This window comes from Gastrolobium bilobum, unplaced genomic scaffold (assembly GCF_033153095.1).
Source record: "Gastrolobium bilobum isolate Gb01-03AN ecotype WA unplaced genomic scaffold, APGP_CSIRO_Gbil_v1 utg3603, whole genome shotgun sequence".
Lineage (NCBI taxonomy): Eukaryota > Viridiplantae > Streptophyta > Magnoliopsida > Fabales > Fabaceae > Gastrolobium > Gastrolobium bilobum.
Genome location: NW_026898167.1, coordinates 136,722 through 263,118, shown reverse-complemented (window position 1 = coordinate 263,118; position 126,397 = coordinate 136,722). Strand labels below are relative to the sequence as shown.

The window sequence follows — 126,397 nt, the reverse complement described above, 5'->3', positions numbered from 1 at the left end:
AAGAATAATTTCCAAGGAGTATATAGAGTATAATCACTCCATTGAGAAAATTATGTATATCTAATTCATTGATATATGTATTTGGTTCTAATTTGTTGAATTATATTATTAATTTATAATAAATTATAACCGTTAAATATATCTAAATTAATAATTGAAAGAGAAGTAAAGATTTTTGTATTGTTTACATCGAAATTAAAAGATTTTCTGGTATATATATATATATATATATATATATATATATATATATCAACGGTATACTTACAACCTAATTTCGTTTACAATTATATCTTAACCGTTAATTCCTACTAATCAATTATTATTATTTTCACAAATCAAACTTATTAATTAATTATTAATTCATAATAAATGATAATTGTTGATTGACGAAAATCAACGGTTAAGATATGGTTGTAAGAAGTTGTAAACGAAAATAGATTGTAAGTATAACTTTCCTTATATATATGGGAAAAATATTTCTATAGTCACTTTAGATAAGGTTATCTACAGCTACCCTTTTTGAACTAAGTATGACCGGTCATACATAAAAATTGTATTTTCTCTCTCCGTCACGTCAACCGACAGTGTCTGAGGAGAGAGAAAAAAAGAACAGCTTTATTGTTATAACTATGTATGATCGGTCATATTTAGTTAAAAAAGGGTAGCTGTAGATAACCTTGTCTAAAGTGGCTGTAGAAATACTTTTCCCTATATATATATATATATGTGTATGTATATATATTTCTCATTTTATATGAGATAATTTTATCTCCTAGTACATATTGGTCATGTAGGGCCATGTGAAGAGGAAAAAAATGAGTCTCATACACTTTTGTAACACCTCGTATATATCCAGTAATGTTATCATACTATCGTATTAAGCTGCGCTTAATTAAAAATACGGAATATCTTTTTCTTTTCAATTATGACGTTATTATCATTACCAACTTGGTTATTAACCAATTAATAAAACATCGCCTGTATGCAATTGCATTAAAACAGCTAACTGAAATACCTCATTAATTAAAACAACATAAAGTATGTCTCTAGTCACGGAACTACAACACGTAGACCGGACCAACTATCAGTTTATACAACTCAACTCAAAAGTACTAACAACATAGTGGCATGGACAACTCCCATGCTCACCCAAATAAGGCAACAAAGCCCAACATAAGTCTCAACATCAACAACATAATAATAATAATGCGAAAACATAAACAGCATCCAGCCCAGTCATGCTAGCAATTAAGCAGTAAAATCATCAACTAAGCTCTGGTCTCCTGCCGCTAGAGGCATCAGTCACCATACTACCTGAACCTGAAATAAGCGTTCCCCAAACGTGGGGTGAGATCTCTAAATAAGAAATCTCAGTAAGACATGGGGTCCTCAAGGATCTTCCACCCCAAGCTCACTTACATGTGCAATATAAGTTCAAAAGCAGTTTATCATCATCAGTTCTAAATCAGTGCAATGCAGCAGATAATCATGTCATCTGTGTCAATACTAATCTACTGGCTAGAGAAATGCAGGATGTACGTCTACAACCCCACAGTAAGTACAAGACGCCGCTTGTATCCACCCCGGATCACCGTATTGTATGACGCCACATACTCAGGCTTACCGTCAAGATGGAAAAACTCATGCATATTAAAAGCCATTAACACATAAAGCTCAACAACAATTCATATATCTCAAAGCATGTAACATAGCATGCATATACCATACCCCCATGGGACATGGTGGAACCAAAACATGGCTAAATCGAGGACACGGAAGCTTACCTTGCAAGCTAACACCCAAAGCCAAGAGTCCACAACTCAAAGTCCAAACACAGCAGATTCACAATCTGTTATGGACCAACAATATATCAATAACATGCACCGCAAGCATACAATATTAAGACAACGCCTTTCCATTACATTTTACGTCTTAAGGCTTCTCACCAAGCCATAAGCCCTTAATCATATGATTCTGATTTACATTAATTAATTACAGAAGTTCAACTTCCTCAAACTAGGGTCCACAAACCCATAGATCAGTTCTGGATAAACAGTACATTACTGTTCCTCGCAAACCCAGAATATCCGGATATTCCTCGGGGACATATCCAGATATGCAATATCCGGATATCTCACAGGCAATATCCGGATATCCAATATCCGGATATCACTCTGGCAATATCCGGATATTCCACGGCAAATATCCGAATATTTTGCGACAGAATGCAGTTTCTGCATTTCTCGAAGATATCCTTCCAAGGTTCCATTTTTAACACTTTCAAACGTTAAAGCATGCATCTTTAAACTGTTTTAGGGTCATATCACTGTTGGTTACTTGTTTAACCCATTAAACATACTAAGACACCTCTTTTACTCATCAAAACACATGATCAAGGTTGGTACAACTTACCAAAGTTCAAAACAGAGGCAATGGGTTGCTCTTGGAGCTCACAACCAGCTCCTAAACTCTGACTTGTACAGAAAACGAAAATGCCTTCACAAAGGTCGGTTCTTTCTCACCAAAGGCCACAACTTGGACCTCAAAATGCCATGACCATGGCTCCTCAACACCCAAACCTCACAAAGTCAGCACCTTCACCAACACTCAGTGGCTGGAACTCAGAAAGTACACTCACACTCCCTCTCCAAGCAAGCTCTCACAAGCCCAAGGTATTTAGGAGAAGAACCAAGAAGAAGGAAAGCTCCTTGGCTCTCAACAAAGGAGGAGAAGGTGGAAAAGGGTGGCTGGAGGTGCTTCAGCTGTTGGAGGACCAGAAACTCACGCTCAAGGCTGAAAGAATTGCCCTAGGATCATGTGCCAATCATTTAAATATCCACTTACGCTTAAAACACACAGTATTAACTTTAATTGCTACGCTTAGAATTTTAATCCCAAACTTTGGATTCTTAACCTACTCAATTTTACAAGAATTATCATATTTTTCTAATAATTTTCGGAGCACCTTTTCGGTACGCGCTTTTCAGAGCCAGTACCAGTTTCCGGCACCAGTTCTCATTGTTTGGACTTGAAACTCGTTCTACAAGTCCTATACCTTATTCTAGTAATTATCATATACTTATTACAATTTTCTAGGATAATTTTTTGGTACGCATTTATACCGACTAGCAGAACCGGTATCTGCACTTTTCTTTCGAAAAGCGACTTTCAACATTCTTACTCACTTACTATAATTATTAGAGCCTCATAATAATTATTAGGGTCAATTATGGAATCATTTCCTATTTTCTCATAATTTATTAATTAAATTCCTTAATTAACAGTGCAGGTTCTTACAACTTTCATGTGTGTAGAAGATAAAATTATTTTTTATAAAATAAGAAACACTATATATATATATATATGGGTTCATCAAGTGTCCTGTCACAGGATATAAAACTTTATCCTCTCACCCTTTATAAGTATTTGGGAATTATATAGTTATAATATTTAAGTTTATTTTCTCTCTCTCCTTATCAGCCGACAAGTTTTTCAAAAGTTTAAGAGAAAAAAAATAATTTTAATATTATAACTACGTACTACTCAGAATACATAGTTATAAGAGGGTGACAGGACAAACAATAAACCATATATATATATATATATATATATATATATATATATATATATATATATGGGGTTTACATTTCTGCAGCTGCTGTACGCACAACAGTCAAATACTTGCCATATATATATATGTGAAAACAATAAATATAGAAAATAATAACCATACAAAAGATGAAAATATTAAATGTAGGGACTCATAACCATACACCTGTCATTGTTGTATGTAAAGCGGATGTAGAAATAATTTTACCACACACACATATATATATAGGTAAAATTATTTTTGCAGCCACTTTACGTACAACAACGACAGATGTATGGTTATGATTCCTCACATTTAATGCTTTCATCCTTTGTATGGTTATGATTCCCCGCATTTAATGCTTTCAAATATATATATAACAAGTATTTGATTGTTGCACGTACAGCAGCTGAAGAAATGTAAACATTATATATATATATATATGGATTCGATTTTTCTGTGGCCGCTTTACGTACAACAATGGCAAATTTTCCTTATATATAGGTTAATGTATTTAATATGGGGAATCATAACCATACAAAAGGTGAAAACATTAAATGTGAGGAATTATAATTATATATCTGTCATTGGCGATACGGAAAGCAACTTTAGATATGATTTTACTTATATATATATATATATAGAGGTAGGATCCTTTGACACCGGTGTCAATTTTAAAGTTTGACACCTCATCTGAGAGCCGTTAGATCCTAAAAGATCATTAGTGTCATATGCTTACAAATCAGAGTCATTGATCTTTTTGGATCTAACGGCTCTCAGATGAGGTGTCAAACTTCAAATTTGACACCGGTGTCAAATGATCCTGCCTCATATATATATATATATATATATGGATTTTATATTTGTTATGTTACATGATATAACATAACTTTTTTACACACACAATTTTATGTGGGTTCCATCTCTTGATTTTTCTCTCTGCTCTCTCTTCTCAATTGTGTGTGCAGAAAAGTCATGTTACATGATGTAACATGACTTTTGATTTACCCTATATATATATATATATATATATATATATTTTCAATTATCAATTTCGTTTTATGCTTATGAACTTTTGCATTGAAGGATTATTTCCTAATCCTCTCTCCTGCCCTTTATGCATATACCAAAAAAAAAGAAGCCCTTTTTGCATAAGTAAAGAACCAGAGAGGATGTTTACCAAAAAAAAAAAAAAAAAAAAAGAACAAGAGAGGATTAGGAAATAATCCTTCAATGCAAAAAGCATTTATGAAAATGTTGCAAAGCAATAATTAAGAACACCTCAAAGCAATAATTAAGAACACCTTTTTTTAACACTTACACCGAAATTATGTTGCCTTTTTTAACCTTATTCTTTTCTTAAAGGGAAATTGATTTCTGCAACTAATAAAGAGAGAGATGGGGCTTAGCCCCTCTTTATTTACAAAAAAAAAAAAAAAAAAAAAAGAGAGAGAAAGGATCAATGTGATAAAACTCACTCCTATTATATTATGGAAAAATTGTTTATCCTTTTAAATGATACAACTTATATCTTTTCACTCTCACAAAGAAGTGGGACCCACACTTTTTTTTTTGTCAACCTTCTCTTCCTTTATATATCTCTTTTTTTCTTTTCTTAAAATGACACAACTTTACATCCTTTAAAATGACACACATTTTTCCCTTATATCATCAGTGGTAGAGAAAATGTGATGAAATCATTTCCCCTTTCAGAAAAAAGTTTAATTTTAATGTATTTTTTGAGTAAAAAAATATGGGAAATCATTTTGTAACAACCAATTAGTGTTACTACCAATCAATTTCACCGTTAGATTGATTATATTGACCTAACGGTTATATTTATTTCTATTTTTGTATAGTTATGATTCCCCATATTTAGTACTTTATATTTATTTATACATTTGTATAGTTATGATTTTCTATATTTAATGCTTTCACATTAAACATGAGGAGTCATAATTATACAAAGATGAAAATAAACATAACCGTTGGATCAATATAATCGATCTAACGGTGAAATTGATTGATAGTAACATTGGTAGTGACACTAATTGTTGTTACAATATCCTATCCCAAAAAATATATACCTACATTCAATATTCAATACTCAATATTCAATATTGTTATAAAATAATTTAATAAGTTTAACATTTTATGTAATTGTTAACAGTCAAATTAATTAAGTATATATTTCTACCAAAAATTAATATTATAACTATGTATTTTTCAGAATACATAGTTATAAAAGGGTGGGAGGACAAACAATAAGTCATATATATATATATATATATATATATATATATATATATATATATATATGACTTATTGTTTGTCCTATCACCCTCTTATAATTATATATATATATATATATATATATATATATATATATATATATATATATATTGTGTGTGGGTGTGTGGAAAAAGTGTGTATCATTTTAAATGACACAAATTTTGATCATTTTAAAAGAAAAATAGACATAAAGAGATGAGATTCACACCTATTTATGTCCATCTCTTTTAAAAGGACCTAATTTTATATCTTTTAAAATTACATACATTTTTTTTCTATGTATACATATTGCAATTATCATTTACGTTTTATGCTTATGAACTGTACTTTGTTTTGTTAATCATTAAATTATGTTACTGACGGTGATAACATGGATTAAATACTTTAGATCTAAAATACCCTTTATACATAAGTAAAGAACTTAAGAGGATTAGGAAATAATCCTTCAATGCTAAAAGCATTTATGAAAATGTTGGAAAGCAATAACTAAGAACACCTTCTTCAATCTCCAAAGATAGCTCACTTGGCAATTGAGTTTTCAAAGATTTATTTGGGTCAAGTAAATTTTTAAAAAATCTTTGAGGACCAGAGGACGTGCCTCTCTTCTCGAAGGGGTTATACAAAAAAATAAAAATAAAAGAACATCTTCTTCTTCTTTTTTTCTTTTTTGTAAATAAGAACACCTTTTTTAACACCGAAAATATGTTGTCTTTTAACCTTATTCTTTTCTTAAAGGGGAAATGATTTTTTAACACTTACACCTAAAATATGTTGCCTTTTAACCTTATTCTTTTCTTAAAGGGGAAATGATTTTTTAACACTTACACCTAAAATATGTTGCCTTTTAACCTTATTCTTTTCTTAAATGATTTTTGCAACTAATAAAGAGAGAGAAAGGATAAATATGATGAACCTCACTGTTGTTATATTACAAGTGGCAGAGAAAATGATTTCTGTAGAGAAAATGTGATGAAATCATTTCCCCTTTCTTAAAAGAGTTTAATTTTAATGTATTTTCTGAGTAAAAATATATATATCTACGTTCAATATTCAATACTCAATATTCAATATTGTTATAAAATAATTTAATAAGTTTAACATCTTATGTAATTGTTAACAGTCAAATTAATTAAGTATATAATTCCACCAAAAAATGAAGTATATATTATCACCAGATTGGATAATAATATAAAGAGAAATATTCACATCATATTTTTTTAACTTTTTTTAATATATTAGTAAGCTATATTGAATTAAAATATTTCATTTCAAACCCTAGCTCAGTTGACAACTAAGTGTCCAATGATTTGTTTTGTTCAGGGATTCAAGCTTTGGCTAGTCTCACTTTTCTTTCAATGACAATAATTCAATGCACTTTCTTTTTCAGTGAAATTATTTCATCTCTTCTCCCAGTTAAATAATAATAATCAAAACAGCAAAAGAGTGGAGTGACTAAAAGGCTTCTGAGCCTCTCAACCGTTCATAAGATTTAAAAAAAGTCTTCATTGTTAGCTTTCTCTTGTTGATTTGGTAACATTTACTTGCAGAACAAATATGAAAAGTGTGAATAAAAAGTGGAAAAAATATTTGTCATTTTGAAAAATATAATTTGTGTCATTTTAGATAAAACCACGTTATTTTGATGTATTTAATGATTTTTACATTCTCTTTCTTTTTAAAAAATATCTCAAAATGCTCATTTTCCACTTATAAGAAACGGTATTGGGTAAGGACTAAGGATCAAATTCGTACAATATAACTAAAATGTATAAACTTATCGCCTTGCCTAAAATGTATTTGTTTTAATTGCTAAAAATCAAAACTGTCTTAATTCGCATTAACTAAAATGTTCCAAATAAATATTTTAAATTCTTTTTGCATAATTCATTTAAAGTAAATAAATTTAAAAATTATAAAAAAAACTCAATAGATTAAGCCACTTGCAAAAGTACGTGTTTTCATTCAGTATATGAAAAATAGATTTGAAAGTAATTAATCTGAGAAATGTTAAAAAAAAAATGTGTTTTTTTTTCAACACTGAAGCCACATGTTTTAAGAATACGAAAAGTGAAATAGGAGATTATCTCACCTTCAAGAGCGAGGATTCTATTTTTTTATATAAGGGATATGTAAGACAGCTTTCTCTCTTTAAAAACTTTTAATTAAGAAAGGGGGTTAAGTGACATTGACATAATTAAATTTTTGTATGCGTTGTATTAACATACTAACATTCGTATCACAGAGCAAGTTTTATTCAGGAATCTTCATTTTGAAGAATAAAATTAACACGAAATATCTGTTTCAATATTTGAAACTTAAAGTATCAGTAACATGATAAACTAGCCAAGGAATGGAAAATGCATCTATTTTGGAGCCTGATGACACTCTTTTTTGTGAAGTTAACTTAGTTTGGAATTAAAATGAACTTTCTTTGTAATTTATACATAAGTGTTATCACTTAATTTAAAACATAATCAGGTTCTACAAACTGACCATTAGAAATGAACCTCTAAACTTCCTAAAGACATGAAGTACGAAAAAATCGAAGACTTTAAGAAAAGATTTAGTACTAGAAGATTTTGAGTAACGAATGAGTTAAGAAAGGTCACTCTCCAATTAGTGCTGCCAGTAGTTGTCTGACATAAGCCAATGAGCCCACTTGACACTTGCATTGGTCCATTTCATTCAACCTCCAGGTTGCGTGTTCATTCATTAGATTACATCTCCATGCTTTGTTCCATCACATTCTCGCAATGATAACTAAACTAATTTAATGGAACCAATTACTTGTATTTTTCTAAAGTGGGATTTTAGATAAAATGTTTTCTAACAAACCAGTTATGAAATAAAGTTTTGAAAGCCTGCATCTTCTATATGCCTTGCTAATTATTATCTTCTTCTTTTTTCTTCCTTTGTACTCGAAATATTCCCATTTAACTGAATAGAATAAATACTTTTACTTTCACTTAAAAGTATGAAATTAAGAAATACATTCAGAACATGGACAAAAAGAGATTTGATCTAAAATCATTATTTTGAGGTGAGCAATTACATTTAGATTGTTTCCTAAATCACTAGTATTATCTTTTATGCGACTTTTATCAATCACCTACTATGATTATCTTACCTTTTGGCAACATAGAAAATGAACATTGCATATACAGTACAGAGTTACAGGCTTACAATTGCAATGTTAGTGTATGTTTGGATTAACAACATATTCTGTGTATAGAACAGCTTATAATTAAAAAGACACGGTTACAAGTTCACAAACATCCGATCCTTGCAATCTTGTGTTCATCCAAGTTACAGTAGTAAACCTGAAAGTTCAGAGACTAATCCACAATGCCCAAAACATAGATAGCACACAATAACCAGCCTACAAACATCAAATCATTGCAATATTAAGCGCTTCATGAAATTCATTCACACAATTATTGCGATAAACCTGAACGTTGAACCAAATCCACCATGAGAAAAGATACACATTATATAGCAACTCAACATTGTTAATTAAATATGTGGATAAATTACAATTTGCGATTGGAAACCAAAACAGGTTGGAAGAAAAACTATGTAAAATGCATTTCCATTTAGCAACCTATAAAAACTTACAAGGTGTGTGAATGTGAATGGGTTTTCTTAAGAACTATCAAGATGATCACTTTCAACAGAGAAATTCAAAAAGCCCCTAGTGGCATCAACTCCTTCAAGTTGGTCTATTTCATCATCCGTCATATATTGACTCAGTTTCTCCCTATAAATCCCCAATTGATCTTCCAACAAGCTTTTCTGAGATTCATGTTGCATAACAGTCCACCTCAGTGATTCAATCACTTCCTGATCATAATCTTGCTTCTGCTCAACCATCCTCCGAAACTGATTGGCCTGAATTTCCACCGAACTCTTCTCGCTCTGCAGCCGCAAAATCATCGCCATGGCCTCCTCCGCCGCTGAAGAAGCCGCTCCCCTTTCCTTCTCGATCTCAGCGCACGCAGCGTTGAATCTTTGCCTCTCCATCTTCACCATTTTTCTCAGCGCCATTACGTCGAACGTCTCGTCTTCCAAATCCTCATCATCTTTCTCCTCCACCCCATCTTCCGCATGAGAACCCTTCTTGTTCCCTAAACTGGAAGAAGAAGATTTCAAAGGGTCACGCTCCAAAGTTGCAACCTTTGCACCAGGGACTTCAGAACGGAATCTGGGGGTGCCTCCAAATTCAGAGAGGAATTGCAATAAGTCCTTAGAAGTCCAACCAGAACGCATAATCCTCATCAAGAATCCAAAGATCAAGATGATACCGACGACATTGAAAAGGCGAGAGAAGTAACCGAGAAGAACGAAGCCACAACCAACCTCACTGGCCTGGGTGAGGAACTTGAAGGTTGAAGGGAAATCCATGAGGAGAAAGCCCAACGAAAGGCGAAGAAACCTATGGTACAAGCCAAGAACAGAGTGACCAGCAACCAACAAACAAAAACGACCCAGAGTCTGCATCTGCATCTGGGGCTATCAGATTTTGATACAACACCCAATCTTAGCGTCAAAGGGTTAAAAACAAACCCAATAACCTACTCTGTGACGAAAAAATGGTGGATTTTGATAACTATGGGAGAGAAAGAAAAAAAAAAAAAAAAAAACAAGGGGCTTGTTTGGTTTTTCTTGCTATAGAACAAATACAGTACAGTGTAGAAGTAGAACAATCACAAGCCTTGAGAGGAAAGAGAGAGAATGTTAATGTTGATTGTGGAAGAAGAAGATGAAGAACAAAGAGAATGGGGTGAGGGATCTATTATAGAGGCGAAGAAATAGAGTAGTGACTTGTGAGCATCCGTTCTGGACACATTACTCAGACCATTTCAGAGGTAACAGTTACAATACCGTTGCTATGTATTAATCCCTAATCATTATTATTATGCTCTTAGAAACTGCATTTAATACCCCAATTCATGATAAATTTAGTACCTCTTTTTTTATTTTTTTTTATTAAATTTTAATCGTTGATTTTCGTCAATCTAACGATTACAATTTATTGAAAATTAATAATTAATTAATAAGTATGATCCAATAAATTACAATTGTTAGATTGACAAAAATCAACGGTTAAGATTTGATAGTAAGAGATAGTAAGAAAAAGAGGTAGTATATATAACCTCCTTATTCCTGATATATATAATATTCATATCAATGTTATATTTCCTAATTTATTTTGCAATAATTTTACTGATTGAAATCCTACAAAATTTATGTATATGGTAAATAGTAAATAAGTTTATAGATTTGGATATCCTTTTTTAGCTGTGTTATAAAAAAAAAAGTACATAACTACATTTAAGTGAAAATTCGTATGACAAAAATTACAAGTAATAATTGATTGGATTTAGTGTTTGTTCTTTTAAGGACATAAAATTATGAGAGAAAGGCATAACTAATGAAGATTATGAGAGAGAAAATGAATAATTTTTTTTAAAATTTAAAATTTAAATTATATCTTTTTTCACTTAAAATGATATAATTATTGGGAAATGTTATAGTTACTACCTTTTTTTCTTACTATCTCTGACTACTAAATCTTAATCATTGATCTCCGTCAATCTAACTGTTGTAATTTATTGGGTCATATTTATTAATTAATTATTAATTTTCAATAAATTATAATCGTTAAATTGACGAAAATAAACAGTTAGATTTGATAGTAAGAGATAGTAAAAAAAAAAGCAGTAATTATAACTTCTTCCATAATTATATGTCATTTAAAAAACACAAAGATTTTTCACCAAAAAAAAAAAAAAACACAAAGATTTTTTCCTAATTGATTACTGGTAAAGTTGAAAAAAAAAGTTTGAGTTTTAATTAAATTTATATATATTTTTATTAGACGCTGTTAAGGTCCAAGTTCCACCATTACCCCGTTAATGCTTAGGAGACAAGTTATGTGAAATTAAAAAAAAAAAATCATCTGATTTGGATATCCAAGTCACAAGTTATGGTCTTCCAAAATTTTACAGTAACTGAAATGCTTACGTGGCAGTGACATGGCACGAGTCCCGTCAGCATATGTGACATGTTTGACTGCATTATTTTAGAAATACTTATCTAATCAATTTTAACTTAGCAATTCTTTTGCCCAAAAATTTTAAAATGGTACTTTAGCCCAAATACAGTAAAGAAGAGGTAGAGGGAGAATAAAAAATAAATATTATGTCTGAGTATTCAAATCTAACAATAAAATTACAGGCAAACGTCTCAATTACAGAACAACTAAATTTATGTTTATTATTACACGTAGCTTTAAATCTCTTTTTAAAACAAATACTTCAAACCATTTTCAGAGTAAGAGTTTCAATTCCGTTGGCCATGTATTAATTCTTAATCATTATTATTATTTATGCTTTTTAAAATTCTAATTAGTACCACAATCCATAGTTTATTTTGAAATAACTTTACTTGATGAAGTCCTAAAAAAAATTATCTAAATGGTAAATACTAAATACGTTTATACATTTGGATATCCTTCTAGATGTGCTTATAAAAAAAGTAAATATAAATGATGATAAGGAAAAAAAATAATTGCATTTCAAAAAAATTATTGAATTAATGCAATTGTTAAATATTTTATCTCTCTAATGCGGTCAATTGCACACACACATCGTGTGCAACTAGTCTTGCTCCATGTATGTGCGCAACTAAGGGTGTCCACGACATATTTCCCGGAATCAATTCTTTTTTAATTTCTGCTTCTGAGAACAGAAATAGATAGAAAACTCGTTTGGTAAAATCGGTTTATTTTTTTGTTCCCGGGATGAACCGGTTTAATTTTTGTGTTGGGGACCGAAAAAAAGAATCAGAAAATTTCTGCTTTTTTGTTCCCGGGCACAAAATGAAAAACACTTATCTCTCTCAATCACTCTCCACCTCTACACTCATCACCACCACCATTATCCCGACACAACTGCTGCCACCATCGTCGTCGCCGTCATCGTACCACTAGTGCCGTCGTCACCACCCCTCACCACCACGATGTCACTGCCACCATTACCACCACCTCCACCCATCACTACCACCATGCCACCGTCACCACCACCATAACTACCACCGCTGCCATCACTACCACCACTATCTCCGTCACCACCACCATCACCACTACCGCCATCAACCACCACTGTAAGAACCCGCACCGTTAATTAATTAAGGTATTTAATTAATTAATTATGCAAAATTAGGAAATGATTCCATAATTGACCCTAATAATTATTTATGAGGCTTAATAAGCATAATAAGTGATTAAGAATGCTGAAAGTCGCTTTTCGGAAGAAAAGTGCAGATACCGGTTCTGCTAGTCGGTATAAATGCGTACCGAAAAAGTATCCCGGAAAATAAAAGTAAGTGCATGATAATTACTAGAATAATATGTAGGACTTGTAAAACGAGTTTCAAGTCCAAAAATGAGAACTGGTGCTAGAAACCGGTACTGGCTTTGAAAAGCGCGCACCGGAAAGGTGCTAAGAAAAATATGATAAATCTTAGAAAATTATGTAGTTTCATAATCCAAAGTTTGGGATTAAAATTCTAAGCGTAGCAATTAAAGTTAATATTGTGCGTTTATGTGTTAAATCACTATAAATAGGCACACTTGGCCCTAAACCCTAGGCACTCAGAATTGTCTACGTGACTTGGTGGCTGACTTGCACCTTACACATTGTTCCATTGCCTTTCCTTCCATTTCTTGAGCAAGCTTTCACCTTTGAGACTTGTTCTTCCATTTAAACACTTGGTGAGGGTGAAGGTTGGCCTTGGGACTGCATTGTGGTGGTGTTTCTGAGTTGTGAAGTCTGTATGAGGGAGGTTTGGTTGCTGACTTGTTGGTTTTGGGTTAAGAGAAGCTTGGTTTTGGTTTTGGAGGTCCAAGTGGTGACCTTTGTGTTAAAGAACCAACCTTTGTGAAACCATTTTCGTGCATCTTCCTTGAGTCAGACTTGAGGGACTGTGTTGAGCTCCAAGAGCATCTCCATTCTGAGTTTTGAGACTTGGTATGTTGTACCAACCTTTAACTTGAGTTTTAAGGCTTAAAAATGGAAGCTTGATGCATGTTAAGGTTAAAAGATTATAACTTGTTGTTGGGTAAGGCTTAACACACCTAGAAATGCATGATTAGGTGTATAAAATCGGTAAAAAGGGAACCTTTAAGGGATATCTTCACGAAAATGCAGAAACTGCATTCTGTCGTGAAATATCGGGATATTTGTCGAACAGATATCCGGATATTTGGTTTTGGGATATCCGGATATTAGATATCCGGATATGTGAATCTGTATATCCGGATATTGCATATCCGGATATGGTCCCGAGGAATATCCGAATATTCTAGGATTTCGCAGGAGAGTAGCTTTGCTGTGTGTACAATAGGCTATTGGGGGGTTTGTGGACCCTAGTTTGATGAAGTTGAACTTCTGTATGTATTGGTCTAAGCCAGAATCATGAGATTAAGGGCTTGTGGCTTTGTTAGAAGCTTTAAGACTTGAAAAACGTAATGAAAAGGCGTTGTCTTTAATTTGTATGCATGTGGTACATGTTTATTGATTTATATTTGGTCCATATCAGATTGTGATCTGCTGTGATTGGACTTTGAGCTTGTGGCATTGGATAGCTAGCTTAGAGGTAAGCTTTCGTGTCCTCGGTTTAGCCATGTTGTGGTTCCACCATGTCCCATGGGGGTATGGTTATATGCATGCTGTGTTACATGCTTTTGATGTTTTGGAAATGTTGTTGAGCTATTGTATGTTAGTGCCTTGTTGATATACATGGAGGTGTTCCACCTATACGGTAAGCCTGAGTATGTGGAACATACAAGATGGTGAGGCTGTGGGTGAGGTGCAAGCGGTGTTCCTTGTACTACATGTAGGGAATAGACGTATTCCTACATTTCTCTGGCCAGTAGATAGTGATTACACACATGCCATAGATATCTGTTGCACTACATAGTTTTGGAACTGATAATGATATATATGCTTTTTGAACTTATATTGCACATGTAAGTGAGCTTGGGGTGGAAGATCCTTGAGGACCCCTTGTCTTACTGAGATTTCTAGTTTAGAGATCTCACCCCACGTTTGGGGAATGCTTATTTCAGGGTCAGGTAATGTTGAGACCTTAGGCGGCAGGAGGCCAGAGCTGAGTTAGAGTGCTGTTATATTATGCTGCCATGATTGGATGCTGGATTTGCATGCTGTTTATATGCTTATAGCTTCAGATATGATTATGGAGTTTTATGTTGAGACTTGTTGTTTACTATGTTTATTTGGTGAGCATGGGGATTGTCCATGACACATAGTACGGTTATGTCATGTTTATGTCTTGAGTCTTTTGGAGTTGTAATAATGTATCAGGATATTGTCCGGATTACTTGATGTAATATCGTGATTTAGATACACACTTTATCTATATATTGAGGTATTTCAGTAGATGTCTTATTGCAATTTACATACAGGCGATATTTTATGAAATTGATTAAGTAATCAAGTTGGTAATTGATAATGACGTCATAATTGAAAAGAAAAAGAATATTCCGCATTTTTAATTAAGCACCGCTTAATACGATGTAATGTTAATATTCCGACTATACACGAGGTGTTACAACCACCACCATCATCGCAACCATTGTCGTCATCGCCACCAATGGCCATCACACGCCACTACCACCACTACCATCACCACCACTGTCACCAACCACCACTACCATTGCTGCAGCCACTACTGTCACCACCGTCGTCGTCGCCGCTGCCGCCACCAACCACCACCACCATCGTCACAGCCATTACTGTCACCACCACCATCATCGCCACCATTACACCACCCCCGCCACTACCATCACCACGACATCGCCACCATTACCACCACTATCACCTACCACCACTGCCACCACCACCACCACCACAATGTCACTGCTACCATTGTTTCCGCCACCAACCACCATACCCACTACCATTGTCGCAGCCACTGCTGTCACCTCCACCACCACCATCCCCACCACTACCACCACCACCGCCACCATTACCACCGCCATCATCGCAGCCACTACCGTCACAACCACCACCATTATCTTCACCACGTCACTGCCACCACCACTACCGTGTCGCCGCTGCCGCCACCACCATGCCACCCGCCGCCACCACCACCACAACCACTCCATATGGAAAAGAAAGTGATGATCCGAATTTTTTTTATATTTAATAGGAATTATTTTTTATTATATTATTTGTTGTGTTATCAAACACAATTCTCATTCTCGGAATAGAAATAGAACATGTTATCAAACACATTTTTTTCTCATAAACTATTCCAAGACATAGAAATAGAAAAGAATTGTTTCTTTTCAGAAACAATGCTAGGAAATAGAATGGTTGTCATACGCACCCTAAGTGAATTTTTTTACGTGATGTCATTATGGTCCTTCGTGTAGTTTTCTATTACAATGGTCATAATTAGGGGGTGCAAAATAACCAAAAACATGAACCGAACCATGAACCGAACCGAACCGCCCTTAAAATAATTGGTTTTTAAAAACCAGTTCATGAACCAAACCGATTTTTAAAACCAGTTTAAGAATCAAACCATTTTGAACCGAACCGAACCGTTTTCAAACCGAACCAAATTAATTTTTATAACTTTATTTTTTAAATTTTTAATTGTTTTTCTTTTCAAAAGAGGGTCGACCCGAACCGGTTCCGAACTGATTCTGGACCGAACCGAACCACTTTCGAACCGAACCAGTTTTGAACCGAACCGAACCATTTTCGAACCGAGCCATTTAAACCAATTCAGTTTGGTTTTTCAAAAAATCCGGTTCGGTTCGACCCAGACACATCCCTACTCATAATTTTCCAATCCTCTCTCCATCTTTCTATCTTTCAATTCTCTAAAGGGTAATGAATTTTTTTGTTACTATAAAAAAGAATTCAAATTCATCATGTGATTATATACTTTGTTTTTGTAATTCATATTAATATATGTATATGTGGACTGTATTATTGCACTATTTTAAAGAGGCATTCCATATTATATGTACTAGTTGAAAGATGAAACAAACGATTATGATGGTGTCATGTGGCAAATTTTAATTAGTTATACATACATATGATGCGCAATTGATTGTGTGCATGTGATACGTGTGCAACTGACAAGAGTTTGTCACGTGACAGTTGCACACTAAGTTCTCACTTTATCTTCTTCTCTAGATCTTTTAATATAGGGTTTTATATTTCTCATGTGATAGGAATCAAAAACTTTTTTTATGCACACTCAACCAAAGAGGGACCCATTATGAGAGAGAAAAAAAACAAACCAAAAAAGTAGAAGCACGTGAATCGATGGATGAATAGGAATTTATCCTCCTCTTATGCAACATGAAAACTTCATTACCCTTTAATATAATACTTAAAAAAACATCATTTCATAATATAAAAAATCTAAAACGATAGTATGAATATGTTATGTTAATATTACTAAAGAGAATTTTTTTTTTTAATAGATAAAAAATGAACAAGTCCATTCAGAGGATTGTTTAGACTATAGAGGATGCTTTTTCAAAAGAATTATTTACATGAAAATTAACCCCTGAATACCATAAAACCTTTGCAGGGATCAAATGGAAAAAAAATTATTTATTGTTATTTTAATAAATAATTATGAATACGTAGTCGTTTTGAACCAATTTACAAATGTATTGCAGTTTCACCCCACTTAGGTTAAACATATTTCGCCCAAATTAGGCTAAATTAAGAAGGGAGTTTCGCCCAAATAGGGCGACACTAGTCTCGCCCAAATAGGGCGACACTAGTCTCGCCCAAATGGGGCGAGACTCAAGCCTTTTTTTCGCAGACTGCAGACACAACTGATCCAGTTATTCCTATTTAAACCCTTGTCCTCTTCACACTCTTCACAACTCTTCTCTATTATAAACCTCTTTTCCACACTTTTCATAATCTCTTTTATTTATTCTGTTTATATATTTAAGAATGAGTTCACAATCTGATTCTATTCGTGTTGTTTTATATTATAATGGTAAGAAAGTTGAAGGCCAACGTGGAGTAGTTTTTGAAGGCGAAAAAGACCAACACGTATCAAGCACAACTCAATAATTGCTGAATTGCATCATAGAATTCGTCAAAAGTTAGCTCTTTAGGGTTGCCAAGATATCACTCTAGTCATGGTAAGATTATGACAATCTGAACAATACATTAGTTTGCAAATGATGGATGATAAAGGAATCGATATGATAATGAAAGAATTCTTCAACCAGTCAAGGAAATATTTCTTAGAGTTGTACGTGGATATTGTCGGAGCAGAGGATGTTGTTTTACCCATGAGGTCAGTTGCTTTTAATTCTCCATGTAATGCATCATCATTTACTGATCTAGTTGTTAACATGTCTAAGGAAGATGAAAATGACCCTACCTGGGTTATGAATGATGACGATGATGAAAATATCGCAATGGAAGAACATCTTCTGGCTGAGGATGCTAGTGCTTCGGACAATGATGAGGATCGTGGTCTGGGCACGACTCAAATTAAATCGAAGAGTATCATGATTGGGGGGAGTCTCAAGTTGCGGAACATCATGACATGGAATCGACTCAATATTACCACAACTTGTCGAAGATATGTTAGTAAACAACTCATATATAATAAAGAGAAAAATATTTCTCAAGCAGCTTGAGATATATTTATCTCCGTCCACCCATAAACTACGTCGTTTTGTTTATTTATTTCTTTATATTAATTGATTCATCTTGAAATGGTTATGATTCTCATTTTCTCTCTTTTCTCTCTTTTCTTTTATCACTATTGATCCATCTTTGTATGATTATGATTTAGTAGCCAGAGATAAAATTATCTCAAGCAACTTGAGAAACGATAAGCACTATAATAAAATTCTAAAATTCTCCTAAGTCACTAACCATATCACAAAAGTATATCCTGAATCACTATTTATACAATAAGTCCCTAATAATTTTCTAAGCAATTAATTTTTTTTTAAGTCACTAACATTTTCCTAAGTCACTAATAATTTCATCTATCAATAGTCTAACATACAATTGCTACAATTCAATAATATAGAAAGTAGGTATGAAGACTTGCATGAGTGACAGAGCTTCGCTACACACAAAAACCCAATGACAAATGTGGAGACAAGTCAAAGAAAAGGTAGAGAGATAATGTAAAGTGAAAAATGGGTTTATATAGAGGGCTTGAGTCTCGCCCCATTTGGGCGAAACTCCCTCCTTAATTTCGTCTAATTTGGGCAAAACATGTTTATCCTAGGTGGGGCAAAATTGAGTGCAATACATCCGTAAATTGGTTCAAAATGACTATGTATCCGTAATTATTTATAAAAATAATAATAAAGAATTTTTTTTGTCGAGATCAAATATTTTAAATGAAAAATGCCATGTCTTATCTGAAATCCTTAAACGGCATCCGCGTTGGCAAATGAAAAAGGGGAAAAGTGGGTGTCCTTTTAAAAGACACACATTTAGGTTATTTTAAGAGAGGTACATACAAAAAAGTGTGAGTACCATTGAAAAAAATAAAGACAAAAAAATAAAGGTGTGGGTCTCACACTTGTTTGTGTCTACTTCTGTCTTAACATGACCTAAGAGTGTATCCTTTAAAAGGACACACATTTTACCCATAAAAGATATGTCTTCCTCAATACAATCTCATCCCTTATGTATAAAAATATCAAAATTTCTACCTTAATTTCACTAATTTTCTTCGAAGTTTTGCTACATTTGTGTATTTGAATTAAATTTTTTGGAATATACCTTTTATTCATCCAACCATTGAATTATAACTATTTGCCTTGGAATTATATCTGATACTGATTCAAAATTGAACTTATATAGATATTTAATAAAATGTTATATGCTAGTATTGATTATTTCAGTTCTCCACGATTAGTCCCATCAACGTATATCAGAAAATATTCCTTGAATAACATCTCTCTTTGGACCGCATTCGTATGTATCAATTCCTTTGCCCAATATAAATTGAGTAAACTTTGTGAATACCTATTACAAGGATAGAATTACCATTCATGATTTTAGAGGAGAATTATATTTATAAATTTTTATAAACTCAATTATATATTATGAGTAATATATGGATTCAAGAGAGTATTATTCATAATACATAGTTCAGTTTATAAATAAAAAATTTATAAATATTACATTTTTCATGATTTTATGTTACTTTTTCCATAGGTTACTGGTCAAATGAGCGGTTACATGACAAAAGATTCAGCGCCATGACATATTGTCTTATATATAAAGCATAAGAAAGGGAATTCTTTTTAGGTTGGATCCTATCAACAGAATTTAAAAAAGTGCAATCCAAGGCAAACCACACAGTTCACAATCCCTGTTGGAAATGGGAATATGCATATGACTGTTTCAAGGGATTGTGATTCTTTGCATGTTTTTTCTTAGAAAAAAAAACTGCATGAACTGTAATAATTGATCAAATCCCTCACACTTGTTAAGCTGTATTTAATTTTGAAGGTTGAGATTTTATATAGCTGTCTTGAATGGGTAGAGGATTGGGATCTTACATCAAAGGAGTTGCTATATAATATAAGAATACTGTATTTGGAACAAGTTAAGGAGTAATCTATAGGGAACTAGCTGTTATATTGGTCCCTCAACTTTTTATATTTTTTATGAAGTAAATACATGGTATTACTTATATTAAAAAAGGTGCACGTATTATAACTATTATTTTACTGGCCCCATGCAGTTACTTTATAACTAAGGTAAATTTAAATGAGTAATTAAATTAGGATTGGCTTGTCTCGAAGACTAAAATTAAAGTACCACCCATACTTTGACAGGAGTAAAATGCGATGGTGCCTTTATTTCAAAGGAAAAATTTTGATTTCTTATTGTGCATTCCCTACCATCATTTTTTGTCTCTCTCTCTTAGGTTCTATTAGACTTCTCATCTAATTCATATTATCTATCATGCATGCATCGATACTGACATAGGACACGCAATACGACACGACACAACACGCTGACACGTAAATTCTAAAAAATGGCATATTCTGACACGTTAGAACACGTTTTGATATTAAATAATATTTTTAATATATATAATATAATTTATATTTAATACATATAATAGCCCATAATAAGTCATATACCAATCAAATTTTCAACTTTTATAACATAAATATAAACAAAAATAATTTTTCGTACATTGTTAATTTTTCATGTCAAATTTCATAACAGAAAAAAATTGATTTAGAAATTATTTTTTCATGTTTAGTTAATAAAATAAAATTTAGTTCTAAAAAAAATGTGTCGAATGCGTGTTGGAGCATTGATCGCGTGTCGAAAAAAGTTGATTGCGTGTCGAAACGTGTCAGAGCGTGTCTGTGTCGGACACGTGTTCGACACACATTTTTTCAAAAAAGTGTTTGTCCGTGCAACGCAGCATATCATCAGGTCGTGTTTCCACTGGATTGATATTCGACACGGATAAAAATATACTTGTTACAAATAAAAGTTATAAGTCCAAATTTTTTACATAAATACATTCTATTCATTTTTTTTAATTATTTTTTGTCAACACAAATACAACACGATTGTGAATACGATGAACTTGAATACTAAAATTTCATGTCATATTAATGGGTCATCTAGCGAATTACCATCCCTATTCATTCTTTCTTTTTCTTTTCTTTTTTTTGTAAATAAAACCCTATTCATTCTTAAACTCTACCCTGGTGGACAACTACTTTAAACAAAAAAAATAGTAATTTTTTTTTTGGTAATTAAAAAAAAATAGTAATTTTAAGCTATGAAGCACCGACACTTTAAAAATCCTGACATGTTGTGTTCGATATTTCTCGATACTCTGACACCCCGACACTCCCGGACACTCCAACGCGCATTGTAGAAACTCAAAAAAAAATTAAAAGGTTATGTTGCGTTGCGTTTTTAGTTCTAACTATTAGTTTCGTTGAATTATTATTATCATTTTATTGAATTTAATATAAATATTTGTGATATCTTATGTTTCTTTGTAAAATTAATGAGTATTATAAGTTTAACTTTATTTTTTTTGTTAAATTATTGAATATTAAATATAATATACGCAACATTAATTAAAAATATTATTTAATATCAAAAAATGTCTTAACGTGTCAAAATCTAACATTTTTTAGAATTAACGTATCGGAGTGTCGTGTGTCAGTATCGGTGCTACATAAATTTTAAGTATGGAATAAAATAAAAAGCATGGTAATTTTTTAATTGAAAGAAAGATTATTGAAAAGTTTGACATATATTCGATCATCATTAATTTTTATATATAATTATTCAAATAAGAAATACCTAAATTGAATAGGTGTGACTTCTAGCTTCAAAAAGATTTGGATTTATTTACCCTAAATTCTGTATTTATTATTTCTTAAAAAAATTCGTGATTGGAATGTGTTTAAGAGTCTGCAGTCATCATGTCTTACTCTAACGGTCTCAGCTCCCTTGAGTCCTTGACCTATGGTCGAACCTGAAGTTGGGTCACGATAAATTAAAAGATTTAGTTACTCTAAGAAACTTTAGTTTAATAAATAATACTCGATTACCCGTTCTTTTTTATTATTTGCCCATTGATTGTAAAATGTAGATAAAATTATCTCTTAGATACATATGCGTGGCACTTAATTTTTATTTTTCTCTCTTCTTCTCTTCTCTTATGATATACATTTAAACCCTAACCAATTACCGTCTACTCATTCTATTTTGGTTCTTTTGTTCATCCATAACACTGTGCTGAACCTGAAATTACTTAGAATGTGACATCTTTGCGTTTCAGTGTTTGGTCTCGTGGAAACATTTATGAGAATTATGAATTATTTTTTAAAAATCATTTCAAGATCAATTTAGACATGAACATAAATAAACATGATTCAGATTAGCAAAAAGATAACCGTCGCTTGGACGTGATGTCATTTCCAATAACCTAACAAAAATAGGGCCTGTTTGATTGTGTTTTGATTTTTTTTTTTTGTTAAAACTGTTTTGTAAAATAGTTATGGAAACAGTTGTTTTCTATATTTTTTCTTTTTGAAAGTTAAAAACCAAAATAGAAAACAAAAACAACTCATACATGTTCTTTAAATTTGAATCTAAAAACAAAAAAATAATTATAGTTTTCAAAATATTTTTTACAAAATAAGTCTTAACAAACAAGTTTTTTAATTTTTTTTTCTGAAAACTAAATTTTTTTTTAAAAAACAATAATCAAACATAGCCATAAACATAGCCATAAACTCAGCCTGTAAAACAAATCCTGAGTAATTTCGGCCCATCTCAACCCCAATTGGGGTGGCCCATCAAGCTAGACCCGTCAATCGGGCCCAATTTCCAATTCCCAGCCACTCAATATAGGGGTGTTCATCAACCGATCCAAACCGATTCAAACCGCGGTGACCGAACCGAAAAACCGATAACTGAATAAACCGAAAACCGATTAAAAACCGCAAATTTTATTGGATTGGATCGGTTTTTGGATGGGTTGATGAAAACCGATCCAATCCAAACCGATCCAATATATTAATTTTCCTTTACCTACTTGGGTATTTCCCTAATCATAGCCTAAAAATTTCTAAACCCAAAACTCATTAACCCATCAACTAAACCCAAAAAAAAATCTAGTCATATCCATCAATAAAATTTTATCTTTGTAGAGCTTCATATCTCATTGTCAAAATTAAAAAAGTTATATTATAGTTTACTAATGCTTTTGTATTTCAAAAAAAATAAAATTACAAAGCCAATATATACAAAAGATGTTATTTGCACAATAATCATGAAATAAATTTTAAGATTTTCAAAAAACCGAAAATCGATCCAATCCAAACCGAAAAAAATTGGATTGGATCGGATCGGATTTGAAAAAAAATCAAAACCGAAAGAATTGGATCAGATGATTTTTGCTTCCAAAACCGATCTAATCCAGACCGCGAACACCCCTAACTCAATACACGTGATATTTTTTCTTTCTGTAGACAAAAATAGAAATTTTTTTTACCTATTCCGAGTTCCGACTCTCAATCGCAGATAATAATTTAAAATTTAATCAATAGTTAATCAAATAGTGTTACGTTTTTATTTTTTTGGAGTTACCCAACCCTAATTATTTTTTAAATTCAGTATAATACTTTTAGAGTATATTCTATTAGAAAATAATATAAATTATTAAAATATTAATTATGTTTATTTAATTTCACAAATGAGAGATGATAAAGATTGAACTTGTGTAGTCATTGGAACTCCGATATCGAATAAAAAACTAATTCAACTTGTGATCTTATTGGGTGATTTTTTTTTTAATAATTTATATTATTCTCTAATATGTCTTCCAATCACAACTCTCACAATATAGAGTAACTCCCATTATTCAGTTAATATATAATTAATGTTTTTATTAAATTATAATGCTAACACTGTTAGAATTGTAGGGTAAATTTATAAATTGCAGAATAGGAATTCTGATGTACAAAGTTTGTTTTTATTGTTTAGCACAATTTGTTTTTTTCCCTGCTTTCTATTAGGCAAAAGGGTCTAGACCCTTCGTCATACATGTATATATATATATGACACCATCTTTGCTATTTTTTCAAAGCAATGAAGTATATTCAGTACTTATCCTCTTTTCTCTTTTAATAAACACTTAATAAATAATTTCACAAGCCTCCTTTTTCACTTGTTTATCATTTCCAATCACTTCAACACTTGTTTTACACCAAATCAACAAAACTAAGTAGTTTTTGCGGTTTAAATTAGATCGATTTTGAAGTAAAAATTATTTAATATAATTCTTTTAGTTTGATCATTTAATCATCCAATCAGTTTGATTTTTTTTTAAAAATCCAATTCAATTTTATTTTATTTAATTTAGATTGAATCGGTTTTTGATTTTTCGCCTGAAATTTCAGTCATGCAAATCACTAGTTATATCAAAATAAAGTCATTCAAAATTACAAACCACTAGAAAATTCAAGTTTTCGAACTAAAACAAATCATAAAACTCAAGAAGAGTTAAAATAAATTAATAGACAATAAAAAATTAAAACAAGATAGTATGTTACAATAACATCCAAGATTGTAAGTCTACAAAACAATAAGATTCTAAGTCACCATCTTTCGAAAATAATAAATACATAATACACTGGATCGATTTTTGTTGTGATTTCGGCAAGTATACCGATCGTTCCAATTCCAAGTAATAAAGTGATGAGAAATGATCGTTTTCACGAGGATTAATGCACCAATTATGATCCTATCTAGTCCCTTTAATTTTGACAATCCAATTTGATTTAGAGAATAAGTTTAGAAATAAAAGAAAAATAATTGAAAGTAAATTTAAAATCAATCAAGAACATTCAATAAAATCAAGAACGCAAGAAAAAGATATGAATAAAGATTGTAAAAAGAAACTGTAGCCAGGATACACTTCACTTTTGATCCTCTTTTAGAAATCTGAATTAAATTTTATAATTACTTAACTCACTAGTTCAGACAATTCATCGTTTTCAAATTAATTAGTTAAATCCTAATATCTTAGTGTATTTAATCCTTTAATCCAATTAGAATCATAGTGTCCTAGTAATCCCTCTTGAATCAAGCATTAAGTGAATGAATTAAAAAGTCTGCAATTCATACAACCCTATGTCTAGATCATGCACAAATTGTTATTTTACCCCAGTCTAAATTAAAACATCAATATATCTATTGTGAGCTCTAACCCTCAAAGCTTATAGAGTGATCAATTCTGATAAGGATATGAAAAAATTCATTCAAGATAAAATGAAACTAATTAAAACAATTATAAAAACAATTCAGAAATCATAAAGGGTTCACATTGGATCCACCACCCTAACTACAAAAGAAAATTAACCAGACATAACTGGCTTAAATAAAATAAAGAAATAAAAAGAAGAAGAAATCATAAAGAAGAAGAATCAATGTTGCTCAGTCTCCTTCAAGTCACTCTTTCTCTCTGAAATCTCCAACTCTAGTATCCGGTGTTCTCCTTCTTCCTCTCAGTCTGCTTGCTTTGTCGAATCCTTTTTTGTGTTTCCAAGAATTGCCTTTTTACAGGGATGAAACCATATTTTTTAATTTTCCATAATATCTTCAATGGAATCTTCACTAGAATTTCTAATCATATCTTTGATCCAATCCTTCAAATCTTTTCCTTTTTATTTAATGGAAAACTTTACTTAAAACTATTCAAAGAAAAATTTGATAAGATCTTCGATGATTTAGAAATCCAAAACAACTCTACTTGATCTCTCCAATTTATCTTTTTATTGAGCTGAAATTTACTGCAAATATAAGAAATCTTATGAAAATATTATTGAAAATAAAATAGCAATTTATTTATAATTCTCATAACTTTTATTTACTTTTAAAACATTTTATATTGACCCTTAATACATAGTAAATTGGAGACTCATCAGTTTTCATCAACCAAACCGAATCGATCAAATCCAATTAAAATATGTGGGGTTTTTTTTTTCGGTTTTTGGTTTTTTAATTTTCAGTTACTTTGATTATCGATATTTCGATTCGTTCACTATAGTTTGGATCGATTGATGAACACCTCAAAACAAAACGTGGCTACCATTCTGCGTCGTTTTTACGTTGACGTATACGAATGTATCCCCTTATTGCTTTACCAAATTGAAGTGTTAAAAAAGATAGGAAAGAAAAATTATTAGAGGTTGTATGATAATCTAATTTTTTTTTCAGATATGTAATTAATTATGAACTATTTATTAGTTAATACTTTTACAAAAAATATTTAAAGTCTATAAAATATATATCAATTAATTGGTAACTGATAAAAAAAAAGTTTCAGAGTAGCCAAATCATCTGGTATTGCATAATGTAGCACAATGAAATGGTTTTGCTGCAGACTACATGATGTCTTTCATCTCTAACATTAGTATGAATGACAATATTAGAGTACAGACAAGTCTACCAAAATTTCAATTAAGGTAAAGGAATATAATTTTTCGTGGCAGACACAAAAAAATTTATAATAGGGGGAGAAAATAAAATTTAAAATTTATAAATAATATTAAGACTAATAAAAAATACTAACTATTATAAATATTTTTGAGGAAACAATTAACTATTAGTACTAATAGCTTAATAGCCTATTATTATTAAAAAAAATTAAAATTTAGGGAGGGGAGACCACCCATGCTATCCCCTCCCTAGGTCCACCTCTACCAACAGCGGATCTATGTTATTGCAAATGACTGTAGTGCAGCCATAAATTTTTGAAAAAAAAAAGCTTCGATAAGATATCACGATATGTTGCTTATACATGTGCATCCCATAAAGATAGGTTTTTTTGACCATAACCTTTATTTAATAATTAATTATCAAATTGGCCTTGTTTATAAACTATTTCGAAAATTTAACTTCTCGAGAAAACATAATACCAATCTGTCTCTTATTTGACCGTTGACCATGAAGCCTATCCGGGTATCCCCTCCTTACTCGGGTAATTTTTGAAAATTTTACCCTATCCAAGTAGATAGGGGATACCCGGGTATATTTCATAAAATTGAAAAAAAACTTGAATTATTTATCCGAATAGGGAGACGGCTACCCGGGTAAATCTGCCAAATGTGGATATCATGATATGCAGTATGTCATAAAGTATGTCATCCCAAATTCGAAGAACTATCTACAGATCTCTCTGAGTTGACCAAAGAAGCTACCCAAATTTGGCACAACATGCTTAAATTTTAGCAACCATTTTAGTTATAACTCTGCAAACTAACTTGAAGAGTATGCAGTATCCATGAATTATCCATTGAAAATTTGAAATGGAATTACTACTTGTGAATGAACAGACAGATAATTCTAGTAAACAATTGATGGCCTTTAAATTTATTCCCAGTACAAGGAATTAAGGATTAAATCATAATCATAATTAAAAAAAAATGGAGACACTAATGCCTAAAACTAGTATCAGATTTCAAAGGAGAAAATGAAGAAGATAGCAAGCTATGTTCGTGGGATATAACTCACAGATTCTTGGATGAACACCGAAGAGTCACAACCCTTCCACTTAGGATCTGAATCCAGAAATATCTGCCCTATATCAGGAAGACCTAACGCCCCCAAAATCGCATCAACCACGCAGTGAAACAGAACATCCCAAAATCAGATTTACCCGGTAGCCGCCTACCTACCTGGGTAAATAATTCAAGCTTTTTCCAGTTTTATAAAATATACCCGGATATTCACCTATCTACTCGGGTATGGTAAAATTTTCAAAAAATATCCGGGTAAGAAGGGGATACCCGGGTAGGCTCCATGATCAACGGTCAAATAGAGGCAGATTGATGTTATGTTTTCTGGAGAGGTTAAATTTTTGAAATAATTTATAAACAAGATCAATTTGATAATTAATTATTAAATAAAGACTACAGTGGTCAAAAAGTCCATAAAGATATGTTCATCACATAACATCAGTCCATCATATAAAGTTATGTTCATCAGAGAAAATGGATATGCATTTTGAAATATTATGTATTTCAATAGTCAAACCAACATAAGAAAATATTGTTATAAGAGAGATTCATATTTAACTTTGTCGACATGTAGATAAAGTTATGCTATGGTTGGAATTTTTATTGTAAAGATAGATTTCTAGGACCATTCTAGCCTTTGTTATTATAATAATTAAAAAAATTAATTTCAGTTAAAAAAGTTGAAAGAAAAATATTATAAATGTGGGGTTATAAAATAAATACTCCATCCTTTTTTACGGAATAAAAGAGAAACACTATAAGATAAATTGTCTCTATAACAATTCCAAACGTGTTATTAATGGTGATAAGGAGCGCAGATTTATTATTTTATTTTTTAATGCATTTAAAATTTTCCTAAAAAAAAAAAATCGGGCGCGCTGCCCCCAAATCCCGCCGTTAAATATGCAGTCATAAATAAAATTTTCTAAATCCGCCACCGACCTCTGCTCATGTTACATGAAATAATTTTATCTTATACATACATAAAAGTGGATGAGATCCATTACGAAAAAAGAGAGAGAAAAAAAGTGAATCTTATCTACTTTTTTTGCACATACACGAGACAAAAATTATTTTATGCAATATGAAAAACTATAATGCATTAAACAAACTGCAATTAAATAGTTAAAAATGTGAAACTTATGTTTTAATTTATTCCGTGCTTAATTTACTTTTATTATTTTGATTTACACCACATTATTATTATTATTATATATAGGAAATTTTTTTATCTCCTATGTATTACATGTATATATAAAAATATATGAAACTTATGTTTTCTTTTTTTTTTCTCTTCTCCACATATGGTTATATAAGAGATAAATTTTATTTCCTATTACATAACAAACATTAACCCCTTGTATAAAAGTAGTATCTCATTTTTCTTTTTCTTACATCAATTAGCCGTGAAGTTTCTTTCTGACACCATTGACGAGCTCCATAGCTTTCCTGCAAAATAGAGAAAAAACAGAGATTTTTATTTATTAATTTTTATTTTGTTTTAAGAAAAGAACATTGTCCGTTAAAGTCGTTGTCTTCTCTTCGTGTTTGTCTCTGTATCTAGTCTTTTTTATTTATATATATTTAATGAAAATGAAAATTCGGTGTTGACAAATTCCAATTTTTTCACCTTCTCCTAATTTTTTTTTGATGTCCCATTCTTCTCATGGCACTGTGGCTTCTGGGAAAGCAGCAAAATTTGAAATTGTCAAGGTTCAGAAAAAAGAGGGGTAATGCGCGTCCACAACAAAGGCTCTTCAAGGGTCGAAATGCGAGATCTAATCCAAGTCTTTCTTCAGAGCTATATCTTCTTCGTGTGACACTGTTAGAGAAATTATTAAACATGATGAATTTTTCACTCCTTAATTTTCATTGGTTTCCTCGAACATTCCATTCCCAAGCTGATTCTTTGACCGGTTTTCTAGGCTCACTTGGACGTGGGGTATTTTGTCTTTTCAACTTATATTTAACGTTGCTTTTTCATCTCTAACGTAAGTATGAATGACAATAATAGAGAGCACACTCTTGGTATTAAAATCGATCCGTGTATTGACCTGGTCGGAATATTAGATCATTGGTCGGATTGGTGGGTGACTGGTTGAATCGGTTGATCCGGATATATATAGATATATAAAAATATATATAAATATGAACATATAAATTCAATTATATTCTCCATATCTGTAATGAATTAAACAAGGTTCAGTAAATAAGCTAAAACACATGAAGCATAAATAAATAAATAAAACACGCTATTACTATGTCAATTTAAATTGCAACTCAGAATTCCCATAAATATACTTTTCAATGACATTGAACTCATATTTTTCAAATTCAACTACATTATAATGACACGTCACATTCTCTTAATTTATTATTCCATAAATTGCTTCAATATTGGAACCTGAAATTTGATGTCATTGCAGAAGAGTATATTAGCAAATAAAATTACTAAAAGTTTTTAAAATGAGTTCTACAATTTTTTTTGACAAGATGAAATTTTTTTAGTTTTTTGGGTTTTTGATTTTTTTTTTTTTAAATCCATGACCAACCGGGTCACTGGGTCATCGGATCACCGATTTTGATCGAGTTTGGCCGGTTTTATCCGAATTTGACTGAGTCGATGCATGACCGGTCTAGTACTCGACCTGAATTGATCCCATGACCAGTTCACCGGGTTCCCGGTCGATGGGGCCGGATCTTACAAGAGTGGAGCAGACAAGTCTACAAAAATTTCAATTAAATCAAGCGAATATTATTTCTCATATGATTTTGTCTCGTGCCTACTTTAAAAAATGGGTGAAACCATCAAGAAAACAAGTTAGTTTTATCTACTTTTTTTGTATTGCATGAGAAACTATATTCGTTTAAACTATTTGCAATTAAATAGTTAAAACCGGTGTTTTAAAATTTGGACCGGTCCGGTATTAGATCACTGAATTATTGGTTCAACCAGATTCAACTGGTTTTACTGTTCATATATTAAAATATATATAAACATATTACTTATATTAAAAATTCACATAAGAAAACTATCAATGAGTTTCAAAATATAAATTGGTTCTCAATGATAGCAGGTATTATATATGTCTAGGCTTCTAGCTCTAGACATATCCTAACATTGGATTAAAATTACAATGTAAGTTAAATGCACTTTTTGTGCCTTGACATAAAATAGATAAACTAAATCATGATAACAAATGGTAGGATGAAATATACACAAAGGAGAAAGTGTCCACCGTTGAGATGAGACCATTAGTGTGTATCCCCTACTTAACTTTTTGAGATCATTATAAAATGCAACTAAATTACATAAACGAACTCCACTAATCCAAAATACCTTCTTATTTTCACCTTACTTTTTAGAGGAAGGTTATAATTACTACCTCTTACTACTAAATCTTATTCGTTGATTTCCCTCAATCTAACGGTTATAATTTATTGAAAATTAATAATTAATTAATAAATATGACCCAATAAATTACAACCGTTAGATTGATGGAAATCAACGGTTAAGATTTGGTAGTAAGAGGTAATAAGAAAAAGAGGTAGTAATTATAATTTCTCCCTACTTTATAATCATATTTACCACAAAATATGAGTATGATTTAATTCAAGAGTTCTCAGTAACTAAAAAAAAAATTACAAAAAAAAGGGGTCGCCAAGTCAATTGATCCAAATCGAGTTGATTACAAAATCAGTTCAAATGGTCACTCGAACCGAGAAACCCACCAAGTAATCGAGACCCGAGTCGACCTAGCCGGTCCGAGCCAATTTTTAAAACATTCGTTAAAACTTAAAACTGTAAAAATGTGAAGTGGGATTTTGGCTATGGGCTTGGCCCTTGAAGCCCATTCATCGGGAACGAAGTAATTTTATGCAATAATCTTTGTTAAGAAAAAAAGGAAAATACTTATGCTTCAAGAAACTATTTTCAAAATCTAAAAAGAAAAAATTATCTATGACTATATAACAAATTTGAGTCTCTTCTTCTTATTGAATCAACTCAAGTGTCTTCCTCATTTTGTGACACATGTTTTTAAATTTTTTTTATATGAAATCAAATCAATTTTTTTCCCTTTTAATCAAAGGACATTTTTATTATCTTTATTTTATTTAATTAATACTTAAACTTCTTCAATAAAAAATAATCATGATGAGATATTTACAAATCACTACTAAAACAATCTTTTATAAATTAATTTTTAATTTTTTTCAAAGCTGGAAGTTTCAAATACCTGTATTTTTTGTGCATTAATTTTTTTTGTGATAATTTTTTTAATTAAATAAATATTTCTTATATATATATATATATATAATTTTATATATTTAAAAATATTCGTGAAATACAGCAAAGTCATGGAGTATTGTAATGCAAAAGAGAATGACATTTGGGTTTGGTAGGGTGGTGTTGACCGTTCCACGCCCAAAGACTATTGTAATCGTGTTTGACGGAACAACAACGTGGAGGGAAAGCATGTTATCTACTCTTAAATTTTTGCACCTGCTACAACCATTTTGACCCGCATTTCACCTGGCTACGAATGTCACAGTTCAAGATAATAGCGACAGAAAATTAGACTTTGTTATTACGTGCAATGTGCTAGTCAGATACCTTTTCCCACCACAGAAGCAATCAATTTTCCGTTTTATTGAATGTTTAATGCAATATGCACCAAACTAAAAAGACCGAATGTGAAAATTATAACTTATAAGATTCCAAGTCAATTTATGTAAAAGGAAATTTTGATATAATTTATGTACAAATTCAAAAATAATCGGACGCATATACGTTGGTTACAACTATTTTTGTAAAGTGTCCGTACTTCATTGTCAGCTTTGTATCTTGATACTTTTTTTTGTTGGTATAATCTGGAGGTATCTCCATCTAACCTCCTCCGATCACTTTGTCCTCAGGGTACGGCCCTGTAAGCTAACCTCTCATTAGAACAACGAGTGCATTGAGCTTCGCTATCGAAAGAAGAATGAGACTAATTCCTCACACGAGGAGAGAGGCACCCAATAATTTGCTTGAGGCAGGATTTGAATCCCTGACTCAAGGAAACTCCGAGTTCAGTTGCCAACTGAGATAACCCCAAAGGAGTAACCTTTTTTGAGCAAGTTCATGGTTCAACAACAGAGTTAGAAAGAATCAGAGATTACAAAGAAAGCTACTACTTTATACATATTTTGTTTATGGAGGAAGAAAATCAATACGAACCCTACACAATCAAATATTTACTCTTTTAGAAAGATGACATATCAATGAACATAGATGTAAAATGGAGATTATATGGAACTTCAACTATCATTCAACAAACAAAAAGGGCTACAAGTTAAAAAACAAATTACATATATATCAACTTAGTATGTGTGCAGAAGTGCTGCAGATGTGCTGGATTGTGAGGAGCAAGAGCTACTAGTTAAAGGCTCGGTTTGAGTAAATCCAAAAGGATTAACATCAGACGATGGAGAGCTTGAAGATTCAGGAGCAGTAATAGAAGGAGCAATATAGGTGGGTTTGGGCATCTTTGATGGGAGATTAGGCAATGGAGCTTCAAAGTTAAGAACATGCACTGCTTGCCTAATTGCAGGCCTCAAAATATAATCAGGGTGAGCACACCATAAGCCAACTATCATTAACCTTTCCATTTCTTGCTCAGCAAAGTCTCCACATAATCTTGGATCAGCTGCTTCTAGTATATTACCCATGCCATAGAGTTCCCAAACCCATTCCACCAAAAGGATGTGTTCTTCCCTGGCTTTTAGTACAATTGGTTTTCTTCCACAGGCTATCTCCAAAGCAACAACACCAAAACTGTATACATCGGATTCTCTACTAGCTTTGCCTCTTGTAGCAGATTCAGGTGCCATATATCCTAATGTTCCAGCTAAAATTGTTGTTTGTGACCCTTTCTCATGATCTACCAGCCTGGCTAATCCAAAGTCACCAAGCTTTGTATTGAAATTTGAATCCAACATAACATTACTTGATTTGATGTCCCTATGAATCACACATTGCTCCCATTCTTCATGTAGGTACAATAATGCTGATGCTAGGCCTCCAGCAATGTTATACCTTGCTGCCCATGTTAGGAGACTTCTGCCTCCAAAAAGATGGGAATCTAGGCTTCCATTTGACATGAACTCATAGACAAGTAGAAGATCATTTTTCTTGTGGCACCATCCAAGGAGCTGCACCAAATTCCTGTGCCTCAGTTGACTAATGATCTTAACTTCAGAGGCATACTCTTTCACACCCTGTCTAGATCCCTGTGATACCCTTTTAACTGCAACATAATCATCCAACTCTCTTATAAATCCTTTGTAGACTCCCCCAAAACCTCCTTGTCCGAGCTTCTGTTCCTCTGCAAAGTTGTTAGTTGCTCTAACAAGTTCATCATAGGAAAATTTCTTAGGTCCGGTCCCTCTTTCAAAATCATCGTCCATAGTAAGTTCCACGCCATCTTCCTTGCCTCTTCTCATCCTTTTCAACATCATAAGCCAAGCTAATACCAAACCAACAACTAAAACAGCTGAACCAATGCACAGCCCAATCACCAGCCTCTTCTTGCTTTCGTCCTTATGCACTTCCAAGTCCAGATTCGAATTGAAAGACCATGAGCAAAGTGTATGTATCTCATCATATAACAATCCTGTTGCTGAAGAGAAGCCAAACTCAACCCAATCCGGTAGAACCTGTCTCAAGTCAACTACGTGATAGTAGTCTTGCTTGACTGAGATGTTACCCTTATATCCTGTGAAGATAACACTTAAATTGTGTGAAGAAGAATTATAGCTAATTTGGGCATCATATACTCTACCATCCTTAATACTAAACCACTCTGCAGTGAAAGGACTCCTCACGGTTTTAATATCGACACCTACATGGTCATATTGAGGATCAAATGAATTCCAAAAGGTGTCAAACTCCACTGCTACAAATGGATGCTGATTAGGGTAATTTGGATCTTGCATTTGTCGACCGCTAACAAGGCCAATACCAGTTCCATCTGGTGGGACAGGAAGTGGAAAGTTGGGGCTGGCAAGGAAGAATGTGATGCCATCTCCATGACTGGTGTTGTTTGCTCCTTTGATAATGAAGGAGAAATTGGAAGTGAAATCTGTGAGTTTTCTTGAATTCATGTCCCAAAGATGAAGCTTCTTGTAATATGTGACTCTGCCAATACTGTCTTTCTTAGACTCGGTGAGTTGGAGGACTCCCTTGTCAGGATTAACATCTCCTTCAAAATTCAAGGTATCCTCCTTGTAGAGAAATTGTTGATAGCTGAAGTCTAATAGACTTGCCTGTGGAATTATGAAAGACAAAATTATTATGGTTATGTTCAAATAAGGAAGTGGATGAATACGCTTAGCCGAGGATTGACATGCCGCCATAGCCGAGGATGTTGGATGCAGGGATAATCTAAATGGCATGGACCATGGAATAGTTGCCTTGCGCTTACAAATTTTCCAAAGTGGGTAATCAATTAGACTGTCGGTTTTGTTTTGTAAAGTCAAATTCTTTACAAATATCATTGGATTTTTGCACTGGTTTTGTTAAACGTAGTTTTCTTGTTTGATTTGTCTTCTTAGATTTTTATTTTTTATTGTTTTTTAAAGACGGATAGCCTACAACACATTTCTCATTTTACACAAACTAAAATTGTTTGGTGCTCACAAAAAAGATCCACGTTTTTTTTTTTTTCCCTTTTTCGTGGATCTCATTTACTTTAAAAAATTATTTCATAGAGCAAGATATATATATTTTTTTATCGTAGAAGATAAAATTATCTCTCTACACATAAAAATGTATGAAAGTGTGTAAGATCTAATTTTTTTTCTCTCTCTTCTTCTTATATGAGCCCCCACAAACTTTTATGGGAAAGTTTTAAATGACATAAAGTTATATCATTTTAAGAGAGAGAAAGACACAAAATAAAAAAAAATTATTTAAAATTTAAATTAAAAAAAACCACTCACTTTCTCTCCCATTATTTTCATTCCTTGTGTCTATCTCTCTCTTAAAATGACATAACTTATGCCATTTAAAATGACAGACATCAAACCCAACTTTAATATGTGTAAAAGTTGAAAACATTTTTTGACAGAGCTTGATATTTCTTATGTTGTAAAAGAACAAATATTAGGGGAATGATATACTTATCACCAAAAAATTTTACAACTAACTTAATCACCATTGATTTCTTTCAATCTAACGATTATAATTTATGCCGTATTTATTAATTATTTATTCCTAATAAATTAAAACTGTTAGATTGAACGAAAATCAACGATAATTAAGTTGGTTATATATTTATCACCAAAAGTTGGATCTGTTCCCTAATCTTTCATATCCTACTATTCTTTTCTTTATCGTGGGGCCTACTTATTTTAAGTGGTTGTAAGTAGTGATGTTAAACTCGGAGATAAACCGGTCTTCCCACCGGTTCAAACCACACAATAGATCGGGGGTCATCATGTATTCAACCCGGACTCGACCGGTTTTACAAAAACCGATGACCCGCTGATAAATTTACAAACCACCCAGTCTTGATACACACACAACTTTACTAGCCCATGACCTTCTTCGAAAGGTTTATAAACGATTTTCTTTTCCATATCCGGGTCGATGTGGGACCTAAAGGCTTCCCTTACTCTTACCAACATACAACAACATAAACATTTTTCAAGTGAATTTCTAAGAAAGCAAGGTTTTTGACCAAATAGGCATCCTTAAAATTTGATTTGAATTAAGATTAAAGGATGATCCATTGGTGGGAAACCTTTTTAAGCTCTTTGTCGATGGGAGCAGAAAAAGTGGATGTGCTTCCCTCGTTGGTGTTGTGTTCCACTTTCATCTCCTCTGTAAGTTCTTCATCCACTATTTGTGTGTCGATTTCATCCACTGTTTATGTCAGGTCTTGCGAAAACTTGAGTAGGATTGAAGGGATGTTCTCATAAACCAGTTTGAGAGTTGAACACAGGCATTGTTTTTTTTTTTTTTTGCTCAATTGGTTTATGGATACCAACTGTTCGATGATATTCCTCAATACTATTACTTGGTTTATTTTGTAGATAGAGATTACCCAGAGGATTCCAGTTGATGGGTTTGAAGATGTGGTATACCAAGTAGCATACTAATGTATCCTTTCGTTTGAATGATGAAAATTTATTTGGGTCCGATGGAGATAACTGAAACTTGATAATTTGGGATTTGAGGACAAACAAAGCGCAACAATCATTCAAACAACATGAGATGGAGGTAACGAAGTAACTTGATAATCTTTGCAGAGTCTCTTGTTCATCAAGCATGTAAAATGGATTTAGTATAAGTCTTGATCTGAAATGGTTAAACGATCAGCATATTGGATGCCTGCAGAAGTTATGTCAGTGGATTTTATCAACTGTGTATGTTGAACATTAGGATTGTGCAGATTCCATAATAACATCTTTGTCAAAACTTGTTATGAAATCTAACATCTTTTTTGGATAATGGTTTGTAATTATTATTTTTTTATTAAAATATTTGAAATTGGTATATATTTTATTTGAGTATATTTATAAATTTTTTTAATATAAATTATAAATTTGCATATATTACCAAGTCATGCAATTGAACCAGTGACCCTGTACTTCGACTGGGTCAATGACCAAGCCGAGTTTGATAACATTGGTTGTAAGGAAAAAATTTACTCCGTTTTTATAATGCTCAAAAGTTTAAGAGGACAATTATTTATAGGGAAATCATTATCTCTTTCTAAATGAGATAATGAAATTTTTCCTACACAAATTCGTTTTCCGTGCCAATTAATTTTTCTTTTCTTTTTTAATTTAAAATGTGGGACCCACATTTAACTTATCTCTACTTTTTTTCTCTCCTACTATCCTACAACATAAGAAAATATGCACCCTTGTTTAAAAGAAAAAAAATGTTAAGAGGAGTGTTAAAATATCATAGTTTTGCGCGTGACAAAGCCCCGTTGAAATTCACGGCCGAGATTAAAGAGCAAAAGCCCAATCCATTTGCTAAAACCACAAACTAGAACTTAAAAGCCTGCAGTGTGCGCCTAAACCTAAACCCTACCGTCGTCACACCGTGGCTCAGACACCGGCGCCAAGTCGAATTCGAAAGGTGATTCTCGGTTGAAGTTTGCGATTATCAAGGTACTGCCGCACCTTTGAGAATCCATGGCAAATGTGTAACAAACTAGTGCATAACGACAGAAAATTAGACTTTGTTATTACGGGTAATATGCAATTCAGATACCTTTTCCCATCACAGAAGCAATCAATTTTCCGTTTTATTGAATGTTTAAATGCAATCTGCACCAAACTTAAAAAGACCGAATGTGAAAATTATGATTTATAAGATTCCAAGTCAATTTATGCAAAAGAAGATTTTGATGTAATTTATGTACAAATTAAGAAATAATCCGACGCATATACGTTGGTTACAGCTATTATTTGAAAGTTTCGGTGCTTCATTATCAGCTATGTATCTTGATGCTTTTAACATTAAAGCAGTAACCTTTTTTAAGCAATGCATATCAATCCCATGCAGATGTTGTAAATAGAAATTCATTTCAACAACACAGAAAGAATCAGAGATTACAAAGAAAGCTACTACTTTATACATAATATTTTGTTTATTGAGTAACAAAATCAATACGGACCCTACACAATCAAATCTTTACTCTTTTAGAAAGATGACATATTAATGAAAATAGATGTAAAATGGAGATTATATGTAACTTCACCTTTTACATATTTTATGTTAAAGGGCTACAAGTTAAAAAACAAATTACATATATATCAACTTAATATGTGTGCAAAAGTGCTGCAGATGTGTTGGATTGTGAAAAGCAAGTGTTGGAGCTACTAGATAAAGGGTCGGTTCGAGTAAGTTCAATAGCATTAACATTAGATGATGGGGTGCTTGAAGATGCAGGAGCAGTAATAGAAGGAACAATGAAGGTGGGTTTGGGCATCTTTGATGGGAGATTAGGCAATGGAGCTTCAAAGTTAAGAACATGTACTGCTTGCCTAATTGTAGGCCTCAAAATAAAATCTGGGTGTGCACACCATAGGCCAACTATCATTAACCTTTCCATTTCTTGCTCGTCAAAGTCCCCACACAATCTTGGATCAGCTGCTTCTAGTAGATTACCCATGCCATAGAGTTCCCAAACCCATTCCACCATAAGGATTTGTTCTTCCCTGGCTTTTAGTTCAATTGGTTTTCTTCCACAGGCTATCTCCAAAGCAACAACACCAAAACTGTATACATCGGATTCTCTACTAGCTTTGCCTCTTGTAGCAGATTCAGGGGCCATATATCCTAATGTTCCAGCTAAAATTGTTGTTTGTGACCCTTTCTCATGATCTACCAGCCTGGCTAATCCAAAGTCTCCAAGCTTTGTATTGAAATTTGAATCCAACATAACATTACTTGATTTGATGTCCCTATGAATCACACATTGCTCCCATTCTTCATGTAGGTACAATAATGCTGATGCTAGGCCTGCAGCAATGTGATACCTTGCTGCCCATGTTAGGAGATTTTTGCCTCCAAAAAGATGGGAATCTAGGCTTCCATTTGACATGAACTCATAGACAAGTAGAAGATCATTTTTCTTGTGGCACCATCCAAGGAGCTGCACCAAATTCCTGTGCCTAAGTTGACTAATGATCTTAACTTCAGATGCATACTCTTTCACACCCTGTCTAGATCCCCGTGAAACCCTTTTAACTGCAACATAGTCATCTAACTCTCTTATAAATCCTTTGTAGACTCCACCAAAACCTCCTTGTCCGAGCTTCTGTTCCTCTGCAAAGTTGTTAGTTGCTCTAACAAGTTCATCATAGGAAAATTTCTTAGGTCCAGTCCCCCTTTCAAAATCATCGTCCATAGTAAGTTCCACGCCATCTTCCTTGCCTCTTCTCATTTTCAACATCATAAGCCAAGCTAATCCCAAACCAACAATTAAAACAGCTGAACCAATACACAGCCCAATCACCAGCCTCTTCTTGCTTTCATCCTTATGCACTTCCAAGTCCAAATTCGAACTAAAAGACCATGAGCAAAGTGTATGTATTTCATATAACAATCCTGTTGCTGAAGAGAAGCCAAACTCAACCCAATCCGGTAGAACCTGTCTCAAGTCAACTACGTGATAGTAGTCTTGCTTGACTGAGATATTACCCTTATATCCTGTGAAGATAACACTTAAATTGTGTGAAGAAGAATTATAGCTAATTTGGGCATCATATACTCTACCATCCTTAATACTAAACCATTCTGCAGTGAAAGGACTTCTCACGGTTTTAATATCGACACCTACATGGTCATATTGAGGATCAAATTTATTCCAAAAGGTGTCAAACTCCACTGCTACAAATGGATGCTGATTAGGGTAATTTGGATCTTGCATTTGTTGACGGCTCACAAGGCCAATACCAGTTCCATCTGGTGGGACAGGAAGTGGAAAGTTGGGGCTGGCAAGGAAGAATGTGATGCCATCTCCAAGGCTGGTTTTGTTTGGTGCATTGATAATGAAGGAGAAATTGGAAGTGAAGTCTGTGAGTTTTCTTGATTCCTTATCCCAAAGATGAAGCTGTTTGTAATATGTGACTCTGCCAACACTGTCTTTCTCATACTTGGTGAGTTGGAGGAATCCCTTGTCATGATAAACATCTCCTTCAAAATTTAAGGTATCATACTTGTTGAGAAATTGCTGATAGCTGAAGTCTAATAGAGATGCCTGTGGAATTATGAAAGACAAAATTATTATGGTTATCTCCAAATAAGGAAGTAGATGAATACGTTTAGTGTATTGACATGCCGCCATAGCCGAGGATGTGTGATGCAGGGATAATCTAAATGGCATGGACCATGGAATAGATGCCTTGCACTTACAAATTTCCGTGGGTAGTTAATTAGATTGTCAGTTTTGTTTTGTAAAGTCAAATTCTTTACAAATATCATTGAATTTCAGCACTGGTTTTGTTAAACGTAGTTTTCTAGTTTGTCTTGTCTTCTTAGATTTTTATTTTTTTATTTATTTTAAAAGACGATAGCCTACAACACATTTCTCATTTTACACGAACTAAAATTGTTTGGTGCTCACAAAAAAGATCCACGATTTTTTTTTTCTTTTTCGTGGATCTCACTTACTTTACAAAAATTATTTCATGCAGCAAGATAGTAATTTTCTTTTTCTTTTTTTATGGTAGAAGAACATATTATCTCTAACACATAAAAGTGTATGGAAGTGTAGAAACCAAAAAAAAAAAGTGTTTGGAAGTGTGTAAGATCTAATTTTTCTCTTTTTCTCTTCTTCTTATATGGGTTCCACAAATTTTATGTGTTAAAATTTAAAACTTATTTTTTACAAGATTTGATATTTCTTATGTTGTAAAAAAAAAAAATATTAAATCTTTTTTATAAGGGTTTAATATTTATGTTTTATTTTCAGAAAAAAATTTTCTACCCCACTTATATATTAGTGAGTAAGTGTTGTTAATCGTAGGTTGAATTAATCTTTTCTTTATCGTGGGTCCCTCTTATTTTATGTGAGTGTAAGGAAAAAATTTACTCTTTTTTTTTTTTTCGGTTGAAAAACTCCGTTTTTTTAATGCTCAAAAGTTTAAGAGGACAATTATTAAAAAAAAAAAAAAAAAGTTTAAGAGGAGTGTTAAAATCGTAGTTTTGCACGTGACAAAGCCCAGTTGAAATTCACGGCCGAGATTAAAGAGCAAAAGCCCAATCCATTTGCTAAAACCACAAACTAGAACTTAAAAGCTGCAGTGTGCGCCTAAACCTAAACCCTACCGTCGTCACACCGTGGTTCAGACACCGGCGCCAAGTCGAATTCGAAAGGTGATTCTCGGTTGAAGTTTGCGATTATCAAGGTACTGCCACACCTTTGAGAATCCATGGCAAATATGTAACAAACTAGTGCATAAAGAGCCCAAACATTATTATTGATTTCTGATGTTTGTTGTGGCAAACTTTTGGTTATTATTTTCATGTAGTATGCACTTCGGGTTATTCTGTCTTTTGTGTAATTTCATTTGCATTTATCTCATTTCAATTTCTGTTTGAACTTTGCTGTATCTAACCCTTACGGTTGTATATAGGTCTGTTTTTTGCGTTCATGGAATATAGAGAAAAGTTCCCAAAACCCTCATCTTCCCTGTCTGCAATTTCTGGTCCCGACATAATGCAAAATTATTTAATTGTGCTACTCATCGTTTGATTTCCACAATCGTTGTGTTACCTGTTTTGTGATTGTAATATCATTCCGGTTTGTTATTGTCTTGTTGCTATATTGGTAAATCCATGCATGCCCAGATAACTGGTATCCTCCATGAAATACTCTCATGTTATATTCCAATCTCAGGTTGCTTGATCTTCATTTAATATGAGTTTAATATCTCAAAATGCTCGCCCTAAAAATGAGGTCAAGAACACCAAAGGGGAGGAGGACATTAAAGAAAAAGAGGTTGAAGATGTGGAAGAGTATGATGTTGATACCCTAAAAGTGAAGAAGAGGAAGCGAGATCGCAAGGGAGAACAGTCGGTAATGGAAGAAGTGAGGGAAGCTAAAAAGCTAGAGAACTTTTTGTTTGGGTCTCTCTATTCCTCTGTTGAATTTGGAAAGGGGGATAATGAAGTGGAAGCCGGGAATACTGCAAAGGGTTCTGATTTGTTCTTCACTGACCGTTCTGCAGATAGTGTCCTCTCTGTTTATGAGGAAGGTGGTTACCTCTCAGAGGAAAGTCATGATGATGACAATGCTTTGCAAAGAAAACCTGTGTGGGTGGATGACGAAGAAGAAAAAACCACTGTAAACATAGCCAAAGTTAACAGATTAAGGAAGTTGAGGAAGGAAGAGGACGAGAGTTTGATCTCTGCTTCAGAGTATGTGTCAAGACTGAGGGCTCAGCATGTAAAGCTGAACCCAGGAGCTGACTGGGCGCAAGTTGATTCAAGGTCAAAAATAGATAGATCTTCTGATGATGAGTTAACAGATGAAGAAAATGAAGCTGTTTTGAGCCGTGGTTACAAGGATGTGGATGATATTCTCAGAACAAATGAAGACCTGGTTTTGAAGAACAGCTCAAAATTGTTGCCGGGACATATTGAATACTCCAGACTTGTAGATGCAAATATACAGGATCCTTCTAATGGTCCCATAAATTCAGTTCAGTTCCATCGAAATGCTCAGCTGCTTCTTGCTACAGGATTGGACCGGAAGCTTAGATTTTTTCAAATTGATGGCAAACGGAACACCAAAATTCAAAGCATCTTCCTTGAAGATTGCCCCATTCGAAAAGCATCTTTCTTGCCGGATGGGTCTCAGGTTATATTATCAGGAAGAAGAAAGTTCTTTTATAGTTTTGATTTGGTTAAGGCTAGAGCTGATAAAATAGGTCCTCTGGTTGGTAGGGAAGAGAAGAGTTTGGAAGTTTTTGAGGTGTCTCCTGATTCTCAAATGATAGCCTTTGTGGGTAATGAAGGTTATATTTTGTTGGTTTCAACAAAAACAAAGCAATTAGTTGGTACTCTAAAGATGAATGGAACAGTCCGTTCCTTAGCTTTTGCTGAGGATGGACACCAGTTGTTGAGCGCTGGTGGAGATGGCCAGGTTTACCATTGGGATCTGAGAACAAGGACTTGCATACATAAAGGTGTTGATGAAGGTTGCATAAACAGCACAGCTCTTTGCACTTCTCCAGGCGGGGCACATTTTGCAGCTGGTTCAGACAGTGGAATTGTGAATATTTACAATAGAGAGGAATTTCTAGGAGGCAAGAGAAAACCTATCAAAACCATTGAGAATTTGACTACGAAAGTGGATTTTATGAGATTTAATCATGACACTCAAATATTAGCAATCTGTTCAAGCATGAAGAGGAGCAGTTTAAAATTAATACATCTCCCATCCTATACTGTGTTCTCCAACTGGCCACCGCCAAATACTAGCCTGCACTATCCCCGTTGTATGGATTTTAGTCCCGGTGGTGGTTTCATGGCTGTGGGAAACGCTTCAGGCAAAGTGTTATTGTACAAGTTGCACCATTACCATCATGCATAAGGTAGATTTGATATTCTGGCAGGGTTTGAGAGTTTTGTTCCTGTATTTTATTTTTTTCTCGGAAGTTTTGAGACTTGACTTTGTATTTTATCATTAATTAATGAAGCTTTATATGTTTCTTCTTTGAAGTAACCTAGCTTCAGGTTTTTCTCATTTTTTTATTTTTATTTTTTGATGCAGAGGAATTAAGAAAACCTAAAAAAGGAAAATTAACTACCGAAGGAGTCCATGCACTTTTATTCTTAAGATTTTAAAATTTATTCTTGAGCTTCTCCTTAATAAATTTGGCAGCTGACACATTAATTCTTGAAAATGCAAAAACTTCACTTTATTTTTTATAGACCATAAATATCAGTTATATTAGTCCTAAAGAACTACTCACATTTGTCTTTGAGAAACATTAAACATTTGTAATTTCTCAAATAAGATTAGGTATGCTCAAATTTTTCATGAACCTATTTAAGAATTCGCTTAGTATTTTATAAAGGTCGGGTAAAACTACAAAACATTACATCATTTTCAATCTTGAAAAATCAATCACCACTCACCAATGCAATTTTATTGGACTTTAACTTCTTTTTCCTATTAAGATTTTAATATTATAGTTTAAAATTAATATTTATTTATTTTTATTCAAATCAAATATTGTCGTAATTCAAAAAAGTTGATTATTTTGGTACACTATTAGGGTGCTGGAATCTAAAAATTTTAAATCTATAGAGGCTGGAATTTATAAGTTCTAATTAATATCCCAACAACTAAAACACACATTTGAATAGTAGATAAGTTCAAATGTCACGTAATAAATAGATAATTATAAATTTTAGCTCAAGGCCTCAAGTGGTAACCATCCAATGAGATTTAACAACTTTGTGGGTTGAATTCTTGTAAATAACTAATTCATCTTATTTGTTCCATTCATTAGCAAACTGCAGGTGCAAACAATCAAAATTAGAACTTTTCGCCCAAATTAGTTGAACACTTTCTAAGAAAAATTTCTTCAATACAACATAAAGGCAATTAAGGTGTCTAAAAATTGCAGGCTACTTCTGCTTGTTAAGAGAACATAAGCATAACCAAAGAGTTTCCAGGGACAGGTCAATTGGCTTTAGTACAAGTCTTGAAGACCTCTGATGATCCAATTTGTATCGAACAAGGTGAAGTTCAACCATGTCTAACTTGGGAAGAAATCTCCTATTTCTCTAGAATTATTTTAGGGAGTTCTCAATATCTATCACAAACCGATATTTCACGTCCTTATTTATGACCCTCTCAATAGCTTCATTCGCGTACTCGATTGGAATCACTTCTATATTTGGATAAATCCCGTTTGCAGCACAGAAGTCAATCATCTCCTGTATATCTTTTGTACCACCTGTAATACTTCCGGAAACAGTCCTCATTCCTGTCGAATAGATGAATGCATATTTAGAGGTTCAATGAATGAATTACATGAAGAAAAAAAAAACTGGTCTTTCCAACAAACCTTCCATACTTCAAAAGCAACATACCTAGAATAAGGTTTGCAGGGCTGAATTTGACTTCACTTGGGAACCCAACTAGGACTAAAACACCAGATGTCTTCAACAATGACATGTAAGGATCAAACGGGTGATCACCAGATGCCGTGTCAATTATAAAGTCCAACGATTTAGCCAATGCCTGTATAGGAATCACCATCAATGTTGACAAATAAGCCATCAATATCAATATTCTCTTCATGACCAGAAGAAAATATTGTGTCGTAGATACTTTATGTTATACTTACCATCATCTGCTCTTGATCAGATGAAATCACAAATTTGTCTGCTCCAAGCAGGCTCAGTGCCTCCTCTTTCTTGGACATGCTAGAGCTGATAACTGTCACACTCAAACCGAATGCCTTTCCAAATTTCACTGCCATATGACCTAGGCCACCAAGACCAATCACCCCTAGAGATTTACCAGGTTGATTCATCTTGTGGCGCATCATTGGAGTATAAACAGTAATTCCAGCACAAAGCAAAGGAGCTGCTGAAGCCAATGGATAGCTTTTGGGTATAACGAAGCAATACCTGCAGATGCAAGACCAAATATGAAATGAATTGGTGCAATAACATGCCTTTAATAGGAAATCAAACAAGTACTTTTAAAGCTCATAATTTAGGAAGAGAGGACCTCATAAAATTCAGAATAGTTGATACATAATTGGCATCTACGTATCTATTAAGTTCACCTTTCATGGACTACTATGGAGCTCGAGTATCCTCCTTTTGTAATTGTACCATCAACATCAACACCATTAAAAGTAGGAATTACACCCTTGACACAGTGAATTTCTAGTCTTTCATTACAATACTCACAATCCCTACATGAGTTGACATAAGTCCCCACCCCAATATGATCACCCACTTTGAAACGGTGGACATCGGAACCAACCTTTGTCACAATCCCAGCAATCTCATGTCTGATGAAAAGAAAGTCACAGATAGATTAGCTTAAGTAAATATGATTCTCACCCATACAGCACAATAAGTCCACGTACCCAGGCACAACAGGATACATTGAGTCGCCATGTTTATTTCTTGTCCAAACTACATCAGCATAACAAACACCGCAATGCGTGATTTTAATATAAACATCTTCGTTTCCAAGAGTCCTGAGCAATCATCATTATCATATTGTCAAGAAATTAAAAAAAGAAAAGAAAGAAGGAAGGCAGCAACTCAATCTTTATCCCAAGAAAAGACAAATATGATTAGTAAACTTAAGAAGACTGCCATGAAAAATGTTTTTTTTTTTTTTTTGGGGTTAAATAGAAGCCGTGAAAAAAGAATATGAACATTTATATAAAACAGTTACTCCATTCTACAAAGTGGAATGGGAGCTACATACCTGCGACTGAATTTGTAAGGTGATAGAACTCCAGATGCATCTCTTGCTGCCCAACCTAGACAATCTTCATTGACACCTTTGGAACTCATAATTTTTATACTCTACCACAATGCAATTAGTTATCAGTTTAGTTTTCATGAAACTAATCTAAGGAAGTTATGCATCAATTTACAGGTCATTATCCTCATGTAATTTCTAATAATAAGAGAAAGTTGGGGACAGAGAGTGCCATATTGCCGTAGACGTAAAAAAAATGTTGCAAAGATTGGATTGAAGCGTGTAATTACAGGAAAAATATAGCCCCCAGTCATCAATATCAAAGCTGTAGATGAGAAAATTGTTTGATGTTTGCAAAATGCTAATACCAAAACTCACTCAAACCCAATTGCCTATAGAGTCATAAACTCACGCAAATACCAGATGTTAACTGTTACCTCAGGCACTAACTACAAGATTGTTTTCATTTTTGTACAGAAGAGTCACAACTCACAAGTGTATGAGCCTTTTAGATGAAACAATTCTTAATTTTGATGTAAATACAACATGATGTGCAAAAAGAGTTAAACCAAAAGCAGAGCAATCAACGGACACAAATTAAGAAAACCAGCAGCATTTAAAAAAAAAAAAAAAACCGAAAAAGGAAGACCATGAATCAAAAGCCAACAAATCATAGATCAAGCAATGAAAAAGGGACAAATAAAAAACAAAATAGAATGAATCTATTAAACCCTAATATAAATCAACAGAGAATTTAAAAATTTCTGAAATTTCACTAATATAAAATGGCAAAGCATGATATCATCTTCCTCTTCAGTTATCACAAGCAGCTAAATAAAAAATCCCCGAAATGAATAAGAATTTGATGATATAATAACACCATTGTAATGGCCCATTGTAAATCTCTAATTAGTCAAAAGAGTTCATTGGGAGCTGTTTTTAATTTCGCAAAGAGATACGAAGAAGAAAATAACAGAGTCACCTGGGTGAGTGTAACTGATCCACAAAGACGAAGAGGAAGATTAAGTGAATGGCCCTTCCTTTGTTTGTGGTTCCTTTTGTTTCTGTCTTATGTTTCAGTTTCAGCTAACCAAAGTCAAAAGAAACTTACACTACATAAACTCTTTGTACAAGTCAAAGCAATCTGATCATCCACCACGTCACTAAGACACTAACTGGCCCTCTTTTCTTATCCAACGATATTATTATCAATGTTATTAAACTCGATCGGTAATTGACCCAGTTGAAGCATCGGGTCACTGAGTTAATAATTTAATTGGTAGGTCACAGGTTGAATCGCGCGAATCGAATATATATATAAATTTATATTTTATACTTAATTATATTATAAATATTTTAAATGGTGCTATCTAAACAATAATATGATGTAGTTTAGTGATATTTGTTATGTTGTGTATCCTCGGTACAACGAGTTCGAATCCTATTACATGCAATATTTAAAATAATTCTCTTAATTTAATAATTATATAATAAATATATTAAAATGTGCATTTTATACAACCCATGATGTTGGCTCTTCTCGCTACAATGTGTTGGGTTCGAATCCCACTTTAGTAAAAAAATATCTTATAATTAATTTTGAAAAACCGATTTGAAGAGAAAATCGATACCGATTTACCGTTGAAACACGATTTATAACCGGGTCACTGGGTCAATACCGGATAGATTACTAAGCGGCAGACCGGTTGATGGGCCAATTTTCGGCCAACCGGTCGGTCCAATTTAATAACACTGATTATTATTATTTTAGTACCCGTGTTTTTTATAATTATAAAGATCAATATTAATGTGACTTTTTTAATTTTTATTATAAAATATATATTAATGAATATTTAGCAGTCAATATTCGTATTAAAAAGATAAAATTATTTAACTCCCTCTTTTTTTTTAACATCCTTAAATATAAATAATAAAAGAGAGATATTTCCAAACACACTGAAAGTCCTAAACAAGAATTTTAAATGTTTTTATGTACTTGAATTAATTTCTTAGATGCTTTTTTTAAATAATCATCAGCAAACATATATTTATTGTTTTAGTTGCCCATTACATCATTAATTGAATCTAGTCAATTAACAAAAAATTAATTGAATCTAGTCAATTCTCAAAAATAAAAATAAAAAAAATTATTTAATTTTAGAAAAATATATATTTCTCCTGCAATTTTAAAATTAAATTTGTTATTTTGGGATTTAAAAAAAGGGAAAGGATATACTTACCACAAAAAATGTTTACCACCCTTACAACAAACTTAATCACCGTTGATTTCCGTCAATCTAATGGTTATACTTTTTTGGAAATTATTGGGTTGTACTTATTAATTAATTATTAATTCTTAATAAATTATAACCGTTAGATTGACGAAAATCAAAGGTGATTAGATTGATTATAAAAATGATAAATATTTTTGGTGGTAAGTATATCCTGCCCCAAAAATATATAAAGTATTTTAAATAATATCTTATATTTCTTTTCAATCTCTTAAACGATATGATTTTGAAGTTATATGAAAAACGTTAATATCTTAGTTTTAATTATATTTCAGTTTTTTTAATTAGGTTATCATTTTGAGTTTCGCTTTTTTTTTTTGTAATCTAAGGGGGTTAACAACAACACCCCAATGAGATCAGTTCAATAAAATCGTTCTGAAATTACAAGACAAAGATAAATCAGCCCAATACAAAAGTCAAATACCAGGGGGAGGGTTTGAAAAAATACAATAATTATTCTCAACGGTATAGTCTAAAGGATATTTAGAAAGTCAATCTGCACAACTATTTCCTTCTATAAAAACATGAACCAGGTGAACTTCCCAATTCTCTTGTAACCATGCTCGAATCCGAGTCACTAAGCGAGACTCTCGAGCTGCTCTTCCACTGCTGGAGAGAAAAGTGATAACTGAGCTTGAATCACTTTCTAGGATGCAGCGTCTCCAACCTCTAGTCCAAGCAAATTCGAGACCCTTGAGAACGCCCCATAATTCTGCAACAAAAGCTGAACAATAGCCAATATAGTAAGCAAACCCTTCTTTCCAAAAACCATTTTCATCTCTTACAATTCCTCCACAAGCACCCTTGCCATCACTCCCGGTTGCACCATCCGTGTTTAATTTCACTCAACCTGTGTCTGGAGGTACCCATCAAATAGGAACAGAAATGTAATTCTTGGTCAGCTTTGTCCCCTTAGAAGTTATCCAGGCTTGAGTATACTCACAGACTAGACTCTCAATGGACTGCACCTTGTATGCTTTCCCATTATTTTCCACATCATGCACCTGATTATTTCTCCACTGCCAAGCTAACCAAACAGTAACAGCAAAAACCAACGACCAGGGGGCATCAAAGCACAAAATAGATACATTTTGAATATTTAAGGAAAGCCAAGAATCTAAATCAGTATCAAAGAAATCATTTATCAAATTTGGCCTCAAAAGATTAGACCAAACTTTTTTAATCTTAGGATAGTCACGTGCCATATGAATAATGGATTCTTCATGAAAATTACAAATAGGACAGCTAGGAGGACACAATCTAAAGTTAGCCATGAAGCTCCTAGTTGACAGACGATGATGAGCAGTCTTCCAAAGGAACAAACTTATCCGATTGGGCCCATTTAAATTTCAAATGGCTGACCAGAATTTTCTGTCAATACCATTAGAACTATTTTGATTTAGCAATGTAAAATAAATATTTTTCACATAAACTTCATCTGATCCAATTAAATTCCACCATTTTTTATCCATACCATTAGATTCATGAGGAGGAAGTATGCTTCTAATAATTTGAACACAATCATCAGGAAGAAAATTAGATATATTCTCACAATCCCAAGTTCCATTATGAGTAACATAATCAATTACTCTCTTACCAGCCTCTGTTGGGGAAATTAGAGTAATAGTTCTGTTTGCAAGTTTTCCCCCAATGTTCACCCAATGGTCCTCCCAAAATAAAACAGAAGATCCATCACCCACATCCCAAACCAGCTTGGGTTTAAGCTTATTCCAAACGTCTCACATAAATTTCCAAAGACGAGAATTACCATTCTTCCAAGTTAAATCAGTCTGATTATTGGATGAGTTTGTGTACTTAGCTTTTAGTACCTTCACCCAAAGCTGATCAGGATCATTAACAAAATTCCAAACTAGTTTTCCCAAGAAAGCTTCATTCATTACTTGTAATTTCCTCAACCCCAGCCCTCCATCTGCTTTTGGTCTTGTGATTGTGTCCCAACCAATAAGATGCATATGTTTCTTCCTTTTTGTATCACCCCATATGAAGGCTCTTTGGAGCTGTTCCAATTTATTACAGATAGCTTTAGGAATCATATTGCTTTGCATGAAGTAATACGGCATAGTAGACAACACAGATTGGGAAAGAATCACTCTGTCCGCCTGAGAGAGAGACTGGGATTACCAGCTAGATAATCTTTCTTTAACTCTCTCAACTATACCAGCAAATAAATTTTTAGTAACTCTACCATGATGTATCATTGCTCCAAGATATCTTCCTATATTTGTTACTCTTTTGAATCCACTCTATCATATGATTTTAGTAGCTAACTCATATGGAGTATTCGCTTTTAATTAGATCTCAACATTACAATCATATATGGTCGATAGTATTGGAATATTCCATTTGCTTGGCTATTATCTCTTAGCCTGGATATTTAGTCACCATAAATAATATTTATAGCATATGTCATTAATCACGAAACATGAATGATATTTTAAATAAAATATTCTGATTTTATTTTTATTTTATTATTTTTGACTTACTAGCTTTATAAATATAAAGTAGATTACATTTATAGTTTTATTTAAATTACTTTATTATTATTTGATCAAAATCAAATTAATAATTATAAAATGACATGAGGTGAGAGCTATTAATTTAATTTTAATTCAATAATAACAAAGATAAATATAAAAGATTTTAAGGAAAAATGGTCACTATAAATATAATTATAAAACTAATTCTTGAATTAAAATTAATAGTTACATGGATTGTTTTTTAAAATTTGAACTTTTGACGTTGGAATAAAAAATATGAATTTAAACTTTTAAAGCATTGATTTATACATAAATTATTACCGAAAATATAAAATTACCTTAATTGATCTCTAAATTACAATAATTATGTTAATAATTTATTTCATTTCTCTTGTTAAATTATTAAAAGATAAATGATGTAGCAAAATCTGAGTAATTGATCTCCTTGAAAGGGTTTTCACTAATGCCGAAGCCCGATGAAACAACCCTAAGCTGTTTTTGTCATATTCCTTAAAAGCCTTGCTTACAGTGGCATACAGGTGCAATGTAGCCCACGGCTACCAGTGTTATTTGTGACCCTTTATCATGATCCACAAACCTAGCCAAACCAAAGTCACCAAGCTTAGCATTGATATAATGTCCCTCTTACGAAGAATGAGAATAAATTCTCTCGTGTTAAAATTTTATATAATCATATGAAATTTTTATGTTTGTCTCTTGTGAAATTTTGTGTCTATTTTTTTTTTCCATTAATGATAATTGAAGCCACCTATCTAATATATATGAAGAGAGACATAATCACAAAAATTTTACATAATCTGATGAGATGAATATTAACATGAGAAAATCCAAATTCACGAAGAACACATTGTTCCCATTCTTCTTGCTAGTACAACACTACTGAAGCCCAAGCCCAGAGCTATATTGTACCTTACGGGCCATGTCGAGAAGCTTTTCCCACCATATAAATGGGAATCTAAGCTACCTTTTGGCATGAATTCATACCCATTACAAACTGATAGAATCCAACACTTCACAGCAAGAATAACAACCATTAATCTTAAAATAACACTTCTATTAAGAACTATACAGGAAATACAACTATGAAAATACAGAAAAGATAAACCAAAAAGACCTCACTCACTCTCCAAGACCAACATACCTAGGCCCCAAAGAGATCCCAAGAGATCCTTCTACAAATTTCACTCCAAATTCACTCAATACATGCATACATCAGACTCCTATACTCCCCTCCTTATATTTTATTATTTGAGAATATTCTAGAATAACTCCCTACTAACCACTAATTATATCAGGCCATCACAAACCATGTCTACCTTGGTAAGAAACTTCATATTTCTCTAGAATTATTTTAGGGAGTTCTCAATATCTATTACAAACCGATATTTTATGTCCTTATTTATGACCCTCTCAATTGCTTCATTCACATACTCGATTGGAATCACTTCTATATTTGGATAAATCCCGTTTGCGGCACAGAAGTCAATCATCTCTTGTGTATCTTTTGTACCACCTGTAAGACTTCCGGAAACAGACTTCATTCCTGTCAAAATAATGAATGCATATTTAGACTTTCACTGCTTCAATGAATGAGAAATGATTTATCCAACAAATCTTCCATACTACCAAAGCAACATACCTAGAATAAGGTTAGCAGGGCTGAATTTGACTTCACTTGGGAACCCAACAAGGACTAAAACACCAGAAGTCTTCAACAATGACATGTAAGGATCAAACGGGTGATCACCAGATGCTGTGTCAATTATAAAGTCCAACGATTTAGCCAATGCCTGTATAGGAATCACCATCAATGTTGTGACAAATAAGCCATCAATATCAATATTCTCTTCATGGGCAGAAGAAAATATTGTGTCGCACATGCTTTATGTTATACTTACCATCATCTGCTCTTGATCAGAAGAAACCACAAATTTGTCTGCACCAAGTAGGCTCAGTGCCTCCTCTTTCTTGGACATGCTAGAGCTGATAACTGTCACACTCAAACCGAATGCCTTTCCAAACTTCACTGCCATATGACCTAGGCCACCAAGACCAATCACTCCTAGAGATTTACCAGGTTGGTTCATCTTGTGGCGCATCATTGGAGTATAAACAGTAATTCCAGCACAAAGCAAAGGAGCTGCTGAAGCCAATGGATAGCTTTTGGGTATAACGAAGCAATACCTGCAGATGCAAGACCAAATATGAAATGAACTGGCTCAATAACCTGCCTTTAATACGAAATCAAACAAGTAATTTTAAAGATCATATTTTAGGAAGAAAGGACCTCATAAAATTCAGAATAGTTGATACATGATTGGCATCTACGTATCTATTAAGTTCACCTTTCATGGACTACTATGTAGCTCGAGTATCCTCCTTTTGTAATTGTACCATCAAAGTCCACACCATTAAAAGTAAGAACTAGACCCTTGAGACAGTGAGATTCAAGTCTGTCATTACAATACTCGCAATCCCTACATGAGTTGACATAAGTCCCCACCCCAATATGATCACCCACTTTGAAACGGTGGACATCGGAACCAACCTTTGTCACAATCCCAGCAATCTCATGTCTGATGTGAAAAGAAAGTAACAGATAGATTAGCTTAAGTAAATATGATTCTCACCCATACAGCACAATAAGTCCACGTACCCAGGCACAACAGGATACATTGAGTCGCCATGTTTATTCCTTGTCCAAACTACATCAGCATAACAAATACCGCAATGCGTAATTTTAATATAAACATCTTCTTTTCCAAGAGCCCTGAGCATTATCATATTGTCAAGAAATTAAAAAAGAAAAAGAAAAAAGAAGGAAGGCAGCAACTCAATCTCTATCCCAAGAAAAGACAAATATGAATAGTAAACTTTAGGAGACTGCCATGAAAAATGTTAATTTTTTTTTTTGGGGGTTAAATAGAAGCCATGAAAAAAGAATATGAACATTTATATAAAACAGTTACTCCATTATACAAAGTGGAATGAAAGCTATATACCTGCGACTGAATTTGTAAGGTGATAGAACTCCAGATGCATCTTTTGCTGCCCAACCTAGACAATCTTCACTGATCACACCTTTGGAACTCATAATTTTTCTACTCTATCATAACGCAATTAGTTATCAGTTTAGTTTTCATGAAACTAATCTAAGGAAGTTATGAATCAATTTACAGGTCATTATCCTCATATATGTAATTTCTAATAATAAGATAAAGTTGGGGACAGAGAGTGCCATATTGCCGTAGACGTAAAAAAATGTTGCAAAAATATTGGATTGAAGCGTGTAATTAAGAAAACTAGCAGCATTTAAAAAATTCTGAAATTTCATTAAAAAGGAAAAGTCAAAGCATGATATCATCTTCCTCTTCAGTTATCACAAGCAGCTAAATAAAAAATCCCCGAAATATATATAAGAATTTGATGATATAATAACACCATTGTAATGGCCCATTCTAAATCTCTAATTAGTCAAAAGAGTTCATTGGAAGCGGTTGTTAAGTTCTAAAAGAGATAGGAATTAAGAAGAAAATAACAGAGTCACCTGGGTGAGTGTAACTGATCCACGAAGACGAAGAGGAAGATTAAGTGAAAGGCCCTTTGTTTGTGGCTCCTTTTGTTTCTGTCTTATGTTTCAGTTTCAGCTACCAAACATATATTTATTGTTTTGGTTGCCCGTTACATCATTACTTAAACTGTTAAGATTCAATAATATAATTTTGAATAGTACAAAAGATATTATGCATATTAAATTAGGAAAAAAGTGTTTCTCATTTTAAATGACAGAAAGTTATGTCATTCTAAGAGAGATACAAACACAAAAAATCTGAATTTTAAATTAAAAAAAAAACTACCCATTTTCTCTCTCATTTCCGTTTTTGTGTGTCTATCTCTTTCCTAAAATGACATAAATCATGTCATTTAAAATGACAAACACCAAACCCTTAAATTAGTTTATGTGGTGAATTAAGAACGAGTCATTTTATTTTTCAGCAGAACTAAACAAGTCGTTGTAATGGTGACAAATGCTTTGGATTGATTTTAGAATAAAAGTTTACTCAATTCAATTCAACCAATTCTTTACTGTAAAAAAAAAAATAGTTTTGTTTAAATTTTGAAATAATTCAATCCAAATCGCTTGAAATCATTTTGTATTGGACTGTTTTTTTTTTTTTTGATAACATTGTATTGGACTGTTTTAATTGATATTGGACCAATTTTTTCCAATTTGTTTAAGTATAAAATTTTGTAAACTAGAAGCAACTTGATCCATTAAAAAGGAATAATAAAACATTTAATATGCATAAAAAACATTTGATTGACAGGCGAAACATAAAATGACGGAAGAACATGAGAAATTAAAGTTATTTTAGATAAAAGCATAAATTTAATAATAAAAACATATTATATAATAGAGAGAGGTTATAGTTACTACTTTTCTTTCTTATTACTTGTAACTACTAAATCATAACCGTTGATTTCCGTCAGTCTAACGGTTATAATTTATTGGATCATACTTATTAATTAATTATTAATTTCCAATAAATTATAATCGTTAGATTGACGAAAATTAACTGTAGTTACAAGTAGTAAGTAAGAAATGTAGTAACTATGACATTTTCGTATATAATATATTAAAATTACTTGATTTATTTTAATTGGATTGATTTTAAAAAAATAAACTTATTTGAATCTAATCAATTCACAAAAAATAATAAAAAATCAATTTTATTTAATTTAAAAATTATATATTTCTCCAGCAATTTTAAAATTAAATTACGTTATTTAGGGATTTAAAAAAATATAAGCTATTTTAAAAAATATCTTATATTTATTTTCAAACTCTAAAATAATATTATTTTGAAGTTGTATTAAAAACGTTAATATCTTAGTTTTACTTTTAATTATATTTCAGTTTTTAATTAGGTTATCAATTTGAGTTTCGCTTTTATTTAGATCTCAACATTACAATCATATATGGTCGATAGTATTGGAATATTTCATTTGCTTGGCTATTATCTCTTAGCGTGGATATTTAGCCGCCATAAATAATATTTATAGCAGATGTCATTAATCACGAAAATTTTGCGTCTAGGAACCATCACACGTCATAAAGTTATAATCATATTCATATATCTATCCATAATGTTAGAAAATCTAGTACGGCCCAAATTTCTGTAGAAAAAGCAGGTAGCGTGCAATGTTGTCAAACTCATGTTTTTGTGTAGAAACGAAAAAGGATGGTAGAAACATAAAATATAAAAACGACACGAAACGTAAAGTTTTTACTTTTTACTATTTAAAGTTAAGATACAAAATTATATATAAGCATGTAAAAGAAATATCGCAATTTAACGGTTATACTTTATTGGAAATTATTAGGTTATATTTATTAATTAATTATTAATTCATAAATAAATTATAACCGTTAGATTGTCGAAAATCAACAGTGATTAGATTGATTGTAAAAGTGATAAATATTTTTGATGATAAATATAACCTGCCCAAATAAATTATTTCATTTCTCTTCTTAAATTATTAACAGATAAATGGTGTGGCAAAATCTGAGTAATTGATCTCCTTAAAAGGGCTTTCACTGATGCCGGAGCCCAATGAAACAACCCCAAAGCTGTTTTTGTCATATTCCTTAAAACTTTGCTTACAGTGACATAAAGGTGCAATGTAGCCCCCGGCTACAAGTATTGTTTGTTCATGATCCACAAACCTAGCCAAACCAAAGTCACCAAGCTTAGCATTGAAAATTGAATCCAACATAGTTTTGCTTATATAACGTCCATATTACGAAGAACGGGGATAAATCCTCTTATATTAAAATTTTATATAATTTGATCATATAAAAAAAAATTTGTATGTCTCATATGAAATTTTGTGTCTAATTTTTTTTCATTAATGATAATTAAAACTCACCTATTTAATATATGTAATCACAAAAATTTTACATAATCTAATGAGATGAATATTAATATGAGAAAATCCAAAGTCACGAAGAACACATTATTCCCATTCTTCTTGCTAGTATAACAATACTGAAACCCAAGCCCAGAGCTATATTGTATCTTACGGGACATGTTGAGAAGTTTTTCCCACCGTATAAATGGGAATCTAAGCTACCATTTGGCATAAATTCATACCTATTACAAACTGATGGAACCCAACAATTCACACAAGAATAACAACAATTAACAGTAAATTAACACTTCTATTAAGAACTATACAGGAAATACAACTATGAAAATACAAAAAAAAAATAAACTAAAAAGACCTCACTCACTCTCCAAGACCAACACACCTAGCCCCAAAGAGATCCTTCCCCAAATTTCAATCCAAATTCACTCAATACATGCATACTTCACACTCTCACAATCCCCTCGTTATATCTTATTATTTGAGAATATTCTAGAATAATTTCCTACTAACTACTAATTATCTCAAGCCATCACAAACCATATCTACCTTGGTAAGAAACTTCCTATTTCTCTAGAATTATTTTAGGGAGTTCTCAATATCTATTACAAATCGATATTTTATGTCCTTATTTATGACCCTCTCAATTGCTTCATTCACATACTCGATTGGAATCACTTCTATATTTGGATAAATCCCGTTTGCAGCACAGAAGTCAATCATCTCCTGTATATCTTTTGTACCACCTGTAAGACTTCCAGAAACAGTCCTCATTCCTGTCAAACAGATGAATGCATATTTAGAGTTCCACTGCTTCAATGAATGAGAACTGATTTATCCAACAAACCTTCCATACTACCAAAGCAACATACCTAGAATAAGGTTAGCAGGGCTGAATTTGACTTCACTTGGGAACCCAACAAGGACTAAAACACCAGAAGTCTTCAACAATGACATGTAAGGATCAAACGGGTGATCACCAGATGCTGTGTCAATTATAAAGTCCAATGATTTAGCCAGAGCCTGCACAGGAATCACCATCAATGTTGTGACAAATAAGCCATCAATATCAGTATTCTCTGTTAAAGAGTCTTTTCATTTTCTTGGTCATAGTTAGAAAGTTGATTAGTTACTCAGTCAAGTCTTATGTAATGGATATGTGGGTGCACTAAAGTTGTTTAATAAGTCACTTATTGGTAGTATTATAAGTCATTTAAATAGTGTTTGTATGTGTGTAATGTGTCTCTTCATTTGTTATATTTCAGTTTTAGTTTTTGGCTTACAATAGGATAAATCCTCCAAGTTTGTGAATTCTATTTTTTCTTCATCTTATTTTCTAACATTCTCTTCATGGTCTGAAGAAAATGTTATGTCGCACATGCTTTATGTTATACTTACCATCATCTGCTCTTGATCAGAAGAAACCACAAATTTGTCTGCACCAAGTAGGCTCAGTGCCTCCTCTTTCTTGGACATGCTAGAGCTGATAACTGTCACACTCAAACCGAATGCCTTTCCAAACTTCACTGCCATATGACCTAGGCCACCAAGACCAATCACTCCTAGCGATTTACCAGGTTGGTTCATCTTGTGGCGCATCATTGGAGTATAAACAGTAATTCCAGCACAAAGCAAAGGAGCTGCTGAAGCCAATGGATAGCTTTCGGGTATAATGTGGCAATACCTGCAGATGCAAGCCGAAATATGATATGAACTGGCGCTATAACCTGCCTTTAATACTAAATCAAACTAGTACTTTTAAAGCTCCTACTGAATTTAAGGAAGAGAAGACCTCATAAAACTCAGAATAGTTGATACATAATTGGCATCTAGGTATCTATTAAGTTCACCTTTCATGAACTACTATGTAGCTCGAGTATCCTCCTTTCGTAATCGTACCATCAAAATCAACACCATTAAAGGTAGGAATAGCACCCTTGATACAGTGAACTTCTAGTCTGTCATTACAATACTCGCAATCCCTGCATGAGTTGACATAAGTCCCCACCCCAACATGGTCACTGACATTGAAACGGTGGACATTGGAACCAACCTTTGTTACAATCCCAGCAATCTCATGTCTGATATGGTAAAAAAAAGAAAGAAAAAAAACACAGATAGATTAGTTTTAGTAAATAAGATTCTCATCCATATAGCAAAATAAGCCCACGTACCCAGGTACAACAGGATACTTTGAGTTCTTATATTTATTCCTTGTCCAAGCTACATCAGCATAACAAATACCGCAGTGTGTAATTTTAATATAAACATCTTCGTCTCCAAGAGTCCTGGGCAATCATCATTATCATATAGTCAAGAAATTTTATTAATTTTTTTTTTTAAAAGGAAGGTATAGCAACTCAATCTTTATCCCAAGAAAAGACTATATATATTGATACCAGTGTGTAGCATCAAACCAGGAAGTGCAATGACTAGCAACTCCAAGGAGATTGCCATTTACCATGAAAAATGGTAAAAAAGACTTTTTTTTTTTTCTTTTCTTATAAAAGCCTTGAAATAAGAATATGGTTATTTATATAAAACAGTTACTCCGTTCTGTTCTATAAAAATGGAACGAGAGCTGCATACCTGCGACTGAATTTGTAAGGTGATAGAACTCCAGAGGCATCTCTTGCAGCCCATCCTAGACAATCTTCGCTGACACCTTCGGAACTCATAATTTAGCTACTGCACAATTACGCAATTAGTTATCAGTTTAGTTTTCATGAAACTAACATGAGGAAGTTATGCATGAATTTACAGGTCATTATCCTCATGTCGTTTCTAATAAATCAGAGAAGTTGGGGACAGAAAATGCCATATTGCTATAGACACTCAGTGAAATAATATTGGAAATATTGGATTGAAGCGTGTAATAATCACAGGAAAAAGTAGTCCCAAGTCATCAATATCAAAACTGTAGATGAGATAATTATTTGATGTTTGCAAAATGCTAATACCCAAACTCACACAAACCCAATTGCCTATAGTAGACAGATGTTAACTGTTACCTTACCTCAGACACTTGCTACAAGATTGTTTTAATTTTATACAGAAGAGTAACAAGTACGTGAGACTTTGAGATGAAACAGTTCTTAATTTTGATGTAAATACAAAATGATGAGCAAAAAGAGTTAAACCAAAAGCAGAGCAAACAACGGACACAAAGTAAAAAAAAAAAAACGAAAAAACAAAATATAGGAAGACCATAGATCAAAAGCTAACAAATCATACATCTGGCAATGAAAAGGGGACAATTCAAAAACGAAATAGGATGAATATATTAAATCCTAATATAAATCAACAATAATTTTAAAAAAAAAAAAAAAAGTTTCTGAAATTTGATTATATTAGGAAAAGCCAAAGCATGATTACATGATATCATAAGTTGCTGAAAAAAGCACCGACATCAGTAAGAATAAATGATATAACACGTTGTAATGTCCCATTAAAAATCTCTCAATACTCTTAAAGAGTTCATTGGAAGAGGTAGTAAGTTTCGCAAAGAGATAAAAGGAAGTGAATAACAGAGTCACCTAGGTAAGTGTAACTGATCCACGAAGAGCAAGACAAAGGCCCTTTGTCGTGGTTTTCTTTCTTTCAGTTTCAGCAACGAATTCAACCTCGTTAAGCAATTTTGAGATATATAGTCCCACGATAAAAACCACAAAAGGTAAATTAAAAATGGACCTGTGCAATTATCACGTTTCTAGTGTGCTCTTGTGTGAGGAGGTGTGTTGAGATATATAATCCCACATTGATCGGATGAGCAATTAATATGGTCTTTATAAGGCCTTGGACACTCCCACACTTTAAACTAGCTTTTAAAGTGGTGTATACCAAGTTTCTCAACAAGTAGCAGTGTCAAAAGTGGATGATAAAACCAAAGTCAAAATAACCTTCTAAAATTCAAAGGAATCTGATCATCCAATAATATTACTTCTTTTTAGTACCTATATTTTTTTAATTATTAATATCAATATTTTTGTGCATTTTTTAAGTAATTATTATAAAATATTAAATAATAAATATTTGACAGTGAATATTAGTATTAAAAAAATAAAAGTACGTACTATAATAACTTCCTCCTTTGTTTTTCTTACGTCCTTAAATACAAATAATAAAAGGGAGATGTTAGCAAACAATCATACTTCAAGGCCCAAACAAGAACTTTAAAAATTTTCATGTTAAAAATGTATTTAATCAAAAGTTTCTTAGATTTGTTTTAAAAAATAATCATTACCAAACATATATTTATTGTTTTAGTTGTCCATTACAACATTACTTCTTAAACAGTAAATTAAGTTTCAATAATATGATTTTGATTAATATAAAAGATACTATGCTTATTAAATTAGTTTGTGCATAAAATAACATTTGATTGAAAGGCAATACATAAAATGACAGAAAAACATGATAAATTGAAGTTACTTAGATAAAAGCATAAGTTTGATAATAAAATATATTTTATCTTCTCACACACACACACACACACACACACACACACACACACACATATATATATATATATATATATTACTTGATTTGATTTAATTTAATTTGATAATTTTAAAATAATAAAAATTTAACCAATGTCCGAATCTAATGAATATTCAACAAATCTAAAATACAGCTTTTTAATTGGGTTATCATTTTGATTTTTCATTTTAATTAGATGTCAACACCTTAATCATATGTGGACGTCGTAATATTTGGTTTGCTTGGCTATTATCTCTGAGCGTGGAAATTTGGTCGCCATTAATAATATTTGTAGCAGATGTCATTACGTACAAAAATTTTACGTCTATGAATATGCACACGTATAAAGTTATAATAATATATAACTTTATAAGCAACTAAAGTTTATCACCCTCTGCCACGGGTATTGGATCTATCCACAATATTAGAAAATCTAGTTGGGAATTAATTTGGAAAGGTAGTTGTTGATGGGAATTGGGCGAACAAGTCATCTTTGCACTTCACATCACCGTTCAAAATTTCTGTATGAATAATGTTATTTACGCTTCGCATTATTCACACTTCAAATTTCTTATATTCTGATCAAGCCGGAAAAAAAGCAAACTAAACAGCTATCCTACCAAATCAAAATGATGTGCACCTATGGCTAATACAAAGTCACTACCATACGACGTAAAAAATATTTTTATCCCAAACTAAGTCAAAAATTAATAAAAAAATCACTATCATACATTTTAATAACTTCCATACTTATATCTATGAATGTAAATAAACCAGGTCAAATCAAATTTTAGTTTAAATGGACTAAGTTTATATAAATTTTTCAAGCGTTGCTTGACTTGTTAGTCTAATATAAATCAAATTATAAGTTTAGCCTGATTTGTTTTAAGAAATATAAAATTTGGTCTGACCTATCAAATTTACCAAGTCTTCAAAAATAATAGATTACACTCTATAAATTATAGATTACAATTACTATATATAATAGCTTAACACAACTCGAAATATTAATAATTTAACTAGGTTCCTTAAAAATTAAAAGCAATCATTTGAAACGAATTATATTGATTTTTGATTATAAAATTAATTAAAAATAAATTAAAAATTATACATATATGCAAGCATGCAAACACATAACACACACGTATGTGTGTGTCATAAAATTCAATTTAGACTAATGCAAAGAGAAAAACAACACTGAAGACGACCACTAACTTATATGAGAACTTTTCAATATAAAATAATTAAATAAATAAAGAGAAATAAAAAATAATAATAAAAGACAAACATAAACACGTGCCCAACAAAGAAAAACAAGATATGTAAATACATACAACACCCTAACAAGATAAGCATGCAAACACATAACACACACGTATGTGTGTGTCATAAAATTCAATTTAGACTAATGCAAAGAGAAAAACAACACTGAAGACGACCACTAACTTATATGAGAACTTTTCAATATAAAATAATTAAATAAATAAAGAGAAATAAAAAATAATAATAAAAGACAAACATAAACACGTGCCCAACAAAGAAAAACAAGATATGTAAATACATACAACACCCCAACTTAGAAGAGCGGTGGTGGCAAATTATTTTATTAGAAAATAACAAGATAAACAGCAAGGTATTATTTTATTGAAAAATAATAAGATATTATTTTATTTAAAAGATAATAATATAGTATTTTATTAAAAATAAAATAAAATATTATTCATTAACAAATATGAGCCAGATCCAAAGGCTTAGAGGTAGACCTGCTGCAATAGATTTATAGTTTGATTTTTAAATAAGACTTCTAATGAACTCAAATCTATACTATTTTTAAAATAGGTCAAAAACAAGTCAAGCAGTAGGCTCTGACCTGATCCATTTATATCCCAACTTGGTAATAAATCGTTTGGAAATGAAGAAAAAATATCATTCATCATAGAATGATGATAGGTTGTCACAGGCATCCACTTTGGCAGAATTGGCAATTGAGCTTCAAATTTAAGCACTTGGATCACTTGCATTACAGAAGGCCTGGATCTATAATTTGGATGAGCACACCAAAGCCCTATAACCACTAACCGTTCCATCTGCTCCTCATCAAATTGTCCACATAACTTTGGGTCTGCTACTTTAAGCAACTCTCCCAATCCGTAGTGCTCCCAAACCCACTCAACTCAACTCAACTATGGTTATTTGACCCTCCTTTGCTTTTAGGTCAATGGGTTTTCTTCCACTTTCTATCTCCAATAAGACAACCCCAAAGCTGTATATGTCAGATTCCTTATAAGCCTTGCCTGTAGTTACATATTCTGGTGCAATGTAGCCCCTGGTCCCAGCTATAAGTGTTGTTTGTGACCCTTTCTCATGATCCACCAACCTAGCCAAACCAAAATCACCAAGCTTAGCATTGAAACTTGAATCCAACTTAATGTTGCTTGATTTAATGTCCCTGTGAAGAACACATTGTTCCCATTCTTCTTGCAGGTACAACAATGCTGAAGCCAAGCCCAGAGCTATGTTATACCTCACCGGCCATGTCAAGAAGCTTTTCCCACCATATAAGTGGGTATCTAAGCTACCATTTGGCATGAATTCATATATAAGGAGGAGATCATTTTTCCTATGGCACCAACCAAGGAGTTGTACCAAATTCTTGTGCCTCAATTGACTAATGATCTTAACTTCGGTTGCATATTCCTTTATCCCCTGCCTAGAATCTCTTGATATCCTCTTGATGGCAACATATGAGTTTAAGTCTTTCAAAAAACCTTTATATACACCACCAAAACCACCTTGTCCAAGCTTCTCTGCCTCCGAAAATTTACTTGTTGCACTTTCCAGTTCATTGTAGCAAAACTTCTTGGGTCCAGCGCCCTTTTGGAATTCATCATCCATGTTTAGATCAAAATCTAAAACTTGTTCCTTTCCTTTAATCCTTCTCCACAATAAAAAACTAGCCAATCCTAAAAAAATCACAGCCAAACCTATCCCAATTCCTTGCCCCTCAACCAGTTTATTATTACCCCCAGTGTCTCTAATTTGTAAGCTTGAACTAAATGACCATGACTTTAGAGTATGCACCTCAAACAAACTTCCCGTGGCAGCAGAGAAGCCAAACATAACCCACTCCGGTAAGTGATCTCTCAAATCAAATTTGTACCAAGTGCTATTCTCTACTAGAGTACCAGTACTGTTGTTATTGTAGCCAGTGAAAGAAACACTTAAATTAAGAGTGGTGGAGTTGTACTCGATGCTACAATTGTAAATATTATTTTTCTGACATATCAGGGAACCATGGCACAGTTATGTTAGACTTCATAGAGTTTAAATTCATACCTACATGAGGACTATCTGGGTCCCATGAATTTTTGAAGGTGTCAAACTCCACTGCCATAAAAGGGTGTTGAGTTGAGTTCAATAATTGGTCACCATCCACAATGCCAAGACCTCCTCCTCCTTGTAAAAAGTCGACATCTAAAAGGGGAAGCCCTGGATCTGCCAAGAAGAATGCCAACCCATCTCCATACTCAACATCCTCTGAATAAACAACGAAGGAAAATTTGGTAGTGAAGTCTGTGAGTTTTCCAGATTTCATATCCCAGAGATGCATCTTCTGAAGACGTGTGACACGTCCAACACTGTATTCGTTGCTTTGACCAACTATGCTTAGAGTTACTTGGATTTCTGAACGTGAAACTTCTGCATCTCCTTCCAGATTCATCTCTTTATCATCTTTCCTAAATCTGGGGTAGCTAAACGCTAGTGGATTTATAGGAGGGATTACTTGGAGTAATAAAAATGTTACCATTGCATAATAGAACATAAGATTTGGTGTGCTAATACCATTACCAATCTGCCAATGAGTCATTTTGGGGTGAGAGTTTTGAGATCAATCACGCCTAGCAGACACAATGTTGAAACATCAAAGGCTTGGCATATTGAAGATGCATTTGTTATCTGTTTACTTTCGTATATAAAAATAGGGAAATCATTTTTTGACGTTGTTGGATATTTTTGGTATTGTGAGACATGAAAATCTATGCTATTCTCTTTTTATTTTTTTACCAAATAGCATAGGTTTTGATATCATCTTACCACTTGTTTTGTCTATGACATGAAAGATGATATCTTATGTGATATGAGAAAAACAATGATCATCAAAATAAGGGAAATACTTTTTTTCTTTCATATAAGAGAAGAATTATCTCCTACCGAAACAAAAATGTGGGGCCAGCAATTTAAAAAAAGGTTTTACAGCTCTCCTGTCACTCTGCAAAAAAAACTTCCGCAGTAACACTAGGATATGATTTCGGATCCTGGTGTTTTTTTTTTTTCTTTTAAAGCAAGTGGATCTCACTTTCTTGTGTCTCCTGTACCTAATAAAGTTGTGCAGTTGGTGCAGAAAATTTGCACCCTTTAAAAAAAAGGCAAAAATAAAAACTTGGTACAAAATTTTATTTATGTGCCGAAATAAATCTTCTATCATGTTAAAGGAGAAAAATATTTTCCTAAAATTAATATAATTTATTTCCTTAAGTTCATGTGACCTTTGAATTTTATAGTTGTCTGCATTCATAGAGTAATTCACTCGCTGCCTGCATTGAAATATAGAATTAGCAGGGTGACAAGTGACAACCAATGTTTGATACCATTTTAGTACTATAGTAACTTGCTGTCATTCTTTCTTGTTATAGGTTAAGGTGACAACAATATATGAATTTGGCGCATCTTGGAAGTTCCTCCGAAACTCATCGCATTGTTCTTAAACAACAAAAAATAAGAAAAAAGCATTGTGGTTCGTGAAGTCTTCAACGTTGAACCAGTCAAATACTTAGGCTCTTGACGAACAAATTAAAGGGAAAAAGACATAACTTGGCTTTTTGACGAAAGGTAGTCTTTATTTAATAATTAATTATAAACTATTTTAAAATTTTAATTTTTTTAAAAAACATAACACTAATCTGTGCCCTTGTTTGATCGTTGACCATTAAGCCTATCCGGGTATCCCCTCTTTACCCGAATATTTTTTTAAAATTTTACCCTACACAAATAGAAAGAGAATACCCGAGTATATTTCAAAAAATCTGAAAAATACTTGAATTATTTACCCAATAAAGAGTGAGCTACCCCGATAAATATGCATGGTTCACGTATCCCATAGTCATTCAGATTTCTAAAATCTTCATCCGATTCTTTCCCTAAAAAGAAAAGTGTCATTCTTTTGATGGGTGTGCTATTTCCTTCAAGCTACGAACAGATACTAGAATGTCCACCTCTATGTTAATCTGTCTAGCTGAAAATTTTACTGTGATTTGCATTTTGTTAGGATGATTATGTGACTCCACTGGTTTGATGATTGTGAGGTCAACTTTTGTTCCTTCAGTGACTATTGGGTAATCTTCCATGTCTAATCCATCCACTATTTTCCACCCTGAAATTGTTACGATTTGTGAAGCCACTGTATCACCATGGATTTGTTCTATTTTTCTTTTGATTTCAACTACTGTTTCTTGAGTGCCTACTTCAATGAAAAATTGGTTTGTTCCTGTGACAATAACAACTCTAATTGTGGAACTAATTTGAAGCTATATTCTTGTATAAGAAAAAGGGAAACAAGAAAAGAAAAGTTTTGAGTTGTATTTGCTGTCTATGTACTGTGAGCAAGTTGGCTATTCTCTCGCAACGTAGCTTGCAGTAGATACAATTGACAGAACATATTTACCGGGCAGCTTCCTCTGTGTTCAGATAAATAATTCAAGCATTTTTTCAGATTTATGAAATATACCAGAGTATCTCCTTCTCTATTCGAGTACGGTAAAATTTTCAAAAAATATCCGGTAGAAAAATGCCCAATGCCGAGGTAGGCTTGATGGTCAACAGTTAAACAAGAACATATTGATATTATGTTTTCTAGAAAAGTTAAATTTTTAAAATAATTTATAATCAAGATCAATTTGATAATTAATTATTAAATAAGAGCTATATAGATCAAAAAGCCACGTAACTTTCCTCATTTATTAAAAAAGGAAAAAAGAAAAGACGGGAGAAAGAAGTTTATGTCAGTACGTTCAACGGAAGGAAAATTGAGAGAGAAATGAGTTGAAGTAACCAAGGAGTTTGTGTTTTTTTACTGAAGTTTCCATATATTTACGGAAAAGTGTGTATAATTTTAAAGGACATAAAATTGTGTCATCTTAAATAAGAGAAAGAGATAAATTACAGAAAAGAGAATGGATGGAAAAAGTTTTAAAAGTGCAAGTCTCACTTTTTTATGAGAGTGAAAAGATATAAGGTGTGTCATTTAAAATAACACACTTTTTTCCCTATATTTCTACTAAAATAATGTAAAGTGTACGCGGACTAAGTGATGAATGAATGACGAAGAATATAATTATTAATTAATAAATTCTAATATAAAATCAATCCAAATTATTTGTTGAACTGAATTTAGTAGTTGGGATAAATAAAAGTTATTTTGTAGAAAAAATAATTTGATTATGTTAAAACAAGACAAAATAAAATTATTGAACAAAATGTCTTATCATATTTTTTTATTTTTTTATTTTTTATCTTTTAGTATTGCATGACTTCATGTAACATGATAAAATAAATATCCTTGAGTAGTTTTTTATTCTAAAATACAAGTACGCGTGCTGGTTAGTTCCGCAGCTGACTGATGCATTTGATAGCTTTAATAATAATAATAAAAAATTAGTGTTTTTATAGAACAAGAAATAAAGGGTTTGTTTGATTTATGTGTTGTAAAACAGTTTTTTAATTTTCGGAACAAAAAAATAAAAAAACTCATTTGGTAAGACGTGTTTTGTAAAAAATATTTTGAAAACTATAACTATTTTTTGTTTTTAAAATCAAATTTAGAGAACATGTCTGACTTGTTTTTGTTTTTTGTTTTGGTTTTTAACTTTCAAAAAGAAAAAAGTATAGAAAACAACTGTTTTCATAACTATTTTACAAAACAGTTTTAAAAAAAAAAAAAAAAACAGAACACAATCAAACAAACCCAAAGCCACTAGAATTGTTTTAATGGTAAGGAATTTTGGTACTTCTTATTAAATTATGTGTTCAGTTTTTTCTATTGTATAAAAAATATATATATAACAGAAAATAAAATTTATTTTTTTCATCTCCTGCGCAATAGGAGATATATTTTTTTAAATAATAAAAACATTTTGCTGTCATTCTTTCTAGGATATGAATTTGGCCCATCTTGGAAGTTCCTCCGAAACTCATCCCATTGTTCTTAAACAACAAAACAAAATAAGAAAAAATGGTCTGCACTCAGCAGCATTGTGGTTTGTGAAGTCTGTTAGGAAAATCATATTAGAATCAGTCTGATGGAATTATTATTTGTGTTAGAAAAATTACTTCAACTATATATTTACAGTTCCATATTAAAACATGTGATTACATAAAGTTAAAACTTACTGCATAAAAATATATGAATCACCAACAAAATCCAGCACAGTTGGTAGATAGCTGGGTTCTTTAAGCATGCTGACAGGGATTCGATCTATGGCCGTGCGTATTGAAAAGACTTTGTTAAGAGAGGTTTACCCACTTAATGTGATCTCCCGCATCGAAAGGATTAGTCTTCGGCTGTCGACCAGAGGATACCTTGGGAAACCAATATATATATATATATATATATATATATATATATATATATATATATATATATATGAATCTAACAAGGAAAAATCTGAGCTCAACGTGACAATGTGTCCTTAAGACAATTTTATCTTCTCTATGGTGCGTAAGAATTGTGGACAATTGTCTCCTATGATAAAATAGATGATCTCTATTCTTGTGACAGCAGTTCCACATTGAATAATTTCATCGAACTTAACCTATGTCCGACCAATCATGTTACAGAAGAATGCAAATGCAAATAATTTACAAAAACTAATAGAGAAAAACTCATAAAATTCTGATTCTTATTTATTTATAGAAATCATAAGATCACGATTCAAATAACACTTATTTAATGACGAAACAACACGTTCGTTCAACGACAAAAAGACACTTTTTTCATATCAAATTTCTTATTCATAATCATAATTAATTCAAAATTAATTCCTACAAAGTCTTCATCGTTGAATCAGCCAATACTTAGGCTCTTGACGAACAAATTGAAGGGAAAAAGACATAACTTTCCTCATTTGTATTTTCTTTCTTTTATATATATATATATATATATATATATATATATATATATATATATATATATATATATATATCACATATGTTTTCTGAGCTTACATATCAGATTAAGCTAAGACTTTTTATGAAATAATTAGTTTTTTATTAAAATATATAATGACATATTTACTAATTATTATTAAAACAATCATCAATCAATTAAACTAATTTTCTAAATTTTTCTTAAATCAAAAGCTTCAATTGTATGCAAATTTGTATTTACTTTATATTTCCTGTCAATTAATTAAACTAATTTTGTCTTAAATATTCTTTGGTTTATATTTTTTTAATCTTTCATCTATATTTACTAGTATCCATTCCGTGTAATGCACCTCCAGCCTGGAAATTAATCTTGTCAATGATGGTGCTTTTTCATGGACGTACGGGCTTAATCAATAAACATTAGGACTTAGTAGGTCCACTTTTCCGCAGTTGTGGTTACAACCTACGAGAAGCCCATTAGGTTAACTTTTTCGTGGCCTTTTTATATTTTTTGGTACATATTCGTGGCCTTTTTCATATCACCTCTTTCGGGGGCAATCCCTTTAGAATTAAAAGAGTTAAGGCGTGAGCTTACCAAAAAAATAAAAAGAGAGAGAGAGAGTTAAGACGTGAGTTTTCGTTAAATACTACATGAATATTTCTCCAATGTTTTGAACTTCTCTAACCTAACAATCACCTCCTAAGGAGATCAAACATTCATAAACTTCCTTGGTTCCAGCTTTTGATTCGAATAACTTGAACTTATCGTGGCATTTGAGAAGAGTACTTGAGCATATAATAAATGTTTGTAAGAGCGTCCTCACTGTAATGATTTTTTATATATGCTATGTATATCTGAGCAACACAAGCATAGTATGAAAAAGACTCAACAGCAGACGAGTAAAGAAAAAGTGTAGCTAACCACAAAAAGTCAAAAACAAAATCCTCCTTAGGATCTGAAAGAAAAGAGGAAACAAATCCGAACAACTTTACAGCTTGTTCCGAAAATGTACTCTGATTAATAAATCAAATATATGTACTAAAAATAAATAAATAAATCACATACTGCAGAGATTCCTCGTACTATAATATGCTATGAAACTGGAGTAATGGATTTTTTTAACCACCAACAGCTATGCTATCCTTTGACCTTTTATTTTAGTATTATCATGTGGCATCTAAAAATGTGAACTCTGACGTACTCTAGTGTGAACTTAATTTTTTAGTATTATCCATACGTATTTATACATATATTATTTTACATTTATGTAATTTTCATTATATAATTTTAATTAATCTCACCTGAATTTCTACACGTTATTGTGTGCCAAACATTTTTCTTCTACCAACTCCAAGAATTTTCAATGTGGGGGTTGAGCTCTCTTCTGTTGGTGGTTGTATGGGAACCGTTCCTGCCGGGGGCCGCTAATTTTTCATTGTGCAAATTAATAAAAATATGGTTCTTATTTTTCTCATTTTGAAATAATCACTTTAATAATAAAAAAATACAATGTTAATTTATTTGTACAAAATTAAAATGGCGAGCTCCTTTATAATAGAATTGTGTTTTATTGTCTCATAATAGGACCTCCTGTTGAGTTGGAGAAAATCACAAATCCATAATCTGTCTTAAGTAATTAGCATTTTGGCATTAATATTTAGAGTTTTATAATTCTCCTGTAACATGAGAGTTAGAATTTTTCTATATACCCTTCGATTTTTGTGCTGATATGAGTTTCACATATGATTTTTTCTAACATATAGGTCTCACGTATTTTTTATCTTTATGACATGAAATTTCAATTCTCATGTAAAATGAGAATTATAAAACTCTAATATTTATTATCCCAAGATATTGTCTGGTTTTTGATGAGCAGTGACCATGTGCGTGTGTTGGCGTGCGAGTGTGTGTTGGCGTGCGAGTGGGAAAGGAATGGGAAATTATTTTGTGGTCAAAATGAAGTCTGTATGATCCAATTAATTAATCAAAAGCACAACCTCTGCCAAGAAATAACATATTTGAAGGGCCACGTTCGTTGTTAGATAATAAGATGATATGTTAATTAATTTGGGCATGTCCTTGAGTTGTTAGACTAATTATTCCCATCATTTGTTGATGATTGACACCTGGCTAGGCCCTTAGTTGGAGACGTTATGCCCAAGATTTTCTTTATTTTCTTTCCTTAAATAAAGAGATTTAGGTACAGTTCGAACAATAACAGGTCCACCGATTGTTTAAGGAAACAAGATCATTCATTGGACGAAAAATCTCTTATCACGTGGGCTACAGCCAATCTGTAGCATAAGTTCCAAAAGCGTCCTACTAATCCAAATAATAAAAGAAAAGGGACAACTGTTGGGGTTTAATCCCTTTACTGGTAAGAACTATAAACATGGTATTGGTGAGTTTATTTATATAATTGATGTATTCTCCCATTTCGCGATATATATAGTCATAAAAGTGAACCTATTCTCTAAATTGCAAACCTTCCATTTTGGACTTTGCAAAATACATATTATATTAAGGGAAATAGAAGTATAATGTTGTAGGAAAATGTTTAGGTAATGTTATAGAGATAGAGATGATGGGACTCACACTTGTTTATTTTTTTGGTTTTTGAAAACAAGGGTGGGTCCCACCATCTCTATCTCTATAACATTACTTAAACATTTTCCTACAACATTATACTTCTTTTTTCCTTATATTAAATTATTGTTTCGCCATCGTACGGATTGTTTCCCCATCAATGAGCTCGATGAAAGGCGTGCGTAGGGGCATTATAAGCATTACATTGGAAAAAAATAATGGGTGGGTACTTTGGGGTATTATAATTTATAATTCTATATATTGAATGCTGCCATAGGCTCATAGGGGTTTCTTTGTCATTTAATGGATGATGCTTTTGGAGAGGATGTTGCCAAAGAAACAATTATGATTTCGAGTTCAACACCAAAATACGCTGCTTGCTCAACCGCGCGATTATACCTTTTAGTTAGGTGTGTCCAAATTAGTTTAATTCCAAAACTTGAAATTTACTTAATCATGACAAAATGCAAAAAAAAATTAGGGGAGGTAGATTGCCGGAGTTATTTGTTTATAACTAATGCGAACTTTAATTAGCACATTGATCTATAAAATATATATTAGTGCACACTATTTTATTGATGTTTGGCAAATTTCTATTTCATGATGAAGTTAATCGCAGTGGCCGTTGCTGTATTATATTCGTAGAATCACACAGTGAGGTTGATATCTGTAACTGTAAGTGATCTATTGAGTATAAACACAAATTTGGAAAGGACAAATAATAGTTGTCCATTAGTATAAAACGAATAAAATATTCAATATTATATATTTATATTTGCTAATCAGGTTATTTTCTGACTACTATTATTTGTTCAATAAAAAACGTGCTGTCATATTCAAAAACATTATCGTATCATAAGCGTAGAATCAAAGAAGAATCGGCATGGTATATAGAGTATAGACCATAATATTATTAACTATTCAGTCACAATCCACCTTTTAATGTACATATATTAAGTTCGGATGCAAGCTGTGGCGTGTGAAAGATAGCTTCATCCAAACCACAACGAAAATTGCAGTTCCTAGAAACTATAATTAACTTTAATTTGACTGAACCAATAATATTAAGAGCTGAGCTGTGATATACAAACTTAGATTTGCGTTCCATTGTATGTGTTGCAACATGACTATTTAATTTAAACAATCACAAGATAATATAAATTATACATGTATAAAATCATTATGAACCCTACCGCCTATAACAAAACTCTCAGATTCATTTGGGTGATAATTTTGAATCTAAGTACATCCAATTTGAATTCCAACTCTGGTAAAATTAGTAATATATATTAAGAATTTTAATTTTTATAATGTTTAAGATAAATAAATAATTAAGAAACATAACTGAAATTTAATTGAAATTAAATTATAATGTCTTAGACGACAACGGTGGCAACAAAAGTACCTTAATTCGAAGTAGTTTACCCGTGACAATATCGGAGGTTATGGCAGCTAGCGTTGGTGGCGATCTTTGTAAATTAACTTATAATGTTTTAAATTAGGGATTAATGTCTTTCATATAGTGAATAATTTTTATCTCCTACACACATAAAAGTGTGTGGATCCATTTTTTTTCTCTTCTCTTCCTATAGCCTCAGTCTCACACACTTTAAATTTTATAATATGGCCTCACATGTGCCTCTCTTCTCTTCTCTTTTTCTCCCACGATAATAATTTTATCTCCTACAATATGAGAGACATTAAATCCTTTAAATTAAGAGAAAATTATTTGTCCTTTTAAAGGATCTAAATTTATGTCATTTTAGATCCTAACAGTTGATTTCTGTAAATCAACGGTTAGAATTTATTGGGTCAAATTTTTTAATTAATTAGTAATTCATAATAAAACTCAATAAATCCTACCCGTTGATTAACGGAAATCAACAGTTAGGATCTAAAATGATATAAAGTTAGATCCTTTAAAAGGACAAATATTTTTTCCATTAAATTAATTAATTAACTTGAATTTCTTTTCTCCAAGCTATCCAACTAGATTTTCAAACAGCCTTAACACACAGTTGTTGTGAATCTCGATACGAATGATGCTAAAACAAAAAGGTAACTTTCTCTCTAAGATGAAGATAAAAGGTAACGTTACAATCAGGTGGTGGATGAATCCGATAATTTGACAGTTCGAGCATCCAATACCAACTATTGGAAGAAATAATTGATTAGAGAGTGAGAGTAGAAAGGATTTGGAGTTCTTTTGCGGAGTATGAGAGAAGATTTTTCCAATTTTAGAAATCTTACTGAATCATACTTTAATTTAGTCCAATTTGCGGTTAGTCTTATCCCATGTACGACGTTTGATTCTTTCTTTCTTGAGTTCTTGGATTTCACGCAGTTAGTTGATAGATCCTGTCTTGCAACTTGCAAAACCAACCAGTCGCTGTAGATTTTTGTCTCTCTCGATCGGCAGTAAAATACACAAATATTCAACAACAAAAAATTGAATAGATTTTTGGCTGGTTCTGGATTTTTAAGGATTCTTCAAATCAAAAGGTATAATTACCTCAAAACTACAAAATCTGTAATGAGTACTGGTTGTTGGCATTAATCATATACTTAGATAGTAGGATTCCTTCTGTAGGAATAGCTCTCTCTTTCTCTTTTTGGAAAGTAGCTCTCTTTTCCTTCACGTGGTCAAGTGATTATATTGATTTACTCAAGAGGGGTTAGAAAAGTTTGAATGATTTTTTTCCACAAGTGTTTAAATGATCATCTAGTATAAAATATTTTCGCAAATTTTGTGGGCAAAATACAAGGTGAAGAATAGGGCCTGTAAGAAAGTTTGTGTGTTTTACTAGGGCTAGCTAGTGGTGTGGGTGTGTGTAACAGAGTGTGTGTTTGTATTCGATTCCTGTAACTTTCAAAAAAAAAAAAAAAGTTTGTGTGTTTTTTTTTGGGTTTTTCATCATTTTGCCCTTCATTAATCAATTAATAACAATTTTGTCCCTTATTCAAAACTATCTACTGATCTGAAAAAAGTTTGTGTGTTTATCTCGGGGTCAAGCTATTAAATTTTTTCACAAATAAAAGTCATTCCTATATATAGGTTAAGAGAATACATGAGGATAAATACCTTACAACGTGAAATTATGAAATATCTTCCTGAAAATATATAGGAATGACTTTTATTTGTGAAAAAATTTAATAGCTTGACTTCGAGATAATTGAGTCAGGTGGTGTGAGCCCAATATTAGAACAACAATGATGTGTGTAAGAAATAATATTTTAAAGTTAACCTTTTCGTTTCCTAAACTCTTCTTTGATTATCTCAATTATATAAATGGAAATATAACACTCTTTTTAAAAAAGAGAGAGAGATATATAACACTCTTTAATTCAAATTATATTATAATGCTATAATTATATCGATGAAAGATCTAGGTAATTAAAGTTTTGGTAGCCAATATTAATGTTTAGTTTTGAATCTAAGGAAAACTTTTAAATATTATACCATGTAATCAGAATTACAATCTCACTCACGCATATAGTGATTACACCACCTATAAAGACAAGACAACCCTCAACTAGCTTGGTTCTACAATACTCACTAAATAAAGTTAATGATTTCCATTTTGGAAAAGCAGACGAAATTAAAAAAACGACGTTTATGGATGCTTCCCCATTTTTCTCCTGGGTTTCCAATTCTTTAATGTTTATTAATTTCGCCTAACCTTAACATCTTGTTACTTGCAACGGATATAATTGTCAATAATGGAAACCAACCAGAGTGAAGAGCCATCCATTATAATGCTTTTCCCCAAACCTAAAAGCAGGAAAAGTAAGCGCCCTCGGTTTTGGAATGCCTACGTGGCAATTCCTCATACGTCACAGAAATTCATTTTTATTCGCCACTTACAAGGCCCCCACGATTCCTGGACTCACATACACTCCTAGGATACACATTTAACCACTCACACACTAATCACCTTCTCCGTACTCGCTCTATGTGTCCGACACGTGTCCCTTGCAATCTTTCTCTGCCAGCTTATGCGGTTTAGCACCCTCGAAGATTTTCTCACTCTAACATAACGAGCGAGTACACTTACTTTTATGTACTCGAGCGGGAAAAAACCATACATCTCAAAACCACTAACCTTAGAAAACCGCTTTTCGATCTTTGCCAAATTGCCATAATAAAACCACTTCCAGCTTTCCCTATAAAGCATAAAATTGCATCACAAAATTGTCTTTCCTTTTTCATCTTTCCCCTTCTTCCTTCTCCTCACTAGTCATACTCCTATAATTTTCAAGTAAGTTACTTTCATTGCTCTTTAACTGCACTATTAATTATCGGGATATTTTTTTTATTTTTTTTATTCATAACTTTTTCCCCGTTTATTCATTAATCTTTTTCAACCGATTTCTTCACTATTAGTATTAATCAATAACTCTAGTTTTGCACAATTAATCTTATAGTAGAGTTTGGTGACTGATCTACCAGGTCAAAGGGGTGAAGGAACCCTAATATATCTTGACCAAAGATCGATGGGGAGAGGAAAGATTGCAATTCGAAGGATCGACAATTCCACTAGCCGGCAAGTAACATTTTCAAAGAGAAGAAATGGATTGCTGAAGAAAGCTAGAGAATTATCCATTCTCTGTGATGCAGAAGTTGGATTGATTGTGTTCTCCAGCACTAGCAAGCTTTATGACTATGCAAGCACTAGGTATGATCATTTTATTATAAATCTCTCTCTCTCTCTCTCTCTATATATTTTTTCTTTTTAATTTATAAACTGAATGTTTGAAATCCTAAATTTTGTGTGCAAAATTATTGTACCACTTTTTTCTCTTTTGCTGGGGAGATATGATCTATTCTTGGGGATGGAGTTGGTAACTGGGGAAGTGAATAATTAAATATACATAGATGATAGATAAACGTTGATCGTGTTTCTCATATACTTTGTGGTGGGTGTCATATGTGTTGTACGAAACATTTTATATATATCTCCACTTACATTTAGGTATATCGGTGACTTTATTTTCTTTTACGTTTGCCTATAATAACTTGCTGCCTAAATATTCCTTGATATTGCTTAGGTTAATTTATATATATAGTAAGAAAAAAGGCATGCATGAGCTTATGCATGGTGTTAATCTTCATGATTATATTCCTGATCTGCACCTTTTTATTTCTTAAGGAAAGAAATCTAGAAACCAGCAGAATAACTTCGTTCTAAAATGAGAATGATCTGCTCTTTTTCTTCCTCGATCCTTATTATATATGCTTCTCCTTTTTGTTCCTAGCTTGACTCCCTTTATAAGTTTTTCCTTCAAAAGTACCATGCAGTACAGTATTCATAATAAAGTAATGAGAAGAACACAAACGTAAGCTTCTTCTTTAACTCTAGTAATCTTAGAAGTCATCTACGTTTTGAATATAGGTCTATTAGTATTAGGTAGGTATATTAATTAAACTGGTAAAACCTCATTTATGATGAATATATTATAGATTAAGGCATCTACCTTTTCTTTTATATATTCTTGAAGCAGTAGTTAATTTTATTATGAAATATACCTATAAAATGCTCCCGTGAAATAATTTTTAATGTAAAAGACTGCAAGATATATATGTTGTTCTGGATAAGTGAGCTGCATTATATATATAATTGCAATCCACGCGCATGCATGCGAGGCATTGTTCCACATGCAATGTACAAAAGCTACAAATTATACACACACAACAAAAGAAGGGAGGTAACATGGGAGTTAGAATATCATAAAGTTGTAGCAATGAATGAGTAGTTCATTGCCCCACCTTTTGAGCACCTACTTCTAATTAACTTTTCTCAATTCAAACCATCGCTATGGGTAGATACGATTTTATACGATAGAGGATCTTACTCTATCCGTGCAGTTAAAATTGTCAAAGAATGCAAAATAAACACTTGTAATGGATTCATTACTCTACTATAGGGTCGAAATCAAATGAGGGATACCATTTGTTAATATAGAAAACCACACAAATTAGGACAGTATATGAAACAATTTCATCATAATTTAATAATTACCCTTCACCAATCTTGTAAATCCAATTCAATCTTAAAGCCATAACTTTGACTAGAACTGCTAAATTGTCAGTTACATGCCTACCTGTATTTTAGCCCAAGAAGTTTCCTATGATGATATGATCTATGCTCCTTTTCCGACTTACTATTGCTCAAATTTGAACCCCTAATTATTGCTAGTTTTTCAGTCATAACTTACTATGCTCGTTTCGACCCAGAACTTCCTAACCAATATCCCTAGATCTCTATAATACCCTTAAAATATCATATCTCTTCTTGTTGGGAGGATGATATTTGAGAAACCGAAAAATTAGAAAGATTTGGAAGAAGAGAACTCTTTATTTCTACTCAACTCTTATTCTTTTGGCTTGATACAAAATGATGGAGAACATACATATTTATACTAGTGGCACCTCTTTAACTAATGATTAGGATTGTGCCAACACAATTTCATCTAAGGGCTACAAATCATTCACTAGAACTCTCCACAATCTCCTAGCCTAGAAATTGAGCGAAGTTTGTGTGCTCCCGGAGCAAAAATAATTTGGTGGGACTAAAGTGAGAGAAAGAGAGAAAAGATTGAGGAGAGAGAAGAGAGAAGAAAGAAAAAAAAAAGTTGATTCAGGTGTCAATTTTTTAGTTGAAGGATCATGGTGGTCCGGACCATATTAAAAAAATTCCCTAGAAATTAATGATGGTGATTTTTAGGTACAACGATTCTCTAGATATTTTCATTGAGTAATCTAGAGTTGATTACTCTAGAATTCGGCTAAGCATCAATTGGATATTTCTAGATATTGGGTCATTTAACAACTAAACTCAATGGATCAAGTTTATTATTCAACACTTACAAAATTGCAAATTTTGTACAAATAAAGTCAGAAACTCTTTCCACCTATATACAAGGAAACTTTTAAGAAAAGTTTCAAATCATCCTCCCAAACTCTTGTTAACATGACCATGTCATAGATAAATCAACATTGATGATTTTGTCACTCCCTATCTAAATATTGAGTTTGTCACTCTCTGTCACCTCTAATAACTATTGATTTGCCTATAATAATTCGGATCCTTTTACATGACATGGTGTCGTGAGGAATGTTTCTCTCTAACGGCTTATGCACCATAATCGCAAATGCTTATTTGTAGGTGAGACTCATTTGTAAGTTCTGCATCACAAGGAAGGTGGTACTTAAGTCAATCAAATGCCTAACAGACCTTTCCTTAGGGAAGTCCTCAAACAATTCAAACTGTCATTGATATTATTCTCATTATCTTCATCTTCTCATTAATTTGCGCACTCCAAATCACATTAATTTCAATGCGGTAAAACACTCCTCCCTACTTAAAACACCAACCAAAAAACAACATTAACAAGTACCTCAATAATTGTTGATGTGGTGCCCTCAGATGAAATGGCATTGATCGATGATGTCGCTCCTTTATTGCTGGCGTCCTCCTCCTTGCAATGAGCCAATTATAGCTCTCTTCCTTCAACCAAATTCTTAAACAGAATACGTTGCCTGATCTTCCATCATTAATATTAATGAATCTGATCTCCACATCAAGGGAAGTGCTCGACACAATGGATCCTAAAACCATCAACTCTAATAGCAATTGTTAAGCTTCACCCAACTATTAATGGGTCCTCGCTCTAAAGGGGTCGACTACACGTAGAAAATGATATACTACAAGATTTAAATAAGACAATAGACAACTAAGTTTAATGTGGTTCAGCCCCTCTAGGTTCCACGAGGTGAAAGAGAAGAAATTCAATACCAAAACAAGAATTTCACTTCCTCAAGTTTTCTCTCCGTTATTCAACATATAATTAAATTTATATGTTTATATTTATATATATTTTTATATATCTATATATATCCGGGTCAACTGGTCCGACCAATGATCCAGTATCCCGATCGGGTCGATGTCCGGGTCAGGTTTAATAACACTATATTAAAATAGTGGTCGTCAAGACAATAGTTACTAGTTAATAATAGAATATATGAAAATATCTTGTAATATTTTGATTGTATCATAAAATAGTTTGGAGTATATTATGTGATTTTTTTGCAATAATTTTTTATTTTTTATATTTTATAATTTAATTTAATTCTTATTTGACTAGATTTAAAATTTAATATTGTATAAATAGATATTAATGCTTTGTAACTTTTATCATACCATAATTCATTAAATTAATATCAAAATCATATTATTCAGTTTTTATTCTCCCTTTTCTTTCTTCGTTACTTAATTCTTTATAATTTCAATATACTATCAGAGAGGTATCATTCTTTGTTACTAATTTGATTCCAAGTTTCTTAAAATTCGGAACTCTACTTTATTTCTATGATTATTTTCTTTCCTTCAAAATCAAAGGACCTGTTTGATTTCTGTTTTTAAAACAGTTTTTTAAATTTTAGAAGAAGAAAAAATTATTTGAAAATATATGGTTGTTTTGCAAGAGAATTTTTAAAACAATAATTGTTTTTTAGTTTTTAAAACTAAAAAAAGGAGAACAAGTTTGAGATGTTCTCAAAAATTATTTATTGGTTTATTTTTTTTGTGATAGCAATTTTATTATTACGAGAATTCATTAATGACATTTTTCGTAATTAAATCCAATTTTTTAATTTTAAATTATTTTACTGTGACAATTTTGTAATTATAAAAGTTTATTAATGACATTCTTGTAAACAAATACAACTTCTCTATAACTTTAAATCCAACATATTCTCTACATCATTTTTCAAAATTTATATTCAAAATAGTGTTCAAAAACAAAATCATATTCAAACACCCTATAGAGCTTGTTTGATTGTGCTGGTTTTTGTGTGGTTAAAACTGTTTTGTAAAATAGCTATGAAAATATTTGTTTTCTATTTATTATTTTTATTTTGAAAGTTAAAAACAAAAACAAAAAATAAAAATAACCCTATATATACATGTTTTCTAAATTTGATTATAAAAACAAAACAAAAAACTGTTACAGTTTTAATTTTTTTTACAAAACAAACCCTATCAAACAGATTTTTTTGTTTTATTCTAAAAATCAAAAACTGTTTTGGAAAACTAATTTCAAACAAGCAATAGTCTTTCTTAATGTGTTTTTAGCTTTGCACCGCCTCTATGGGCCAGTTTGGATGAACTTATAAAAAATAACTTTTTACGTCTTATTTATTTTAGAAGTATTTTTTATAAAATCAAAATCTATTTAGATTTTTTTTAAAAGTATTTGATTTTTGAAAAAAAAACCTTTGGACTTTTGACTTTTTTTTTTTTTTTAGAAATTAAAATTTTTAACCTCTAAATAAAGTAGTTTTTTGAATTTTTTTTGTTAGTTATGTTTTTCTTTTTAAAGCAGACGTCCAAACGGACTTTGTAATAGAAATATATTTTTAAAAAAAAATAATAATTTTTGGCTATAAAAAAATACTCATCCAAATGGCCTCCTCTATGTTATGATTTCTCACCACCGCATTGTTAGCAGTGTTTTTGTACGAGGTGATCTTTGCTGAGAGTTTTCTTTTGCGATGGCTGAGGAAGTGTGGGTGGATATCTAATAATACCATGTTTGATACAAATTTGAAAAAAATTAATCCAATAAAATAAGTTGCCTCGAATTTGTCATTTGTGTGCATTTTGTGATGAAAATTATTGTTTCAAAATACCATTTCCAACGTGGTATTTTGGGATTACCGATTCAAAAATTATAAGAATTATTTTGTAATTTCAACCCATTTTCACGTTAATATTTTACCTTCAACTAAACATAGACTCTGAAAATTTAACCCAATTTTTTTGGTAATATTTCGACTTACCAAACAACTTTTTTTTAATTTTCCTACCAAACTCATTTTTTCACCATATTCTTAATAATTGTATTTCACTTGCTAAAAAAGTTTTTCATCTACAAAAGCACGGCTGTGACTTTTTCCTCTACACTCTTATCCTTTACAAAATCCTTATATCCGTTCAGTCTATTGCCAATTCATCTTTACGGTAGCCTCCTCTCTGTTGTCCTGCGTTATCTAACCATTTTTTGACCAATGATCACACCATCATACTCTCCTCTGGGATCAGTCCATTCTTGGTGGTTTCCGGACGAAAACAACCTCATATATCACTATCCGATGGCTTTTTCAGCGACTTCTTTCTTACCACTATATTATACAATGATGAACTGGTTGTGATTCATACCAATCTCCCATATCTCACTGAGAAATCATACCAATGATGAATTCTACATGTTTGTGATGCACACCAACCTAAGTTCAATTTCAAAAAGACTCTCCTTCCTTGGTCATGCATATTTTCAACTATCTCTTCATACTTTTGATCATTCCAACCATCTTGCCAAGTTGACTTTTCATCAATGCTTATCTCCCTGGCGTCTTCAGCGTCAGTAAGTTATCTTTCTATCCATATTTTGTGGAGGCCTAGATTATATTGCTTGATTAGTTTTCACTTTTAAATTATTCATTTGTAACAAGTTTAAAACTTAATAAACTTTAACTTGAAGGAGATTGTTAGAATATATGAAAAATATCTCATAATATCTTGATGGTATCTTAAAATATATATTTTTTGGATTACTTAAAATAGTTTAGAATATATTACATGATGTCTTAGAAATAATTTCCTTATTTTCTTATATTTCATTAATAAATTCAAAAAGTTCCCTTCTTCCTTTTCTACTTAAATTTATATAATTTCAAAGGTTAATGTATCTTCTTTGTTACATATTAATGGCCTAACACTTGTTTTTTTTTCTTGATAGGAGTTTGAATGTAAAATAATAATGTATATACCCCATCTATGACTGGAGTTTCTACAATCAAGTGTATGTCTTAGAAAGAATATTTTTTCCCAATAATATATTTTTATTTCAATAAAAGCTGTTTTTGATTTAAGAACCGGATGTTTGGTGATGCTTAATTATTATTTTTCAATAATAGCTTTTTGGTGATAAAAAATATTTGGACTATATCATCACATTTTTTAGTGCAAGTGAGGGAAGCTGATTATAATTACAGAATTTAGTTTGAAAAGCTATTATTATTTTTTTGCAGTTTGCTTACAATTATATATTATGATTGTTTTGCAGTGGTTAGTATTTTTTTAAATTAAATTCACCCTAAAACATCAAATACTATATAATCTAAACAAATCATTTCATGCGCATTTTAGCAATTAGGAGTATAGAAGCGAAATTTTTATATAGTTGAAATAAAATATATTATCTTCGTTAACCTAACCATTTTTGTGTAATGAAGGTAAACATTCTACGCAAATGACTCTCCTAGCTAACTTTTGATTGGTATTGTTAATGGAGTCGGCATATGAGATGGATCCAATTGGTATGCATATAGGATGAATTTTCTGTTGGAAACTCATTTAAACGTCGAATTAAACGAATCTATCTGTTCAAGTTTTGAGGCAATATATATTATTGCTAGCTAGTCCACTCAGCCCAAATTTTATTTTTGGATTTTAATTTTGATGATGGTTCTCACTATGCATTTTATGATGTTATTTTATCTAGACACATGTATAAACTACTATATCAGGGAGTTTTTATGAGTTTTACCCTTTTATCCGTTTCTATCATTTATCTATTATTTTTTTGAAAATAAACAGGCTTACTAGCTTGCTTGTTCAAGCCTTGGTAACAGCCTGCCACAACCTTCAACTAAGACATATAGTACTTAGGGGTAGGATTCATTTACGAACTTTTTATACAAATTACACTAAGTATGATCGGTCATATACTCTTGATTGAAGTATGACCGGTCATATTTAGTGTAGTTTATAAGAGTTTGTAAACATAAAATTTGTAAATATAACTTTCTCAAATACTCACCAAAGGAAAGTTCCTTGGGGCATGAATCAACCTAAGCCTTAAAAACAAAGTGCTTCAATTCTTAGTACTTTTAATGTGCTACCCTGATGAGACTTTGTATACCCACGACTCGAACTCGAGACCATTAATTAAGCTGGAACAAACTCTTACCAAATGATCCACATGATTGATGATTGATGATTGTCATGTTCATTTCTAACCAACCCACTTATTGACCACGCCGAGTTGCTTAACAATTCTTGCTATCAGTTGAAATAAATACAAAATAACTTTAAATTCAGTACTCTCATCTCCTTAAAATGACAAGTCTGGCCAAACAGTATATTAGAGAAACTCTTAAAAAATTAGTAACTTCATTTTTTTAATGAAGAAAAATCATGTAAAGAGTTTCTCATGAGAAGTTGCTGGGAAAAGCTTCTAGCTTGTGGCTTTTTTTTTTTTTTTCTTTCATACCTCTCTTCTTGCAACACCCTGCACAGCTTTGTATTGAGGAACATCTTCCCAATTGCCTTTGACCTCCTGCTCGAACTCCACTATTGCAAATTGTTAGCCTTCTTGTTTGGCTCTCCCCAACCAAAGCAGACCTTGTCTCAGCTTGTAATTCAAGTTTGACGGCGTCGTTTCTGCCTTGTCATTGTTGTTTCAGAATCAATATTTGTCTTCCTTTGCTCAATCGGCTTGGCTTGGTTGCCAGACCAACTTTCTCCTCCGCCGCCCATGATTATTTGAGCAATGTTTCCCATTTCGACCATAATTCATTATTGCAAAGAAAACAAAGTCCTATAACGAGTGTTTTATCTTATATCAAAGATTGAGCTGACAAAGAACTAAATTGATGAAGCCAAACAAGCTCTTTAGTGTGTGCGCGCGCAAACAAGAACTAGGAAGTTTATTTTGGCAACCAAAACTTTACATGGTGAGGAATTCTTTCATTTACCAAGAAGGCAAAGAAAATAAGGAAGTAGTGTATTGAGTCATGAGGTTTGCTCTTAGCTGATTTTATTCCATTATGTTGACTTTTTTGGGCTTTAATATTTACATCAAGTTATGAAATATGTGGCTATTTTCACCTGTTGAAAGGTTGAGCAAGTTAATATCACAGCTATTTTTTTTTATTAAAAATTAAAGAGAGTCATTTACTGCATTTTGAAGGTTTAATGGGTGCTTTATGGGGCTGGTCTCTATTTATTTGTATAATTTCTTTCAAATGTCCGATTCGTGCCATGAATGTTGAGAGACTGTTGACCGTAGACCGGTGTTTGGTAGAGGAAAAAAAAATTACTCGGGAATTGTGATTCTCAAAAATTTGGTACGAAAATGAGTTTTCCGGGAATATGTCCAAAAAGTTGTTTGATAAGCCAAAATATTCCCAGGAATGTTGGGTTAATTTTCATAATACTATATTTGATTGATAGTAAAATATTGCTTGGAATATGTGATGATTTTACAAAATTAAACCTCCCAATTATCAAACTCACCATCCCCGGGAATGAAACTCATTGGGTTTGATTTCGGTCATTGATATTTGATTCTCTCTTTTTCTTCTTTGCCCTATTTCTCTCTCTCTCTCTCTCTCTCTCTCTATCATATGCATATTGTATAGCAATGTATTCAGGGTCAAGTAAGATTCAATGTTTTCGAATCAATGATGAGTTAATTCGATGAAAGTTCTGACCGTTTGATTATTGTTTTTGGTGATCAAGTTGATCTCTTAAACTTCATAGACTGGTCTAGGGTTGAATCTGCAAGCTTCAAACTGAGCGAAAGGAGAAGAGTATTTTTGTCCCAAAAATTTTGATGTATTTTTCCACAGGGTGAGATTTCAAGAATACCACACCCATTTGGTGGTATTTTGAAATGGGAATCTTCTTCATAATTTCAAATCTCAGGAATTTGATTTTCTTGAGAAAATCTTCAAAATCCCTCTTCCAAACATGGAAAAATAGCATTCTCAATCTCATTTTTTTAGGAATTCAAAATAAATCCACCTACCAAACACGCCTATAGGATTATCGACCCCTCATTGGATAGTTTTCCTCATATCCAGTGCCACTTTGAGCCCGTGATTGCAATGTTTACCAATAGATAGTCAAAAAAAATTTCATCCATTCTAGAATTTTTTAAAATTTCAAACTAAGGTTTAAAATTCTAAATTAATACCACGCTTCTTACATCATATTAAATTAGTTAATGCAGTAAAACGTTTTGTGCTCGTCCAAAGTTGCAAAAATACTAACTTATATCGACTTCCTACATTTATGGCAGTATGAAATCTGTTATTGAGCGCTATAACAAGCTAAAGGAGGAACAACATCAGCAAATGAATCCAGCTTCAGAAGTTAAGGTAACTGTTCATATATATATATACCATCCATCCAGTTAGCTTAAAGCTTTTGTGCATTAATTTACTACACATTCATTATTCCAGTAGTTCGCACATAGAAACTAGTTCAATTTCTTTGGAAGGATACCTAAACTACACCATCTTGCATTTAGTAACTAAGTGCCTATTTCGAAGGTCTTTTTTTTTAACTTCTTTTCTTCTTGTAAGTAAAAACTAGGCTAAATAAATTTTTACAAAAGCGCTTATAAATTTTCTTTTATAATTAAGAAAAAAAACCAGAAGAAAGTCAAATATTCCTACAAAGAGCTTTTTTTAAATTGTATCAGATTTTTTTAAAATATATACTTTTTTTGAAATAAATAACTTTTAAACTAAAAAATTTATATAATCATCAAAGGACTTATAACTTCATTTTTAAAACTTTTTTTTTAACTTAACTTAAAAGTTTCATTAATGTGCTCTAAAATTGGTAGCCAAACCGTAAATGTTTAATAGGGAAAACTACAAATCTCCCAGTCCACTACCCATACATGATCCGATGATGTCAGCAGTACTCATGACTACATCCAAAACTGTTTTTTTACCCCCGATTACAGATGCAAATACATGTATGTATAACTCAAATGCTGAGTGATAATTGTTGCCTGCTTTATGAGACTTTCATTCCATATTTTACAGTTTACACATGCTTGATATTCTCTTATTCCAATATATATATATATATATATATATATATATATATATATATAGAGAGAGAGAGAGAGAGAGAGAGAGTTGAGGAGCTATAATGTGCAAGAGAAATTGTGCTAGACATGCTCGTAAGACACAACTACCGCTAGAAATTAATAGTCTAATTCATTAGCTTCACTGACCAGTCAAAATAATTAAAACTTGTTGCTGTCTTCGTATGACATTCTCTGACACAGTTAATTACTTTTATAAAGTAGAAAAAAAAATCCTTCTGTTAATATGGTAATAATTGATATCTAGACTTACCAGAATTTTGTGTGTATAGAAAATAGGAGGCCTCAATCAAATTCTCAAAAAAAAAAAAAAATGAATAAAGCTAAAAACCCTAGCTCGGTGCCCTCAACAGTATTTACTCATGAAGTCTTCTGTAGTATGCCTACGAAACCGAAACCTTCTTTGGAGACATGTTGACAAAATTTAATAGATTGGAATCAGCATAATCGTGCATTGGTGTAGTGTATTTGCAAACAGAAAGACCTGGCCTTCCTATCCAACGTTTACTCATAGAATGGTTAATAACACCATTCTGCAGGACGTATACGATTGGCAAGAAATACCAACTCAAACTCACCAGTTCGTGTAGGTTCTTAAGTGATTACTATAGAAAATCACATACTTTCTCAATAAAGCTCACAGGCTCTATCAATTATTACATCAGTCATGTAGTCAAAAACTAGGTCTAAGAATCCACATAACAAATCAGATATTGGAACAAGAATCTCTTTTGTAAATGAGCTCCATAATTTATCTCGTAAAAAATAAATCCATACCTATGCAACTGTATGGTTCACTTGGGCTTCGCAGTATCCCTTAAAAGCATGCCATAAATTGCATTTATTTATTTTTATTTTGTTTTTGGTAACAAGAAGGGGAAAAGCCCCAGAGACAGAAAACTAAAACGAAAAACAGGAAACAAAACTACAAACAGAGCAAAACGCAGAAGCAAAGACTAAAACTTAGCCTCCTAGTGATAGCCAGCCTCATCTCCAGGGTCCAGAATATCAGCAGCTAAGAGGTTGATAAGATCACTGTGGGGAGATGAGATTGAGATAAGACCATGTGGATCATCCATAGCCTTTTTCGCAATCCAGTCCGCACATAAATTGCACTTTCTCTGGATCCGATTTAACTGAATAGTCCAATCCTTTTGAAGAAAAACTCGAATCTTAGCTACCATAGGTAGCTTTCGAGTGTCATTACCATCACACGTAAGTAAGCTTAAAGCTTGTGAAGAGTCCGATTCCAAAGCAATTTGCTTCCATCCATGATTCCAGGCAAAGGCTAGACCATGATACACAGCCCACAGTTCCACGTGTAATGGAGAGCAGGAACCAATGAAAGCGGAGAAACCACCAATCCAGCAAGCCATAAATTGCATTTATACCAAAATAGAATCAGAAAATGACCTAAATGCCGTGTTACCCTTAGCTACAAACTAACCTCTAAACCTTGAAAGACTAACCATATAACTGTATTTGTAGGCAACAAACTCTGTAAATTCACTAGGAAGTAATGTCTACTGTCCTTGTAATCACCCATTGTGTTATTTCATCAAGAAGAATATAGTGTGACAAAAGACAATCTATAGTGGACATGCCAATAAGTTAGATGCCATTGTGGAAAAACCAAAAAAATTAAAATTGGAATGAAAGAATGGTCACGTCTTAATCTAGCAATGGGGGAAAAAAAATATAATAGAACAAAAAAATTCAGAATATATTTATTAATGTCCCAGAGAGAAACATGCTCATGAGAAGCCCATATTAACTTACCAAAGAAGGATCAAGGAAAGAGATGGCAGCCAAGATTCCAATTAAAGCAGCTCTATTTTCCCCACTACATTTAGCTTATATAACCAACACAGACTTTGGGGGAGACAGAACCTGGAGAAAGATGAAAGACACTGATACAAACCTTGGGAGTGCCTCACCTCGAAAGCTAGTTTATAAGGTAGGAGAGCCCAAAGTCCATATAAACCCCACACCAAAGCCTTATGTTTCCGATGTGAGATTCTAAGTCTCATACCTTGCAACTAGATCTTAACATCCCACCATTCGTCGCAGCCTCATTGCCCATGTGGGCTAGCTTAGCGCTAATATTTTACTAGCCCTGAGCGAACACTGCAATACCAGCGTTATCAGTCGCACCGCTCGATTATAATTGGGAGACAGTGTGGAAAAATGTGTATGTATTTGGATCAAAAGAGTAGTCCTTGGGTTCCAACCATAGAGCTGGAAGTGCCGCTATGTAAAGTGCCATACAAGGGTACCTATCTTCCAATATTGGGGCGAAGCTTCCAACCCAAATTTCCTACTAGAATGCCTTGGCTATGTCTATAACCATATGGCTTTTGCCCTGGAGGACGTAATCATGCTTCTTGCATATGTGGATTCCTAAATTTCAAGCAATGGGATCTTGGAGGAGGGTTTTCACAAGCTGAACTGCACCTTGAGGACAAGGTGTTTAAAAGGGGGAGTATTGATACAATACCACCCTAAGAGCAATTTAGGGAAGAAACTATACTGAGTCAGCAATATAACTGATTGGGCTGGAATTTTCTAGACTAGACTCAGCAGAATTCAGTCGGAGGGAAATTGGATTTGGGAAGAGAGAAATGAAGGGAATGTACAGAAGCTTAACAACCTGATGGCTGATATAAATAGAAGTGGCAGCAACAGAAATATTATCTTGGCAATTTGGGACTAGAAACTTGGGAGAGATTTCAGAGCCTCTCGAATTGCTCCGAGTCTGTTAATTTTTCTACATTTTTCTTTGCTTTCTTTATACATTTTGTAAGCTTCGATAGCTGATTTCGTTTTGGATTAGCTTTCATCAACACAACCTTCCATATCCGACTTCTGTTTTCTTTTATCAATTGTTGGATCCTAACAGACATTAATAAGAATATCTGTAGTTTTTCTTATTTAAGGGAAAAGGAAAAAAAAAAAATCAAAGACCCCCTCCATTGGTTAAAACCATTCCACCATCAAATCAGAGGGAGGTTGAGAAAATTGAAAAGCATAATATTATTGTAGTTGCCCTAATTATTTTACCTTCTATAAAAATAAGAGCAAGTAGATTCCCACATTACTTCTTGCTAGACATGCTGGTTTCCCCATTAAGGTTTGGGTTTCGTGCAGTCCAATCAACCCCCGGCCACTGCTGGAACCACCGGACTCAGAGTCACCCTTAAAAGTGGATGGGTCATCAACTATGAGTGAGCTCTAGATCATGCCTGCCAATCTTCCCCAGCTAGACTCAAGTCTTTGTAAAGCAGCTGATGGGGGGATTGCATATGAGGTGATGGTTCCTGCAAACGGACGCAGTGTGAATGAGAAGGAAAGCGGGACAAAATTGGACTTACACCAATGACCTCATTTTTTGATCTAATGGGCCAGGTCCAAACCATTAGAGAACCAATTTGTTACGAACAAGGAAGCACGGACACTAGTAAAAACAGGGAGAGTCGTGTCCGACACGGTGTCGGACACGCAGTCAACTTTTTTCGACACGTTGACCATTCCGACACGCGAATTTGACCGTGTCCGACACGATCAAATGGCATTTTCGTAATTTTTTTTTAAAAAATTTATATTTTTTAAAATTAATATATATTAATAAAGCTTCCACCTGATCATATCAATTTTATTTTTTTGTCTTTTTTCTCTTTAAGTAGATAAGAGATCATCTCAGCATCATTGTTGTCAATTCCTATCACGCTCTTGTTGTATCTCCTTTTCTCTGATCTCTCTCTAATATGATTTGATCTCTCTATCTGCTATTATATCTCTTTCTCATCCCAGTTCTTATTTTTTTTATTAAAGCTTCCATCTTTATAATGTGTTGATGGGTATTATTAATTTAGTTTCACTTTTTTGTTAAATTATTAAATATTAAATGAAATATACACTATGTAAATTAAAAAAATTATTTAATATTAAAACGTGTCCCAACGTGTCGAAATTCATAATTTTTTAGGATTGACGTGTCGGAGTGTCGTGTCGTGTCACGTGTCGCGTATCGTATCGGTGCTACATAGGTTACGAACCTACAAACATGAACAGGGAAATTAGATAAAAGATAGGGGAAAAAATAGAATGAACCTTTTTTTATGTTTGAATATAAATCAGAAAATGAGAAAAATCTTCTTAAGGGTTTCTCCTTACAATTAAGAGGAAGATTATATTTACAAACTAAATAATTTACAAACTCTTATAACCAAATCTTAATTGTTGGTTTCCGTCAATCTAACGGTTATAACTTATTGGGAATTAATATTTAATTAATAAATATGACTAAATAAATTATAACTGTTAGATTGACAGAAACCAACAGTTAAGATTTAGTTATAAGAATTTGTAAACTATTTAGTTTGTAAATTAACCGTCCTCTACAATTAAATCACTAATTTGTTTTCTCAATGCTAATCACTCTCTATTTACTCCCTCATACCCCTTTCCATATTTAAGCTAAACACCTGTCCTTCCAACCTCTCTAACTCACTATTGATACTCTATTGTAACTAACTTGTGTCTACTTGTTGATATTTGGGAAACTCATAAAATTGGGCATGTACATTGGCAACACTTCAAGCTAAAAGAGCTCTAACGTGAGAAGGCATGTTAGATATATAAATCAATGAGCTACATTTGTCAATTTAAGCTTTTGGGACAGTTGGTTCTTAATAAGTACAGCAATTGAAAGATTCAAAATACATATGATACTTAGTATATATACTATACTCCCATTATGCCGGGATCTTAAAATATAGACCTTCAGTATCATGCATGCCGGTGTAAAAAAGAGTACAAAAAAAAAAAAAAAAAAAAGATTAGCAACCATCCTCTTGTGTCTATTTACCCAGATCTCTGTTACCCTCTTTGGTCCCATTGATGGAAAGGAGAAATTTGGGCATCAACTATTTAAGAGGAGCAAACCTTGTCTACCTTGAAACCATGACAATGCCGCTTCTTATTATCCTAATTGAACTCAATCATTAGAGGGATAATCTATTTAGGGAGACCATTAAAAACAATATTAGGACACAAAAATGAAACTACATGTAGCAAAATAATCAGGCAAATCAACATAATGCCAATAATTCTGGTCTCAAAACCATCCTCATGTTTTTTCTTACCCCTAATGTTAGTCTTAGAATTTTATACATTACAATTCTTGCATTTAAAATAATATCATTACATAATAACAACGTTAATATATTTGATATTTGTATTTCTACTTGTTAGTTTTGGCAGACAGAAGCAGCAAGCTTGAGACAACAACTCCAGTACTTACAAGAATGCCACAGGTAAAAAATAATAAATGAACACCCAGAAGTTGCATATTGTACTAGAAGCAAGTCAGAAATATGGAATCTATCAGGTTATATTATCACCTTTTGGTAAGAAAAGAAGTTATTAGAAGGATATAAAATAGGTGTTAAATATCAGGACCCGAGAGGTTGTGAGTAATCCGTGTGTCTTGACTACACAGCGGAGAGTCTATTATATAACTGAAAAGAAAGGAAGTACAAAGAGATATACATGATGTGGGACTAGTAAACTACTATTCTAAACTAATATTCACAACACTCCCCCTCAAGCTGGAGCATATAGATCATATGCACCAAGCTTGTTACATAAGTGATCTATCCTAGGCCCCCTCAAAGATTTTGTGAATACATCAGCTAATTGATCAGTTGAGTTAACAAAACTAGTGACTATTTCTCCTGAGAGGACTTTTTCTCTGACAAAATGACAGTCTACTTCAATGTGCTTGGTCCTTTCATGAAACACTGGATTGGAAGCAATATGTAAAGCAGCTTGATTATCGCAAATGAGAGATGCTGAGTCAATGTCTCCAAACTTGAGTTCCTTTAGTAGTCGATTTAACCAGATGAGTTCACATGTGGCTGTGGCCATGGAGGGATATTCTGCTTCAGCACTTGATCTGGCAACTACACTTTGTTTCTTGCTTTTCCATGAAACCAAGTTACCTCCAACGAATACACAATACCCAGATGTGGATCTTCTATCACTGGGGGAACCTGCCCAATCAACATTTGAGTATCCCTCAACTCTGGTATGACCTTTGTTTATATAGAGGAGACATTTACCTGGAGCATTCTTGATGTACTTGAGAATACGGATCACTGCATTCCAGTGATCTTCACAAGGAGAATTCAAGAACTGACTTACTACACTGACTGCAAACGAGATGTCTGGTCGAGTAACTGTGAGATAGTTCAGCTTCCCAACCAATCTTCTATACCTTTCTGGATCTGAAAATAGTTCCCCCTGATTTGGCACAAGCTTGACATTTGGATCCATAGGAGTATCGACGGGCTTAGCATTCGACAGAGTTGTCTCCTCAAGAATATCCATAATATATTTCCTTTGGGATATCACAATACCATCCTTGGATTGAGCCACTTCAATTCTCAAGAAATATCGTAATCTTCCGAGATCCTTTGTTTGAAAATGACAATTGAGGTGTTGTTTTAACTGAGTAATGCCTTGATGGTCGTCTCCTGTAATGACAATGCCATCAACATATACCACCAAATAAATGGATCCGGAGTCTGAGTGGCGATAAAATACCGAGTGATCAGCCTCACTTCGAGTCATACCAAACTGCTGGACAATGGTGCTAAACCTCTCAAACCAAGCTCGTGGAGATTGTTTGAGACCATACAATGATTTCGGGAGTCGACAAACTAAACCAGACTCCCCCTGAGCAACAAACCCAGGAGGTTGCTCCATGTAAACTTCTTCTGCAAGATCACCATTGAAGAAAGCATTTTTGACATCTAATTGATAGAGGGGCCAGTGACGGATGGCAGCCATAGTAATAAAGAGGCGAACAAATGCCATCTGCATCCAACAACAGATTTTCCAGAGGGAAGAGGAACTAGATCCCAAGTACCACTGCCATGAAGTGCACACATCTTAGGAACAGACACAGAAGACAAAGAAGAGAGGCAAGCAAAATGTGATGGAGAAAGATGATGATAACTCATATTTATTGAATACCTGAGTGGAGGACGAGTATCACGAGAAACTTTCCGGAGAGCAATGGGTAGGTCAATGTCTGAGGGCGGGACCGAAGCCGTAGGAGTGGAGGACGAGTATCACGAGTACCTTTCCGGAGAGCAATGGGAAGGTCAATGTCTGAGGGCGGGACCGAAGCCGTAGGAGTGGATGACGACGGAACTGAGTCCACAGGAACCTCATTAACAACAGAGTCAGTGTCTTGGGACATAAGTGGACGTGGCCGACGGTGATAAACCTGAAGAGGGGGATCTTGTGCCGGGACATCTGAAGATGTGAAAGAAGGCAATGGTGGTAGAGGATCTGGTGCCGGGACATATTGAACTGGAACAGAGGGAAAAGGAAACAGACTATCAACAGAATCACTAGGAACAGAGGCGGAGCTAAAAAATGGCACAGACTCAAAGAAGGTAACGTCCGCCGAGACAAAAGAGCAACGGAGACTGGGAGAGTAACATCGATAACCTTTTTGTGTTCGAGGGTAACCGAGAAACACACATTTGTGGGACTTAGCAGACAATTTGTCACGATTGGGGCCGAGTTCATGGACAAAACAAGTAGATCCAAAAATACGAAGGGGTAAGGAATATAAAGGCCGATGGGGAAACAAGATAGAGTACGGTACCTGGTTATCAAGGACGGAGGAGGGCATGCGATTAAAAAGATAACATGCAGTGAGGACAGCATCACCCCAATAAATGGTAGGAACATTGTTGTAAATAATATTGATTTAGTTATTATTTAGTTTTTATTTAGTCATTTATTGTTGTATTGGGCCAAGCCCTTTGTTGTATTGGGCCAAGCCCATTAGGTTAAAAGTAGGTCAAATATTCTCTATAAATAGAGAACCCTTTGTACAGATTATTTACAATTCTATAATATATTAGAATACCCTTTTTCAAGTTGGTATCAGAGCTCTCGATCTGAGGGCTTTGCTTCCGCACATATTATCTTCTTTTTTAACAAAACCCTAATTTCTTTGCCTCTTGCCGCCATTAGCCGCCACCGGAAAATTTTTCCGGGGACCTTTTGGACCAAGGGGACCATTGTTGACCTTATTTTTCCTCCGATCTATCATTCTACGCAGTGTTCCTCCGCCACAAACGACCGAAACACCTCCGATCGCCTCCAATCAGATCTGTCTTCACCGTTTGGACCACTTTCCGGCGACTTTTCAACCGCAACCACCCACAGACAGGTGTGCGCTCACCGGACGACCACACCAGAAAAATCTCAGCCGGCGAAGCCCATCCACGCGCTCTCACGCGCCGCCCCTTTCCCGGCGAGTGAATCCCACGCGCAGCTCCTTTCTCCGGCGCGTGGAGGCGCGTGCGGCCGTGTTTTTGGACCGGACCACCACCATTCTTCTCGTCTTCTTGTCTTCTGTCTGGATCTGTAATTATTTTTCTGATCAGAGGTCATTTGATATTCTGTTTGGTTGATTTTATCGCTGGTTGTTAACTTTTTTTGTTAAAGAATGGCTGAGCATGATAGTTCTTCGATCTTATCTGGTAAGAGCACACGTTCTATATCTCTTCTTGCTTCTTGCACTGATTTTAAAACCTCATGGATTTTGGATTCTGGTGCAACTGATCATATGGCTTGTCGTACTGAGTTATTTTGTTCTTATCATCCTACTGTTGGTAGTCATACTATATCCGTAGCTGATGGATCCCATAAATCAGTTATTGGTTCTGGTAACATTCAAATTCAACCTTCCTTGTTTCTTAAAAATGTTCTTTATGTTCCTCAGCTTTCTACTAATCTTATCTCCACTCAAAAACTTACAACTGATTTGAATTGTTCTATCACATTTTTTCCTTCTCATTGTCTTATTCAGGATCTTACCACGAAGAAGACAATTGGAGTTGCTAATGAACAGGATGGGTTGTATCATCTCCTTCCAGACCATGCTAGCAAAAATCAGTTATTAATGACACGTCATCCTTCTACTGCAGAGTCTATGATTTGGCTCCATCACAAGCGTCTCGGGCATCCACCATTTAGTCTTTTGAAGTCTATGTTCCCCTCTCTGTTTCTCAATAAGTCGGTTGAGACCTTTCATTGTGATGTTTGTGAATTTGCAAAACACCATCGAGTGTCATTTCCTTCTAGCACTATTAAAAGCAGAGAACCTTTTTCTCTTATCCATTCTGATGTTTGGGGCCCTTCTAAAGTACACAGTGTTTCAGGTGCTAGGTGGTTTGTTTCTTTTATTGACGATTGTACTCGGATAACATGGATATACTTGATGAAAGACAAGTCTGAAGTACCAGAGATATTTATTCGGTTTCATCACATGGTTGAGACTCAGTTTGGTAAGGGTATTAAAAGACTCAGATCTGATAATGGTACTGAGTACGTCAATCAACGCCTGTCACAATTCATTTCAGACAGAGGTATGATTCATGAGCTCACATGTGTTGATACCCCTCAACAAAACGGGGTTGCTGAAAGGAAAAATCGTCACCTTCTTGAAGTTGCTAGAGCACTACTTTTTCAGACATCTGTTCCTAGTTCTTATTGGGGAGAAGCAGTATTAGCTGCAACTTTTTTGATCAACCGTTTACCTTCACGGGTCCTTAACAATATCAGTCCTATTCATTCCATGACTTCCTTCTTTCCTTCTGTTCCCATATTGCAGAGCCTTCCACCAAGAGTGTTTGGATGTGTTGCCTTTGTCCATGTTCATAAACAACATCGGAGTAAGTTGGATCCTAGGGCTCTTAAGTGTGTCTTCCTTGGTTATAACCCTTATAAAAAAGGGTACAAGTGTTATCATCCACCAAGTCGGAAATTTTTTGTTTCTATGGATGTCACCTTTCAAGAATCTGAATCTTATTTCCTGGGTCCTCATCGTCAGGGGGAGAATAGTTCTTCAGAAGACTCGTCCCCTTCCTTCTTTGAGTTTGGATCAATCTTCTCTCTTCCTAGTGTGTCTGCTCCTGGTGTGTCAGAACCTTCAAATACACCTGAGATACAACCCATACTGTCTCACCAGCAACCTCAATCGTCTGAACCACTGGTAAGTCCTGAATCTCCTATTTCTTCTGAATCTCCTGTTTCTGATTCTAATATTATTTCCTCTCATGATTTGTCTATTTCTTCTGATATCTCTAATGACTTACCCATTGCTTCTACTTCTGATGACTTACCTATTGCTCTTAGAAAAGGAAAAAGATCTTGTCACAAGAAAACTTGTTCCTCCTGTCCCTCTTGTACTCAATACCCTATCTCCCACTTTGTTTCCTCTGCTAATCTTTCTGTGCAGCACAAAAGCTTTGTTTCAGCACTAGATTCTATTGCAATCCCAAAATCAGTACATGAAGCCTTGAAAGATAGGAATTGGGCTCAAGCCATGCAAGAGGAGATGAATGCTTTGGAGAAAAATAAAACATGGGAGGTTATTGATAGACCCAACGGAAAGAAAGCAGTAGGGTGCAGATGGGTTTATACCCTGAAATATAATTCTGATGGCACTCTTGAGAGATATAAGGCTCGATTAGTGGCCAAAGGTTACACTCAAACCTATGGCATTGATTATGAAGAAACCTTTGCTCCAGTTGCAAAGATGAATACAGTGAGAATCTTGTTATCCCTTGCTGCCCATTACAATTGGGATATAAATCAATTTGATGTGAAAAATGCTTTCCTCAATGGTGAGTTAGAAGAAGAAGTCTACATGGAAATCCCGCCTGGTTTTGATTCTGTGAAGGGGGAAAATAAAGTTTGTAGATTAAAAAAGGCCTTGTATGGATTGAAGCAGTCACCTCGTGCTTGGTTTGGAAGATTTACTAAGGTTATGATGACCTTAGGATACAGACAGAGCCAAGGAGATCACACTCTTTTCTTCAAGCACTCCCAAAATGGGAAGCTTACTGTGCTCCTTGTATATGTTGATGATATTATTATCACAGGTGATGATTTTGTGGAGAGACAGATTCTGCAAACACGGCTTGCCTCTGAGTTTGAAATCAAAGACCTTGGGAAACTGAGATATTTCCTAGGGAAAGAAGTAGCTCATTCAAGCAAAGGAATTTTTATCAGCCAGAGGAAATATGTTCTTGATCTTCTCAAAGAAGCAGGAAAGCTCGGGTGTAAACCCTCTAATACTTCTATTGAGCAGAATCACAAGATGGGCTATGAAGAAGAGAGTCCTCCAGTTGATAAAGGACAATATCAACGGCTAGTTGGGAAATTGATATATCTGGCCCATACTAGACCAGACCTAGCTTATGCTGTTAGTGTTGTCAGTCAGTTTATGCACGATCCAAAAGAAAAACACATGCAGGCAGTAGAGAGAATTCTTCAGTATCTTAAAGGTACTCCTGGTAAAGGATTGTTATTCCGACGTGATGGCAATCTATCTTTAGAAGTCTATACAGATGCTGATTATGCTGGATCCGTGACTGACCGTCGCTCTACCACTGGTTATTGCATGTTTCTTTGCGGTAACTAGGTGACATGGAGAAGTAAGAAACAAGATGTGGTTGCCAGATCAAGTGCAGAAGCTGAATTTCGAGCTATGGCTCAAGGCATTTGTGAGTTACTGTGGCTGAAAATTGTTCTTGATGATCTCAAAATAAAATGTGAGGGACCTATGAAGCTGCTATGTGATAATAAGTCCGCTATTTGTATAGCTCATAATCCAGTTCAACATGATCGGACTAAACATATTGAGGTTGACCGCCATTTCATCAAAGAGAAACTTGATAGCGGGTTGATTACCACTCCATACATTCCCACTGGGCGTCAATTGGCTGATCTATTAACAAAGGGGCTTCCTTCAGACAGATTTCAAGAACTTACTAGCAAGCTGGGAATGATAAATATTTATTCCTCAGCTTGAGGGGGAGTGTTGTAAATAATATTGATTTAGTTATTATTTAGTTTTTATTTAGTCATTTATTGTTGTATTGGGCCAAGCCCTTTGTTGTATTGGGCCAAGCCCATTAGGTTAAAAGTAGGTCAAATATTCTCTATAAATAGAGAACCCTTTGTACAGATTATTTACAATTCTATAATATATTAGAATACCCTTTTTCAAGTAACATTCCCATGAATTAAGAGTGTCCGAGCTGTTTCAATGAGATGACGGTTTTTCCTTTCAGCAACCCCATTTTGTTGAGGGGTGTAGGCACACGACGTGCGGTGAAGAATGCCATGAGAGGCCATGAATGATTGAAATGGTTGAGACAGATACTCACGAGCATTATCACTACGAAAAGTGCGGATAGGAATACCAAATTGAGTAAGAATTTCTTGATAGAACTTCTGAAATACTGAGAATAGCTCAGAGCGATTTTTCAGTAAAAATAACCAGGTGTTCCGAGAATAATCATCAATAAATGTGACAAAATATCTATAGCCCCGAGTTGACTCAGTACGACTAGGTCCCCAAACATCAGAGTGAACCAAACTAAAAGGAGATGAGGCATGACGAATGGCTTTATCAGGAAAAGAACTACGAGTATGTTTCCCGAATTGACATGATTCAGATTGCAAAGTGGTCAGTTTGGATAGGCGCGGCACCATCTTTTGGAGCTTTGTAAGACTAGGATGACCCAACTGAGCGTGAACAATGAGTGGAGAATCTAATACCAAATGAGCATGAGAAGAGCTGGAGAGCATGTAAAGGCCATTGGACTCAAATCCACCGCTAATTGTCCTCCCCGAACTCCGGTCCTGTAAAACAACAGAATTTTTGGTAAAACAGATGAGACAATCAAGAGAATGTATTAAACGGCTAATGGAAAGGAGATTAAAGGGTGAACCGGGGACATAAAGCACGTTATCAATAGTATGAGAAGGAAAGAGATGTATTGTTCCAATTCCACTAGACTGAATTTATGAACCATTAGCAAACAACAGGCAAATAACCAGAGGTAGAAAGAGAAGAGAACAAAGACTTATTATCAGAAATATGATCAGAGGCACCGGAATCAAGAACCCAATGACCAAAGGATGAATTTTGAGTGAAACTAGTAAAGGTATTACCTATATGTGCAACAGTAGCCGTGGAACCAGGGAAAGTGGACCGAGAAACGTATTGAGGAAATGAGCTAGAATCATCCATGGTCCAAGAATAGAATACAGTACCAGTAAAATAAAGAACCAAAGTCACAAGGAACCTCAATGTTACGCAGTAGCAAGATCGAACACTGGGATCAAAAGCACACAGGTATGGAAAAAGTGACTGTATCTAATGTTGTGAGTGTGGTGAATGATCAAATCTGAAATAGTAGCAGCAAAACCAATGTGGAGCGGTTGATCTACACTGCAAGCAAGCTCCTGGATATAGCAGCAAATGCGAACCGCTTCGCCCGAGAACAGGAACGAACGATTGTTGCTGGCTTCAAACAGCAGCACACGAACAAAGGCAACATGATCAAGGGACACGAACTATGAACTGGATCCAAATGAAGTCGGTTGAACGAGGGCTGCGCGACCAAGTCTGTCCTTGATCGACGGCGAACGGCCGCCGGAAAACACCGCACGCGCCGGAGGAAGGTGGCGCGTGTTGGCCACGCGCAGAGAAGAAACTGGTGCGTCAGAGAGCGTAGGGCCACCTATGACGGTGGGTGCTTCGGCTTTGCGTAGATCAGCTCCTTCTGAGTCGGTTGACGTATGCTTTGACAAAAACAGTCGCCGGAGAAATTTTCCGATGACAGAGGACGGTGGCTGACGGTGGCCGGAATACTGTCGGTGTGACAGCTTCTGAAAAGAAAAATTTTACTCGATGAACAGTAAGTCCACCGGACAGACGTAGATTAAAATTCCTCTCGTTAGGCTCTGATACCATGTTAAATATCAGGACCCGAGAGGTTGTGAGTAATCCGTGTGTCTTGACTACACAGCGGAGAGTCTATTATATAACTGAAAATAAAGGAAGTACAAAGAGATATACATGATGTGGGACTAGTAAACTACTATTGTAAACTAATATTCACATATCCCAAGGTTCTTTACATGGTATTAGAGCCTCGCCTCACCCCACTTTCTCTTGCGGCATTTCTTTGCACAGGTAGGCTGGGCCTGTTGCATTGTCCACTCTTCAAGCCCAATGGGCTCTTGTGTGAGGAGGCGTGTTGAGATATATAGTCTCACATTGGTTGTATGTGCAACTAATGTGGAGTTTATAAGGCCTTGGGCACTCCCACCCTTTGAGCTAGCTTTTGGGATGGTGTATCCCAAGGTTCTTTACAATAGGAAAAAGAAAAGGAGAATTTTATTATACACTTTCCCAACAAACTCTACCAAAACATACAAAAAAACACATAGTTGGTATGATTTATCTTAGGACTGCTTCTGTCATTGCTTCATTTTCCCTCCCACGCATTTTCTAGGCATGAAATTAAAATATATTAACAAGTAGCTCATGAGTTTGTTTCCCTTTACTAAATCAAACAAACATGTTAGGCACACCACAATTGCAAGATAAGGGGAAGGAGATGCCACTAGACCCAAAACACAAGACATGAGAAGAAAAATTTGACAGAATATTTCATAAATAACTAGTTAAGTATATTCTCCAAGTGTTAATTGGCTATAATACAAAAAAACTGAATAGTTCCTTTTTTAAAACCTAAGCTTGAGCAAAAAGTCAATTCAATAGCTCCTCCATCACTGCAGAGAAGACCTCTGGTAAATGACACAACCTTGATCCACTGACAATCTTTCCGTTTTTATTTGGGATACAATCATATCCCCTGATTTATAGCCTAATAATTAGAGATTTATTTTTCTGTTAATAGGATTTTAATTTGTTTTCGTTTTTTTTTTCTCTTGTATAAATATTCCCTATTAGCATAAATCAAGATGTATCAATACAGAAAACCCTGCTTTTCATTTTACAATTAAGCTTTTAGATTGACTTGATTCTGTGTATGGTATTCGAGCCTCGCTGTCACGGTTTCGATCCTTACACCTCCCATTTAATAATAAATAATTAATTATTATGGAATTTGTTAGCACAGGTAGATAGACCTATGCATTGACCACCCTTCAAACCCAGTGAGCTCTAGCTTAAGCTTTTAGGTTAAATTGGTTCTTTACAGAACCATGTGGTGCTGCCTGAAAACATTTAATGATAGTGCAAAAAAAATTGGAAATAGTACAACTTTAGCTTCTCAAACACACAACTAACATACCCAAAAAAAAATTAAGCTCAGAAACTTTGGATATTTTTCTGTTAGAAATAAACCCATCTCAGATTAGAAAGTATTACACACTTTCTGTTCGCAAAAAAGCAGGCAATTGATGGGTGAAGAACTGTCTGGTTTGGGTATTAAAGAACTGCAAAATCTGGAAAACCAACTGGAGATGAGTTTAAAGGGCATTCGCATAAAAAAGGTATTATGGCTCAATTCAAATCAGATCTCTTCCATTTAAGGTTCCATCCTTATGAGGGTACCCTGATGACTCTTTACATTATCGTCTATTTTCCCTGCAGGATCAAATCATGACAAATGAGATTAAAGAACTACACCAAAAGGTTTCAGGAATCTGATTTTGTTCTTGCCATGTTTGACTAAGGTTTTCCCATAAATTTCTGACCAATTTCCGTTACTGCCATTGTAGAGAAATATCGTAAATGAAGAAAATTTAGAACTTCGTAAAAAGGTGAACCTCATCCATAAAGAAAATGCAGAGCTACACAAGAAGGTAAATGATCAAGAAAACACAATCTATAATTTAAGAATCCCTTATTCATCTTTTTTCATAGATACATTTGCATGCCATACAAAGTAAGGCATGTAGAATGACCAAGCCTGCACATGCACAGAAGAAACATCGAGAAAGACCCATATCAAACAGATTTCACTCATTTATTAGGCCTAATGCTATTTATCTAGAAGCTAATTTTTTCAAGTTTACTTGAGCTAAACCTAAACAGAAGATTTGGATCTCAGGTTTATGAAGCAAGGGGTACCAATGAAGAAAATGCAGCATCAAGTCCCCCATACACTATCAGAAATGGATATGATATACATGCACCTATAAGTCTCCAGCTAAGCCAGCCACAGCCTCAATACAGCGAACCATCAGCCAAAGCAATGAAACTGGGGTATTCTCTCAAACTGATAATATAAAACATACAGCTAGAGTCTGTAATTTTTCTTTCAAATTCCATCATAAACTAAACATGTAAATTCTGCACCAGATTACAGCTGCATTAGAAAAAAACTGTTCGATAATCAGGGATGGTTGTCATTTCTGACAAGCTGTCAACAAGTTGTCCGTAAGAATGATCAAGCTTCAATCAGTAGGATTTGGTAGTTCCACAATCACATTTATTCCATTCAACAGTAATGCGTATATGGTATGAGATTATCTATGAGCTTACAATTGCTGCTGGGGATCAGACAAAATGACTACCTCTGTAAATTTAATGCAATAAAGATATCAACAGTTGTGCCTGGTGTTGTTTTATACAATTTCTACATCTATCGTGATCAATTAAATGAAATTCAGAACAAAACATTCGGTGTCAATACCTTTAATAAGTAATTCACAACAGAATGGAAAATATGTATGTCATACTGTCACAGTAATTATTGTATTCCTCTAAAGTAATCAGCATGACTTATGATTCTTCACAACAAATTGTAAAGCAGTATTGATAACAAAGGAGGGAACTAACATCCCTAAATAAAAACAAAACCACTCCCCATTAAACCCGACTAGCGAGTGTGGGGTGGAAGTAATCCTTGTACGCAGCTTTATCCTTGCATAATTGTAAAGAAGTTGTTTCCTAGATTCGAACCCATGACCCTTCAGTCATGAAGGAACAACTTTACCCATGATCCACTGTTTCCCCCTTTAAAATTTTGCATCAATAAATTTTACATCAATAAACCTACCATATAATACTACAATATCATTAATAAAGAAATAAAGGACTCAACTACAGAGGCCTGCTCCACACATATCTTACACACATGCAGAAGAAACAGAAAGTTATCCGCGGTATAATAGGAAGAAGTCCATCTTCACAAACACACCCAAAAATATTTTTACATAGCTAAAGCATCTGAATATTCTGACCAATTTTTCAGTCAGTTATAAACATGCATTACACAGCTGACTTTACAGACAGACAAGGAAAATCTGCCACATAGTAGGCCCTGTCTGCTGCAGTTCACAAAGTGCAAATTAATGAATAAAAATTTATTCATATCCATTCCAACAGATACACAGAGACAGCCAGTGGTTGCATAGAAACCATCATTTCTGACTTACCGAGGAAATCCTCATCAAATTTGGCAGAGAAGCTGTACGGTGACATTATTACCAGAATGGTTGTAAGAGTTAAAGGAATAGCAACTGTATTCACAAAACTCAGATACAAACTGCAAAACTCTGAAAAATCCTACGGCTGCTAGTACATAACTCCACTTTCCCCAATCTTACAATGTTACAGCATTTTACAATCATGTAAAATCTAAGGTTGTGTGTAAAGTTTTTCAGACTTGCTAAATATTAAAGACCAAACTTTTAGGGGGTGTTTGGTAGGGGGGATTTTTTGATATTCCGAAAAAGTGAGGGTGGTAATCTTATTTATTCACGTTTAGTATAAGGTTTCTAAAAAAAATTCGGTAATCTAATTTTCCCGGAATTTTGTTTTGTATACAATTTTTCTTCTGAAATGCTATCCGGTATTCTTGGAATCCTAGGTGTTGGGAAAATTTTATACTTTTTTTGGGACAAAAACCCGATAATATTTTGGGTTACCAAACAGCTTTTTAATAACATTCCCGGGAAAGTGACTTTCCAACCACATTTCTGAAAATCATGATTCCTGGGCACGGAAAATTTTATCCTCAACCAAACACCCCATTAATGTCAATTGCAGCCACACCTAGACCCTTGATTTCACCATCATCCTAGTCAAGTTCCACTAGGGCAGCAGCATAGGGCAGGAAATGAAGACATTACCTTCTGAAGGGTTATCATGAAGAATATCACATCAAAAAAATCACAGTACATAATGCAACTGAAAAGAACAGTAGCAAGACATGCTACAGCACTAATATGCTTATGAATTCTTCGCACATAAAGTTAGTATGAGATTATCAAAGTTGCTCTAACTGCAGCTGCATCAGGTGTGCAATAGAACAATCTGAAGAGATATCAAAGTCTATGTATATCATGCATCAACCCAGGAAAACTATAAAGCTCTATTCAACAGAAAAGCAAAGCTCAAGTGGGTGCAGTCAAGTGAAGGCAACATCAAAGATTTTACAAAAGGAAGATTATAAAATGTGGCAAACCCAATCGGGTTATGAAACAAATCTGTGACAACCCACAATTCTCCAGTACAAAATTTACTGTTGCTACAATTACTTGTATGAACTCACTTGACATCGCATGTACATGATACCAAAAACAAATTATTGATTTGTTAGAGCCAATTTATTGACATTTGACACAAATATTCACATGATTTCTGTTTGTCTATACAAATTCATAATTATAGGGATGTATGTGCTTTAAAGCAAATGCAAAAATTATTCCTAATTGCATTTAAGGTATTAACCTTACATGGGTGAGAAATGACATTCAATGCCTATAAGATGATTTTAAAGTTTGAATTAAAGCATAGTTAAAGGTTCAAGAGAAACAGTTAATACCATGCAACAACTTCTGATTGCATGACTCATTTGCAGGAAGGAACTAATAAGAAACTGTTTAGTATAACTAACCAACAGTATGCTGCCATGGGAAAGCAGTAAAACCTAACAATGGAACAAGCTGAACTGGGCCATCCAGATTGACTTTGTCCAATTCTATATTTTATAGTAATGAGAGATGGGCAATGCTTTGAAACCTGACCAAATTCACAGCAGCCTTTTGCTTCATGTTCAAAGCATAGTACTATCAAATTAGTTTACTGACCCTCCTCACTTCCTGCTTACCATCTCAACTCTTCAATTTGCTAAGGACAATGATGCAAGAAAATGTGACAATGGAAGGCAGATCTTGGGGAATAATGGTGGTGTTCAGATATTCACATTGGTTGTATGTGCAACTAATGTGAAGTTTATAAGGCCTTGGGCACTCTCACCCTTTGAGCTAGCTTTTGGGGTGGTGTATCCCAAGGTTCTTTACATGGTATCAGAGCAACAGGAAACAATTTTACAGATCTCTTTTTCATAAAAGAAGTTATTAATAATGTAAAGAATACAAGTAAGACAAGCAAACCTCTGAAACTTGACACAATCAATAATAATTTTCATGATAGTTTAGTTCAGAACACCCAGAAAAACATGATGCCCATTCACTGCCTCCTGCCCATATCAGCCATTTGACAACTGGTGAGTTATATTTTCAAACATCAAGATTCAAACACATTTGGCCAGTGATCAAAATTCAGACTAGGCTAGAAGAACTCCTTGTCCAAGATAATATCCATGAAACAAGCCTATTCTACATTCTGAATGGATTTAATTGAGTTTTGAGTCGATAAAACGCTAAATCCCAAGGCTGGCCCATACATAGGTGTTAGAAATAATATTATTTTATTATTATTAGAATAGTCTAGATTGTGGGTTTGGCCCATTAGGTCATCCCATTAGGTCTTTTTAGTCTCTATAAATAGAGAGCCTCCTTGTACAGACTCACACACTTGAATATACAATATATTTCAGATTCAATTTGGTATCAGAGCTCTCGATCTGAGGGCTCTGCTTCCGCATATATATATTTTTTTTTCCTTTCGTTGTACTACCGTGCATCATACCGGCAAACCTTTTTACCGCCATGCATCATACCGGCAACCTTTTTCAACCCTCCGAACATTGTTAGACCCTTTTTCGATCTCAGATCGTCATCCTCCTTCATTATTTGACCAGAAAACACTGTTCACATCGCAAGAAACACTGTTCCGTCACTGTTCATCACTGTTCCGGCCACCTTTCCGGCGAGAAACCACGCGATCAGGATCCCCTCACGCCGGCGACCATTTCTGTCCAAGACCCGTCCCAAACGGCCGCCGCACGCGCCTCCACGCGCCACCACAGTTGTCTGCGCGTGGGCCTCACGCGCCACCTCTCTCCGGCGCGTGTGCACTGTTCCGACCACCTTTTCCGACCAAACCAAGGCAGACAGGCTCGCCTCTGCCTCCTCCTTCCAGATCCAGTGACCGATCGTTGTGGGTCTCTTCCGTTCGAGGGTTTCTAGTGCAAAAGTCGCTACTTTGTTCCTTTTTCGCGTAATTTTTACAGTTTTTTGGTTGTCTGATCGCTGTTCCTGATCGAAGGAACCAGTAAACATTCTTCCGGCACCATTTCAAGTGCTATTCCATCTATCACAACTCTGAAATTGACCGGATCTGCCACTTACAAGACCTGGTCTACCTCCGTTAAGATCTGGTTTACCGGTCAAGGCCATGACAAACATCTCACCACTAAGAAGACTGATATTTCCCAAGATCAGATGACTGAATGGGAGAAAGTTGATGCTCAGCTCCTCAGTATTCTTTGGCAATCCATTGATTCATCTCTTCTCAATATTTTCATTCCTTTTGAGACCTGCTATGATGTGTGGACGGAAGCCAAAAACCTCTACACCAATGATATTCAACAACTTTATTCCATTGTCTCCCAGATGATGGATTTGCGCAAATCACCCGAAGCTCGTATGGAAGTTTATGTTGGTAAGATTCGTTCTTTGATGCAGGAATTTTTGGCTATGTTACCTCATGCTGCGGATGCTACAGTGTACAGGACGCAAGTGGAGCGTCTCTTTACGGTTGTGACTCTCTCTGGTCTCCCTGACGGATTAGAAAGTGTTCGTGAGAACATTCTAACCAGTACTGCGATTCCCAGCATATCCCAGACCTTTCAGCGCCTTCTGAATCTTCAAGATAAGGTGGCTCCCGCACACGTCACAGCTACTGACTCTACTGCTCTCTTGTCTGATTCTGCTGCTTTAGTCTCTCGTGGTAATTGGAACAATGGTGGTCGCGGTCGTGGTCGTGGCCGCAGACAAGGCGGTCGCGGGCCCATGACTTCATATGGCCCAGGCGGGCGCGGACAGACGATGTCGTATGGACAGGGTGGCCGAGGACAAAGGCCTCGGTGTAATTATTGCCAATATCTGGGCCACATTGAAGAACGTTGTTATAGAAAGTACCCTCACTTGAAGCCACCACATATGAACTTTGCTCAAACAGATGTTGTGCCGCCCTCTACCGGATCAGTGACTATTTCCGCTGCAGACTATGAGGCCCTTCTCCAGAAGAGTTCTTCTCAGCCACCTGCTCCAGATACTAGTAAGCATGTTGCTTGTTTTTTCTCAATCGTCTCTTGGACCCTGGATAATAGACTCAGGTGCTACTGATCATCTTTGTGGTAATAAGGATCTTTTTACTTCCCTTACCTTTTCTAATAATCTTCCCTCTGTTACTCTTGCTGATGGCACCAAGGCTCCTGCTCGTGGCATTGGGCAAGCCAAACCAACTCCCTTCTTGACTTTAACCTCTGTTTATTACATCCCTGGCATTCCTTTTAATTTAATTTCTGTTAGTCAATTGACCCATTCTCTTTCTTGCTCTATCACCTTTTCTAAACAATCTTTTTCTATGCAGGATCCGAGTACGGGGAAGACGATTGGAGCGGGCGGTGAGTCACGAGGTCTCTACTATCTGCATGCACCCTCTGCTCCAGTTGCATGCTCTCTCACAGAGTCTCCTGAGCTTCTCCATAGCCGTCTGGGTCATCCAAGTCTCTCGAAGCTTCAGCATATGGTTCCTTTTTTGTCATGTCTTAAGTCTTTGAATTGTCAGTCTTGTCAGCAGGGAAAGCTTACTCGTTCTTCCTTTGCTAGTAGAGTCAATAAAAGAGCTGCTGCTCCCTTTTCTATTATTCATTCTGATATTTGGGGTCCGAGTCGGACTATGTCAGTTTTGGGTTTTCAGTATTTTGTAACCTTTATTGATGATTTCTCCCGTTGCACTTGGGTTTATTTAATGAAAAATCGTTCTGAGTTATTTTCAATTTATCAAAAGTTTTGTGCAGAAATAAAAACTCAATTTGGTGCTTCTATTCAAATCTTGCGCAGTGATAATGCAAAAGAGTATGTGTCTCTTGAATTTTCTAAACTTTTGGATACACATGGGACGATACACCAGACTACTTGTCCCCACACTCCACAACAAAATGGAGTCGCTGAACGTAAAAATAGACATCTAGTTGAAACTGCACGTACTCTTCTCATTCATATGAACGTCCCACTTCGTTTTTGGGCAGATGCTATTATCACCTCATGTTTCCTTATCAACCGCATGCCCTCTTCTGTGCTAAATAATGATGTTCCCCACAGTATTTTGTTTTCTGGAGCACCTTCTTATCCTCTGCCTTTACATATTTTTGGTTGTACTTGTTTTGTTCATGATCTTACTCCAGGTAAAGACAAGTTGACATCCAAGGCCTTCAAATGTATTTTCCTTGGGTATACCCGTTTTCAAAAAGGGTATCGTTGCTATTCACCTGATCTCAAGCGTTATATCGTTTCTGCTGATGTCACTTTCCTTTATCAGCAGCCTTTTCACTCTACTCCGTCTCCAGTGTCACAAGTTGATCAGGTCCTTCCTGTTCCTTTTCTTGACTTGTCTTTACCAGTTGCAGGTGCCCCTATTCCAGAGGAGCAACCAATTACCTCCATACCTGCAGATCGTCCTCTCCTCACATACCAGCGTCGTCAGCCTGCACCTCCTCCGACTTTGCCTCTTGATGACTCATCGCCTTTTCCCGTCGGCTCTTCTCCTCCGGATCCTCCATCAGAGACTCCTCCCATTGCCCTTCGGAAAGGTATTCGATCCACTCGAAATCCTCATCCCCTTTATTCTTTCTTGAGTTATGACAGACTTTCTTCACAACATTTTACTTTTGTTTCTAGTCTCTCTTCTGTTTCCATCCCTAAAACCACAGGTGAAGCACTATCTCATCCAGGGTGGCGCCAGGCGATGCTTGATGAAATGCAGGCACTTCACTCTAATGGCACTTGGGATCTTGTTCGTGCTCCTCCCGGGAAGTCTGTTGTTGGTTGTCGATGGGTGTTCACAGTTAAAGTTGGTCCTGATGGCACTGTTGATCGCCTTAAAGCTCGCTTAGTGGCCAAGGGATACACACAGATCTTTGGTCTTGATTATGGGGATACCTTTTCTCCTGTTGCTAAGATGGCTTCTGTTCGCCTGTTTCTTGCCCTTGCCGCCATTCATCACTGGCCTCTTCTCCAACTTGATATTAAGAATGCTTTTCTACATGGTGACTTGCAGGAAGAAGTTTATATGGAGCAACCACCAGGTTTTGTTGCTCAGGGGGAGAATTCTGGAATGATATGTAAACTTCGGAAATCTTTATATGGCCTGAAGCAATCTCCTCGGGCCTGGTTTAGCCGCTTTAGTTCAGTTGTTGAATCCTTTGGCTTAATCAGAAGCAAAGCCGATCATTCTGTCTTTTACCGGCATAGCTCTTCTGGCCAGTGCGTTTATCTCCTGGTCTATGTTGATGACATTATCATTACAGGCAGTGATCAGATCGGGATTGATCAGTTGAAAGAGCATTTATTCAATCAATTTCAAACCAAAGATCTTGGCAGACTTCGATATTTCTTGGGGATCGAAGTTGCACAGTCTAGGCGGGGCATTTCCATCTGTCAGAGGAAGTATGCACTGGATATCCTAGATGAGACTGGAATGTTAGGCTGTAAACCCATTGATACACCTATGGACCCCAATGTTAAGTTATTACCAGGACAGGGGGAGCCACTGCCAGATCCTAGTCGCTACCGCCGACTAGTTGGAAAATTGAATTATCTTACTGTGACAAGGCCAGATATCTCCTTCGCAGTGAGTGTTGCAAGTCAATTTCTTGATTCTCCATGTGACTCCCATTGGGATGCAGTTATTAGAATTCTCCGATATATTAAAAAGGCGCCAGGAAGAGGTTTATTATATACAAATAAAGGGAGTTCAGAGATCTCTAGTTATTCAGATGCTGACTGGGCAGGTTCTCCTTCAGATAGACGATCCACCTCAGGGTATTGTGTTCTTTTCGGAGGAAATTTGATCTCTTGGAAAAGTAAGAAGCAAACTGTGGTCGCCAGATCCAGTGCGGAGGCAGAATATCGGGCAATGGCAAATGCAACCTGTGAGCTCATCTGGCTGAGACAATTGCTGAAGGAACTCCATCTCTGTGAACAAAGGCCTATGAAGCTCATTTGTGACAACCAAGCCGCTTTGCATATATCCTCTAACCCAGTCTTTCATGAGAGGACCAAGCATATAGAAATTGACTGTCATTTTGTTAGATAAAAGATCCAGTCAAGGGAGATCGAGACAGCATTTGTCAATTCCAATGATCAACTTGCGGATGTATTCACTAAAGCTCTTAGAGGTCCCCGAATAGATCATATTTGTAACAAGCTGGGAGCTTTTGATATATACGCACCAGCTTGAGGGGGAGTGTTAGAAATAATATTATTTTATTATTATTAGAAAAGTCTAGAATAGTCTAGATTGTGGGCTTGGCCCATTAGGTCATCCCATTAGGTCTTTTTAGTCTCTATAAATAGAGAGCCTCCTTGTACAGACTCACACACTTGAATATACAATATATTTCAGATTCAATTATAGGCATAGCCATATATTGATTTCAGTATATAGAGGCCAATTACCCAAAGCTTAGAAGCTTCGATTTACTGAGCATCAAAAACTTGTTCAAATCACTGTTCACTCTTGTTGAGATATATAAAACCATTAATATAGCCTCACCCAACAGCTTAAGCTTTTGGGTTGAATTGGTTCTTTACATGATATAAGAGCCTCGGTGTACTGGGTTCGATCCTCACCGCCCCCCACTTTCTTTCTAGTGGAATTTCTTTCTTCGCACAGGTAGGTGGGCCTGTGCATCGTCCACCCTTCAAGCCCAGTGGGCTCTCGTGTGAGGGGACGTGTTGAGATATATAAAACCATTAATACAGCCTCACCCAACAACTTAAGCTTTTAGGTTGAATTGGTTCTTTACAACCCTCAAAGCCAAATTGAATGAGATTCATCAAAGAGCCAACTTCATGTGGTCAGGTTCTAATTTTTAAATTGAAAGAAATAACTGAGCTCTAAAATATAATGGCATCTATTTGCAATCCCAGCAATGTAGATTTTGGTTTAGGAACTTAGGCGAAGTAATCTATATCTAAGCATTATAGATGTAGGAAACAATATCTATTTACAAGGTTGCCCACAAACCATGGGAAATGAAATGAGGCACCAGAATTCGTACACCTTACTAAAGGTAGGCATTAACATTAAAAAAAATTGAATATTTGACTATTTTGCATTGATTTTCCATATAATATCCAACATAATATTTATAGTAAAGTAAGACCGAAACTTACTTGAGGGAAGGTAATAAAAAAGACTTAATGGAGTGGGATATAAATTGACGAACGATGTGCCTTAAGAAGGAATGGAAAAAGGCTATTAACATGGTGGAAGGTTAGACCCGTTGTTATTCCCATATTCCAAACCCTCTCTTTTCTTTTTCCCCTTCCCCATCCTCTTTTTTTTTTTTTTACACCCCTTATATTTTTTCTTTTATATATATACATATATATATTATTTTATTTATTTTTATTTTTATCCTTTCGTATCTTCCATTTGGGATCATCTACCACTAACCCCAATTAGTTTAGAATAAAGGTGATGTTGATGTTGACAACCACTATGATGTTCATATGGACCAGGCTAGAAGGGCCGGCCAGATCAAAACTAGTAACCAAACCACCTGGCCAGTCAAGTTGAAGGATATATTTGATTTTCACATTGAAAGGTCAAACCCGGTTAAAATCCAGTCAAAACAATGTCCAATGTAGTCAAAACCACCATCTAATTCATAGGATCGCACAATCCTACAAGTTACATCGTCATTCAATGTTGGGAATGGCTACCTTCTAGTGGAACAAGGAGCACTCTATGGCTACGCATCTATTTACTTTTGACACAGTTTTTAATGGTTCATTATAAAAGTTTTACAAAAACAAGGGAGGTTAAAACATTATGGCGTGCAACTATGAAGTTCATTGGTGCATTTAGTCAAAGCGAAACAATCACATTTTTGTGGATGGCTCGTCGCCATCATAATTATTATGGATATAATTATGTTAATGGCATCTCTTTGGAGTTCTGTGCTTATGATTGTTTCAAGGAAGTTGCCATTTGTGATAGCGAGAATAGGCAATGTTGTTAAATCCTTGATTTTTTAATGATCCTAGTTGTATCTTGACAATTCTTTTTTGAGGATATCTTGTCCTTCCCCTTGCTGTACTTGCCTCCTTTTGCTCTAATACATAGATGAAAAAAGCGCTGCTTTTGTGCGCAATACCGCTTCAATAGCGGGTAGCGGCTATGAGCCACAACAAACCGCACACAATTCAACGGTTTAGTGTTGCGGCAGTAGCAGTCAGAAATTTGCACTTGCTTGCAGCGTAAGTAGCATTGCAATTTCATGCTAATGTGAAAGGAACAGAAAAGTTATAATACAAAGGGTATAATGGTCAGAAATTTTATTTTTAAGGGTAAAGAAGACTTTTTTATCTCAACCCTTAATATTTTAATACTCATGTTTGCTGCCACTAGGATACTTCTTTTATCTTCAAGAAAATAGAAGAAAATGAGAGAAAGTGATGAAGAGGAAGAAGGAAGAGAGAAAGAGAGAGAGAGAGAGAGAAATTCTGAACAAAAGTCTGAATGTTATTAATTATTCTGATACAAAAGTAAGACTCTATATATAGACTCAGAGACTAGTGACTCAGCTAATAGCTGGTCCATTACAACTACTAACAGAGCAATAACAACTTAGTAACCATCTATCAGAATGGGTAACTAATATACAATAACAGTGGTAACACAGTAAAAGTAAAACTATTATGTTTATATTATATCTCAGTCATTTTCTCCTTTCAGTCATTTTCTCCTCACTGATTTATTGCCTTTGCTCTCTCTCTCTCTCTTCTATTTTCTGCCTTCAATCTCTCTCTCTTCTATATTTCTGGCTACAAACTGATATTCCAGCAAGCCTCTTCTATTTTCTGCCTTCGATCTCTCTCTGTCTTCTACATTTCTAGCTTCGAAGTCAAACTGATATTCCAACCTTCAATCTCTCTCTGTTTTCTACATTTCTCTCTCTATTTTTAATTTTGAGTAATTTTTTATTTTTGTGGACTTCGCTACCCGCTATACCGCTATCGTACTTTTGAACTTGGCAGCTACCCACTATTAATAACTATGCTCTAACATTACTTTCATTTTCTATGAAAAAAAGAATTGAAGGGAAGCCTTGACACACTGGTTGGTGTTGTAGCCATGTGACCCAAAGGTCACATGTTCAATTCATGTAATCAGCCTCTTGCAAATGCAATATAAGGTTACCACCTACTTTAGACTCATTCAATTGGTCTGACCCTTCCTAGAGACCCTGTGCACAGGGGGAGTTTTATAGCACCCGGTTGCCCTTTTTATAAAAAAAGAAATTGTAGATGTCCCATTAAAAAAAAAAAAGTAAAACATGATCACATAATTTTCATCCAAATATATTGATATAGGATATATCTAAAACTTTGAGGATACCATTACCTATATATGTCTAGTTATTTACAAACTATGAACTTTTGCAAGAAAACACCTGTAACCACAAATAATCATGGTATTTGGGTCACTTTTGAGACCATGAAGCAACAATCTAAATACACAATCCCAAATTATATACGTAAATATTACCACAACTAAAAGAATCTATTAAATATGTTTCTTCTAAAGCAAACAACTACTTAAGAGATACATAAATGAACTCAAAAAAGCATTCCTTGTGAGAGAACCATACAATTATATCTATACAAAGCTTAGCAAGTGATCAAAGGCTTCTATCATCAGTCTAGCTCCCCGTGATCCCTGATATGTGTAATGATCAAATGACATCTTTTTGAAGTTATTATTTAAGTCCCGTGAGATAATGCATGACTAAATTGCAAGATAGTTCATCAAACTTCCGTTCTCTTTTAAGAGAGAGTTTTTGGAAAATGTCATACCTTTAATAGATGAGAAACTGCAAGACATGTGAATGTAAGATCTTCATTATTGCTACGTCTGCACAGCCAATCTGAAGACAGCACTTCAATTCATCTTGCATCTTTTCTGGGTTTGAATAACGGGGTGAAAAGTCATAATTATATATCAATGAATAGAAAATGACAAAATATTAGAGGGCGAGCTTTGGAGCAGCGGTAAGATTGCTCCTTTGTAATCGAAAGGTGACGGGTTCAAGTCTAGAAAATAGCCTCTTTGTTAAAAGCAAGGATAAGGTTGCATACAATTGACCTTCACCCATACACTCGCAAAGTCAGAGACCCCTATGCACCAAGATTTTCCCTTTGCCCTTAGAGGATAACTAAATTTTAAAATTATAGGCAGGAAAATGTACAATAGCTTGGTAGATAGAAATCTGCTTAGCAGGAATATCACAAAGTAAACATTGTTTTTATCTTTCATGTTCTCAGGTCCATGTTAGGGTGTCTATTTAGATTAGATTTTCTGCAAAATGTTTGATATCTTATCATTAATCATAGCAAGCTTCTCCATGAGTACTCATATTTGCATTAGTAATTCTAATACCATTTTAGGAACTGTGGTAGCCAATTATGTTTTCCATAGCAAAGGCCTTGAACAATTTCAAACATATATATAGTAGACAATAGCTTACCGTACATTGTTCATCCATTTCATACAATATAATACCTTTACAATAAAAAGTAAACCCAAAATATATGGGAAAAAATAACAATTAGCACCAAAAAATAAAAAATCCTCCCACTCAAAGAACAAATTCTCATCGGAAGGGGAAAAAAAAGGAAAAAGAAAACAAATGAATCTCTTTCAATAAACTAATTTTCCTGGTGCTCGAACTTCCTCTTTTATAGTAAAGTGAATTATACAAAATCGGAACCTCCTGATATCAGAATGAAAAAGTCGTACAATACATTGGAAACATGACTTCATTTGATTTTTTGTTACAGACAACAATAATAATTTTAATGATAAATTAGGATATTTTAGCAAGACATGACATAACTTTTCATCCAACACATACTCAGATTACCCTCTCTTTTATACACCAAAGTTTACTTTATAGTGTGACAAATAATAACAGTTCTCAAAGGTTTGATGGATGATGACTTGCAACTAGAAAGGCGGGAGTCCTATTTTTAAACATGGACTACATTTTGAGTGTGTTTGGTTTAGCTTATCTTAGGGCCAAAAAATCTTTATTTTGGCAACTTCATAATAGAGCTTTAGGAAGGAAAAAAACAGTTATTTTCCCCAATAAAATCTGTTACCAAAACATGCACGTTCAACTCAAATTTTGGTTGGAAAAATGTAAGGCTAATTCAAGTGTAAGTGATTCAACCCACTCCCCTTTATCTCAAAATGCGTTACATGGATACACCAAAGTCGTGTTTGCTAATTAAACTAGCACTTATGTTAATTCATGACTATGTCTGAACATTGAAAAAATAAAAATAAAAATACTGAACTCTAACATATTGCACCTGACTTGCCTTCTCCACTATATTATTCAAAATCTTCTAGACAAAATCGTAAATGAGTTGAATGTTTAAAACGAAAAAACAAAAATACGTAACCCAGTACGGCAGAAAAATTAAAACAACATAAACAATGCATGTCCACAATTCAAAAGAAAAAAGAAAAAGATCATAAAAACACTGCCCTTGGTGAAATTGTGGGACCGAAGATGATGAAAATTTGTTCATCAATTCAATACTCCACAGTCCATACACACCAGTGAACAAAATTCACGTTTTTAGGCACTCTCACAGGTAACATTCAACTTGCTTCACCATATGTATATAAATAGGAAATCAGTTATACACAACACAACAAATTAGAAACAACTAACACCGGCAAAATAATCAAGCTGCACCATGGCATCAAGGCAAGCACAATTACAAAACATCATCAAGCCAGATTACTCTCATGGAAAGAAAAAAAGAAAAAACAACTCACATTGCTCCTGGACTATCACACTAAATTCTGCCAATAGTTTCACATAAAAAGTTTTAAAAAAAAAAAAAAAAAAATCATTGAATAGAACAAGACAGATGAACACAAGCTGATAAAGAATAAACAAAAACTCCAAAACCTAGATGGATTTATGTGGTTTCTCGGTCACAAATTTCATTATAAGTAAGCGAATCAGTGCATGTTAGGGAAATAGAAGCACCGTGTATAAAGAGGGAGAAACTGCAGTGAAGGTAGAGCACGTCGGCGATCAGGAGGAAGAGACGAAGCGAATCACCGGCTTCATCAGTTAAGTGATTGTCGTTGGGATGTAAAACGAAGCTGTTGGGCTTTTTGTAGGCAGACAGGAAGTAATACAACAGAAATAGCAACACGCGTCGAATATAGAGAAGAGAAATACTTTGAAGAAGAAAGGGTTATAACCAATCAGAGCGCAGAAACGGTGACAGCTGTTCGCTGAGGATGGAAAGTGAAAACAGCATAGGGTCATTTTCTCAATTCAGTCAGACATGCTCAACAGTCATCACTTTCACTCTTTTTTCCTTTTTCTTTTTTTAATGCCATTCACGTGACACGCTCAATCTTCTAAGATATTTCACTTTCAAGAGAGTTTTCATTTAAAAAAATTTCATAACAATTGAAAAACTACCAGTAAATTAATTTTTTTCCTCCAGAGATACTAAAGATTTGATTTGTTACAAAAAAATATATTATTACAAAGAGATTTATTTAATTGTTGAAATAATATACATATAAGATAAAAAATAGTTTAGGTAAAAGAATAAATATTCATTTTGTACTACGTAAGTTAATTAAGAAACTTTTTAAAAGAAAAAACAAATTCAAACACTAACTCAACTTTAAAATTTCACATACAATCTTCGATTTATCTTCTAAAATTACATAGAATTTCACATAGATATTTTTTTGGATAAAATGGAGGAAATTAAACACTTAACATAATACGAACTACTCAGATTTCACTTAGTTAATTCGTGTTCTAAAATTCTATTTACAATGGGACCATTCAAATGTCAAGAATAACTAACGACGACATTTAAAATAGTAAAAAAAATAATAATTCTTAGAAATTTCGTTCACATTAAAATAAACAAAAAATATAACATACTCTCCAAAAAAGGATTAATATTTCAAAATAAAATAAAAACAGTGTAAAATAAGTATTTATCAGGAGATAAAAGTAATTCATCAAAAAAATTACCAGATATTCATAATTTTAAGAAATTGTATATTTAATCAAAATTACAATATTCTCGCTTATTTTACTCAATACAAAAATAAAATTAAAAATAATTAATGCTTCTATAATTTTTTTAAAAGACAATTACACTTAAATTTCTAAATTAAAAAGCATATTATTTCACAGATAATATAACACGTGAAATTGCAGAATCTATACATAGTTACATTGAAAATAAAACATTTTTAAAATAAAGTATAAAATTATACAAGTGGCCCCTGAGAGTATTTTGCAATTTATCAAGCACAATTTATTTAGAATTGGCAATTCTATCTTCAACAGTAATTTTGTTATTAATTCCTATAAATACACAAGTATTATTTCTTCTTTAAAACAATTTTAACATTAGTTTGTTTGATTCAATCATAAATTAGTCCCTTAACAATTATAAAATATTAGTTTAATTTATCAATCATATAAAATTACTTCAATTAATTACCAAAATATTATTTTAATTAAGCCCATCAATCATAGAAATTCTTAATAATGGACTGTTTGATTTTAAAATTGTTTTGTAAAATAGTTAATAAAATAGGAAAAATATTTCTGCATTTATTCCCAAAACGACGTCATTTCGGGATTGAAATCTTAAAAGATTATAAATATAAAGACAATTATAAGTCTGAAACAAATTAAAATTACAAAAACACCATGATTTCTGCCCTAAAACGATGTCGTATTGGCTTACTGCAGATAAGTTATCTGCAGTAATTGTAGAAAAAAACGAACCCTAATAAAATAAGTGTTTTCTATGTTTTTTTTTATTTTGAAAGTTAAAAATTAAAACATTAAACAAAACAACTCAAATATATTTTCTAAATTTGACTATAAAAAAAAGAATTACAATTTTAAAAAAAAAATTATAAAATAGCTCTTATCAAATGAATTTTTTTATTTTGAAAATTAAAAAACTGTCTTCCAAAACAGACTTCGGAACACCCAAGTGTGGTGACTCAGTTGGTAGCATGGGGACTGAGTGGTAGGAGAGGACCTCAGTTCGAATCCCACCAACACCATCTGGCGAAGGGTATAAGTACCGTAATCCTTGGACTCACATCCGAACTCTGGATTAGTCCCATGGACGGCTCAAAGAGTTGAACCCGTAGGCAGTGGCGGACCCAGGAAATTTTTTTATGGGTGCACACTTAAGGCGGGGGTTCTGGGGCAGCGTCCCCGAAGATTTTTTTTTAAGAAAAATTTAAATGTATTAAAAAAAATATAAACAAGAAAATAAAAGAAAACTTTAACTTAACATAAAAAAAAAAAAAAAAAAATCAAGAGTCAACTAAGCTGTTACAATAGAATGATCACAAAAGCATTCTTCGATTTTTCATTCCTTGAAAATATTTCATTATATCTTCATCATCAATCTTACCAAATATATCACGTTCAACATAAGTTAGCATGCATGCGTTAAACCAATCATCACTTCTTAGGATATTTACGGCGCTGGTAGTTTAATATAAGCTTAATATAAGTTTAATCGTAATAAAATAGTGTTTATTTATATATATGCTTCTTAGGATATTTACCCAACACACAGTACGATTTCTCCTCCACTTAAAAAAAAAAATCTCATGTTTTGTGTCTGCATGTGCAGACACAGTCACCAATGTCCGTCCGCCATTGCCCGTGGGGATACCGGAACCCGTGGAGATACAGAGAGATTCTGATTCGCCTCGAAGAGATAATTAGGATCAGTCACAAAAAAAAAAAAAAACAGACTTCGGAACAAACCATCCTAACTCTCATGGTCTATACACATAAAAACAATTTTAAGACACTTAAATAGTTTTGACGAACTTAATCAACGTAAAATTCTTTATAAAATCAAAATAAAAGGACTTGTGTTTTCGAAAGACTAACAATGGGTTAGCTATTTGTTGCACTAATACCATAGATCAATTATTAAACGTTTAGTAATTGCTAAATTTTATAGTAAATTATTATAATAAAAAATATTTGTCTATTTTAAAAAATTGTAACATAAAAACAAAATATATTACTGATTCCATTTAATAGAAGTTATGTATTAAGAGTTTAGTACAAATCTGTATAGAACTCTAAATTTAATATGATGTTAAGTGTGACTATCACAAATAGATCTGGATCCTCTCATGTGAAAAAAAAAAAAGATATGATCATGTGAGAAATCATAATCATACAAAGGTGGATCAATAATAATAAAAAAGAGAAAAAAAATATTAAAATAAGTAATTACAAAATCATAACCGTTGATTTACTTTTATATGGTTGTAATATTCACACACAACCACACGAGAGGATCCATTTCCATCACAAATCTCCAAAATTAAACTTTATTTCTTTCTCCACAAATGCAACTCGTTTAATGAAACAAATATTATCATCATTATTATTATTATTGTTTTAGCATTTCAATTGAATAGCTTCGTATTGTCTGGGTATTTCCCTCTCGTTTTGTCTCTAACGTAGCTTAGGAGAAAAAATAATGAAGAGAACCCCAAATACATTATATGAGAAATGTTTAAGTCATTCTTCAAGCTTTTCTCCTCCAGTCATTTTTCTTGCACTCCTCTGTTACATATTTAGTAGAATCGTATGTATGAGTGAAACATATATATACTGTATGTAAGTTTATAAGCATATACAATTGATCCATTATTTAATTTTCATCATTTAATAAGTTTAACAGCTCATAAATTGTCAATTTTTTAAATAATGTAAAAATGCGTCACTGGATACATAACAATGTAAAAAATAATAATAATAAGATAATATTTTAAAATTAAACCCAAACTAAAAATATAATTAACAACAAACACAACATAGAAAATAAATGTCTTCTTTGGGGAAATATTTTAGGTGATTTGTACCTGCCATAATCACAATGATTCTAGTAACCCTATACCAAACTGTATAGTTTAAAACACTTCATGATTTGAGGGCTTGCTGAATTCCTATCAAGGTGCATAACTTACGACTACGTTATATATGTTGGTTTAATTTTAAAATTGATTTCAATTACCTCATACTTATGAGTTATGAGGAAGTGTAAGCACTTGTTTTAGTAAGTGCTGATATCGTTATGCATTCCTGATTCCTCATTTCGAATATCACAAAAAGATAACCAGTTTGCTTTAAAAAAAAAAAATTACCGAAGAGGTAGTCATATCTAAGTCAAGTATCATGCACATCAATGTTAGATATAATCTATTCATTAACTTTCGTCGAATATTTTAATTAACTTTAATTTGTCTACAATTCTATAAAAGGTCTAATGTCAAATTTTATAAACAAAATCTTTATTCTTTAAAGGTTTTAAAAAAGCAACCCAAACTATTCATAGAAATTTATCATTCAAACAATATCTAAAATGAGCAACCCCAAACCCAATTGAAGAGGATCCTTAATTCACCCCTTAACCCCTCTATCAACAATAAAATTGTATCAACATTCGTGATTAAAATTGTAAATAAGGTAAGAGATACAGTAACATTAGAAAAAAATTAGATTAGATTATTTCTTGATCCATAATATCGGCATTAATTAGCATAAACCTATCAATTTAGGCTTGATACAGCTAAATAAATTTAAAATCAATTAAAGCAAGGGGGGAAATGCAACTAACACAAAAACAATCGTGTTGCACGAGATGCTACTTCCGATCAGCATAAATTGGAAAAACGAATCAGCAAATGTTTATTACCACAGAATCCATGACGATTTCTCATAAGAAGCAGTTTCAAGGACAAAACACGTATATGTACCGCCACATATGCAAAGAATGAATCACTGACATATATACACAGAAACCAACAATATAAAGAAGATAAATATGAATCTTACCTAATGAAGAGAAAAACCCAGATCCGTCCATTGTTTCACTTCCTCAATCTCCATATTAGGTCAGGCTCAGCCAACTAACTAATAACTATGAACCTGTTCACAATAAACAATACTATAAGCTCAGCGTACACTTAGTATAAACCTCAAACGGAAAATAAAAAAACAGCCATATCCTTGCCGGAAAGAAGAAAAGCACGACGGCGATTCGGCGGAGAAGAGAACGAGAAGATGAACCAACGGTTTCTTTCTTTTTGTTTTTTTGTTCATAGATTAGAAAGGAATCAGCGTAACAGAGAAGGGCATGGGGTGCTGTATTAAGGGCAACGTGGTAGAGAGAGAAAAAAATATCTAAGGTAAAGGGTATTAAATTATTAACAACTGGAAAGAGATGAAATTGTCTGCGGAAGAAGTATCGTGTACTTGGACAGGTGTTGGTCATTCATTTATTGGATGTCAGTGACGATCATTTTTATTTTTATTTTGAAACGTTACGTTTCTAAATTCAGCCACTGGTCACATCGGTAACAGCCCCAGACATTATACTATACTTACACCATTACCAAATATGTAGTCCGTTAATTAGTTAGTCCATTATTAGTTAAGTGATTAGTAATTAATTACATATATGGGTTTGGTATTTGTCATTTTAAATGACATAAATTATGTAATTTTAAGAGAGAGAGACAGAAAAATGAAAATCATGGGAGAGAGAAAGTGGATGGTTTTTTTTAATTTAAAATTTAAATTTTCTATGTCTGTATCTCTCTTAAAATGACATAATTTTCTGTCATTTAAAATGACAAACACTTTTCTCTCTATATATATATATAATTATTTAGTGATTAGTTATTTTTAAATAATGCTAAATACAAATAATTAATAGCTAAATTTTCAATTTGTGTAAATATTATTTTTTACTGAAATTGTGGTTGTTTAATGTCAAAATTATTTGTAAAGTCTATGTTTGATTGATTACTAATACTAAATCAACGATTTTTTAAGGAGATTTGTTAGTATTATTTTTATCTCTTATTAAACTTGTAACTTGTTTTAATTTTAGAATGATTTGTTTTATTTGAAAAAGTTTGGGACTTAGTGCAAAGACGAGGGAATAGACTAAAAACAAATTTTGCATGTTTAGTAGCTAAGATTTTTTTTTGGGAAAAGTGTCTATACTTTTAAATTACACAACTTACATCCTTTCACTCTCACAAAGAGGTGGGACCCACAACTTTATTTTTTTTTTGTCAACTCTCTCTCCTCCTTTATCTATCTCTTTCTCTCTCTTAAAATGACACAACTTTACATCCTTCAAAATTATACACACTTTTCCCTTCTTTTTTTTATATAAATCACATCTATTTTTTTAGAGATAATTTTATTCAAAATGAGTTCAGCATTAATACTTTAAACTTCGATGATACTATAAAAGATTGAACTGAGTAGCTAACATTCATATAATCACTATTTTTTATATAAATTATAATCACTTTTTAAATCTTAATAAAAAATGATTAATATTTCTTATGTTGTATAAGATAAATTTATCTCTCAATATATAAAAATGCGTGGAGTTAATATGAAAAGAAGAGAAAAAATGAGAAAATATAAGTCATTTACTAGAGATCAAAAATTATAGAAAAAATAATAAGATATTTCACACACACTTCTATGTATATGTAAAAAGTACAATTTATCATAACATTGTATACTAACAGTGAAGATAAAAAAAAATATAGAAAAAAGTCTACCTCTAAACTTTGAATCTCTAATTGTAAAAGTTACCGAATTAACTCTTATTGTTAATTTTAATATAATAATAAATTATACTGCTCATCAGATAAATAGCCGGAGAGTACCTATCTGCTCAAACGGTACTAATTTATCAATAGAAATGGATTGGCTGGTTTGTCAAAATTCATAAAGTCTTGACTCTTGACTAAAATTTATAATGTCAAATCAACTGCAATTTATTATTGCTCCAATGCTTGATTTTTTAAATGCTTTTAAGCAACCTACCTATTTCTAAATTTTGTGCTTGAAAAACCTGTCATCAGCATTTACCAAGTACAAAAATTAAATATAGAAAAATATATTTATCATTTTAAATGACACAATTAATATCATTTCATTCTTATAAAAATATGGGATTCATATATTTATTTATTTTGTTTACTTTCTCTTCTCCATAATTTATTTTTTCTTCTCTTAAAATATCATAATTTTATATTTTTAAAATAATATATATTTTCACGGTGTACATGTACAAAAGCATAACAATAATTTTGGAGATAGTGACAACGATGATGGTGTGTTCTCTCCCGTTGATTTATTGATTGTGAAAGAGATCTGAGCAAGTGGACAACTTGAGCATGATTCGTTGAATCTTTGATATCTCCAATGTTTTAAATGATTAATCTTTCTTAGCATGTTTAAGATGGTGAATACTTTAAATGATTAATCTTTCTTAGCATGTTTAAGATGGTGAATACTTCTTTTCATGGTTCTATCCTCCTCGTATATATTTTTGTGCTTGATAAGCACCAAGATTTATATATATGCAAATTTAATGATCAATTTGATGATGTTCTTTCTGACTTCTGAGGTTGATCAAATCGTGAGATACAATCCTTTTTTTTTTGTTTACCGGACCAAGTGGGTGTGAACTGTTTGTAAGTGACTAAAACACTTTGGAATAAATTATACTATTGAACATCATTTTTGCTAGAGACAAAGGTGAACTGAGAGAGGGGTTAGTATTGGGGAATTTTAATTTCTTTATTATTTTATGTATAAAATAATATATTTTTAATAATAATAGGCTTCAAGTATTAATAGTTAGTCTTTCCCTCAAAAATTTATAATAATTAATATCTATTAAATAATATTTAAAATTTTAAAATTTTATTTTCGCTTACAAAATTTTTTGAGTGCGTCACTAACTATTGAGAAAATATATACAAGCCATATAAAATGCATTATGAGTAAAGAGTTTAAATAATATGTTATAGGTCTGAGGTTGAAACCTATAGTTCTAACTTATGTTACGATTTTTGTAAAAATAAAAATAAAAACCCTTAAGAAACCAAATGATTATAAAGTAAGCATTTAGATTTAAAATTTTATAAATTTAATATATTGACATAAAGAAAATACTTTTTACGCAAACCTCAACTATTGCATTTGAATTTTGATTTATAGAACTA

The 126,397-nt window shown here is 33.5% G+C and overlaps 9 protein-coding genes and 1 pseudogene across 27 annotated transcripts; 2 read left to right on the top strand and 8 right to left on the bottom strand.

Moving 5' to 3' along the window:
- Positions 1 to 9,507: 9,507 nt before the first annotated feature.
- On the bottom strand, positions 9,508 to 10,447 carry LOC133313491 (myosin-binding protein 3-like). The gene has a single exon (XM_061514878.1). The coding sequence runs from the start codon at positions 10,382 to 10,384 to the stop codon at positions 9,524 to 9,526; it is 861 nt and encodes a 286-aa protein (XP_061370862.1). The 5' UTR covers positions 10,385 to 10,447; the 3' UTR covers positions 9,508 to 9,523.
- Positions 10,448 to 33,229: 22,782 nt separating this feature from the next.
- LOC133313476 (L-type lectin-domain containing receptor kinase IX.1-like) lies at positions 33,230 to 35,461 on the bottom strand. The gene has a single exon (XM_061514864.1). The coding sequence runs from the start codon at positions 35,436 to 35,438 to the stop codon at positions 33,366 to 33,368; it is 2,073 nt and encodes a 690-aa protein (XP_061370848.1). The 5' UTR covers positions 35,439 to 35,461; the 3' UTR covers positions 33,230 to 33,365.
- A 3,326-nt stretch (positions 35,462 to 38,787) lies between these two features.
- Positions 38,788 to 41,068, bottom strand: LOC133313480 (L-type lectin-domain containing receptor kinase IX.1-like). The gene has a single exon (XM_061514867.1). It carries the CDS (start codon positions 40,889 to 40,891, stop codon positions 38,822 to 38,824), a length of 2,070 nt encoding a protein of 689 aa, XP_061370851.1. The 5' UTR covers positions 40,892 to 41,068; the 3' UTR covers positions 38,788 to 38,821.
- Positions 41,069 to 41,753: 685 nt separating this feature from the next.
- LOC133313474 (U3 small nucleolar RNA-associated protein 18 homolog) lies at positions 41,754 to 44,179 on the top strand. Its single transcript, XM_061514860.1, has 2 exons — positions 41,754 to 41,915; positions 42,407 to 44,179. Exon 2 carries the CDS (start codon positions 42,428 to 42,430, stop codon positions 44,102 to 44,104), a length of 1,677 nt encoding a protein of 558 aa, XP_061370844.1. The 5' UTR covers positions 41,754 to 41,915; positions 42,407 to 42,427; the 3' UTR covers positions 44,105 to 44,179.
- Positions 44,180 to 45,016: 837 nt separating this feature from the next.
- LOC133313463 (probable cinnamyl alcohol dehydrogenase 1) lies at positions 45,017 to 48,062 on the bottom strand. Of its 2 annotated transcripts, XM_061514838.1 has the most exons (7): positions 47,958 to 48,062; positions 46,979 to 47,079; positions 46,629 to 46,742; positions 46,320 to 46,550; positions 45,873 to 46,158; positions 45,616 to 45,766; positions 45,017 to 45,509 (listed from the first exon to the last, which is right to left on the bottom strand). In XM_061514838.1, exons 2-7 carry the CDS (start codon positions 47,065 to 47,067, stop codon positions 45,313 to 45,315), a joined length of 1,068 nt encoding a protein of 355 aa, XP_061370822.1. In that variant the 5' UTR covers positions 47,068 to 47,079; positions 47,958 to 48,062; the 3' UTR covers positions 45,017 to 45,312. The 2 variants fall into 2 exon arrangements, with proteins under 2 accessions (XP_061370822.1, XP_061370823.1); XM_061514839.1 differs by lacking the exon at positions 47,958 to 48,062 and having other exon boundaries at positions 46,979 to 47,949.
- Positions 48,063 to 52,640: 4,578 nt separating this feature from the next.
- LOC133313467 (probable cinnamyl alcohol dehydrogenase 1) lies at positions 52,641 to 55,403 on the bottom strand. The gene is made up of 6 exons (XM_061514842.1): positions 54,788 to 55,403; positions 54,442 to 54,555; positions 54,131 to 54,361; positions 53,684 to 53,969; positions 53,425 to 53,575; positions 52,641 to 53,328 (listed from the first exon to the last, which is right to left on the bottom strand). Exons 1-6 carry the CDS (start codon positions 54,877 to 54,879, stop codon positions 53,132 to 53,134), a joined length of 1,071 nt encoding a protein of 356 aa, XP_061370826.1. The 5' UTR covers positions 54,880 to 55,403; the 3' UTR covers positions 52,641 to 53,131.
- Positions 55,404 to 57,867: 2,464 nt separating this feature from the next.
- Positions 57,868 to 61,296, bottom strand: LOC133313468 (probable cinnamyl alcohol dehydrogenase 1). 9 transcript variants are annotated; one of them, XM_061514851.1, is made up of 7 exons: positions 61,122 to 61,144; positions 60,303 to 60,401; positions 59,888 to 60,001; positions 59,564 to 59,794; positions 59,112 to 59,397; positions 58,586 to 58,736; positions 57,868 to 58,489 (listed from the first exon to the last, which is right to left on the bottom strand). In XM_061514851.1, exons 2-7 carry the CDS (start codon positions 60,389 to 60,391, stop codon positions 58,293 to 58,295), a joined length of 1,068 nt encoding a protein of 355 aa, XP_061370835.1. In that variant the 5' UTR covers positions 60,392 to 60,401; positions 61,122 to 61,144; the 3' UTR covers positions 57,868 to 58,292. The 9 variants fall into 9 exon arrangements, with proteins under 9 accessions (XP_061370835.1, XP_061370830.1, XP_061370832.1 ...); XM_061514846.1 differs by lacking the exon at positions 61,122 to 61,144 and adding an exon at positions 60,475 to 60,941 and having other exon boundaries at positions 60,303 to 60,398; XM_061514848.1 differs by lacking the exon at positions 61,122 to 61,144 and adding an exon at positions 60,725 to 60,941.
- A 2,647-nt stretch (positions 61,297 to 63,943) lies between these two features.
- On the bottom strand, positions 63,944 to 66,060 carry LOC133313483 (L-type lectin-domain containing receptor kinase IX.1-like; annotated as a pseudogene).
- Positions 66,061 to 77,475: 11,415 nt separating this feature from the next.
- Positions 77,476 to 103,447, top strand: LOC133313461 (MADS-box transcription factor ANR1-like). Its single transcript, XM_061514834.1, has 4 exons — positions 77,476 to 77,657; positions 87,130 to 87,208; positions 93,205 to 93,266; positions 103,260 to 103,447. Exons 1-4 carry the CDS (start codon positions 77,476 to 77,478, stop codon positions 103,396 to 103,398), a joined length of 462 nt encoding a protein of 153 aa, XP_061370818.1. The 3' UTR covers positions 103,399 to 103,447.
- LOC133313462 (uncharacterized) lies at positions 88,822 to 123,285 on the bottom strand. Of its 10 annotated transcripts, none has more exons than XM_061514835.1 (3): positions 123,192 to 123,285; positions 116,095 to 116,200; positions 88,822 to 89,239 (listed from the first exon to the last, which is right to left on the bottom strand). In XM_061514835.1, exons 2-3 carry the CDS (start codon positions 116,120 to 116,122, stop codon positions 88,923 to 88,925), a joined length of 345 nt encoding a protein of 114 aa, XP_061370819.1. In that variant the 5' UTR covers positions 116,123 to 116,200; positions 123,192 to 123,285; the 3' UTR covers positions 88,822 to 88,922. The 10 variants fall into 10 exon arrangements, 2 of the variants coding, with proteins under 2 accessions (XP_061370819.1, XP_061370820.1); XM_061514836.1 differs by lacking the exon at positions 123,192 to 123,285 and adding an exon at positions 118,305 to 118,438; XR_009751816.1 differs by lacking the exon at positions 88,822 to 89,239 and adding an exon at positions 103,101 to 103,453.
- Positions 123,286 to 126,397: the final 3,112 nt, after the last annotated feature.

What these genes read in the sequence shown, in the direction of transcription:
- LOC133313491 (XM_061514878.1), bottom strand. Translation starts at nt 10,384, where the DNA reads ATGCAGATGCAGACTCTGGGTCGTTTTTGTTTGTTGGTTGCTGGTCAC.
- LOC133313476 (XM_061514864.1), bottom strand. Translation starts at nt 35,438, where the DNA reads ATGCCATTTAGATTATCCCTGCATCCAACATCCTCGGCTATGGCGGCA.
- LOC133313480 (XM_061514867.1), bottom strand. Translation starts at nt 40,891, where the DNA reads ATGCCATTTAGATTATCCCTGCATCACACATCCTCGGCTATGGCGGCA.
- LOC133313474 (XM_061514860.1), top strand. Translation starts at nt 42,428, where the DNA reads ATGAGTTTAATATCTCAAAATGCTCGCCCTAAAAATGAGGTCAAGAAC.
- LOC133313463 (XM_061514838.1), bottom strand. Translation starts at nt 47,067, where the DNA reads ATGAGTTCCAAAGGTGTCAATGAAGATTGTCTAGGTTGGGCAGCAAGA. An exon ending in ATGTATCCTGTTGTGCCTGG is followed by an intron (nt 46,551 to 46,628) that starts GTACGTGGACTT and finishes TCTTTTCATCAG; the next exon opens with ACATGAGATTGCTGGGATTG. An exon ending in CCCTGCAAACCTTATTCTAG is followed by an intron (nt 45,510 to 45,615) that starts GTATGTTGCTTT and finishes TCTATTCGACAG; the next exon opens with GAATGAGGACTGTTTCCGGA.
- LOC133313467 (XM_061514842.1), bottom strand. Translation starts at nt 54,879, where the DNA reads ATGAGTTCCAAAGGTGTGATCAGTGAAGATTGTCTAGGTTGGGCAGCA. An exon ending in CCTTACAAATTCAGTCGCAG is followed by an intron (nt 54,556 to 54,787) that starts GTATATAGCTTT and finishes GATAATGCTCAG; the next exon opens with GGCTCTTGGAAAAGAAGATG. An exon ending in ATGTATCCTGTTGTGCCTGG is followed by an intron (nt 54,362 to 54,441) that starts GTACGTGGACTT and finishes TTTTCACATCAG; the next exon opens with ACATGAGATTGCTGGGATTG.
- LOC133313468 (XM_061514847.1), bottom strand. Translation starts at nt 60,391, where the DNA reads ATGAGTTCCGAAGGTGTCAGCGAAGATTGTCTAGGATGGGCTGCAAGA. An exon ending in CCTTACAAATTCAGTCGCAG is followed by an intron (nt 60,002 to 60,302) that starts GTATGCAGCTCT and finishes ATGATTGCCCAG; the next exon opens with GACTCTTGGAGACGAAGATG. An exon ending in CTGATCAAGAGCAGATGATG is followed by an intron (nt 58,737 to 59,111) that starts GTAAGTATAACA and finishes ATTCCTGTGCAG; the next exon opens with GCTCTGGCTAAATCATTGGA.
- LOC133313461 (XM_061514834.1), top strand. Translation starts at nt 77,476, where the DNA reads ATGGGGAGAGGAAAGATTGCAATTCGAAGGATCGACAATTCCACTAGC. An exon ending in TATGACTATGCAAGCACTAG is followed by an intron (nt 77,658 to 87,129) that starts GTATGATCATTT and finishes CATTTATGGCAG; the next exon opens with TATGAAATCTGTTATTGAGC. An exon ending in ATCCAGCTTCAGAAGTTAAG is followed by an intron (nt 87,209 to 93,204) that starts GTAACTGTTCAT and finishes TCTACTTGTTAG; the next exon opens with TTTTGGCAGACAGAAGCAGC.
- LOC133313462 (XM_061514835.1), bottom strand. Translation starts at nt 116,122, where the DNA reads ATGTCTTGCAGTTTCTCATCTATTAAAG. An exon ending in CAGTTTCTCATCTATTAAAG is followed by an intron (nt 89,240 to 116,094) that starts GTATGACATTTT and finishes ATCATGGTCTAG; the next exon opens with CCTTTGCCTGGAATCATGGA.